At 45.3% G+C, this 121,896-nt stretch overlaps 11 protein-coding genes and 1 long non-coding RNA gene across 23 annotated transcripts; 4 read left to right on the top strand and 8 right to left on the bottom strand.

Moving 5' to 3' along the window:
* Nucleotides 1–18,304: 18,304 nt before the first annotated feature.
* On the bottom strand, nt 18,305–35,290 carry nf2a (NF2, moesin-ezrin-radixin like (MERLIN) tumor suppressor a). 2 transcript variants are annotated; one of them, XM_011615967.2, is made up of 16 exons: nt 35,108–35,290; nt 33,679–33,804; nt 33,469–33,591; nt 31,855–31,938; nt 27,852–27,920; nt 27,631–27,713; nt 26,033–26,108; nt 25,539–25,673; nt 25,286–25,360; nt 25,052–25,165; nt 24,837–24,959; nt 24,328–24,545; nt 23,036–23,141; nt 21,987–22,090; nt 21,605–21,764; nt 18,305–19,230 (listed from the first exon to the last, which is right to left on the bottom strand). In XM_011615967.2, exons 1-16 carry the CDS (start codon nt 35,159–35,161, stop codon nt 19,180–19,182), a joined length of 1,701 nt encoding a protein of 566 aa, XP_011614269.1. In that variant the 5' UTR covers nt 35,162–35,290; the 3' UTR covers nt 18,305–19,179. The 2 variants fall into 2 exon arrangements, with proteins under 2 accessions (XP_011614269.1, XP_011614268.1); XM_011615966.2 differs by having other exon boundaries at nt 34,677–35,288.
* A 463-nt stretch (nt 35,291–35,753) lies between these two features.
* fbxo21 (F-box protein 21) lies at nt 35,754–42,233 on the top strand. The gene is made up of 13 exons (XM_011615965.2): nt 35,754–35,998; nt 36,532–36,667; nt 36,798–36,907; nt 36,999–37,120; nt 37,543–37,689; nt 37,779–37,915; nt 37,998–38,134; nt 38,879–39,058; nt 39,150–39,282; nt 39,379–39,569; nt 39,652–39,809; nt 40,140–41,300; nt 42,164–42,233. The coding sequence occupies exons 1-12, from the start codon at nt 35,775–35,777 to the stop codon at nt 40,367–40,369; spliced, it is 1,905 nt and encodes a 634-aa protein (XP_011614267.2). The 5' UTR covers nt 35,754–35,774; the 3' UTR covers nt 40,370–41,300; nt 42,164–42,233.
* On the top strand, nt 41,240–44,928 carry tesca (tescalcin a). Its single transcript, XM_029829557.1, has 6 exons — nt 41,240–41,300; nt 42,164–42,233; nt 42,698–42,778; nt 42,935–43,074; nt 44,256–44,317; nt 44,767–44,928. Exons 1-6 carry the CDS (start codon nt 41,240–41,242, stop codon nt 44,926–44,928), a joined length of 576 nt encoding a protein of 191 aa, XP_029685417.1.
* Nucleotides 44,929–45,606: 678 nt separating this feature from the next.
* fbxw8 (F-box and WD repeat domain containing 8) lies at nt 45,607–57,541 on the bottom strand. Its single transcript, XM_003975193.3, has 11 exons — nt 56,568–57,541; nt 56,383–56,487; nt 56,041–56,205; nt 55,883–55,971; nt 53,909–54,066; nt 53,618–53,814; nt 53,327–53,545; nt 48,972–49,099; nt 46,481–46,654; nt 46,243–46,359; nt 45,607–45,886 (listed from the first exon to the last, which is right to left on the bottom strand). Exons 1-11 carry the CDS (start codon nt 57,015–57,017, stop codon nt 45,721–45,723), a joined length of 1,968 nt encoding a protein of 655 aa, XP_003975242.2. The 5' UTR covers nt 57,018–57,541; the 3' UTR covers nt 45,607–45,720.
* A 4-nt stretch (nt 57,542–57,545) lies between these two features.
* Nucleotides 57,546–59,169, top strand: LOC115247475 (uncharacterized). The gene is made up of 2 exons (XR_003886539.1): nt 57,546–57,950; nt 58,465–59,169. It is a non-coding gene; the product is annotated as an uncharacterized lncRNA (long non-coding RNA).
* Nucleotides 59,170–59,212: 43 nt separating this feature from the next.
* rnft2 (ring finger protein, transmembrane 2) lies at nt 59,213–64,729 on the bottom strand. 2 transcript variants are annotated; one of them, XM_029829148.1, is made up of 10 exons: nt 64,578–64,729; nt 64,384–64,461; nt 63,644–64,164; nt 63,489–63,565; nt 63,266–63,324; nt 62,781–62,934; nt 60,911–61,060; nt 60,220–60,285; nt 60,027–60,128; nt 59,213–59,867 (listed from the first exon to the last, which is right to left on the bottom strand). In XM_029829148.1, the coding sequence occupies exons 2-10, from the start codon at nt 64,428–64,430 to the stop codon at nt 59,733–59,735; spliced, it is 1,311 nt and encodes a 436-aa protein (XP_029685008.1). In that variant the 5' UTR covers nt 64,431–64,461; nt 64,578–64,729; the 3' UTR covers nt 59,213–59,732. The 2 variants fall into 2 exon arrangements, with proteins under 2 accessions (XP_029685008.1, XP_003975151.1); XM_003975102.3 differs by having other exon boundaries at nt 63,224–63,324; nt 64,578–64,728.
* Nucleotides 64,730–64,737: 8 nt separating this feature from the next.
* On the top strand, nt 64,738–66,799 carry spring1 (SREBF pathway regulator in golgi 1). The gene is made up of 5 exons (XM_003975101.3): nt 64,738–65,426; nt 65,522–65,678; nt 65,758–65,909; nt 66,099–66,212; nt 66,383–66,799. Exons 1-5 carry the CDS (start codon nt 65,331–65,333, stop codon nt 66,464–66,466), a joined length of 603 nt encoding a protein of 200 aa, XP_003975150.2. The 5' UTR covers nt 64,738–65,330; the 3' UTR covers nt 66,467–66,799.
* A 990-nt stretch (nt 66,800–67,789) lies between these two features.
* On the bottom strand, nt 67,790–69,210 carry LOC115247618 (uncharacterized). The gene is made up of 3 exons (XM_029829918.1): nt 69,174–69,210; nt 68,944–69,098; nt 67,790–68,295 (listed from the first exon to the last, which is right to left on the bottom strand). The coding sequence occupies exons 1-3, from the start codon at nt 69,208–69,210 to the stop codon at nt 67,882–67,884; spliced, it is 606 nt and encodes a 201-aa protein (XP_029685778.1). The 3' UTR covers nt 67,790–67,881.
* Nucleotides 69,211–70,320: 1,110 nt separating this feature from the next.
* Nucleotides 70,321–77,304, bottom strand: castor1 (cytosolic arginine sensor for mTORC1 subunit 1). 6 transcript variants are annotated; one of them, XM_029829824.1, is made up of 9 exons: nt 76,956–77,304; nt 73,804–73,874; nt 72,702–72,895; nt 72,430–72,565; nt 72,045–72,177; nt 71,829–71,939; nt 71,582–71,664; nt 71,222–71,316; nt 70,321–71,134 (listed from the first exon to the last, which is right to left on the bottom strand). In XM_029829824.1, exons 1-9 carry the CDS (start codon nt 77,066–77,068, stop codon nt 71,030–71,032), a joined length of 1,041 nt encoding a protein of 346 aa, XP_029685684.1. In that variant the 5' UTR covers nt 77,069–77,304; the 3' UTR covers nt 70,321–71,029. The 6 variants fall into 6 exon arrangements, with proteins under 6 accessions (XP_029685684.1, XP_029685686.1, XP_029685683.1 ...); XM_029829826.1 differs by having other exon boundaries at nt 72,045–72,162; nt 76,956–77,299; XM_029829823.1 differs by having other exon boundaries at nt 71,829–71,936; nt 72,039–72,177; nt 76,956–77,299.
* A 211-nt stretch (nt 77,305–77,515) lies between these two features.
* nipsnap1 (nipsnap homolog 1 (C. elegans)) lies at nt 77,516–83,277 on the bottom strand. Of its 2 annotated transcripts, XM_011615963.2 has the most exons (10): nt 83,147–83,277; nt 81,894–81,991; nt 80,442–80,487; nt 80,207–80,301; nt 79,826–79,896; nt 79,558–79,698; nt 79,233–79,264; nt 79,026–79,120; nt 78,511–78,594; nt 77,516–78,046 (listed from the first exon to the last, which is right to left on the bottom strand). In XM_011615963.2, exons 1-10 carry the CDS (start codon nt 83,221–83,223, stop codon nt 77,982–77,984), a joined length of 804 nt encoding a protein of 267 aa, XP_011614265.1. In that variant the 5' UTR covers nt 83,224–83,277; the 3' UTR covers nt 77,516–77,981. The 2 variants fall into 2 exon arrangements, with proteins under 2 accessions (XP_011614265.1, XP_029685687.1); XM_029829827.1 differs by having other exon boundaries at nt 77,903–78,594.
* Nucleotides 83,278–85,078: 1,801 nt separating this feature from the next.
* lrrc74b (leucine rich repeat containing 74B) lies at nt 85,079–92,556 on the bottom strand. 3 transcript variants are annotated; one of them, XM_011616032.2, is made up of 10 exons: nt 92,392–92,554; nt 91,321–91,474; nt 90,623–90,765; nt 89,528–89,660; nt 89,024–89,230; nt 87,839–87,948; nt 86,923–87,038; nt 86,725–86,803; nt 86,299–86,394; nt 85,079–86,204 (listed from the first exon to the last, which is right to left on the bottom strand). In XM_011616032.2, the coding sequence occupies exons 1-10, from the start codon at nt 92,464–92,466 to the stop codon at nt 86,082–86,084; spliced, it is 1,236 nt and encodes a 411-aa protein (XP_011614334.2). In that variant the 5' UTR covers nt 92,467–92,554; the 3' UTR covers nt 85,079–86,081. The 3 variants fall into 3 exon arrangements, with proteins under 3 accessions (XP_011614334.2, XP_029685551.1, XP_029685550.1); XM_029829691.1 differs by having other exon boundaries at nt 92,313–92,549; XM_029829690.1 differs by lacking the exon at nt 86,299–86,394 and having other exon boundaries at nt 92,392–92,556.
* Nucleotides 92,557–92,785: 229 nt separating this feature from the next.
* nos1 (nitric oxide synthase 1 (neuronal)) lies at nt 92,786–117,147 on the bottom strand. 2 transcript variants are annotated; one of them, XM_029829688.1, is made up of 30 exons: nt 116,938–117,147; nt 114,855–115,612; nt 113,571–113,673; nt 110,370–110,507; nt 107,923–108,068; nt 107,714–107,743; nt 106,875–107,037; nt 106,678–106,769; nt 105,588–105,729; nt 105,356–105,495; nt 104,266–104,440; nt 104,077–104,178; nt 103,805–103,999; nt 103,520–103,605; nt 102,829–102,973; nt 101,767–101,871; nt 101,628–101,686; nt 101,436–101,552; nt 100,864–101,038; nt 99,977–100,115; nt 99,422–99,500; nt 99,117–99,310; nt 98,831–99,000; nt 97,956–98,166; nt 97,482–97,569; nt 97,248–97,369; nt 97,008–97,156; nt 96,654–96,848; nt 96,260–96,378; nt 92,786–95,278 (listed from the first exon to the last, which is right to left on the bottom strand). In XM_029829688.1, the coding sequence occupies exons 2-30, from the start codon at nt 115,544–115,546 to the stop codon at nt 95,263–95,265; spliced, it is 4,287 nt and encodes a 1,428-aa protein (XP_029685548.1). In that variant the 5' UTR covers nt 115,547–115,612; nt 116,938–117,147; the 3' UTR covers nt 92,786–95,262. The 2 variants fall into 2 exon arrangements, with proteins under 2 accessions (XP_029685548.1, XP_029685549.1); XM_029829689.1 differs by lacking the exons at nt 107,714–107,743; nt 116,938–117,147 and having other exon boundaries at nt 114,855–115,546.
* Between the last annotated feature and the right edge of the window lie 4,749 nt (nt 117,148–121,896).

Consider the following 121,896-nt stretch of genomic DNA (forward strand, 5'->3'; position numbering starts at 1 on the left):
TTATAAATTCTGGTCTCGTGTCAACTTTAATTAAGTGATTGTGTCAAATAAACATTTCTATCCTCACCTGGGATCCACAGTAAAGTTCACAAGATTCTGTCAACTAAGACTTCCTGATACAGGAACTCATTAACATAAAAAGCTTAAATATATTAGCATAACTCATCAGTTTCTGCATCTTCCTCAATGAGACACACATAAACCGGCTCACACCCACATCAGTGCACAGATTTGATTGGAGACAGTCTGGAGCACCCCCGAGACCGCGGAGACGTAGCTAGAACAGTTGATGAGCAAGCCAGATAGCTGTATAATGTTATAGCAAGGTCAGCAAAAGACTGACAGTGGTGCTTTCTTTAAGAGGACTGTGAGGAAAACATACCTTCCCTGGGGGGCGGGGGGGGGGGTGACTGAGAAGACCCTGTAAGCAAATGTTGAAAACGGCTTTCATTTATTAATATTAGAATCAGTCTGGGCTCATCCAGAAGTGGAATCGCGAGACTCAAACAGGGTTTTTAATGTCCTTTTTAAGGGAAATCTGCTGCATTTGAAAAGTGAATAGCAGCGTTCCCACTGAGACCAGTTCATGTGTTCGGTGCGGCTGCAGGAGCCACTCATCCACACAAGCCAACATCAATTAGAACACACTCGTGCATTCAGCCCATTGGCTCCTTCTCCAGGCCCCCTATAACTTTATTAATCTGGCTTTGATGGTAACCACTGAACCAAAAAAGAAATAGACACCCTTATTTTAGCAGCATCGATATGTGGCTCTGAATCATAAATCATCCCTCACGTCATCAGTCACTGACTATTTCCATGAAAGGCCACGAGTCTTCTGCTACTTTGCTTGTCACTGAATATAATTGCTCCCCGACAATGCTGAGGGTCCGGGAAGGGGGGGTCTTGCCTCCTCTCTGCCTGGCTCTCTGATGGCGTCATGTGGGAACCAGACAGTCTGAATCCATCCCACCGCCTTGCAGGGAACAATTAGCACGAGCTCTTGCTTCTTCCTCGATTCACGAGGAGCTTAAATGTGCCGTCGTCTCGATCCCTGAGCCCAGATTAGACTGCTGGGGGGGTCCTGGCACAGAGGAGTTTAGCTGTGTACACACCAGGAACTTAACTGGGTGTGCTGATACTTTGGTCTGGAAAGCATTCCATTAAGGAAAGATCAATTAGGAACAGTAAGACAATGACCCATTAGAATAAATCGATGTGTTGGCATCTACATTCGGGTCTGGTGCAGGCAGGAGAAAGGTCACGCTGTGATGGAGCTCCTGGAGTAACGCTTCAAACACGTCTGCCTAACAATGAAACCCGCCCTTCTGTCCACTTCACAGGGTAGATTCTAAAACTGTGGCCACTCTTTAGCACAGGGCCGTGCTTTATTAAACCAGGAGGGGTGGTGGGGGTTCACTGAGCCTGGGAGTCGTTTACTCATTGGAGCAAATGGCTTTTAAAACCCACGGGCACGGATGGCTAATCCGTTAGCACGGCTGACGGCCCGCTCCCGTGGCGTGATGCATTCTGTTTTCTTCGCCCGTCTTCCAGGGGCGCTTCTGAGAACCGAGATGGCAAAATTTGGTGGCAGGTAAACAGGAGAAAATGGAGAACACTGCGGGTTTGAAAATGCAATCAGGCAACGGCTGCTGCACGGAGAGCAAAGTGACACCAGGCAGCTCGGCGGTCGTGCCGAGGGCCAAATGCACCTAATTAGGTGGGTTCATTCAAATGAGCAGAGACCTAGATTTATAAAAAACACAGATGGAGGCTAAGCTTTGTAATATTTCCTTTATTTTTCACATCCCTATGAAGCCATAAATAGCACTTTTTACACAGCATTTTATACCTGCGCCCAACTGGAATGTTTACTGTAAGGAAGCATCTGTAATGCTGTATTTTATGTTTGCACATGTGGTTGCTATATCAGTAGCCAGCAGGAGCGACTGGAGTCATGCGGCCGATGTCGGGTCAATAATCCGGTTATAACGCTCACATTGATTCACACAATGTTGACAAAGGGACTTCGACGCCGTCAGGTCAATTTTTCATGTGAGGAGTCACATGACCGCCACAAGAAGACGGACGGAGCGGGCGCCGTCTGAGTGAGCTTGATTGATTTTGGTTTTAGTCAACAGTCAATGTTCCGGTGCTGACATTTGTGCCTGAATGAGGCAGCGCCGTCAATCAAAGCGCGGGGACGAGGCCGCTCTCTGCCTGTCGGCGGCTGCGAATCAATGCAACAAAACTGAATGCTTTTCTGGATTAATGAGGCCCCTCAGCCAAAAGCAACGAGGCAGAGGGGAACGCGTGGAAAATGCAATTTTTTTTCGGCGTGTGTTGTCATTGTTGTCTCCAGTTTGACAGTGATGGACGGCGCTGACATGATGGGGTGAAGAAAATGCTCCGATTACATAAGAGGAAGAAAGAGGTTTGAGACAACTGGAGACACAATAAAGGACATTCAAAAGAGGGACGAGAGGAAATGAACAACAGAAATGTTCTGAATAGAAGTTAGAGAGCAGTTTACAACAGGGATTTGTATTTGTTATTACTCTTACAAACGTACTGCTGGAGAGTTAACCATAGCTCAATAATGAACAATATAAATGGTCGCATACAGATTACATAAACGTATATATGCTTTATGAATGGTAGATGAAACTTAATTAACTAGTGAAATGAGTAGTTTTAGGAATGTAGGAAGTGGTAAATTATTGACATTAAAATAACTGTTGTGTAGAATAACATAATTACACAAATTGTTAAATACTAAAAGTTAACCCATAATTGACTTTACTGTAATATTACATCTTCCCACTGACCTGGAGGACCTGGTCCTCAATCCATCAATAACGAACAAATACTTGACCGGTCTCCTGTTAAATGATAAATCCATCCTTCGGTGCTAAAGAATGTGGTTTTCCAAGGATCTGTGGCATTGAGTAAGTGTCAGTGTGATTTAACAACGAGTTTTAGCTGTTTATTAAAGATATATTCGGCAAAATGTGTCAGAACGTTAAAATGTTGGCGAATTCAAGACAAATGTCTTTGAACTGTGGGTTTTTTTCTGCACCATTCAAAGCAAACAGAGTCTGTCTCATCCTCGGCTCGTCTCATACTGACAGTCATGAAAGTCGTTGGCAGCGGCTCTTCCCGATGGAGGATCGGCCCTTTGAAGTCGACGGGTGTGCTCAGCCTTCCCTTTACAATATCTGATCCGTGAGAGCGACACATGCTCACATTTGGCCACGGAGCATGTCAGAAGTTCTGGGGAATGACTTATGCCCCGTCCGTTTGTTGTCGGGGTCCTTTTTCTCACACACGGAGCTCAAAATTGAGCCAAACCCTTTGGAGAACAACTTTATTGCCCCAGGCACTTTGGCTCTGGAGCGACAATTATTCACTTTTTCATGCTGCAAGGAGCCTTTTTTGGTGTATTCTTCATGGAAACTGAACGAGACTCAACTGGTAAGGACAGGAAGATGTTTGAAAAGTTCTTCTATCAATGTGTGTGTGTGTGTGTGTGTGTGTGTGTGTGAGAGAGAGAGAGAGAGAGAGAGAGAGAGAGAGAGAGAGCCTGCGTGTGACAGAGAAAATCAATCTAAACAATAAAATAAAGGCCGTGATCCCATCCTTTATTTCCAAGAGCGCATAAGGTCACACCTGATGGAGCAACGAGACATAAATGCCAAAACAATCAACATTCATTTTCATCCCACAACACTAATATTATTGGAAACGTGAAAGAGGCGTCCACGCCGCCTGACCGGAGGAAGATTTCCACCGCAGCATTCTTGGACGGAACCACTCATTACTTTAAAATAACTCTTTCCTTCGCCAGCTGGACGACATCCACTTTCAGTCAGGCAAATGAGGCAGACACCTCTTCCAAACTCATTATGACCGGACAGCTGTTCCACTGGGAACTTTCCAAAATCAGCAGTCACTTAGCCTGACGTCCGCTGACAGCCGCGATCCGCTCCCTGGCTGCCTCCAGACGCTCCAAATTATCAACACGTCTCAATTCACGTGGATCTGGGATTAGACTGGTGGAGCTTGAGGGCGTTTGCAAGGAGCTAACAAACCAACTGACGGCCGCAGGTCCTGGAAACACAGAGTACCTCCTGTCTTGTTCCGAAAATGAAAGCTCCCCATCAGCGTAATGAATGAAGCGTTGTTGGATGCAGCCCGAAGAGCTGGACAGAGATGAGATGGAGGCAGAGGAGCAGAGGAGGGCTCCCCCAGGCAGATGTTCATCAACCCAGAGCCAGTCAGTGCAGGAGGTCCAGGTGTCAGACAGACAGAGACAATTAGCATCAGTCCCAGGCTGCATCATCACTGCTATTACCTCCACAGGTGTCTCCCTCAGCCCCAACTCTGCAGCCCACCATTAATTGTCACCTCCTGCATGTAAACACACTAATATGTCATTATGCAAATGAGCGTGTGTGCCGTCGATCTACAACAGCGTCCGAGGTTCCAACAGTCGGAACCGAAATGTCAACAAATTCATCTTCATGGAGAGCGAAGCTTCACCAAAACGTCGTACGGCCAAAGATTTAACAGCGTTTGGCAACTTTTGCTGTATTTTTTATTGGAAGTGATGTTTTGGCCACGCCCTTATTAAGAAACCTAACTGCTGCCTAGGGGAAACTGTGGGATTATTATTATTATTTATCGTTCAAATATTTGAATTGAGTCATTTTTCAGCAGAAGTCCTAATGATGAACGACCTCACGACTATTGCATTAGATGAAAACTGTCTGTAACATCCTTGATGTGTTCAAGGGTCAGTCAAAAAGTTCGTTTACATTTGAAAACACGACTGAAGTCGAGGTGAATGGTTTTATTAGACATGGGTTCCTTTTTTTCCTTCATTGTTCTGAGTTTCTTGACAGCTCTCCTCCAAAAATGAGGTCATTTGTGAGCCGAGCGTGTGCTGGTTATCAAACTTTCCCACATGCTCTAAATTCTGTGCTTGAGAATAACGTGGTTCTTCTGTCAGTTCCATCTCCATCTCCAGGATCCTTCACTCAACATCCTGCTTCTGCAACCTTATACGGGCGCGTGCCAGGAAGTCATCTGCCACCCATGGAGAAGTTTGGGGATTAAATGTCTAAATGATAAATAGCGTGACGGAGGAGGGGGGCAGTGTCTGACGTGGCATTTTTCAGTCTTCAGCGTGGATGAAGGCGCAGATGACCTGTTTCAAACCTGACGATTCCATCCAGCCGTCACTCCAGAGCGGCCTGCTCTAATTCTGAAGGCCAAATGCTAAAACTGCAAAAAAATAATAATGAATTACGCTGCCGGGAACATCGAGTGAGATATTTCCAGCACGTCTCACCTCTGAGTGCAGAAGCAAAGAACAAGATAAACAAATTTGTGCAGCTAAATCGGAATTAATTACATTTATGAAGCGTCGCGGGGAGGTCACAGAGAGACTGTCGCCCCTTTGGTTCATGCAGATACTGGAAATATGATGGATAAACTATTTATTGTGTGTCCGGCTGCATTTTCTGAAGGCACACACAATAAAGATTGCGCAACGTAGTATCAGCATCATCTGTTTCAAGGTGCTTTTTCTCCCTGAATGGTGTGTGTGTGCGTGCGTGTGTGTGTGTGCATGCGTGTGTGTGTGTGTCCTGGGGATTTGGATGGAAAATCCCTGTATCTAACAGTAGAGTCCATTAAGATTCTGCACAACACGTTGGATGCACATTCACTTGACAGTTAGAGGATATTCTCTCGCTTTACTCTCTCTGCCCCCCCCCCTCTCGTACTCTCTCACACACACACACACACACACACACTCTGTCTCTATAACGGAATCCATATGCAATCATGAACAAGCTCACGCACTCACACCCACTTGTACATGCACAGGTTATATTTTCAGCCCTCCTCTACGCCTTAGCCACCAGTATTCTCTCTCTCTCTCTATGTCTCTATGTCTCTCTCCCTCTGTCAGTTGTCAGTTGTCAGTCGTGCCGCGATGGTTCTCCTGCAGACTCCAGTCCACCTGGGCCGTGTTAAACCTCTGTGGCGTAGCGACACTTACATGGAAGCCTCAGGAAGCGAACGGAGCGTTTCCCCCTCACTCACAGACCCAACAGTGAAAGAGCCTCTGAAGCGTCTCACTTTCTCCACATTGAGCCAGTGAAATTGAAATGAGCTTGTGAATCCGTGCACGTCGCCTCGGTGGCTCAGGTGATCCCTTTTCATGCAGCCGCTGGCTAATTCAATCAGGGCTGTCCGTTTAAGTAGCTTTGCACTTCCTGTTTTGTGTGCGAGCAGATTTTCCCGCCAGCTTTTATTCCCACTGTGTCTAAACTCATTTCTGTTGCTGGTTTACTAAAAAAAAAAGTGGCTCTTGAAGGAATTACCAGGTCGTGTGACCTGATCTTGTTAGAGAGAAAGAATCCAGTAACCAGAGGGGAGGATTGGAGGCTGGAATCGTCAATCTCAGATCAAAAACTTTATTTCTTCCACTCCACTTTTTATTTGATAGACCATCTGTCTTAGAACCTCCATTCAAACGTCAGAAGCTGTCACAAACTTTCCGGACATTTCTTTGAAAATTAGCTACAGAGGGTAAAACCCTGGCGCCTATAACACCAGGCTTCACCCCTCGGAGCAGACGTTCCAACTCCGCTTTCGTCATCATCTGATTAGGCGAGAGGATGTAAAATATAAGATTGCTTTTAGTCAAACGGTCCTGCTTGATAAGCACTTGAAGGTTATTTTAGGGGTTTAGCTTCAGGCAGCCCCGCAGTCGCGTCTGAACATGAACAGACCTGTCGGATCAGCTGATTAAGTGAGTCAGAGGGAAAATGGAGACGCGTAAAATTGATAAATGCTAAGCAGTCGACGGCCCTTCCAGCAGTCTGAGAAAATGTAGCGATCCCCCTCTGATCTCTCAGACATTCCAGTCGATACTGGTTCATAATGAGCTTGTATTTTACACGAAGAGCTCTCATTGTTCGTTATTTCTTTTCGGGAAAAATAGATCCATCAGCGCTCATCATCATTGATAGCTGACGCCGTTTCTGCGGGATTGAAACGTACCTGATGGGAGCATCTGTTGGAAGACGCTGCTGCTCCCGGGGCGGCGGCGCCTCGACCTCCTCAGGGACCCGTTTGGTTCCTGTTGTTGCCAGAAGTTTAAGAAGGCAAACGTATGGTGTTTTAAAGGCAGGCACAACACTCAGGGGGGCTTTAATTGGTAGTGACGGGTAACTGATTAAGGTAATTTTCTTCTTCTATGCCGAGGCACCGGTGTCAGAGGAGATATAAATTAGGCCCGCAGGTGCGAATAAATGATAGAGTGGGGCGCTTCTTGGTTTTTTTTGATATGATGACACATTCCTCGGCCTAAATATTATCCCTATCAGGCAAGTAATTGTTTCTGGCGGCCTACGTTTGGGAATAAAACTCACTGTTAACAGCAACGGTTCACGGGACAAATCCCACGTGAAAGTCCAAAACCAGCGTGGATCTGCAGCATTAGAACAAGGTCAATAATAAAAGGTCTTTCCTCAGCACCCCAAAAAAGGGGCAAATTGATCAACATATACTGTGATCAGAGTCTAAATACACACCTTACACATTTAGACAAAAGCTTGTTGCTCCTCATGAAAAAAATGCTGATTCACGAACTCAAAATATGGGCTTAAATGTAGGATTCTTCACATCTGTTGTGTTTGTCCTTCCTGGGCTACTGTAGAAAGCTGCCCAACATTATTTACATTAGTATATCACCCTCATGCACTGATAATCAGCTGTTAGGCTCAATGCACATTAGAAAATACTTTGAAGGGTACAAATATACTTAAGTGTGTATTTCACAATTGATTTCTTCTCAATTAATTTGTAAAAATCTCAAAAGTCCTTTAAAAAACAGCAGTTTGCGTCACCCGTTATTAAGTCCTTGCTAAGATTGGTTTCTTCAGTGTGACTAAACTTCCTGGCTTCAGCCAATGACCCTGAATTTTGCCTGCAAGGCTGCTTTGGAAGAAGCTTTTCCCTTCAGAACCACCTTTTTTCATCTGGTGATAAGAAAAGCTGCAACAATCCTCTCCCCTCTTCATTCTCAGGCTCCTCTGGAGGAAGACACTGATGGCTGAACCACAATAATACCACAATACTTAACATTACATTAATTCCTGACCTGCGCGCTGGCCAGAGGTGTGGAAAGGTGACTTCAAAAGGTGACTCGGAGCCCTTCTCTTTTTTTGTTGCACGGGTCAGAAATGTCCATCATGTGTTGCCTTCATGTCCAGGTGCTTTCAAGACAAAGTGCAAGGAAACATCACAGGTTCTGGGGTGTCATTAAGTGACAAAACACATCAGACAGATAGAAGCCGACTACTGGAAAAAGAAGTTCATGGCTTTTTACTGTTGTTCACCGCTAATGTTGCCTCCTTGGAAGAGTGTGCACAAGCCTTTGCACTTAAATGTCATTAAAATACAGTGGATTTCGTAAGTGTTTCTGTCCGATTTGAAAGAAACGAGCCAAAACAAGTAGACATTTAACGTACTGTCGTGGTGAAAATACAAAAATTTAAATGCTCGCTGATGTTCAGATCTTCAGTGGAAGTTGAGGCTGAAGCCTTGTTTGGTTTTAATCTGGATATAATCAAATAGAGCTTGAAAAAAGTCTGATTTCATACGGCTCAATGATGAGCAACACACACACAATACCAGGAAATAAGTCTTCCGTATTAAAAGCTGATTTATACTTAAGAAGAAAAAGAGCCAATTAGTAATGAGAATTTATTAAATTAAATTAAACTAAACGTTGAATGTTGGAGTCCAGAATCGTCTCGGAGCAACTCGTATCCCGACGGACTAAAGCCGTTTTTCGATGCAACTGAAATATTGGTGAGTCTTCGAGTTGAGATCACATGATCCTTCACATGTCATCAACCCCCGAGGTCACATATAGGGATTGATGTCATGTGACCCTTCAAGAGGAAGTGACATTTTAGATACAGGAATGAGTCACCAAAGGACAGCAGGGCTGAGCTGTCTCAATGGGGTAACACTCCCCCCCCACACACACACACACACACACACACGCACACACACACGCGCGCGCACACACACATCGCCACAGGAAACTAGACTGATGCAGTCTCTCTCCAGATGAAGTCAGTCAGAAACCAAAAGCGCGCAGACATACAGTAGCTCTTTGAGTGATGACATTGACAACAAAAGTCACAACATTAATGCATTTAAATCGATTTCCTGCAGTAAACAGTGACAGACAGTGTTGTTGTTTAGGGACTAAAGGCCAGATGAGGACATTCAATGCTTTAATCTGCTGCTCTGAAATCATCCAGAAGTGCGTCGGGCTCGTGTGGAGTTGAGTTTCCTTCATCAGAACATTATGTCATTTACTATTGTTTGTCCTCGCCGCTTCATCAAAAACCCAAACGTCCACATGCCCCCACAGCTGATAATGATCAGAAGCTCTTAATCTCTCCCTCCACTTGTCCCGTCCCGTCGTGCGTCACCTCCTCGCACGCCGAAGATTGAAAGACAGATGCGAATGGCCTCCTCGCGCGGTGTAAAATAGAACCGGACAGCGTCATTTTCCCCTCCTACTTGATTTAATCTCTGTTTTGCTCCTTTTGTCCATCCTTGTTTGTGATTCCGCTCATGTTTAATTTCCTGTACAGCAGACAACAGAAGTAGAGGAGGACACATAGTCCTTCACCCAAAAAAATGCTATGAAATGAGGAATCTGCACCAGGCTTGACACTCATCTGGAAGGGGGGAGTGAGAGTGAGCATGGAAACACTTATCTGAGAGCAACTACCAGAGAGCAAACTACTGGACCTGTCAATCAAGTCAGAGGTTTCACACATCAGTTGTAACCTTCCTTTAAAAGGAAGAAACCTTATTTAGGCGGAAGGACATCTGGGAAGGGTGCTGCTGCTGATGAAGGGGGTAAAGAAGGAGGAGTAGTGGAGGTAGGCTAGGAGATAGGATGCCTCACGTCTGTTTAAGGCCACAAGAGGAGCAGCGTGGTGACTAATGTGGGCAGCAGCCGTGTTCCAGGAACGTCCAGGCTGAAGGGACGGGCAGCGCGTGAAGTAAAGGAGAAAAAAAGCTGGAGGGGGTGTTACAAGGAGCTCCATCTGACCTTGTTTGTTTTTCCGCTCGTTCTGACGGTAATAGAAACGGGCAGGAGAGCCAATTGTTGACGACGCCGATGAAATTACCTCCGCCGGCGCGCCGTTCCTGAGCTGACTGGGCATTAATGGCCTCCAGATGAAACCGCTTCCAAATTAAACTCGCTGGCGTTACGCCCCCCCCCCCCCCCCCCCCCCTCCCCAAAATGGCATTAATGCCGCCTTTTTTGACAGCACAGGCCAGAGGGAGATAAATAGCAATTTCACTCAATTCGCTTTTTCCTATTTTCCCGTCTTTTGTAATAAAACGCTTCGTGAACTAATTGGCTGTTTGTCCCACAACAGTAAGCAAGCGTGATTTCCAGGGGGAAGCAGACAAAGGCCACATTAATCTAAATATGTAATGTGTATTAATGATGCAATTAAAGCGCCTGCGTTGCATTAAACGTGCCCTTTCATAAATTAGGTTTGGAATTTGTTTTATTTTTGCAGCCACTTTTGAATGAGTGACAGGATTTGGCTCCAGCGGACTTTCCTGTTTGACTAATGTTGTCAACGATGATGGCACGCGGCCCTTAGCATTCGGCGATAAACAACAGCATAACGACAGTTCCTGGAGACCCACGGCTGCTAGTTCAGCTGCATTCCAGCAACACACGACACATCATCAAACCAGAGCACGGACACGATGGTGGCAAAGCCAAAAACTGAAAGGAAAATAACAAGACGCTAACCATTGATGGTATCCTGACGATAAAACTGGGACATTTTTGCACACGAGGACATTAGCCACAAATTGGATATATTCCACATCTGTTTCTTCGCGCTTCCGCAAGTACAATTCAAAACTTTTTCTGGCTTATTTAGAACAAAACAAAAGGAAATTTGGATTTTTCACCTTTGGAGCCTCAGTAGGGGCCACAAATGCCAAAAATATAGACTTAAAAAATACATAAAAAGTGATTTTTGCTTTATAATTGAATTTATTTGACTGTGGGTATCAGTGAAGATGGTGCGCGCAACTCCACGGAATAACTTGTTATTTCCTTTAGCCATTAACGGGCTAAATATAAACATAAATGATCTGTCAAACAAGAAACCCAAAACAACAAACGTTTCCAATTAGCTTCCACCATCCCAATGGCTCCGTAATGTCTCTCTAGTCACAACTTTCATACGAATCCTCAAAAACAGAACTGGTGAAAAAACATCCGGCAACACGCGGAGAAAAAAATATTTCAGCCCAAAAAAATCAGCCCAGAGGGGGAGAAAGAAGGTGTGTGGAAGACCAGACAGCTCTTCGCCTCGGTGGAGGTGTGTTGGGGGGTGTTGTTGGAGGTCTTCCTGAGGCCTCCAACTGGATTAGTAAAATCTCACAGACAGCCAGAGATGTGCATGAGTTCTGGAGTGTGCATGAGATGGAGGAGCACAGGCGATCATTGTGCGTGGTGCGTTATTATTTATTATTTCAGCGTCGTCTGAATAGAGCCGGTATAATCTGGCGAATGAGACTCCCTTTGGCAGCGTTGGCCACAAGCCAACCTCTGCAGAGTGTTTCACAACAAGCGCGCACTTAGGAAGAAAGTGCGGCTCGTCGCAGAGTGGCGCGCTTTTGACAGGCCTGTTAACAGATACAAATGATCCAACACTTTGGGCCACTTCAGCAGGTGCTAAAGGCGCCTGGCTTTTCACAATTCATTTTCTGGCCTTTATTCTGTTTTGGAGCGAATAATTTGCATCTAATCTATCCAGCAATTCAGCAAACTACCGTCACTTCCACCTGGGAAGTGGAATCAGAAAGCTAATGTGCCTCCTTCTCAAGCCAAGACGGCGTCAACGCCATCCCTGCGACACTTCATTAGAGCCTTCACAGTCAACAATCTGAGAAACCCAATAAATCAATGTTTGCAAAGCTCCGGGGCAGAAAAAACTGCTGCTAATACCGGGAATCTGTTTCTAATGTTGATACATTGTCGGCTGGATGCGGCTCAAAAGCTCTCGAGATTTAAAAAGAAGAATCACATTTCGCTCTCGTTTGCCAACATCAGGGCTGAAATATGGGTGATTTAACTGAAAATAAGGGACCTTTGTAGGAGGTCTTCCTCCTGAGGCGCGGACACTCGTGTCATCGGAGATGACTGATATCAGTTTCAGAGAAAACTGGCAAAGACGGAGCGGGTTAGAGAAATCTGCGTTAAAACGATCGTTGAAGATTCTCCATGTCTTGAAAATACATCTAATATGCATTTATAATGAGGTCTGTAAATTTAGCCAATCTTTGCTTCATGCTCCATTTTGCCCTTCAAATATCAGCGGCTTATCTCATTTCTTTGCTCCTTTAAGTCTGTTGGATTTTAATATGCGGAAGGAACCCCCCCATAAATGAAAGCACTCAGTTAGTCAGTGGTGAGGAACGGAAACGGCTTCCACTCGCTGCTCTTTGTCTAAACGGGGTTTCGACACAACAGCCGTGGCTCTGTAGTTGACACGTTTCTCTTCTCTTCAGATCGGTTTTATAATGAAAATGTGAGATTGTGAGCGCAAATCGGGTCACTGTTGGCAAGCAATTACTGTGACTTTTCTCAAAGACAAGGACTCTGAAACCTGTAAAAGAGTGGGATGGTTCTCCAATAAAAGGAAATGTATTTTTAATTGAAGATGTGAGAGAACAAGGCGACCCAACAGCAAATCTGTGGTACGGATCCTCGCCACCTGTCACCAGCTGATTAAAGTGTCTGTTTGTAAGCGGGTAACATTCACCTGTGAACCTAAAACCAAGACGGAAGCCAGGTCTCAATACTGGTACGTGGGCACGGACTTCTGGAGTACATACTAGAAGATACGTACTTTAAAGTACGTATATTCTGGCAGAGGTGAAATGCATTGTGGGATACCTTCTGTCTCATGTTCACACAAGTCCCGTCTGATGGATTCCTGATGAAATGGGTGAAGCGAGCACACATCCGGGCAGGGAGAGCGTACTTGCGTACTTAGAACTGGAACAGCACTGATGATGCTTCACAAGCGCACATTAACATTGAGGCGTGTCATTTCCAGGTTTTAGAGCAAAACATTCCGACTTTTAGCGATTGCCAGGTGGAATGGGATTCTGATTACCTGTTTGCAAATGTAGGCAGACAGTTCTGCCTACTCACATGAGCTGCCACCCAAATAAACCCGCGGCGTGCTCGTAGTTTCGCACGTGTGCACTGACAGCCATCCTCCGCCAGCTCTCTCAGTAGGTTGATTGGATGTATAGAAAGCAGGCAGATTGAATGCAACAGTTCCTTTTTACCGACTCACTGGTGGCATGAAACTGACATCTATACAAATCACTGACGTCTGCGCGGAGCACAAAGGCGCCGCGCCGCCAAATGTTACTCTATATAGGTCACCGAAGCCAACAAGGGCGGGAAGTGGGGGCTGACAAAGAGAAAAAGAGCTCATGTATATACACTGACAGCCAAATCTGAGACTAAAAACAGCTATAGATTTATTTTTTGCTCCACCACCTGGAGAGAGAGAGAGAGAAGACAATCACAGATGGAAACGACAAAACTTGTGAAAAGAGCAGAATGCATGAAGCGGAACTGAAATCCTTCAATACCCAAAAATAGGGCCGGGGCACCTGAGAGCGCTGGGAATTGTGTTTTCTCGGAGGAGAAGATGGACAACAGGACAGGAGAAGCATCTGCCAAAGCGCGCGAGCACGAATCCATTCACACCCAGTTCAGCGATGCCACTGAGGAAGAGGAGGGAGGGAGGGGGGAGGGAGAGAGAGATGAATGAACAGCGTGGCTGACATCACTGCAGGAAGCCTTCTGTGCTGCATTCTGCCCCACTCGCTGCCTGTTACATAAGAGTCCTCAGAGCACCAGTAAATCGAGCTGGCACACTTGGATTCAGAGATCTTTTTTTATTGTTATTATTATAATCGTGTTCCGCACAGTTGATTGGATTTGATTTTTAGCATCATGGCTATTTTATGTGGCGCTGCAGGTGTTCCAGTTTCCTCCCACAGTCCAAAACGCTAACATTAGGTTGACCGGCGAGTCCAGATTGCCCAATGAAAGTGTGTGTGTGTGTGTGTGTGTGTGAGTGTGTGTGTGTGTGTGTGTCCTGCCTCTGGCCTGATGACTGCTGGGATTGGCTCCAGCATGGCCTCATTAAGAACAAGCAGAGGTTGGATTTCTATGCAAAAATATCACCCTTAATCGGTGCGTCGATGACACTTTTGGGTTTATTGCATTAAATAAGTAAACAGGCAAGGAAGGTGGGGGGGGGGGGGGGGATGTTTGGACAGGTGGGAGACGGAGGAGGGAGGAGGCACCCTGGGGGAGACAGCACAAAGACACTGGGCCCGTCTACGGATATATTCCTGAAGTTATCAGGTTATTCATGTAAAAGGCTTGATGTGATCTGCTTTATCAACAGCAGTAATTCCAATAACAGCAGTAATCGGATTAGGATCAATCAGATGAGCACACCCTCAATGTGAAACAATCCGAACCTAAAAAGCCAAATCAGACAGCGGGCCCCAAGTGACCCGGCCAGTTCAAGTATTTTTGCTCATCTGTGACAAAAGTAAAAGAATATAGAAACTTGTCTGCTTGTTCCAAGTTCTCTGTTCTCTCTAACTACCAGAGCAGTTTTGTCTCAAGAGATTCAATCAATACAGAGGCATGGAGAGGAGGGGGTAGGGGGGGGGGCACCACGGTAACCCCTGGCAGCTGCACGTTGCCACTGCTGCGTGGAGTAGAAGTCAAAACGAGCTGCAGAAGCACCTCTGGGCTACTGCTCCTCCTTGTTCCTCTGCCTTCTATTGACTGAACATGCTGTTTATGCACGTGGAGGTAAAGTTGAGGGGTCTTCAGGGCGCCTGCAGCAATATCTGTAAATGTGTCCCCTTCCTGACCCGTTGACCAAATAATGAGTAAACAAAGGTGAGTCCTTGGGAGGTGTTCTGTTTGCATAATGAGACACTTCAGGGAGCCCCACAAACAGCCCTCCCACAGGATCCCCGAGCCCCCCCTCAACACAACACCCCACTGGAGCAGGCGGGATGGTATCAGCGAAAATGGGTCAGTTAAACGGGTCGACGTGGGAAAAGGAAGGAGCATCATTCTTACCATCTAATTAATGCCTCCAAGACTTTTCCTGAGCTATTTTTCCTCCCTTTTCAGCGGTGTTTAGGTTGAAATCCAACGCCGCTAAACAAGCCACCAGTGGCCCGGCAGCAAGGCCATTACGCGGCGCCATAGATAAATGGCTTTCATGCCACCGCACGAGGAGTCTAATTTGGTGAGAAACTGCGAGGTAAAGGTGCGCAGACCTGTCCCTCAGGGCGCTCGTATGCAAGCGTAATGAGTTGTCGCAACACAGATGGAAAAAGAAATAAAACCCCTCCTAATTCGCGATCTCGTCGGCTTAAATATTAACATACACGCTGTAGCTCGCTCATGAATAATTCACAGCCGGCTTCTGGTGATGTCGAGCAATGTCACAGTTAATAGCCCCCCTGTATCGACGGAGTAAACAATGCACGAGGGGAAGGGTCAGCGCGATAGCCGCGGAACGCAGCACAGATGCGTGTTATTGTCTACAGGACACGGGCGAGTAGATATTCAGAATGTACTTATTAATGCGGTGAGACAATTAAAACGGCTCATCGCTGTCTTTGGGTTAAAGGGAAATTAATGCCCCAATCAAGCTGTGCAAAGAGCAGCAGAATTTCCCTCAGTCCAACGGGCCGAGGTTTTCAAAATGGGGGATTACGAACTTATTTATTTAATTCCCAGACTAAAATACCAAACTCCCATCTTTGCCACCTGCAACCTAATGATGCCCAATCAGGGATTCTCTGCAGCTATTTCAAGGATTCAAAGGAGACCTTAATTGGGCTGGCAGAACCTAAGCTGATTTCGCGAGTCTGTCTGTCAATATCAGGGCGACGGGCCCGACAGAGCGGAGTGAGACCTCCCTGGATACACAACACAGGCAGTCAGGGTTAGCATGTGCTAACGAGCTGGCATAAATAAAGAAGGGGAGTTCCTTTACATCACTCCAAGGAACCTAATCTACACATCGAGGTTGTGTTTCTTATTGTTCTGTTGCTTAGATCCGATTAAAACACTTAAATTAGAACTAAAGCCCCCCTTTTTTTACTTTCTGTTGGGTAAATACCAACAAACCCACGCTCTGACAACGAGTGTTCCAGGAATGAAGATAAATTCTCAGCTTACAGTCATGTATCTGTAAAATTAGCAGAGATCTTCTATTAGAGACAATGTAGTCACACACATGAACAAAAGTGTTTTTAGATGCTCGGGGGCTCAAAACGGGCTTCAGTCAACGGCGAGAAAGCCGAGTGTTCTGTGTGTTATATTTAGACAGATGCCTTCAGCCCTTACAGTTGTGGAAGGATTTTTATTTAGTTTCTTTCGAGGCATTCTGCGATGAGTCACCGGAGAAGCGAACGCTAGATTTGTGGGATCATACTTTGTATTTTAATGATACAAGAATAGACGGTTTGAAGGTAGGAGGATGCAGAGTTGCTATCTGCCAGGCCACAGATGAATAACCTTCCTGCAGCTGACACGCTTCGCATGGACAGGAGGCGTATTCCCCTCTACACGGTCAGTCTGTCCATTTTTGAGTTTAGCGTCGGCTCATTTGAGAAGTGAACCCAGTCGGACCTTCGGATCCACCTGAAGTATCAAAGGATGCTGATTAAGGTCAGTTGGGGGTGGCGCACAAAGTCTCCACTGCCACAACAAAGCGTCTACTAAAACAGGAAATGCAGTCATTCGACAGGAACAGCAGCAACGATGATGTCATCCATTGATTGATCGCGTTGGATCAAAGCGCACAATGTGCCAGGGGTCATTTGTGGGCAGCGCAAGGTGCTGTTCGTGCACGCTGTCGGGGGGGGGCGCTTCCCTCCCTGGGAAAGGGGGGGGTCAATAAAATGAACCAAAATGTTAAATCATACAGCTGATTTCACCCTCCAACACCGTGGGTTCAGATGACGATGGCTGACATTCACTGTTCTGTTCCTCCTCTTCACAGACATCGGCGGTCCTGACCCCCAACACGCTCGTCACCAGGAGCTTCACAGTCCCCCCCCCCCTCCTTCCCTTGACCCCTTGACCCCAGACTTTAGCAGCAAGTCGAAGGTGTTGTTGCTTCTCAGGCAGGGAGTGTCACTGTTGCCCCCAGTGTAAGAGGAGATCTGGAACTCCCGGAGGACTTTCTTTTTTATGCCCCCCCCCCCCCCCAGAACTCAGAGGGGCCACTGAGACCCCATTTAAATTCTGCTGTTGGAACCTGAACTCAAATGTGAATCCACTACTGTTGGAGTTTGGGGCAGTTTCATCTTTAATCTCCATGTGTTTAACAGAACCAGAGTTTGGTCTAAATGAGCTGAAAATGAACTCTGATAACTTGAGTGGTTGAGTTGGTATCATCCCATTATTCTGATGAACGCTTTAAGAATCAATAATGCGGATATTATTCTGGCTCGTCTGTACTTCCCACCCTCAAGTGGGTGTTCAAGTGGCGTTTTCTGATCCCTCCTGTCACCAAATTCGAATAGAACGGCTGAAATTGTTTGGATACGACGGCAACAAGTCAGTGACAGCTGCAGCGTCGCCTCATGAAACATTGTTTTGGGAAATAGAGTAAATAGATAGTCATTCTTTTGGGTGGTCCCCCCCCCCCCCCCCCACGGAGGCAACACTGATGGAGAAGCTGTCATCCGTTTTGGCAGATGGCCCCCACCGAATGCACCTGTCACCACGGTGACGAGGCGACGGCAGCCATTCTCATGCTGCACCCAGAGGTGACAGAGCTGCCCCGACCCCCCCTGACAGAGAGCCACCGGAGATGGCATTAAAATAGTCAATGCAGCGGCACACACACGCACACGCACACACGCACACACACACACACACACACACACACACACACACACACACACACACACACACACACACACACACAAATGCTATGCGACCTGACAGGAGAAGGGTCCTTCTGGTGTTCGAGGGTGTAATGGGATGTTTGCTGGGGTGGGCAGGAGGAGCCTCTCCACAGCATCAAAGCTGGCACACATCAAAGAGATCAAACGCAATTCTGACACAGCGAACACAGACAAACAAATCAGACCCGAAATTTATTCCACCTTTAAAAAAAGAACACGCACGCATCATTTTAAAGGGGAAAAAAGGTTACAGCGATGTGAATTCCTTCATTCTCAGCTTATATATGTTTGCTGTTCTATTCTAACGGCAAAGACTGGATTTGTTTTTCACATTTTAACTTTTTTTTTTGCATTAATTGAATCACAGGCATCAACATGAAACAGGCGCATTTTACAGCCCTCCTCACGCATAAAGAGGGAATAAAATCCTTCATCCAGCTCGGTCCCTTTACGTCGGAGACCCCGAACGACCGCATTTATTCGTTATGAATGTTCCACATGTTAATCACAGCCAACTCGTCACCAAGCCCTAAACGATGGCAGAAAAAGTTGTTAAAAAAGAAAAAGAAAACATGCATTAGGGGAAAATAAGCAATACATGATATGAGTGAAATAGTGTTAAAAATCAAAGATTCTTTTTTAGGACATGACATTCAATATTTTGGTCAGAGTAAAGCAGCAGTATGCAACAGTGTGTTACACTGAATCAATCCAAAGTTCGGATTCAGTGGTTCAGTTACATTTCAGCCTTAACGTAAACAAATACGGGGCCAAAAGAATCTAAAAATAACATCAAATGCATTTTAACCTCCACAAAAATCCACCCAGGCTCCCTTCAACAGTCTTGTCTATCATATTCCCGGCACTCTTATTGTAAACAGGTGTATTAAAACTTCACACACTATTCCTGCACCTATGTAAACATGTAAACAGGCCCAGCAAGGCAGCGCCTGCTTCCTCTTCACTCCTTTTCCCTGGAACAGCACTAGAAACCGTCGCTGCAGAGCCACTTGCGATGGACCAGGAATGTGAAACCAGCTGCCGCTTCCCGGCTCAGAGCTCCTCAAAGAAGGCCACTCTGGACTTGGTGCTCTGCAGCGTCAGCTGAGGAGGAGATAAGAACACACCTGATAAAGCTGTTTACTGCATCCGTCTGGGATGTAAACGGAGGAGGAACAGCGGACTGCGGAAAAAAAAGCTCAAACCCACAGGATTTACCGCACCACGCTCCTGTTAAGTTTGTGAAAAGGGATCATCCTCTGCAACCAGGACAAAGCTAACCCTTCAAATTCAATTAGTTTGATTTAAAAGGCACAAAAAAACATAATTAACCGGCAATCAAAACAGTTTAGGAATATTTACTCAAGCTAACGCTACAGAAAATAAACAGCCCGCAGTTGATTCCCGCATCACTGATATTATATTAAACAAACTATTAAGCTTCATTTTAGCATAATCTTCAGTCCAAAGACTAATTAAACGGTCTGATTAGATGTAATTAGCAGCAGATTATTTAGTATACATTGAGCAATAATTGCTTTTAGCCGAAAGTCTTTGAGCGTTTCACCTGCTTCTGTTCCCTTTTATGCTTGCAGAACTCCAGCTCGCAGATTATTTAGCTTTAATGAGTCCACGATGCTCTTTGAAGGCAGGAAGCTTTGTTAATACCATGTTACTGCAGGAGCTAATGGACGAAGAAAGCTGGAGCTACGAAACGCTCTATTCTAGCAGGGAAGATCAAACAGACGGGGACAGTAGGACGAGCAGACGCTCGCTGCCTCTTGGAGGAAGTACTGCTGATTGTTTCCCTCCTGGGTTCAAATGAACCAGTGATGGATTAATCCAGACCGCTGACTGCACTCTCACCCCGCGGTACAGTTAGCCGGGAGCTGGGCTAATGCAGCGTAATTGAGCACTACTTAAAGAAACTTTCCTCTCTCCCACATCTGTAGGGAAGAGGGAATTAAAAAGCCTGCCAGTGTAAATACTAGACATAGGACGGTTTGGGAAAACAAGGTTATTTCTGGAGCGTGTGTAGATGGGAGGGGGGCTTAAGCAAATCCTGACAGAGTTTAGGTGCGTGGGGGAGGGAAGGATTAAAAGGGTGGTGTTTCCAGATCACCTTCTACTGTCCTCGGAATCCTCGACTACACTCAGGACGACCAGCATTTATTGATGTGTGGCGCAGCCGGAAGACGAACGTGATCAAGACAGTCGGGATCAGGTGAAAGAAGCCGAAGGAATAGCCGAGGGGCGGCTTGATCCCTTCCTCTTTAACATCAGGAACGGTTTGGGATGGTTTGGGAAGTTGATTTCTGGTCTTGTCCTCCACAGCTGGATGGGAAGACACCACGTCTACGCAGCGAGAGTTTTAATTGCTAATTGTGCATTGTTGGCTTTGTCCCGCTGGTCCTGAGCTCAAGCGTGAAACTCTGCATTTCAGTCACTGACGTTTCCAAGGGCAGGTGAAGGACGGCGCAAGAAAAGTAGTTCAGCGCTCGGCGGCGTGTGGGTACGAGATCCCCAGAACAAAGTAGGTTACATACACACGGTCCTAGTCACAAGGTTTTTTACTTTGTGTATAAATTAGCCTTCAGTTCCCCCATCCTTACCTCCCCTTCTGAGCCCCCCCCCACCCTCTCCATTATGAACAAGATGAATGACGACCACCCCGGCGCCGTTAATCCACCATTTCGGACTTCAGCTCCGCCTGAAGCCAGAGGTGATGCCGTCAGCCCAAATGATAAAATGTCATGATAAAAAACCTCAAACCTGAGTTTCTCTTCATGTCAACAGTGGATATGAAGGAAACCGTTGCCCAATGTGCAAAATGCTGCACTTTTATTAAACTCCAGAGATACCGAAGCGTGGGGATAAATGAGATGAACCTGCCATTTTGTGCCTTGAGAGTCCAAATAAACTTTACTCTAATACCCTCTTTACTGCCTTTGGTCAATCAATTCAGTAATGGCCATCAAGGGAAACATGAATCTAAACATAGTTCAATAGTTCCAGTGCAGATGTTGAAGTTATACAAGGACAAACATTATAGCTGCACAGAGATCTGCTGGATTCAACCAGAAGCCTTTAAAACTGAACACTGGCGCGCTGCGAACCGACGCAATCAATGGATGAGAATCAATATGAAACAGTTAGAAAGGTAAAAGAGAGTGCTGGAGGGGATCCATGCGCGTTGATGGGGATAAATTAGCGGTTAGAATAAAGATCTGCGGGGCATTGAGCTAAAACCTGAAAATCCCATTTCTCTTAAAGGAGCAGAATATTTTAATAGAACTGTGCTTGGCTGTCACCCAGTTACACTGCAACTGGGTTGAAGGACCTCCTTTAGCAATGAATGCTGGAATTTAACTATACACACATGCACACGTGCATACGCGCGCGATGAGGCAACAAATGGGAGTATCGTTCAATCTCTGTGTTGGAAGACGCTGTGAGGAGCTCTGAGCTGAGAAATCACCTTTTTAAAGTTGCTCTGCTTGCTGGTGCCTTGCTCAGTGTTCTGGTTGTGAATGATGTCCAGAGGAGTCTCCCTCTCTTTCAGCTTCAGGCTTTCAATTTCTGTCTTCAGCTCGTTCAGCTGCTCCTGCAGGTGCTTGCTCTTCTCCATGTACTCCACCCTGGACACGGTCACAATGTGTCAGAATGGCTTCAGCTCGTGTTCTCGTTAATCTCCTGCTACTGTAAGAGCAACAGAATCCCTTTGCTAATTAAAGACATTTTCCCGTGTGTGTAGATACAGTGGCCTGTCATTAATAAACCTGGCTGATTAAACAGCACATTAAAAAGGAAAGTTATCCAGCATGACAATAGGCAGAATCAGCTTAGCGACAGCTACTCACTTCTCCTTCTCGATCTCCATGGAGAGGCGTTTCATGTCAGTGTCTTTAAAGTCAAAGCTGAGGTTCTCTCTGCTGAGGCTCAGGTCAGGCGGCAGTCTGGGGGACTAGGAGCAGAGATGGGAGGACAGATTACAGGACAGAAACCTAAAGCCACGAGGCTGAACCCACTAACGGGAAAAAAATAGAGGATAACGGTAGAGCAGGTCCAAGATGGGCTGAATTTTACAAGATAATTATAAATATGGAGAGAGTGAGGTCAAACGAGAGAAAATGCTGGATAAAACCCAAACACGTGTGTGTGTCCTGACTGAGGCAGCCCAAAAACACATCGTTTACTTGTGTTAATGCTGGTGTTTGGCTCCAGAAGTGATGAACCTCTGACTGCATTCTTCAGTCGTTCCCTATCGATGGCTCGAATCCCCGTGCACGTGTAAGCAGATTAATGCTGCGTGTGGTGAATGAATGAAATGCAGTGTGTGGGATTTCAGTGCGTGATGCTTTTGTGTAGGCTGCCATACGTGCTATCTGTTATGCAAGTTAACATTCTGTTCTGTATGCAGCATTCCAGAGCTGAGTCTTCATTTCTTCTGCTGTTTATCTCGTCTTCTATAAATACGAAAAGATGCAGATAACAGAAATGATAACGGGAGTCTAAAAGCTGAGGAATTCTACGGCTACATTGATTTATTTATTAGGATCTATGTTATTACACATACGTTGGGCGTTGGTGATAAATGTATTCCTTATATATGAGTACAGATTTTACTGCTCAGTAGCACAACTTTGGCTTTTATAGTGAGCTCAGGTCCTGTGGTGAAATAAACAGGTTAGATGAAAAGTCGGACCTGTCATTAAAGCTCCGAAACTGTTAAACTTGTCCAAAAAAGCCTTTGGTATAAAAAAAAAACCCATTTTGGAAGGTCCCTTCCTGTCCCAGTCCCACCGGGATGTCGTGGTTAGGGCGTTAGTGACAGCGTGGGTTCAAATTAAAGACTTTGCTTGATTGAAATGAGTGGTGTGTGCACGGCGTGCACGCTCTGTTCTGATACCGTGTGGACCGTCCTGCTGGTGATCTCCAGCAGCTTGTTTTTTGCCCTGCGCTCAGACTCCTTGGCTTCCTGTAGGTCCTGTTTCAGCTGCTCAGCCTCTTTGGCTCTGAGGAGTGAACAGACCGATACAGTTATTACATCATCTCCCATCCCTCCAAAGGACACAGAACTACTTCAGCTGAATACAAAATGATCTTACATAATCTGAACTGGTTTACCACAAATCTGGGAATGTCACTTTGTTATTATTGCGGTGATCAATGTATCGCCTCAGAAGACAATAACTTCTGACTCCATTATTCAACCATCGTATGATATTTATATCCTTGTTATTACATTTCTTTTGATTAGTCAGCAGTTCCGGGTTGATGTGGGGGAGCCGTGTGCCTCGAGGGCTTGAGTGGATGGAGTCATTTACATGTTGAGTGCCACAGGTTTAAATTTCTAGGCTGCAGAGTGCTCATCCAGAAATTGCAGTTGCTGACAAGTGGTTAATGGAGTCTATTTGAAACGATCGTCCAATAAATAGTGAAGTGGAGGCTGTAATGGGGTTATTTTGTAGCCATGCATTCAGTTTTAATGTCAGATTTCTCCGCTGTGATGGATTTATTCATGTATCAGGCTTTACAGGCAGGACAGGAAAGAGTCAAACACAATGTTTGGAAGTACTTCAATTGAATGTTTTAGACACTAATTGAACTGATCGCATCCTCAGTACATACTAATTAACGTTGACTGGTCCACTTGCCATCGATCGATATGAGCTTCAAGATTAAAGAACACAAACTGCTGCATCTGGGAATACGGGAATGCTGCAGAGCCAGGGCTCCCTCTCTCTCCTCCTCGCTCTTGCTCTTCTGGAAAAGCAGCGCTGCCATTAGTTCTGTTTCTACCGCTGTGCAAGAACTAAACCTTTAAAATTGAATTATTCAAAACAAGTTACAAGTTCCAATTCTCCGATCCAGCCCCACAGATGCAGCCGCGGCGCTCGGCTCTGCGCTCGAAGCGTATTGACATACTTTGCTTCTGCCGAGCCTGACTGAGCCGACTGCGGCGGAGTGTTTCGACATTTAGGAGATTAAACGAGGCTTATTGTTGCACAAGCAGTCCAACACTGTGTTTCTGTGCCTTTCAGATATTCAAAAAAAGACAAAAATGAAAGGATGGAGGATCTTTGGACCCAGGATTCATGGGAGGGTTGACAAAGCTGTAAACCCTGCTTCTGGCAAGAATCATTTATTACTACAGTAGATGGATGGTTGCTCATCCAGGCGCCATCCTCGTCTCCATACCTCCTTTCTGATTCCTCCGCCATCTTGAGGGCCAATATCTCTGCCTCCAGCATCTTTTGCTCCATGAGCCGCCGCTCCTCCTGGCTGCGGATGGCCGTCACTTTAATGCGTTGCATCTCCGTCTCGGCCTCGGCGGCTTTCTGGGCCAGCAGCTTAGCCTCCTCCTCTGCAATCTGGGCTTTTTCAGCCAACAGATCTGCTGTCTGTTCTGATCGCAGCTAGAGAGGAACGTGGGGGGGAGCAGGTATTGAGAGATGTCAAAAATGGAAGACGGGGTGAAGGAAAGAGCTAACAGAGGGGTGAGAGGGCAGAAAAGAGGCATAAGAACACAGCAGGAGCGAAAAAGGTTTAAAGTGGAGAGATGCAACAAAGAAGCACTCTCGAAAGCTCACAGAAAAACAAAAGCAGAGACTAAAAAGAATCAGTGAAGTAAATTTGTCGTACGCATGTCTGAGACCTGAACACATCCTATTGAAGGTGGATCTTGAAGTGAGCTGAGCAGATCTTACTAAAGCCTCGTTGGCCATGTGAGCCTCATCCTGCAGCTGAATCAGCCTCCTCTCCAGCTCGTCCCTGGCTCGCTCGGCCTCCTCCCGCAGCTGCTTCTCTCTTTGCAGCCGCTGCCTCTCCACCTGAACGACAGACATTTGGAGCGCGTTCAGGGGAGCCGATCTGCTTTCCTGCCTTCTGAATGATGGCGAACGGCCGCCTTTCCATTGGCTACCTGTTTTCTGGCCCTCTCTTCCCTGGCCTGAGCCTTCATCTGCTGGACCTCCAGCGAGTCCACCCACCGGCGGCGCATAAACAGATCGTGGTTCCCAATGCACAGCTGGAGGATCTGCACCGGGGAAAAAGGAAAAAGCGGCCACGAACCGGCTGTGATTATGAATGCTTGCACCACGGCGCTGTTCATTAGCCACATCCAGGCTGCTTCGGCATCTGTTCCAGCACAACTCACCAGCTTGTTGACTCGTAAACGTGATGAGTTGAACTTGAAAACGTTTGTCTTCTTGTCCAGAGGTTTGATGGTAAACTGCACATTTAAGAGACTTTTTTTATTATTATCAACAATCATACCAGTTTTTTCTTTCAAAAAACAAACTGCAGATTAAAAAGCATCCTGGAAACCAATGCTGCCTACACAAAACATGCCTCTGTATTATGGTATTAGTCCTGAGAGCAACCATAACAACCAGGAACAACAATCCCACCTCCTTGTCGCTGTAGGAAATATTTCGGATCTCATTCCAGGGGAAGGAGCATTTGGGTGTGAGCCGGTTGTCTGGCTCGTAGATGTGCAGACCCAGTGCGTCCACTCCCAACAGAAGATCCGTTCCCTTTTTATTCTAAAGCACATTAGCAGAGTAAACAGAACATCTATTGACAGAAACGGCTTATGGTGACTGCTTCCCAGAAACGTTTGTTAACATTGAAATCAAGGATTCCAGGCTGACATTTCTGAATGTTTGTCTTTTAAAGAACACACCAGACAAGGTTGGCAAGTTTGCAAGGACTCACTAAACCCAGTGTGCCACCGAGTTGGATTTGTTTTTCTACACAACTGCTGGAGATTCAATTATTTGAAATAACACAGCTATTCTTGCATTTGAGCTCAGAAGAAAATATATGAAAATGGTGAGTCTGTAACTCTGGTACTGGCTTACTGGTAAACACTATATACAGTAGAAAAGCAGCATGGGCTCACCCTGATTAAAAAGTAATTGACGCCATACATGTCCAGGTCCTGAGCTATTTTTAAATACTCCATCTCGGCTTCATCCCTGGTTCAAAAAGGAAGATGAAGAAAGGAAGGGATTGAAGGGGATCCAAGGGAATGGAGGAGAGCGGGGGGGAGTACAGCACGAGAGAGATGGGAGATCAGACCTTGTTTGCTGTGCTTTTGTGTCTGGCATTTGTCAGGTTGTGAGATCTATCGAGGCAGCCGAAAAGCTCTTTGTGAGTGTGAAGGTACAAGCGGAACATTGCCACAAAACCACCCTCTTCCCCAACACAGGCTTTACAGGTCAAGACCTTATATGCCAGGATGGAGGACAAATATATCAAACTATTTTCTTCCACTTTTTCTGCTCCCTGGTTGGCAGATGTTTTGTGATTTTGTGGATAAAAATATATCATTTAACAGCCGAGGGGGGAAAAAATAGGACTTTCTTCTACAAAACTTGATTAATAATTTGAGTGCTTGGGACACTGGTAATTAAAGCTTCATCTAAGTTTTAAAAAGCTGGAGACCACTGGGCAAAGAAATAAACTGGGTTTGGATGGTGGATTGATTTGGACTTGTTACTTAAGTGAAATTCAGAAGTGTGTAAAAGTCAATTTTGGAGCTGTGAAAGTTCCATATTAAGGTTGAGGCCATAAACCTCCAAAATCTAATCAGATAATATTTCGCTATTTTCTGAGGTGTGCATGTTTTAATAACTCTAAAATCAAGCCATCCATCATCTACTGCTTTAGCCCCGGGTCACAGGAGGATCAATAAATCACCTATTATTCAGTCTGAGGCCTCGCTTGATCGCTGCATAATCAGCAGCACCACTGGAGCCTGGAGCATCCAGTCTGTCAGGTCATACAGTGGCAGCCAGGAGTGTCCACAGAGGGCCAGCAGCCCCCTCCTTCAACACCACTGCAGCAGCTAATCAGCTAAATGTTCAAGCTTCAACAAATACTGGGTTCTCTCTATCTCTCCAATTGGAACCGTTATTGATCAGCACCAGTGAGTCAATTACTACTTTAAGTGCTGACTTTAGAAACTAACTTTCCAGCCGTGACCTTTACACCCCCGGGAATAAAACACATCACATTGTTCATTCATTTTCATCTGTGTTCAGCTAAGTTACACCTCAACCTGTCTTGAAGCAGGTCAGAACACCCATATTACTTAGATTTAGGCATTTTTGTCCTGGGATGTGAATAAAAAGGCCATTTTTTTCCCTCTAAACAACTAGTTTAGGCCTCCTTCCAGACATGCCCATTTGGTTTATTAATTGCGATGGCAACCTGTGCCTGGTTATTCCTGACCACCAGAAAGCGCTCCAGCACCTGTCATCAGCCCGATGAGTTCTGAATCTGTGGCTAAAGGAAGATGGATGGTCCGGTAAGCTCTGTCAAAGCAGTGTCATCTCCCATTAACACTATTTTAGACGTGTCCCTTTCTGCTGTGACATTAACATCTTTTTTTTTTCCATTAAAAAAATCTCATGGTGCAAAGCAGAAACGGCACAATTTTAGCTGATGACTGTGGAGCTTCGCATTGGCGTATCAGTGGAGTGCAGCAGCTTTTACCTTGTCCTACCCCTGTGCTCTGCATAGCACGCTGTGATCCTCTCCTCCCACATTTCTGCAGTCATCTGGTACAAGTTAATCACCTGCAAAGCACACATGCGCGAAGTCATGCGGGAAAAAACGGGTGCGATGAATTATCGTACGGGTACACGTGTCGACAAACGAGACGGTGTGTAAACATCTTCGCTGGTGAACGCTGAGCACACTTGGCTGTCACTCACTCTCTTTGGCAGCAGCTCCTCCTGAGCCAGGAAGCCAGGTTTGTGGACGCTGGAGTCATAGTCTCCATACTGTAAAATAGAGCACAAGTGGTAAGAGGATTACAATTATTCCAAACTGACTGGCTTCCATCCAATAATGGACCAGAGTCTGGCTCTCCTTGGAGCTGTTGAGGACATGGAATTGTAGGAAAAGTGTCTAAATGAGAGCAGATTTACTAGGCTTGCCTCTATACATTGTAACATGGTCTGATTATGTCATTTACAGTGTATGCTTTACCCTCCTTGGTGCTCTATTTAATTACCTGGACATTGTGGTGGATAAATCTAGCCCTGTGCTAACAATGCTACAAAGATGACTGCTGGGATGATGGGTGTGGTTTGATTTACTCCAGCCATTATTTGACCCTTACATTGACCTCTACAGCCAACTACAGAGCTGCAGACTCACAACGAGTGTAGCATGTAAGAGGGGAATACAAAGATGTAGATAAAGGTGATCAGCCAAAGAAAATCACCCAATCTAAGAGTTCCCATTAGCAGGGATTTGGTTTAACACTTTGGGAGGGGCTCAGAATAAATTAGACTTATGACAACCTGTGTGGTTTGAGTTGTCTAATTCAATATGTTCAATGTGTTATTTTGTTGTGTTGGATCACCTTCATTCAGCTTTAATGGGATTATATTATTGTGCACAGCATTTCAGCAAACAAAATTTAACAGAGCTGAATTTAATAACCGCGACGACAGACTGGAACACAGTCGAGAAGCAGAGAACCATCTAATTAGCTCCTTTACCTTCTTTTTCAGCTCTGGCTCTCTCTGCTCCTCATCGGTTTGTTTGTAACCGCTGCATAATTGATACAATACAGATGTATAGAGGAACTAAGGCCCAAACTGGGGCTCAAACCAGCGGTAATGATGCTCTAGAGCTGCTTCTGATTACACATCCATCTTCCAGTTGGTTCAAACAGCCTCAAAATAGCTCTAGAGAGACACTTACCGGTACTTGTCAATATTTTCAGATAACAATTACCACCAGCGGCGCAGGAGCAAACATTCAATAATGGATTTACTGTGTGGCACAGAGCTCATAGATACACTGACAACAGTAATATAGGTAGCTGACAGCTAAGAAATACAGATATTAAGGTGTTCTTATCATCATGGTGTAAAGGTGTACTCAAACAGTCTGACCAAAATATCACTGATTATTAAGTAAACTCTCAATAGATAATAAACACAATCTGACGAAGATTATTGTCACCATACATACATACAGTAGCTTCTTTAAATCTAAAGTTTTTTCCTGATTTTTCCTGTTTAAAACTCTGCAAAATATGCAGTTGGATGTCTGTAGTAAACTGAATTTAGCGCTGAGCTGCAAAACTGACGTGCTTTGTTTAACTGAGCCTCATGCTACCTCAAGGGTACGATGGATCCCCCAAAATACCTGACGCATCCCAGCGGGAAACACGTCACCGTGGCGCTGCGTGGCGTCCTGAACCCGCTGCATTTAGTTTGGAGTAAACAGGACTTGTTCCGTGGCTGAAAACACATTTTGGAGCGTCACCAGAAGGCAGAAACCAAATTACTGATACCTGGGGATGTCGCGTGGACGGCTTTTTGCTGCTTATTCTGCCTATAGCATGGCGTCAGGAGAACGTCCATCTGAGGCCACCTGTAAAATGTCACACCTCTCCCTGCTCAGCTGGACACGCACCACCGCCGGCTTTGTGGCTGAGGAAGCCCCTCAAGCCACCGTGCCAGAGTGCCTCCGGTCTACACTGTATCCCAGTCTGGATTTTTCAAGCTAATCTCAGTCGACAGCAGGTGCAGTAGCACACATATACGTGCACGGAGCGTGTGCACCTGATTCGATGATTGGAGGGGGAGGATGTCGATAAGAAGCTACAATCAGGGCAACCTGTGATTAAGGCTTGCAGGCAGACCACCCATTATGGTGTAATGAGACCTTATATTTGTGTCGAAGGTCCTGAAAACAAAGCTGAACTCTAAGAGCTTTAAAAATGCTCGCTGAAAGAATCCATTCCTACCCTACTTGATTCATGCGCTCTCGAACTTAAACGATAAGCAGAATTGATGGATTCCTCCATTTGTGTGTGTTTGTGTGAATGTCGGGATTCTATAAAACCTTGGTGCTGCCCAGAGCTTCCCTGTTGAGTTCTGCTTGTTAGTATTTTGGCTGCTGAGTGCATCGGTACAAAGACAAAGTCTGACAAAAGCCTCTCAGCAGCTGCGCTACCTAACAAGTGCCTGTCTCATTTTAACCAGACCCACGATGGCTCTAATCAAGGTGGACTGCTGATTAAATAAAAACTTTTTGCTGCCAAAAAAGCTTTCTCCCCCTCTCTGTGTCATATTTTGTGAAAAATGTTTGTCAGGCTCCTTTGCTTCATCCATGCAGGCTGTTTTTTTCAAACTCAGCCTGATAAATTGGCACCAAAAAGGTGATTTAAACCTTTGACATAAAGCTCCGGTCTCACTAGGCCTCTTCTGCCTGTCAAAGAAATAAATCTACACCTCGCTCGTCCCATCCTTTTCACGAGATTTTCAAAGAGAAGAGATCTATCAACCAAAACGACTTGCGTCTCTGGAGGCTAATTAACGACATTTCAACCCGTGGAGCCGTTTCTGTGGGTTTAGAGTCATGTTTGAGCAGGATATACACTATCAATACACAACTCAGGGTACACAAAGAGCATCCGTCTGTCTTTAGTTTTACAGGTAATACAAGAAACATAGAGAAAATGAACCATCATCGGCCACAAAGGCCAGACACAAACCTAAAAAAACAGGTGTAATCCAGCAGCGTGCAGTGGAGGACAGAACTGGACCGTGCTCGAAATTTTGGAGCACTCTTCAGGGAAGGACAGAGCAGACTGTTCTTAAGAGAATTCGACACAAAAGGCTGGTAAGAGTGAAAATGTGACTGTGGGATGAATGGAGAGGACACGGTGTCAAACAGGAGAATCCCTCTCAGCCTCAGATGGTACAACCCTCTGATTATTTTCAGCTGAAAATGACACTCAAATTTAACAAGCACTTGAATTTTGACTTACTCCCTCTCACCTTAACCCTAAGAACATCAGAAAAAAGAGCCTTTCTCCCTGTTCTATGTAGACTAAGTTTATAATACTGCCGACATAAAATATAATCTTAGAGTCAATTGATTGAATAATGGCTGTTTATCTTTCTGTGGAACATTATGTCACCGTGCCCGTTTAACCTGGTGATTAAATATCATCACTTCATCATCTTATTACATTAGTCATTTGTGTGGCAGAGCCATAATTAACATATGGATTAGTGAGCCAGAGGTGTGAGTGCTAAGACCCAGCGACCTTTGACAACCCCGGTCCAAAAGACAACCTAAAAATAACCTAAAAACTGTGTTTGAAGCTGTCCACATTCAGCGGAAATTACAGCATTAATTATGCAGGACTTTTAGAATTAAAGGGAAACCAAATTATAAATAAAACCTTGGCAAATCCTTTTAGACATAAAGGGTCAATTTTGAGCCGGGTCGACAAGCTTGTCAGTGTCGTATGTTAACTTTGACCTCACATTTCAATATTAAAGATGTTTTATTTATGTTTGCATGGATGTGACGCTTCAAAATGTTTACTACGATACAATATTTAATCAGATCCTAGTAATTATTCAGTTTGCAGCCAGGAGTCACTACAGGCACATCTGATGACCAGCGATGCAACACTGTGGCTCAATGCAATAATGCCTATTATCAATAATATGGAAGCACTGGCTCTTATTCCATACTGTCTAAACTCAGCGAGTAATCCGTTTACATATTAACACAGTCAAATGATCATAGCCAAGGTCCGACTGCACTGATATGACCTCTGTCACATAACATTTCTCTTCCAAATATGATGGCAAAGATGAGTAAACCAGTAAGGAACCCAGTGGCGAAGGTAGGATGATGGACGAATGATTATATGGAAGCTCAAAAATGTGCAATGACCTTGGCGTGGACAGCGTAGGAGGCCAACAGCACGGAGGCCTCTGGTGGACAGTGGACCTCCTCCTCAAGGATCTTCTTCTTCACCTGAGGAGTAGGAAAACGCAACCTTTCACCCTCAGATCAACAGAACATTTTCTTTGCTGTTAGTTGTTGAAGCAACACTTGTTTAATTTATTGTGCGTCTATATTTTAAACATACAGAGGGTGTCTTTTATGTGAGAAGGGGAACATCCTGGAGAACGTTAATGACCGTGCACCAGCGCAACGGTGCCTCTCCGAAGTCAAGATGGAGGGTTTTAAAATTCAAGTCACCACACTGGGACCTATTAGCCACTGCCTCAGGAACTGCTGCAGTATAGCCCAAGCCAAGATTATAAAATAAAACGGTCAGTCAGAACAGCGTAAAACAACAGGAATCTGAGTCCATGATGAAATTTACTGGAGTTCACTCAAGTGACTGAACGTGCTCCGGTTAACCGGAACGGCCAGTTCTAGGTCCTGGACTCCAGGTTGCAGCAAGCAGGTCATGGACAACAGAAGAAACATCCTCCTCTTTAACAAGCTCCCTGTGGGGCTTTCTGAGGCACCTGTCATCATCTCTGGACCACAGTCTCCACATCTCCTTCCACAAAGGTGGAGAGAAAACCTGCAGTGATAGTAGGGCTCTAATTCGATGCTTTGATTCTTATCATTTTGAAAGTCAGTCAGGCAGTCTCCCCACCTTCTGAACTAACCACGGTGTGGAACCAGAGGTGACAGTCTCTAATCAGGGCAGACACTCGGGCTGCAATCTGCTTTACAAATGAAGCCGGGTTGTTATCGAGATCGCTGGTCCAGATGATGGAGACGTACATGTGTCTGTTAGGGGGAGCGATCGAACGGGCACAGGGGGCATATGCTTGGAGGAGGCACGCTTGTATCAGGGTCGGTGATCAGTTCTGATAAATACTAATCCAGCTGTCATGCCTGTGACACAATCGGAGCAGGGGCCTGCTCTCTACGGAGCTCTAAGAGCAAAGAATATATAAAAAAGGCGACAGGCGATACATCAAAATTCGTCTCCCTCAGTCTCTGCGAATTGGCTGTGCAGGCTTTCCGGACACTTTCTTCCCAACTACCTTAGTAGAAGAATGTTTTCAATCTGGAGTAGATTACTGCCCCTATACAAAAACGTGCACCACTGTCCCATCTCACAGGAGACATGTCATCAACCGGGCCATTTACTGAATCCAAACAGGCTACCGGTAATTGGTAACTGATAACTGTGGTGGGTTTGGATTGGATTATGAGTTACAAATCCCAATTCTTGTGAGGGGACCAGCCCTGGAATTCCCTGGATAGTATTGGGCGGAGAGAAAGGCCGCTGGTAATACGCTGCACAATGATTCCACATGACTGCACACAATAAGCTCAGGACAAAGTATATTGGACAGCGTTCGTCTGCTGGATGCCATGTCAGAAGCTCTATACGCACGTGCCCCCTGTAGGCACAGGGATGGAACAGCAAGGTAGCCCAAAATGGCTACTTTGGCCACGGGAATATTTATTTAGATTGTGGAAGAGGGCATTAAACCTGTATCAGTTATGATGATACCAATACGATGAGTTATTTACCTGCAGAAAGAAAAGATGCTGAGTGATATCTTGCACCAGCTCCTCTTCAGCATTCTCTGGGTAAAATTTGGCCAGGAAGTTGAATGTAATTGGCTCCTCCTTTGGTACCTCCTGATCTAAAACCTATAATGAAACCAAGATAATACAGTTTGAGCAACGTATTTTATTCTCATGTTACTACATGAAAAAAAAAAAAAGCAAAGCACTTGCCTTTTTATCCATCTTCAGCCACGCCACAGTATCTTTGATGTTGTACCGGAGTCCAAAAAACCACGTCTCCCTCAGTCCCAGAGTTCGGCACACCAGGTCAAAAAGATCTTTTCCCTTCCATTTCACCTACAGAACAAAACAACCAGAAATTGGCACAAGTTGGACAATATTGGCAGGAAAATTCCCTTTCCCTCTCTGCCCAAATTTGACATAATAACATTTCATCATAAGCTCAATCTCCCTGTTCAAAGACTCTCCTGCTCTCGACATCCTGTGACGGAGAATATCAGACACACAAACCTTTTTTAGAGCTTTCATCTCAAAACCTGAAGTAACTCAAGGTGCAATTCCAGGTTGGTCTGGGAAACTGCAAACGGGATGTGCATTTTTGCCCATATTCACATTAAAAGGCTACTTCCAAAACCTATAATTTGCACAATTGCCATCATACAGTACCACACCACCACACAGAGAAAATTGAAACCCTCAACATCAAGTTGCTGTGTATGTAATTACCAATAATATGATGCCAGTCCTCTTTTAAAAATACAGTGGCTGCAGTCTGCAAGTGGGTGCTTTTCTGTTCTCCGTCATTTTCAAATGAATCGTGTGCTACACCCAAAATAAATAAAGAAGGCCAAAAAAATACATGCAGGCATTGATCATTGTTTGTTTGAAATTCCCTCTTTTCTTTTACCAAGCATTGGGGGAAATGATGATTCTAAAACCAACATATAACCAGAGAAATGGATGGCCCATATTCCTGAATACACGATTACTTGCTGCCACCTTGTGTCCAAAGGTGGATTTTAACACTTTTCCCACGTATTGTTGCCAAGAAACTCTGCATCTTCAGACACATATAGTTGTTATGAGTACAGTAGCCTCAACATACTTAGTGTCACATCCGAATTCATCACACTATCAGTGAGTAAGCTTCCAGATCTGGTTGCATTTGCTTTAAATTGAATGAGTTAATTCAAAGAAATCACACACACCTCACAGCTGAACTCCATGTCTGACTCCATCGTGCAGATCCTGACGTTGAAGTTCCTGGACTGTTTTCTCAACAGTGAATTTAATCCCATTTTCCCTGCTAACACGCTTGCCATCGCGAACACTTCCTAATTGAACCCCACAACTCTTAGAAGTGGTTCATGAGGGCAAACCGCATTTTGGATCGTAAACACTACGGCGTAGACAGCCGATGGCTCACTTATTTATCAAATGATCGCAAGTGGCATGCTTAACAAGTTATACAGAGCTTTCGTATGTATTTCCTTAGTTTATTAGTGTCTCTTACACACTAATTTCATTTACGAAAGCCTGACAGTATTAACCTGATACTGTCACTATCCAATGCTACCCGCTAACTTAACTCAGTTAGCTAACTAACAATACGTATCCAATAAGAATTCTTATCTTTGACCTGATATTGGTTAATGTGATCATCTTCGTGTCCGACGGTATAGAATATATCCATTCAGGGGTTGTTTAAAAGTAGCATATAACATTGGAACTGCGCTCCAGGAGCAACTTAATCTCCTGCCAATGTTGCTAATGATTTGTTAGCGATCCCTTCCCAAAAGAAGGACGATGCTGCATTCACGGACATCAGTACTGCCCGAAAAACACCCTGGTGACACCAAAAAAAGCCTTCCCTGACATTAAAATAGAGTTTCATAATTCAGACTGAACAAATCGTCTAAAATTGTTTTAATCATATTGTTTTACAAACAAACAATGATGAAATTATTCAGTTGGGAAGTTGACCAGTTTCCATTTGATGATTTATTTTTTTTGCGAAGATTTCAGCCACTTATAAAACCATGATTAATCCAGTCTGTCTTTGGATATTTATTAGCCGCTGATAAATTCTAACTTTAGTATCTCAGAGTGGAGCACATTATCTATTTGGTCATTTATAAATTAACAATATAATAACAGAAGAGTCCGAAACTTCATCGTTACAGTTTCCTCCTAAAGAAGCAACCAATGGAAATGCTCTACACCTTATTTACCCCGCCCCCGACACGCCCCCTTGCGCCAAAAGGGGCGGTGTTTTAGAAATGAGGTAATCGGGGTAAACAGTAAAGATGGCGACAACTGTAGCTGGAGAGGGGAAACCAAGACTGAATGGAATTTCCACCGACTCTCAGACTAAAACATTGACCGACCTGCCGACCGAATTGCTCGAACACATTCTATGCTTCCCAGTGCTGCAGGATGTCGACATTTGTAACGTTTCCTGCTGCTGCAAGAGGCTGCACGATGTTTGCCACGGAAGGGGAAAGGTCTGGGGGAACCAGTACAAACTCAGGTGCTATTTTTGATTTCATAGGAGGGTCGGCGTCTGTGGGGTTACGTTTCATCAAACGAGTCTGTTTATATGTTCACCGTTTAAAGCCCCAAATTTCCATACGTGTCCTAGGTAGGGTGATTTTATTTTATTTATTTTTTAATTTCTTTGCAGACCATCTCCACGTTAGCCTTTCAACATGCTGCTGATGTATTAGATTCATCATCACTCTTGGCCCCTGGCAACCCCCTGTCTGCTCTGCACACATCTGAACATTTTAATTTTAAAGATCTGTCTTCAACCTCAGCTTAAATTCTAAAACCTCCTCTAAACTGATATGACCTTGAATATTGAATGCTGACTGTGAACCTCAGTGCAGCTGCAACCAAAGGAACTCCTCATGACTTGGCCATGTTTCATGATTATAAAGATTTAACCACGTAATCAGGTTTTTGCAAACGAGTGAAAGGGCAAACACTGGGGCAAAATGTTGGTTAACCTTTTCTGTGCTCATGTTGCTACTGCAACTATTTCTTTCCTGCCTACGTCAACAGATGGCCAAGACTGCAGAGGTTTTACCGGCCAAACGAAAGCTGTGACTGGCTCAGAGAGTACAGAACACGCCACAAAGTTGGTATACAAATACGAAGGACTGTCGAGTCGATCTCAAAGAGATTCTTCACAGAAGTTGTAAGTTGTGCCTTTGGAAGAAAGACTTCATGTTACAGTCGACTGTCCTTTTCCCCCACGTGTGCATCATTTTCTGTAACCTGTACGCAGTTGTTTCTATCCAGCAAACTAACCCAGAAATCTGTAACAGCCTTGCGTAGGCCAGGTGCTGGGAGACAGCTTTGCAGAAATTGAGTCACTTGGGATGCCAGAGCACTTCTGTGAAGATGAGCTCCTGTTTATACTCAACTCTGACAAGAGGTGAGGATCCACATCCAACACATCTTTTGTGTCCCAAGTGATCCTGAGTCAACTCATTTGTCTCTCTCCCCCGATTCTGTTCCCGTACCAGGAAAAACCTGACCTTAAAGTACTATGCAAAGAAAATCCTTTACTTTCTGAGGCAGCAGAACATCCTAAAGAGTCTGAAGTCCTTCCTGGAACAGCCCGCTGAACATCAGTCACCTTTAGAAGGTGTGGCATGTAAACAGACTCGGCCCTTGTTGCACTCTTCTTTTTGTGGTAACGGAGTTTAAGTCATGCTTCGTGTCCTAGGTAGCGTATAAATGTAGATGCCATGCTCCGTCTGGATATTTCACCCATGTGATTTTCTTGACATGTGGATGCTCTGAGTGTCTTTAGTGGTTCTGACTTGTTCTTATTGAAAGTGATGATTCCAAGCCTCAGTTCCAGTTTACATTGACCGTTGGGGATTCTGGGAGATTTACACTTTTGATGTGATGCATCAGTGAGCCGATAATGTAATGAGCGTACAGTAAATGGGCCGCCCATCTCTGCCGCTCAGTTTGAGTTGGCATTTATCCTTATTCATTTTAGGTGTGGTCAGTGTCAGCGTTTACCAGTATAACCAGTCACCCCGTCTCTTGGACGTGTAGGTGCTGTGCTGGTGGATCGCTACTGCAACCCGCTGGCGGATGTAACGCTGAGCAGCATATCAGCCCAGCTGGATGAGATCGCTGAGAAAGTGAAAAAGATGTTGAAAATCAAGAATCCCTCTCACCCCAGCCTACGTGTCACTCAGGGTGAGGATTCCAAACCCCTCCCCGCGTTTTCCCGTATTCGGTCGCTGGTGTTTTCTCCTCGCAGTGACGTCTCCTTTGCCGTGATTCAGGGGACTGTTTGGTGGTGGAGGACTTTGAGCTCCAGAGGCAGGTCATGTGCTCACTTAACTCCGTGCTGTACGAGCAGCTTCAGTACAAAGGCAACGAGTGTGACTACTACAATCCTCTCAACTCATATATCCACCAGGTGTGTATTTTAATTTCCCGAGCTTTTCTGCAACGCCGGTCAGCATCCAACCCGCCCATCCAACCTTGTGTGTTTCATGTAGGTGCTACTACGTCGTACAGGTATTCCCATCAGCCTGTCTGTCATGTACATGACATTAGCCCAGAAACTGGGTGTTCGGCTGGAGCCCGTCAACTTCCCCAACCACTTCCTGTTACGCTGGTGCCAGAAACCACGGGGGTACGTCTTTGAAAGGTCTATTAATGTGAAAGGCCAGATTATACCTCCACATCATTGAAGAGATTAGGAGATCAGTCAGAACCTGTTGGTTAACGATGAGCAAATCACTCTTTACTGTTGGACGATGTAAGATTTCAGTTTAAATTGGGTGAATCGGATGTAGGACTTTTAGTAGGATTTGTATTACTTTGTATTTGATTTAATTTAAGTAGATTAATGAGTCCTTTGGAGGATTGCCTTAGTGTTTTGCAGTGCTGTGTTCAATGCCTTCAAGCCGCCACCATGTGGCTTTATCTCCACGGTTCTTCCCGAACACTCTGTTTGGAAGGAAATCTATCGCTACAGCCAGGCACCCATTTCTTTTGCTTCTCCAAATTACATAAATTTTATTCACGCTCTGGATAGCTATTCAGGCCTCAAAACAAACACGGGAGAAACTAATTAAAGCCATATCTTATCGTCTGCGGTCCAGGCCCCCAGAAGGAAGGAAAACACAGGCGCAGCTCGAGAAAGTGAAAACAACTAATCGGGCAGGCGCAGCTCCATGCTGTGATGATATGAAGCAGTTTGAAGTAGCTAAATGTTAAAAGGGCATAAAAAGCATCACTCACGATTCGTTATTTAGGTGTAGCAAAGTGGATTCAGCTTGGATGAAAACCAAAAGACGCTTGAGCTCACCGAGGCCCGGTTTGTGATGATTTTTTTGTTAGAAATATATTTATTAGTTTAAATTGATTACCGCAGGAGTGAGGACATCTTTGACTTTGTCTACATCGATGCCTTTGGCAAAGGCAAACAGCTGACGGCCAAAGAGTGCGAGTACCTCATCGGGCACCAGGTGACGGCTGACTACTACAGTGCCATCAGCACCGGCGAGTTGCTGCTCAGGATGGTGGGAAACCTGCTGAACATTGGCAAAAGAGGGTGAGAGGAATGGAGAGGAAGGCGCCAAAGAGTGTATGATGGTTGCTGCAACATCGTGTAAGACTGTTGCTTCTCTGTCCTGCACCACCAGGGAGGGTAATGAGAAATCCTACCAGCTGCTCAGAGACTCTCTGGACCTGTACCTCACCATCAACCCAGATAACGTGCAATACCTGCTGCTGCAGGCCCGCCTCTACTTCCACCTGGGTATCTGGCCAGAAAAGGTCAGGATCCAAAGGCCGTGTGGTTCTCACTTTAAATTAAATCAATGAATTTCTTGGATTTACCAAATGATCTTCTGTGTTTTGCCTCTGTGGCAGGTTCTAGACATCCTGCAGCACATTCAGGCCTTGGACCCCTCCCAGCATGGAGCAGTGGGATACCTAGTACAGCATACTCTGGAGCACATTCAGCATAAAAAACATCCCGCCGCACCCGAGGTAAAGCTGCGGAACGCTCCGGAACACTTGGAGGTTCAGTATTCAGTGGGCCTCATCATGAAGCATAAGAGGTTGGTGATGTTCCGTGTGTTGGAGGAGAGTGTAAACACATCTAATCTGGTGTGAACCCTGACGTTTATCTCCTCACATCAGGTCTGGATATAACTGCGTGATCTACGGCTGGGACCCAAAGTGCACCATGAATCAGGAGTGGATCACCACCATGAGGGTTAACCTGCTTCCCAATGGGCCCAACCAGCCTTTCTACAATGTTCTGGTGCAGGACGGAACCTGTCGCTACGCAGCACAGGGTAAAGTGAACAAAACTACGGGTAGCACAGAGCAGTCAGAACAGCCTCACACTGACGGTGTAGGTGGCAGAAGAGGCGGGGCCTCTTTAAAAATGTGGAGCAACCGGTCAGGATAGGTGTGCTTTTGTGAGCGGTGACATCCTGGTTGTGCCTCAGGAATATTATCGTGGCAAAAATCACATACCAGGGTAGTTTTTTACAAAGCTAACTGGGCAGATGATGACTTCAGTGGCAGGTGTGGCTGCTGCTAACAGTGCTGCTTCAGTGCCCTGATGAAGCCTGTGTCATGTAGTTGAGATTAGCTCACTAATTTTATTCACTCCACCTCAGAAAACCTGGAACCCCACTCAGCCCCCATGGAGATCGGCCATCCAGAGGTGGGACGCTACTTCTCAGAGTTCGCCGACACCCACTACGCCACCAACGAAGAGCTGCAGACGCGGTACCCCGAGGATGCAGACGTGACTCTGGGGACGGTGCAGCGGCTTTACCACAGACTGATGCCTGACTCTGGGAACCAGGACCAGCAGAACAGCCACCACCCAAACCCGAGCCAGTAGCAGAGCTCGACTCGCACGCTGCACTCATGTCCAATACCCAGAACAAGCGACAGATGGGGATTTTTCTAACTGTTACGTAGCAGAATACAGTATTTTTAGAAATCAAATCATGCATTATTATTCAGTGAAGTGCTTTAGTACCACCGTTAAGTTTTATAATACATTCCATCTCTGGAAGGAATGCCTGGAAAAGTTTTGGGAAAATATAGACTTCTAGGAAGATGAAAAGTTTCTGTTGTTTGTCGTGCTAAAGAAGCTGAAACTGACCTGTAGTATTGTCATGGATGCAGAGGCAGGAACATTCCAACCACTCAAAACTGCACATTAAATAGTTTTTAGTTTACAGTTAGGAGGAGTGAGTTCAGGATGGCTGGTCAGCTGCTGTAAATCTACCTTTATTCAACCCTCATCACTAAAAATCAGCCAATCGAATCCCCAGCATATGATCAATAATTCCAGACGCTACTGCAAAGTGACTTTTGAGACTCTTCATGCACTTGTGGACGTTTTACAGCTCTTTATTTCTCCTGTGTCGCAACTAAAACATGTAGAGTGACAAATCTCTTTGGTGCGGTGAACCAAGAGTGAATCGGAGCTTTGAAAAGCGGAAAATAAAGAGTTTTAAGGTTTTGTTTTCTAATTTCTCCCCGAGTTATTTCAACGGTCCTTCTTCAGCCCTTCCTGCGTTCCTGTGACGTCAGTCCGAGAATGTCGGGACATTAATGCGGCTCCTGCGTGGATTTAGGACCTTGAGGAAGCCAGATGCTTGCAGCTCTCTGCAGCTGCACCGGAGGCGAGCGCAATAAATTGGCAGCGCTCGGAAAGTCGCGGCAGTCCGTGCGTCCTGACGCGCCGCTTGGAGGAGTCGCGATGGGAGCCTCGCAGACGCGCTCCGACCACAAGTACCAGAACCTGGTAGAGAAAACTGGATGTGAGTGATGAAGCGTTTGAACTTTAAACACTCCTCTGTGTTTTTCTGTCTTATACTGCTGGGGGAAAAAGTTTGTCTGGGGAATAAATGGCAACGTTTGACGTCGGCAAACTCCAACTTTGGGTTCTCATTTATGCGTCGGTTTCAACACTGTCGACCTTCGAAAAGCCGCCTCAACGTTTTTACCACTCCGGCACTTTTGTTCTTTTTAAGAAAAGCGAATGAAGAAATGAAACGAACCCCAACAGAGGCTCTATTTTTAGAAAAACCCTGATGAGTGCAGTAACATGTAGAGACTAGATAACAACGGCGAGTTTGTATCTTAAAGCCGATCCCACATTTAATGGTCCTGCATGTAGAGGTGAGACTTTGGACCCTCCGGCCCGTTTGTCTCTGAGCTCAGCGGGAGATTAGTGGGCTTTTCCGATTCACACACTCATATCTGTGATTCTTTAGTAAGCGCTTCATTTGTGGGCTCTTGGCATCAGATCTACCCGTGACCAATAGTTTGAACTCTTCCAAAACAGCTGCAACCTTTCATCGTGTGCAGCCAGACAGGCAGGAAGATAACAGTTCGAGTTGGGCAATTGTGAAACTAGCAGATCGTTCCGAATAAACGTCTTGATGGTTTCCGAATGTGAGTTAATGATTTGAATATTTGACCCGGCATAAACAAGACAATTGCTCTGGTACAAAGGCTGTTGGTGTTGAGGCTGCACCCAAACTGCAGAGGGAAGCAAACCTCCCAGCAGAGCACTATTCCACTATCATGTATTGACAAGAGAATTTCAGAGATTATAGTTTTTTTTTTTTTTTAAAGCTGTGCTCGTTGTTGACACACATTTTTGTTCTTTTCCTTTCAGTTTCCTTGGAGCAGATTAAAAACCTTCACAAACGATTCCAACAGCTGAGTGGAAATGAGGAGACTATAAGGTAAAATGGTTACTCTGATAACACCCTGACGCTGCTCGTGGTTTTATTCTGAACCCTTGAGCTGAAGGAGGAATGCTACAGTAGCTGCCTGTGGCCGCAGCTATGATTTATGGGTATTTCTGGCCCGGGTGTAAACAGGTGACATATGGAGACATGCACAGGGTCAACTAATACCAACGCAGACACTTTGAGAAATATATCATGGATGCAGAGCTGACACCTGCTACACACACACACACACACACACACACACTCGTTCATACCCTGACAAAGTGACAGAGGTGCATAAATCAGAGGTCTCCCCCCTCACACACACACACACACTGAACAGGAAGAGAGGACATGTTTAACACAGCGGGTACCTGCAGGTGTCCCCAACTCATGTGGCTTCTTATAAATAGTGTTCAGTGCTCTTAAAGTGTGCTGGTTTGTATAATATTTGGCTTTTTCTTATCTCGCTGCAGCAAAGAAAACCTAAACAGCATTCCAGCCCTGGCCAACAACCCCATCAGGAAGCAGATCGTTGACGCATTCTTTGATAAACGGTGAGTACGTTCAGCTCAGACACACAGGTTGGCGGAGAAAACGCCTCTTTTTGTGGCATTTGTCTCGTTGTTTGTGCCCTTTCCCATTGTTATGTCATATAAGTGTCCTGCACAGCTCTGATTTGGACCTTCACGACGGTGTTGATTTCAAAACAGGAATCAGCATCAGAATGAGGTGGGCTCCTTCCACGAGATCAGCTTCGAGCAGTTCCTCATGGTCATGTCCCACTTCCGCCCTCCAACCTTGAAGACGACGGAGGAGGAGAAGGAAGCTCTGAGGAAAGAGAAGCTACGCTGTGAGAAACTTCCCTGTTCAACAGTATTAGAAGATTGGTGCTAATCTCCTCTTTGTTTGGTGTCGGGCATAGACCACAGTTTTCACTTCTGCATCTCCAGCTGTGTGTGAGAGCTTATTTCAGTCATCACCCTCACGCCTCAAAGAGCGTGTTGATGTGAGCTGAATACTTTGTCGCGTGTCAGCTGTCACATTTTGGAGTCCAGGATGTGTTTGAGGCCTGGCCGGGAATGTGGGACATCTTTACAACCCCCAAACCTTTGAGAGGGATCGGGTTTGTGGAGTTTTTCTCGGACTATTTTAGGGGGTGTGACCGGCGTCCTTCCACAGTCATCAGGAAAAGAGTGTTCAAAGATAGGCTTGAGTGACAGATGAGCAGCTCGGTGGCCTAATGGGCAACAATCAAACAACTGATGAAACACAGCTGAAAGAAGTCAGAATTCTCATGCTTCAAGTTGTTCCACTCTTTCATGGCATCGATCTCTGTTTGCTCATGTGTTTGGGTCTCTGGAGAGAAACACCTGCAGCATATTTAAAGTACGTAGTTCGGAAGCATGAGAGCAATTTTATCTGGGCCAATGGAAGTTGTACTTTGTTGCATGTTTGGTGGCAGAGAAAGTTAGTGAGCAGTTCCAGACAAAATATGCTTCCACTGTATGAGGAAACAGCCATTTTGAGAAACAAAAACATGAAAAAAAGAAGGGGAAAAGCAGGAAGTAATTTCAGACTACAAACCTTGTTTTTCTCCCATCCACAGCTAAGCACGAATAATCATCTGCTCTGTTTTTGGTAATGGCAGCTCTTTCTGTGGCCACAATCATGTTTTTGACATCTATGTCTGGCATTCAGACTGATATTCAGCAGTTCAGTGATGACGTCACAGTTGAAATGTTGTCAAACGCCACCCAAAGAAGGAAAATCCTTCCTATTGTTGTTAACAACCAACCGTGGGAATGAGATGGAATCGTCTAAATGTCAGCGCAAATGAAAGTAGTGACATTTCAAAGCTGTTCCTTAGGTGCGATGCTAGACATTCGGCAGCGATGTTCCTGACACAACTCTTCTTCTCCTGAAATTCCCTGATCCCACCTCAAGAACCCCATTATCCCGAGCCTTAAATTCTGCCGACGGGCATTTCCCCACCAACGGGCCTGACCTGCAAACGTTTTCTTCTCTTTCCAGTCCTCTTCAACATGCACGACACCGATAACGATGGTACCATCACGCTGGAGGAGTACAGAAAGGTGAGAAACCAGTAACGTGGTGAAGCACACCGTCAGAGCGGAACATCCCAAAGGTCAACAGTTGCCCGGAGCCTGATATAGACATCATGTGATTAAACTCATTGTTTTAGCCTTCACTTATGTAGTAACAACGTCAACCTACTGAGACTCTATAATTACGTTATTCTACAACACTTTAGTTTTTAAGCACTAAATTATCCCCTTGAAATATTCTAAGCTGATCTGGACGTATGTGAAGGATAGGATCGTTACACCCCTTTATTAACTGCTTTTAGAATGATTGTGTCACTCCTAATGGCACCACAAAGTGCTAGTTTCATACTGTCCCAGCTCAGGAGGGGCGTGGCGGACGTGCTGTTGTTGTCACGGCAACTGACCTAAGTCATTTATCAGAACAATGAGGTCCAGACTTTATCTCCAGCTGCCATTAAAGGCTTTCCTCCTCCCAGGTCGTGGAGGAGCTCCTGTCAAAGAGCGGAGCCATAGGACAGGAAGCTGCCAAGACGATAGCCGATGCGGCCATGTTGGAGGTGGCGAGCACCAACGTTCCCCACATGGTAAAGAACCTCACAGAGGCGTCATCCTCCACACCCACCGAGCAGTGGGACTGACAGTGCGTTCTCTTCGCAGGCTCCAGATGATTTCTACGAAGGAATCACTTTTGAGCATTTTGAACAGGTTTTGCCTCCCTTCTTCATGTTTCTTTGCGTCCTCCACTCCCCCCCCCCCCCCTTCTCACCGAGTGACGTTGTTACTTTCCCTCCATCTACAGATTCTCAAAGGCCTTGAAATGGAATCCAGGATGCACATTCGCTTTTTGGACGTGGACACGACAACAATGCGTTGTGGGAAATCGACCTCATGAAAGAATTCTTCCTTAAAAGGACACTTAAGATATGCACTAATATATTTTTAGATGGAGGATAATGATTTTGGACTCAACACTGTGATTTAACAGTACATTAACATTTCAGAGACTTGGGGTCACGTTGGTTGGGCTGCTGCCACCTGCCCCATGTTTCAGACTAACACTCTACCTCTTTTCTATTATCTGATGGTCTGCAAACATGTCTGTGAGCAGGGAGGGGTGATAAGGAGCCAGTAATGCTCAGCATCTCTTCCAGAGTGGAACACATTCGTGTGAGACTCTGGGGAGGAACGTTAGTTGAACACTGAGCGGCTTGTGAAACGTGTTAAAAAGGCGTACGAGAGAAATCTGTGATAAATGAGGGAGGAATAATATTTTTATTGCTGTTTAAAAGCAACACTAAAACAAATCTACAAAGACGTGATGATTAAAAATGAATTTATGAAATGTTCAGTTCAATATTTGACAGACACAAACAGCTTTAAGGGACTGATACATGATAACGGGGCCGTCGTAGTGACACAGAGACGCCGCCTCAGTGGGACGGATGGGAGCCGGCCAGCCTGTCGTACGGCACCACCAGGCCGATGTTGTAGTTGTAGCCGTGTGACTCGATGTAGTCGGACCTGCAGATGGCCAGGACGTGGTCCTGCGAAGACGCGTCCTCGGAGAAATCATAATGGCAGATGACTCCCCGGTGTCTGCGGGGGACAGAACATTCACTCAGGTGAAATCAAAGAACTCGGTCCGGCTTAATCACGATGCCATTTTTAAAAAAAGGCTGACGCAGAACCACGATTCTCCGCCCACGGCTCCCTCTGAGGGACGTTATTATCTGAATGGTTGAAGCCGTTTGAGACGCATAACAACAATTTGTGGTAGCACGGGGAGGGGGGGGGTGTTAGCGTCAGACCGAGTCACTGTCTGGACGAGCGAGACAGAAGCCATTTGGGGGACGCCACAAACACCTCACAGCTCCGTGCTGAGCTGCACCTCCTTTTGGAATTCTGTCTTCCTGCCGAGTTTTGCTTTAAATCCTGAGGTGAAGGGTAGTGACCTGCGGTGAGCTGTGAGGTCATCGTCTGTGATGCAGGCCCCTCGTGGCGACTTGTCGTCGGGGATGTTGGCCGTTACCAGGGTGCTGGTGTTGAAGCGCACATGTCTGACAGGATGCCTGCAGACATGACACAGAACATCACGCGTGGTTTCGGGGGGGTTTTTTTCTTTCTCGTGTGCACCAATGCAAAGACTGAAACCATTTTTGTCTTCTGGGGTATAAAGAGGAAATCACCCACCTGTTGTGCATCTCCCACAGCTTCGCTCTCATTCTCAGCTCCCACACACACACCAGCCCCTCTCCCCCGCCGCTCACGATCTTCCAGTCGTCCGCCTGCACCGCCGTGACGCCCAGGTGGTGGGCGTAGAGCGAGGCCACGGAGGAGGCGGTTCGCAGGTCAAAGACCCTGACCCTGGATCGTAGCAGAGATAGACACCATCAGTCTTTAGGAAACCGGCTTTGCCACATGAATTCTGCGAGTCGATAATCATCGTTGGCCAACGTGACACAACACTGGGGCAGCGTTCTGTTGCGCAACCATTCTAAGACAGAAAGAACCCGAGCTGTGACTCGAATAAAAGAAGAGTGAATATGAGAACAATAGTATCAGTCTCCTCCAGTGATGTGTGGTCAGTGCTGCTTCCACTTCCTGATAACAGACGCAGAGGATTCCAAGAATTCACAGGAGGTTGAAGACAGTCAAAGGCTCCATTCATTTTCCAGACAAAGACACTTTTGAGGTTACTTTCTGAACATGGATACGAACCAAAGCCGTAAATGCCCCCCTCAGCTGGGTCTCATCTAAACTTGTATCACAACAGGACCTGTGTTAATAAATATTAGTTATAACAGGCTGGGTGGACACGCAGCTCACAGCTCTGAGCATTTAAATCCATCCTTATTTTAAGCAGAAAAAGTGAGAAATGCAATTTGATCAGCTCACCACAGCAGAATATCTTTTCAAAGAGACTGTTGCTTTGGCCCCTATGTTTTTTTAATTATAATTATATTGCCTTTTTGTTGTACTCTTTGGTGGTGGGTGTGTACGTTCCTTTGGAATAAATAGAAAGAAAATCCATTCGACACAACAGCTATTTCAGTTTTGACTTCAGGCAGCCTTGCATGTTGCCAGTATTGATTATGGCTAACGGAGTGGTTGAGCTGTGTGCCCAGCACAACCACGGGCCCCAGGGACCTTTAGCTCCATCTGTTGTCACTGTGCTTTACTGCAGCTAAAAGCACCGAGGACGCAGCTCCAGCCAGACTCCGGCTCCCTCCAGGGCTTCATTACCATAATCAAATCCAGTTTGAATGCAGATTTGCTTTTTGTTCACTAAGAGAATCAGAGTGAAAGGACTAAACGGGCACCGGATTTATTGTCCCTGCTCTGCTTTAGCCCGTTTAGTGGCGTTACGTGATGGAGGCGCACGTTTGAACAATGAGTGCTGAAGATTATTGGCAGACCGCGGGGAAGCATAAATCTAATATTGGTGCAGCTCCGTCATGGGTGAGCTGTCAGTGGCCAGACTCGTCTTCATTAATCAGGATGAGCTCTCCTAACAAGACGAGCGTGGGAGGGGCCGGGATCTCTCCAGTTTCGGGACATTCTGCACTGAGCGTCAAGTTCTGTGATCCAAAGCTGGTTTGAAACAATACGGCAGAGATTATGTCACCTTTTAGGTCCGTCACATTCTGCAGGAATCTGGGAGGTGGAGAAGTGCCTGACAGCAGCAGGTTGTGCTAAGCAGCTAACAGTGAGGCTGAGGAGATCGCTATCAGCGTTCAGGTCTTTCTGGTCACTCTTTGAATTAGTGTGTGTCCAGATTCCAGATCTTTTTACTGTTTGTACAGGCGTGGCCGTCCCTTATCAGGGTCTGTCATCTTCTTCCTGGACTGATGCTCACATGAACAAAAGGGGGATGAGGAAGGAAAGCGTTTAGCTTTGGTCCAGAGCCCCTCTGTCAGAGGGCCAGGATCGCCCACCGTCCCTCGCTACTTCCATTTGTCCACAACTGCATCCAGCCAAGCCCGAGTGGGAATGTTTCAAACACACACACACACACACACCGGTGTGAGAGCACAAAGCCTTGAAGTGAAGCTGAAAAGAGCTGGACTGACACCAAAGTGGTAGTAATTCCATGTTTAAATCAAAACATTGCCACAGTTTCTTCTGGGGATAATGTGAGGGCGAATATTTGTCTGATTGTTTTGTTTCAGCCTTTAAAGATTTATCACTGGTAAAAGGAAGAAGGCAGATCTCAAACAATATGATTCAGTTTGTCTTTAGCGTCGAGCCAACTACTTAACAGCCTGATGGATTTGGTGTTGAATAGAACCGATGGGGGCAGATCTGGACAAAGACGTGCTGCAGATTTTTGTTTTCCTGCCAGCTGGTGCACTGCAGCAGCGGCTAACAAGTGAAAAATGGAGGAAAACGGCTTCTTTGTACACTAGTTCCTCATCTGGAGAGCCAGGTTAGCAACCGAGCCATTGTGTGCTCACTCACAGATGTTGTCATTTGATGGGCACATTGATTTCTTTGTCTTGTGGAGCAGCTCAGGTGAAAGAGAAGACGACTGCAGTCACCAAAACAAGCAAATGGTGGCGGTTATTTTAATCAATATCCTGTTTTCATCTGTGCTCTTAAAGTTCTGGAGTTTAAAAGCAGCAGAGACTGTCTGCTTTCATCTGCCTCAAGGATTGTGTTAATGTAGCACTTTCTTCCCCACCTTCTATCCTTGTTTCCACACACAAGAAGGTGGGGGGGGGCGTCTTTCAGGTTGATGCAGGTGAAATCTCCCGGCGAGCCGCCAACGCAGACAACAGGTTTGCCGGTTTCCAGGCTGCAAACATGGATCTGGAAAGAAAACACACGCACCAAATCCACGTCAGGTGAAATAAAAGCCATTTAAAAGAAACAGATGAAAAGGCGTCCCTCTGAAAAGGAGAACACTGGATGGCCCCGCACCATTAATTGCAGTAGTAATTAAAAGCATAATAGCGCATTATCATAATTATAGGAAGCCGCACTTTGTTTTAGAAAATATAACAAAAGAGAAAAATAGAGAGTTTGAGGAGCCGATGTGAAACATTACATGGATAATTACGGTTTAATTTGGGGTTTTTTTCAGGCCAAAGCTAATTAGTCTATCAGATACTCAGATACTCACTGTCTGATCTGCAGCTAATTAACATTTTTCTGCATCACTCGGTTCAATGCATTTCACAACATACATCCAGGTACTGTATAGCTAATTTCCCCTGTTTTGTTCGCTACGTCAGGGGGGGAAACAAACCTGAAGACACATTTCATTTGCAGGAGATTACCACCACGTCCCCTACCCTCCAACTCCGCCAAACTTTCTCCAAGCCAATCAGAATGATGTCATCTGGAGCTGGTCTAATTGGTCAATTAGACTTGGGTGTTTTGTCGACCAAACGGAGACAGAAGAAACAAGATAAGTGCCAGGCAACACTGACTTTGAGTCATTAAAATGCTTAAGAAATTAGCGCCACGGAGGGGAGGGAGAGAGCCAAAAGGTAAGGGAAGAAAGAGCGGGGAAAGAGCCGAAATGGAGACGTTTGTGGGAGGCGAGGCATGATGTAAGGCTCAAGGAGGTGCCAGCAGTTTTGGTCCTTTATTTGGGCCGAGCGTGGCTTTAATTGTGGACCACCTCGGGGCAGACATTTAATCACACCGGACTTTGAAGTGACAGCTTGATGGGATTTGGGCAGCAAACAAGAGGGGATGGGATCAACAGAAATACGCTTCAGCCTGCTGTTCTCGATAAATCAACTGCAGGGACGGTTTTTTTTATTAAATATGAGCCGAATGAACCGAGGAAGAGGAGCAGTAATGTGATGATGAGGAAGAATCCTCACAAACGCGATGTAAAAGAGCTGTTAGATTAATGCGGCTGCTGGAGCCGAAGGGAGGCTAGCAAACAAAAGACAGAGTAATGGAGTCTGCAGAAAGGACACACAAAGGACAACGCAAATTTAATTACTCTGCTTTTTAAGAGATGGAGGATTTACAAACCAGCGTGCTGCTAGGGACCGAATTCACACACATTTAGTCAAGCAGCCAGAATTAGAGCAAGTCTTTGTTTCTTTGAACGAGCAGCGATTAGCATTTTGGACCATGTTGTCTCGTTCTGATCAAACTTGCACAAACTAACTCATACCTGCCACATTCTTCTGTACTTAGGCGAGTTAGGTGACAGGCGCCTTTGTGTTCTTGAACCGCATTATTTTCAGTATTTCCTCACTTGTGAGGACGCCTGTGGGCAGCTACACTGGACTTCAGCCCAGACGATCGAGAAGCACGCAGCAGACACAAGACATCTGGATTCTAGCTCAGCCCCTGGGCTCAGTGGATGTATGGTTCCCAAACTAATTAAAAGATTAAGTTGAATTAAGTAGCCAAGCAATTAGACAAATGTGCCCACATGCTCAGCAAGCATCAGTGTGGTTGAAGCACTGCGACAAGGAAAACGGAGCAGAATTGGGTGTTGTTGCTGATAGCGCAGCAATGCTAGCTAAACACTTGAGATGAGGCTTCACTGCTTCTTTGTCTCAAGTCACAAGAGAGCGACACGTGCAATTTTAAGTCCAAGACAACTCGTGCCAGTTGTGATCAGAAACACCTGTGTATTTCACAGCTAACAGTCCCCAAGAAAGATTCATAAGTTCAGACGGTACGTTCATGATTCAAAAGATATATTACCAACCAGGTTCTATTGAGCCAATAAATGTGATACTGGAGGCGCTCGTCTTTGTTTCATACCCAGCCATAAACTGAGTTCTTGCCCTGGTGCATCCCTTCACAAGTCCACAGGCAATTAGACAATCTGGACCGGCTCAGACACACAGTCCCAAGACGACACTGAAAAACAAGGATACGAACCGAATACACGCAAAAAAAGCTAGAAGGAATCTTCTTTGTAATCAATGACCCGTTTTCTTTTATTTGGTTGTTGGCGTTTTCACTACTGAGCATAAATAATGACAGCGAAAACACGACAGACTGGATGAGTTAATCTCTCAAACGTGCTGTAAGTGAACAGGTGCAGCGGTGCGTTCGGATGCCAGCTCTGAGCTTTTTGGCAGATTTTAATGAAGCATGTGTTTTCTCGGGTTCATGAAATATGTCTGGCATCACCGACTGCTGCGTCCAATTTTTGCTCGTTTTCTTCACTGCATAAAACGGCTGTTGTGTGAGAGAAGAGTGACAGACAGCCTAATTAAATTTGTGCCATTTTAATTAGCAACAGAGGTGCGTGTTATTCTTCAACTGGCATTAACTTTGTTGGAAGTTTGAAATCTTTACCAAAAAAGAAGACCAGATTGATCAAACAAGCATACTCCAAGTATCCACACATTTATAAATCATGGTTATTTAGTCTGTTATAACATCTCTGGTGTGTAGGTAATTCACACACCGTCCACTTCACAATATTCAGTGAAATTTCCTTTATATTACAGGTAATTTTTCACTATAAAACATCAAAACTTCGTCTACTTAAATCCATTTCTTTGTTTTGCTCACACGTTCATGTTCTATGCCTCAGGTGAATTACAGTAAATCGTTAAATTACATAAAATCATAAATAACATCTATGTCCGTGGCATTGCTGTACTCGTTTTCTTCCACTGTGTGGCGCTGTCGTGCAGCTACGGTGCGCGTGTGCGCTGGATATCGTGTGATTTACTAATGATGGGTGACGTCAGTGCAGAAGCTCTGCCAAAACAAATCACTCACAATCAAACTACCCCCCCCCCCCCCCCCCCCCACACACACACACACACAATATAGATTTTTAGTCCGAAGAATAAAAAATATATATTCAGATGCAACATCTGTGGTATTTAACCACAACAAAACTGAAGAAAAAAATGAATGTAATTTTAAAAGGTACAAAGAAACTGCAGCATCCTTGACTGTCAGTCCCAGTGCACCGCATCTCGTGGTTTAAAGGTTGTGCTTGGTGGAGACTGGAGAGTCAATTAGGTGCTCGGGGTCCTTAGAAACACGATAAACTTAGAAGCAAACTGATGCAAATAAGGGCACAGTAGTTTAGGCTGTAGTACAGTAATTAGGAGCAGGGTCCATGGAGGGCTCCACACTATTTCAGGTGAGCTATTTGACTCTGAGCAAATCCCCTACAGGTTCATAATGTGCATTCCAAAGGGATTAAAAGTAATCGTGATCTCTGTCAAAGGACCAGGTGACATCTGAGATGTATTTATGGAAGAGTAGTGCGATAATTCCATGTGGATCAGGTCTACTATAAAATTGCACTGCATATAAGAGGTGGATGGCACATTTGTGTGCCATTTAACCCAAACCCTTAATCCTAAACTAACCGTAAACCCCTAACACTAAAACTCAGACCCAAACCCTAAACTCATCCCTAACCTTAAAACCCAAATCCTAAAATCAACCCTAAACTTAAGTCTTAACCCTACCCCCTAAACCAACCCTAACATTAACCCCTTAACCCTAACTCTAACCTAAGATAACCTTAAATCCCTAAACCCTAGAGTCCAGAGGTTAGGTTTCCCTAATCCTAAAACCCACCCTTTGAACCTGTTTAGGGGTTATATAATACTGTTGATTAGGGACCTCATGCAAATAGATCACTACTAACAACTGAAATGTTTTCATTTTATTTCAGTGCACTGGTAACCAGTTCCGATCTCCCCAATTTATGCCAATTTTAGACAAATTATGAGCAAACATCACTGACCTCCTTGATTCAGGACGAGGGCTTTGCTTTCAGTTCGAAAGGTCTGGGTGGTCTCTTTTCTTTTTAATGAATTCGCTCTCTTTTCAATTCTTTCCAGAAAGCCTGAAAGAACTTTCAGTGCAGCTTCATCAAATCCATTAAAGGAAAAACTACTGAATCACTGTGAAACATTGCTCTTCAACAAAAATCTGCTAAAGTGTGAGCAGACAGGAGACACTTAAGTTTATCTGCCATGAGAAAGCAGGCAGGGGGCAAATTCAGACCTTTTTCATATATGTTAAGCCAACACTAAAATATTTTTAGCCACATTCATCACGACGACGCCGTGAACCAACCTTGTTTCCTCCGTCATGCATTGCCCAGCCTGCCCGCTTCACTCCAAATGCAACATGGCAGTCGGACGTATCAAGGCAGGTCACAGGATGTCCGTAAACAGAGTGGATGGTCCAGGGCTTCTCCTCCCTGGGGTCTAAGAGGTACACACTCTCTCCGGCTCTCAGGGCTGCAAGTGGATGCTCTGAGCCCCTGCCAGGCACCAAAACCAAGCCCTCGACCTGCCGTACCAACACGTTTCCAGGTCAAATACACCAGACTGGAGTCGTTAAGAACCAGCTTGTGCAACATACATTCTTGGGCAGCTGAGCCTGGTGGAGGGTCCTCCAGTAACCCTGATCATTTGCGTGGTCTAACCGGATGTTGGGCCCTGTCACAGAGCCCAAGACGGGGCTATCCGGGCTCAGGGCCATGACCTGGATGGCCCCTGGACTTTGGTAGTGCTGGATGGGCTCCCCACCTGTCTCTGTGCTCCACAGGTCCACACAGCCTACAACCCATAATTGCATTAGTACCTTCTAAACAGTTTCCTGCAAAAGTCACCACATTATTTCGGATTATGCTGCATAAACAGAGACACTCACCATCTTCATAAGCAGCTGCAGCTACTGTGTTGTTGACCTGGACGTGAGTAACGAAAGGTCTGGGGTCGGAGTTACCTGACAGACCGTTGGTCTTCAGGTAGGAGGCCGTGGAATCCCAGTGCAGCGTGTCCCACAGCCTCACATCACCCGACGTGTACCTGAGGATCAACACAGAGCCAATTTAGTATCGATAATCGAAATTATGTGAGGTCCAGGCAGCTTTACTGTCCTCCACCACAGCATAAAGGGTTTGTATGATACCTGATGTCACCCTCCCACAGCTGAATCATTTATTTCCTCACTTTCCTTGTTTTTTTTTTCCTAAAATCTGTGTTACATCATGATCTTTTCAGAAGGACAAGGGTGTTGTTTGGGTAGAACACAAAATATTTCACACATTTCTGTGGGACACCTGAAGGAACAAAAGGTTAGCGTACTGCTCATTAATCATCTTTTCACAAATGCGACACGTTTAAGCAGTAAGTTTTAACCGTATTGCTCACAAAAAGAACAACTTTATCTTTCTTCATTTATGAATTCATCTCCAGATCTCAATGATGCACAAACTGAAGAGACTAAACACATTTTAAGAGTCTTATTCTGAAAGATTTCCTCACAGATTCATACTTAACAGAACATTTTGAGTCCCTATTAGTCCAATGTACAGATTTGTCTCTTATTTAGATACCAAAACATATCATTCCTTATTTCCCTTTGATCTTTTCCTGGAATTAACAGGCTCTCTCTGTGGGAGATAAAATGCCACCTCCTCCGATACCATCATGTCTGAGCAAGAACCCGCCTGGCAGCCAGCTCGGGTGACAGAGGGTGTACATGTGTGCACCCTCTGTGTGTGAATGGAATCACAGGGTTGGGACAGGAAGTAAACAATAGCAATGCACTCTTTTCATTAGGTGCGAGATGATGTCCCTGAACCCTGTCCAAGTATGGAAACTCGATCAAAATTGTCGGTGAGGAGGAAAGTTTGTTCTCAGAACTTTGTGGGTCTGCCATTTAGGTTGTGGTGAGTTATAGACCTCATTTCTGCTGCTGCCTTTTCTCTGCCAAATCACATTCCACCGACTTTTTAATAAGATTTTGAGGACTTAATTTGATCATTCTGGATCAACAGCTATTTATTCTTGCGTGCAATCAATGCAAGTACTTTCACTTTGCTTAATTAGTTTTTAACTACCAACAATGAGAAATCTATAGACGTTGTGATAGATGATGCTCGCAATAGTATCAGTGATAGTCTAGAATTTTTTTTTGTTTTTTTTTACAGCAGCATGAAAAACTACAAACACATCTTCTCCGGTGAGACGCAGCAGGGCTGAAGGGACTCTGATAACACAACTCCACCGAGACGCTGCACGGCTTCTCATGGGCAGTCGTTCAGGCTCCTGCACCACCTAACAATCTATCATTGTCTCTGCACAGCCTCTTCTCAGGCACTGTTGTGCTGGTTTTTACAGCAATCCATGTACTCATCCATTAACTACACTCATTAGTAAAGCTACGAGTAAAGTGAGATCTGTGCTATTCTACGATGTCAAAAAGGGTATTCGTATATGCAACATATTCAAAAAAGGGAGAGATGCAGATTTATAAGCAGATGTTGTGACACATTCCTCACTTGTGTGAGGCCAGTGCAACATCAAGAGAACAGAAATTCTAAGCCGCTATGACCCGTTTGATCGACAACACTTCCTCAAATCAAAAGAACGGCCTCGACTCCAAACGGCTTTGCTCCCTTGCCCATTTTTATGAGCTGACTGTGAATGGTTCCATATCAACTCCAAAGATTATCTAAGGATTTAAAGTTGATTTTTTTTTTTAACTACAGTCATTTCTAAACAGCTATTTATATGAGAGGCTACAAACCAAGTAAACAAGGCAGACAGATACACTTACAGCTGATGTCGTCATGTCAGACATATTGTGACCTGATAGTAAGGTGATACTGAAACTCACCCTGCCAAGACAAATTTGTCACAGGTACTGACATCGCAGAGTACCTTCCCCAGCTCAAACTGCAGCTGGCTGATGGATCCCACTCGGCTCTAAACACAAAAGTTGTCAAGGTTAAATACGACAAAAAACTGTTGACTTATAAACAGTATCAAGCCCACCTTCCAATTAGTGCGCACTGCTTTTGCTGAGAACCTGCAGTCCCGCAGTGTGCTTTTCCAGCAGGGGGAGTCAGACATGCTGGCATTCTGATGATAACCCTCCCTAGTGCACATCTTGAACCACAAACCATCATCTTCTGCAAGGACTCGCCATGCCTGACTCACCTGGCACAACATTGGATATTGTGAGGGGAGAGTTAGTCATCTTACATTTCAGGCTTGGATCATTTGAAATTTATTTATTTATTTATGCGGGGGGGGGGGGGGGGGGGGGGGGTGTATTTGCTGATTCTCAATGCAAATACTGCTTTTTTCAAGATCGGGGTTGCCTCTGTAGCTTACCTGTGCACATCGGCCTAGCTCAGCACAGGTGAGATACTGGAAAATTTTCAAGGCCAGCTCATATGGTAACTCGATGTCAAAGAAGGGAATGTCATTGACCTCATTCTAAAATAAAAAAGGATTAGCAGGAATTACATAATGTTAACCCATCATCCACATCATCATGTCCATCTTTAATTTCATACCAGATCTTGAATGAATTGATCCACGAGCTTCTCATTTTTGGTGACCTTTTTCAGTGGGTAGTCCTGCTGCAGAATTGTATTACAAGCAGTATTTATGCTATTATACTGCCTCTTTCTCCTGGTTTTCTCCTCCTGGATCCTATCAAGCAGAGGACTGGTCCTCCCATTCAACAAACCACGCGCAATAGACACATACTCGGGTTGATCCTCCGATTGTTCTACTTCACCAACACGTCCTTTCTCACTTTCTTCTGGTCTTAAAGGACTAAGTGCCTTGCTGGAATGTTGTTCTGAGTCTACAAAATACCTGTTCTTCGATTCCTTTTGAGCCGACTGAGCAGTAACATCCCTGGACAAGGGAGGAACACAAACAAGTTGCTGGTGTTCTTTTTTAAGTTCTAATTCCTCTTTCCAGCGTTTCCTGAACGCTACGAGTTCGTTGTCTGCCATGTTTCTCAATCATTGTTAAGGAAATATAACTTAAAATGCTTTAAAATCCTTAATGACAAAGGCGCGAAAATATTTTTACGGTTTCACTGGCCATGTACGAGCTAGCTCTAAAGCAAAACACTGGTCCTTCACTATAAACAGTTCGACTAGGGACAATATATCTATGTTGAACAGTTCCGAGATGTTATAATTCCGTATCTATTAATATAAAAAATAAGGGATTGAAACCTTTGTTGTCTCTAAGACCTTACAACAGCATAACGCATTTAAAATTGTAAATAACAATGGTCTTAGTTAAACTAAAACAAAACCTGCATATTAAAATAAAACACTATATTAGAATAAATATATTAACGCAGCACAGGGGACCATATACTGTACGACCGTTCAGATCAAACAAGACAAGGGGGAATGAAGAGTTAACTAATGCAGCTCTCTTTTGGGAGAAGATGATGTAAACCCCGCACCATGTGACTCTGTAATGAATAATACAATAGAGAGACGAAGATAAGGAGAAAGGAGGGCGCGTAGGCACAGTTCAGGGCTGAAAGAATAACCGTATAAGAGGGTCGCGCAACCACAAGTTCAACAGCAGAGAAACGCGCGTTCCAGCCGAGAAGATGTGCTGCCTGCCGGTTGACCAGCCTTTGCTCCTGCCCGGTGATACAACGTGCAGCCCCCGCAGACCCTCGCCGTGCTCCGTGGCTCATCTGCTCGCGTCGCGTCTGCGGAGAATCGGAGACCAGCTGGAGAAGAGCTGGACGGCCGAGGCGTCAGACAACGGCTTCGCCTGTGCGGCCGGAGGGAGGATTGTGGCCCCCGGTCGATGGCGTTTAGAGAGCTTCCTGTTCAGCGCTATTCGCCTCACCGTGCTCGTGCTGGTCCTCGCGAAGCGGCACTTCTAGATGCGCGAGGCGGCAACACGAGCAACAGGTGCGTCACCGGAGGAGCTTCACCTTATAGTGTAAACATATTAGCTGCGTTCTTTGTTTGTTTGTTTGTTAAATGTGTAGGTAAAGGCCTTTCTCTCAACCTTTTCTCTTGTAGAGTTATTTTCTTTTCTTTTTTTAATATGTCCAATTAAAAGTTTAGTTATGTTTTCTCATAAACGGTCGAACCGCAATAAATTGTATAAAAATGATCCAGAACAGCAAACAAAATTAATAATGATTTATTATTCTTCAGCATTCGATGGACCAATGATTCGGCCAATATACTTCATGGTGGAAATAATCGGCATTAGATTTAAACTGCAACAGTTTTATAGGGAGCGTCCACCAGGTTTTGTTATTTTATTTTAAAACGGTTGTCCTTCAATTGTTTTGGTATAATATTTGATAGTATTTTTTTCTAGAAGTGATATTTGGCCTTGTGTGTATCGTGTAAAATTGTGTTTTTGCACGTCGTTGCGTCTTTACCTATGATTGCTCTGTGGTGTCTTCCCTAGATGGTGCCTTTAGGAGCAGGCGAGGGGAGCGGGCTGCCATCAGTTGCACTGGGATGCGGAGCTAGAGGATGATGGAGAAGGAGCTGAACTCAGAGTTCCCGGTCGGGACTTTTGTGCCTGTCTGGTCTCCGTGTTTCGCGCTGACTTGCTCAGCCTGGACGCCGACGCACCGCCTCACCGCCGGCGCTGAGCCCCAGCAGGGCTGTCAATCACGCCGCCTCCCGCTCTGCCCCCTGCGTGCCTCCCGGATTCAGTCATCCCAGTTACCAAACGGTGATGTAATCCTCCCCTGGCACTGCGGAGGGGAAATGCTAAGACTGCTTTGAATTTTCCCCGTCCACAATGTGAGTGCACGCAAAAGGGGGGTTAAAATTGTGCTTAGAAACTTCAATCCACATTTAAACCTGCAAAAAAATGCACTTGATAAACCTTTCAAATGCACTGTACATTTCTACATAAGCTACTCTATAAGTGTACACATTCATTCAAGGATGAGTGTTTTTATAGATGTTTTCTACAGTGTTTAGATGATGTTTGCACATCGCTGTTTTAACATTACCTGCCATCTGCAGGACCTGTGCATTGAAGCTTTGCTGTAAATGTTGTTGTGATGTCTGGAAATAAGCTTTCTTTGATATTCCACTATTTATATCGATATTTCATATGGAATTTCAGTAGTTCTGACAATAAATTGTTTCTAAGTAACTTTCTGCAGGTGTCACATGATTAGATGGAAGAAAGATGTGTTATCATAAGCGAAAGTGCTTTAATCTTTAACCAAAACCCTGTTAAATTGGCAGTGTTTCAAAGAAATAATGACATAATTCACGTAAGGATACAACATAAAACTCCAAAAACATGAATAATTATTAAACTGGATTTCCAATGATGGTACTGTATTTGTGCACCATGATTGACACAAAATGCAAATAAAATGATAGTATACAGATAATATACTGTTAAAACCAAAAGTTACTGTACATTTATTCACTATAAACTACAGAAACTTTAACTGCACACCCATTTACTGTTATAAACAGACATGACTGCTAAATAAATAACGCAAAATGAAAAATACAAAAAAGCAATCAAACACCAGTGCACACTAAAAAACATTAAATGCAACAAAAGTAAAGGTGATGTATTTACATTCAAGCCACAATAAATAAAATGCAATAGTTTGCTGTTGAGGTTTAAAACAGGAGGTTATTGATTATGATTTCAGATTATTACAGCACATCGTATCAGGAGACACGAGAAAAGACAGCTCAGTAAATCTGGAAGTGGGCCGAGGTGGTCCCATCCTTCCAGCACCGCAGGCTCTCAGTGATGGTGGAGCGGCACAGTGGACACGTCCTCTCCCGGTCGAACCACAGACACAGACACTCTTCACAGAACACGTGCTGGAGGGGGACAAAGACCAAGGGTCCAGAGAATCGTTGATTCTTTAAGAGGGCCGCAAAACACTGTTGTGTTTTTTGTTCCTATTTTCTTTGAAATTACGGTTGGAAATGACATCACAGTTTCTTCTATAATCTTTTAAGTGCTGGCCAGATTCTTACCTGACAGAGAAGGAGTACAGGGTCTCTGAAATCAGCCTGACAAATAGCGCAGATGTCACCTGCCTCGCTGCACTGCTGACTGCCTGCCCTCACCCCATAACTCTGAATGGAAGAGGAATATAGAACCACTTCAGATCCGTTTAAAGGAAATGTCAGCATATTCCTGAGTGCTGAGTGAATACTCGACTCTGACCTGGGAGCTGCACAGCATGACCAAGGCCTTGCGAATTGCAGACACACGGCCACAGATGTCAAAGGACTGCAAATTAGAACGAAACAGACCCATTTAGCATTAGCATCAGCAGATATGAGTGTCAGCTTGAGTCTGTCCGCAGAAGTTTCTTACAGCTTCATCATCATACATATTAGAAGCATCATGGCCCTCCATGTATCATTGTTCAAATTTTATACAGGAAACTGAACATCTAAAGAGCTCAGGTACCTATCAAAAGAACCTTCGAGTCACTGTCCAGAACTCAGGACAATGACGTGATGAAGGCTGTGTTATGATCCATGGCTGCATCAGAAATCAGCCAGTAAAGACTCCAGAAGTTTCACTATTTCAGGTTTCTATCTGACCCTTCACTCTGACTCAATGTTCCTAAAATGATACTGTTTCACGTAACAATAAAAAACGTCTCTCCAAATCTCTCCCACTTTTTCCTGGTTCTATCCACAGCTCACCAGAGGGCTTCTTTTAACATCTAATACTTTAAGAAGACATTTTTTTTCCACCTGTATTGATCATTATTTGCCGTCTAGGAGACAAATTTCAGTCACGCTCACAGTGGCCTTTAAAAACACTGGATATAAAAACAGTCACAGCCACGTGTGATGATGAGATCCCACAAAATACTCAATTTAGGTTATTTTGGTCATGCTACCTTACAAATACTGTAGATGATGATGAGCATTGCTCCCAGGAAGTAACTGTTGGAGGGGTCCTCCCCCACAATGTACTTGTACCACAGCTGGATTGGAACGAGGGCCCGGAACAGCTGGCTCAACTCCTCGAGCAGCAGATAAAATTTCCCCTAAACACAATAAATGAATTGCAGAACATTTCAGAGGGTGTTTTTACTATAAGTCAACCCACACATAGAGGGGTCGGAAGGAAAGAGCTGAGAATATCATGTTTATATCGTTTAAACCACAAATGCGTCATTGACAAATATCGCATCCTTAATCTTTTTTTCTTTATGAACAGACTGAAGAAAAACTGACTTTTTGGTGACCTTCAGAAGATCGTTGCAATCCAAAAATAGGATGTTATTCAGTAAAAAAAAACATTAAACTGAGGTATCTAAATGTCAGACATCACTAGACTTGGGAAAAGAAAATGAAGACATGACAGTAGGTTTTCGTTTTTTTTTTTCTATAGCTGTCCAAAAAAATACCCAAAAACACAGAAAGAGCTCCACAGCTTTGGGGGATTTTTCTATCTGTTCGAGAGCAGTGCTGTATTAAAAGCTTAAAACAGCACGCCTCCAGCCCAAACATGGCTGCTGTCCAGAGCTCCACACATTCACAGCAGTGCGCACAATTTCCTCCGACTGGAAGAAGGCCTGGCAGTGGCTCTGTCCACCTGCTACCCAGCGCCTGCATTAAACGCAGCCCTACAGGTGCTCGCTAGCTACACTTTAGAAAAGACCTCCCCTCCCAGGAAATAATCACAAAAATAACCAACTTCCACGCTGACACAAAGTGTGCTAAGTGCTTTGTGGCTGGTTAAAAACAGAGGCTAACGAAATGGGGGGAGTCTTGATTTTCGATGGTCCCCATGGTGTCTCAGCTTGCATAATGACTTTCCGGATGCCGGATGACAAAGATTGATGATTGTGGGCAAAGTGGCCCAAGCAGCCAGGGTTGGGAAGGGAGGAAGACCACTGCCAATCCATCTTCCTTATTGTTCTCCTATAACGTTACAGCCCACAGTGCTCATCACGCCCACGCAGAAACTGTCAAATCTAAAGTTTGGACTGCAGCCAAAGTGTTTGAGCGGGCCTTTCCGCTGGCTCCGTAAATGTCCGTTCTTATCCGTTTTTGAGAATTCAATCAATGCTAGTGGTTAACGAGGTTATCGGTGTATGCAGATTTGTTCAGAGTCATGTGATTACATTTGTGTTTTGATGCTGCAAACCAGGTCTGATCACAGTTCAAGTGGCAAAAGTGATGATACGTGAGCTAAGATTTACTTAGCTCCCTGCGCATGTCCTTGCACGGGTGTGTGCATGCGCGTGCATGTGAGTGGAGAGTACAGGTAATAACTCCAGGGAGGGATGACCTCACCTGAGCATCCCCCCTGAGGCTCAATGAGCTCAGTTGCTGGCTCCTGTGGTTGCGATAGGCCTGTGCGTCTGTTTATCAGTGGAAAATTTAATCCTAATACTTTTGTAAATCCCCCAACACCCCCCCCCCCCCCACCCATCTCGTCATCCAATGCACAATAGGTACTTCCGTGGCACCTGTAAGACAATCTGTAGGTGTCCGCTAGCGTAACATCCTCGGGGCAAATACGAGAGCTCACACTTGCCGTCAGTCAGAAGTACCGTCTAACAAACAGTCCCACTGTGACCCAGGAGAACTTTCTTTGCTTGGGGGAGAAGATTTAATATAGCTGAGCAAATTTTTGGATTAGAAAAAGTTTCCCAACCCTGATGGGGTTTGGTAAGGTAGAATGCAAATAAAGTAACAAATCAACTGACTTTATACAGAAAGTAGATGCATAAATGAATGTGGATTTGAACGTCCTACCCGGGATTTGAAGGCCAGAAGGATCTTCGGCAAAAACAAGACAAAGCATTTCAGGCCAATGGTGATGAACTTCAGCACAAAATCGGTGATGCCCACCACCCAGATCAGGTCAAAGAAGTCATAGCTGTTGAGGTTGGGTCTGGCAAATATGAGACTGGAGGGGGAAAAAACAGTTTTACAATCTTCCAGATGCAGAATTCAGACAGCAACAATGATGCAAATCATTCTGGGAATGGAATGATGGAATTAAAAAAGGATAGAAGGAAAAAAACTCACAGAACAACACCACAAAATAACACCGCCTGAAAGAAATAAAGTTAAAAAAAACACACACTTGTTCGCTTACATGATACAAAAAAAACAACAAAACATGATGTCAGAGGCCAAACAGGGATGACAGGTCCTGACACACTCAGCCAGACCAAAACCACAGCTTGCACTACCTGTTGTGCAGCTCCTCCTGACTAAACGTGTAGTAGACGTACACAATATTCCCTGCAAGGAAGATGATGATCCACAGAGCAACGAACACAGAGCGTTCCTCCTGAAATATCAGAGCTGGTTAGTATCCATACGATACAAAATACAATAAATAAAATTGCATTGCAATGTTTCTTTGCAAACAGAGTAAAACGATTAAAGGATTTAGCGTAAACTATTATCAGTCTGATCGTTTAATACGGCCGTTGAAAAAGAAAACGCCATTACCCGTAATGAGACCTGGTGCCGAAAGGTGGAGTTAGCGTAGGTGAAAGTGCTGGCTAAGCCAACAGCCACAGCGATCCCTGCAGCCCAGACATGCAACATCAGAACATCTGCACAAGACTTCAATTTCTGGATTTGTTTTGCTTGTGAACGTGTACCCAGTTTATGCTGAAAGCAGACTTTAGCCAACAGGATGAGAATGAAGGGGAAGCCCCTCTGCAGCCATGTGACCACTGCCTTCAGCTCAGACAGGGCCGGGGCCGGGGTGGACGGGTCCTCCTGGGCTTCCTCTCTGGAGGCGTGACGGTCGGAGGCAGCCGCCGTAGTGGCCTGCTGAAGCAGAGAGGAGGTCCTGTGCTGCAGAGGGTGGTGGTGAAGATGATGGTGGTGGTGGTGGTGATGGTGGTGCGGAGGAGGCCGAGGGAGGAAAGTCCCTCCCTCTGAGCAGTGGGTGCCGCCATCCTCTCTGGTTGATGAAGTCATCTGGAGGAAAACGTCTGGTGGAGAGCCCAGGACTAAGCCAGCTGCCTGGAACTGGGCAGAAGAAACAGAACCAGAGGGGACGCCCACCAGACCAGAAAAGATTTGCTGAGGTGAAGCAGGCGAGTCAGGCTTCAGGCAGTCAAACACGCCGCCCTCATCCAGGCTGCTCTCTGATCCGAGAGTCTGGCTCCGACTTCTGGATGAGTAACAAGAACAAACACGATATAACTCTCTCATATTCTACTAACTCTATTGTATTTTTTATTAAGAAAGATTGATAACCTTATATTCATATGATACTTGTATGGAGATAACCCTGGGACAACAAAGGCTGCTTTCCCTGCAGCATATTTGCGCCAAGGTAAATGTTGTTGTTGTTTGGTTGGCCTCACAATACTGAAACCATGGAACCCACCTATCAGAAGGCATGCCTTCTGTGTTGCTGCTGTGTCTCCTCTGCATGGCATACCGCTCATCACCTCATGGCCCAGCCCTGACGCAAATCAACATCGATGCCTCATTAACACCCGCGTACTTTTCACGATTTAGCGCTTTTCTTTTTGACTTGGCATGCGACATGGTGCAAAATAGCAACGGAAAAGACTTTACCTGAAGAAAAGAAATCCAGTCTCAGCTCCTCATATTCAATATTTAAGCTTAGCTTGTCTCCTGATGCTTCAAAGATGCTGCGGCGATCCGGCTGGGAAACTTCCGGTATGACGTCAGCGACGGCTCCGATCCACCAATCAGAGCGCGTCATCCACATCCGTAACATCCGCATTGGGATTTTGTTTTGCTAAGGTGGACGGCGAATTTCGCTGCATAAATATCACAATTGTATTTTCTTATGCGTAATACCGAACATTGCACAGTCCCTTGCTGCTGAGGAAACCAGAGTTATAGCACGTTGGTATGAATATGATTTATCATTAGCTTATGTGAGGCTGAAATGCTAACGCTGACGACAGCCAGCTAGCAGGCTAACAAAGCAGCGTTTTCTGATGACATGTAGCTTCCCGATCCACCAGTCTTTCTGTGTTCTGCTGTTTGATCAGTGATCCGTTGGCACTGCAAATGTATGCGGGCTACGTTTGCAGAATTTCGAGTGAGATAAACGTGAGCCGCAGCATGGGTTAAAAGTCAGTAACGCGGCTGTTAAGACACAATGTCAATGGTCTCAAGTGTCGGTTGGTACAGGTCATAACATTTAGGGTTATATGTCTATTCTGCATCGTAGACCGGGCACCTTTGCGTTCCGTTACCATAGAGACACGCATATTCGTGACAGGGAATTGTTTAACCGTGGAGGGTTGATGTGTTTGGCTGTCGCTGTCATCGGAATCCTCCCAAGAAAGCCATGCTATGATGGTGCTACGACGTTTGCTGAGAAAACGCTGGGTTCTGGGGGTCGTTTTTGGCTTGTCCCTCATCTATTTTCTTACCAGCACTCTAAAACAGGTAAAAAAAAAATTCTATCATTGAAAATGTTTACAATTTATTGATTTAAAGAACCTTCTCGGACCCAAACTGCCTTTTCTGTGTAAAATCTACAGGAGGAACGAACCATACGAGATCGTACTCTGTTAGAGGTGAGAGACTCGGACCATCGCATCCCCTGGAAAGTCCGTTTTAACCTGGGAAACAGCAGCCGGCAGATCACTCAGTGCAGAAACTCCATCCAGGGCAAGACGCTGCTCACCGATGAACTCGGTGAGCAGCGTCACCATCAGTCACCCGTCAGACTGATTTATAATGCTCACAATCCCTGTATTTGCTTTCTGCGTTGCAGGTTATGTTTGTGAAAGGAAAGACCTGCTGGTTAACGGCTGCTGCAACGTAAACGCTCCCAGCAGCCGACAGTATATCTGTAAAAGCTGCCTGGCAAACGGCTGCTGTAGCATCTACGAGTACTGCGTCTCCTGTTGCCTCCAGCCGGATAAGGTCATTTGTCTCCTCAAGAAAGTGTCCTTTTTATGTCCTGTCTTCTGCATTCATGTTGTAAAAGTTCTAAAATTCTTAGTTCTTAGTCCACTGTCTCCCAGTGTGTTTAATCAGTTTTTCCAAGAGCAAAATGAAAGTGATGAGCAAACTATAATCTGCAATTTTTCTTATCTGTGTGCCCTCTTTCAGCAACCCCTTCTTGAGCGCTTCCTGAATCGCGCTGCAGAAGGTTTCCGGAATCTTTTCACTGCTGTGGAGGATCATTTTGAGCTGTGTTTGGCCAAGTGCAGGACCTCCTCACAAGTAGGTTCACGAGATTTAGAAAACGCACGCGGACAGACTGTAGTCAATCAATTCAGATCTCCCGCATCAGTTTAAATGTATATTTTTCCGATTTCCTTGCATATGCATGATGTCATCTCCTGTTAGCATCCCGTTTAATTCTTTTTTTGGGGGGGTTGGGATTGTTTCAGAGCGTGCAACACGAGAACACCTATAGGAACCCCCAGGCAAAGTACTGCTATGGAGAGTCCCCTCCGGAGCTACTTCCCGTATGAAGTTTTAGGAACTTCCTGCACCAATTAAGAAGACACTATACTTTTCCTGCGATGAGAAAACCGAGCTTGAACTCTTGAACGGGCACTAGCCGTACTGTATGTGATGTTATTTACACTTCATAAGTGCGTAGAACTTTTCATACCTTTCATCCATGATGATCATTGGGTCCATGTTGGCAGCACATTAGTCCACTTCAGAATCAGCACACATCGGAACCTTTTAAAAGCCAGTAACAATGTTTTTTTTTAATGCTTTATGTAAAGCAAAGAATGTCTCGTGTTGGTGTATAATGCATATATGATTGTTATTTAATAAAAAACTGGTTGCATGTTTTTGTGGTTTGTATTTTTTTTTTTTAATGTAGGCGTTTAATCAGGCTAAATGTCCCATTTCAGTAAAAGGATAGTTGTCAGGCTGAATTTTTAGCATTTAAAGTAAACAGTAGATTAATGGACCATTGCAGACAGATGATGGACACATTAATCTTTGCTACAGCTGTTTTTTTTCTGTTGATGGGGCTCTGACAGACTTATTTCCATCCATCTGTCCGCAGGTCTAATCGTGCAACGGCGCCATTAAAGAGCATACTGGTTGTTCTCTGAAGGTGATTTTTATCAGCCTCTTTTTTTGTCCCTCCTCGGGCATCGTTGCCCACTCGGGATATGAGGCCAGAGCCAAACAATTAATCACCGTGAAGGCCGCGGAAACAAACTTGTAATTAAGACGTGTACTGGAGCCCCTTCTTGTTTGCTTCTGTGGCAAGTTGATTAATTACAATCACAGGAACAATCATTTGTGCAGAATATCCAGCTGACTCCGCCAAAGCTATGTGCCCCCTACCTAGGGTGGCCATGCGTGGGGATTTAAATGCCCCCGTTCAGACACTTATTTGTCCTCCTTTCTGACCTTGTACCTGAATGTTACGCAGCATAGTGGTTAATGTTGTAAGACTGTTGGTCTAACAAGAGTTTGGCAAAATTTGAATTATCACTGGTTCAAATCGTAACTGAGGCGACATGCGGCAGCTGCAGCGTTAACGGAAGGTCAATATGTCGAGAAGGCGGACCTCTTTTACTTTTGCTAAATGGTCAGAAGGAAAATGTGCTGTCTCGTGGTGTTTTGTCCTCACTGTCTTTTGGACAGCGACCTCTGTGAGCGTTTGGTCTCCTGGTACCTCCCTCTGCTACCAGAACTCCTTCCAAATGTGTGTGTTCATAAATACGATTTGTAAAATAGCATCAATAGAATTAAAAAACTAATTTGGACTATAAAAAACTAACTATAAATGCCTTTTATTCATAAAACAAAATGATGTCCTGTAAACAAGCGAAAATACTGTATGGAAATAAGGACAAAAACTTTTGCAAACAGTGAAACAGCTGCACTGTGAAGGTGTTTGTTAAGTAAATCTCATTCAACTCTTTATGGTTTTTGCATCAAAGTTCGTCTGCTCCGTAATTTTGTGCTCCAACCAGCTGATGTAAATTCCAGCAGTCTCCAGCAAGGTGTGACTCCACTGCTTCCTATCAAAATAAGTTATGGGTATTTTTGGTGGTGGTGGTGCTGGGGAGCAATCCCCTCTGAGAATTTGTTTTGCACACTCTTTCAGTAAGTTGGTCCTGAAGATGGAGTCCTTGAGTTCCTTGTGAAGGATGTAATTATGGGGATTCAAGTCCTCCTTCTGATCCTTCAGGATCTCTTTCAGGCCTTGAACCACAAACAGAAGAGAGCACTGAACATTTGTGCCATTGACAGTTGAGTTAGTTTGGACCTCGAGCTCAGAAAACCCAGGGGTCCAGGTCCCCAGGCTCTCCCCGTTGGCTCTGTCCTAGAAGAGAAGAGTAGAAGTTCAGCTCTCCAACAGGCGGCATCGTTGATAAATCTCTTAAAGCTAAAGTACGTAAGATTTGATGACATCTAGTGGTTAGAATCCAGAAATAAAAGATATTGGAAATTTCTGCTGCATTCAGATGTGTTTCAAATACTAAAGCTGATGTTTGTTCTTGGCTACTGATCATAGAGGAACATCATAGAGGACCCTCTAGAGGAGGACCCACATCACTATTTATGTAGCTCAAACCTGTCAATGTTCATTTTGAGTTGTTACGACTGATTAGCTTCAAAAACATGAGACGACTGACCTGTAAAGGTCGCAGAATTGCACATAATATGTGGTTTTAGCATCAATGACACAGCCGATTGCACATTTTTAAAAACCGGAGCTCGCTATGCAAGTGCTTTCTTGTTAGGAGGATTTAATCATTCAAGTATTTTAAATCCCAATCATCAAAGTGACATAGTTTTAGCGCCACATTTGCATGCACAGACCCATCAGTTACAAATGTCTGGACATTTTCTGCAAAATAGAATTAAAAAGAAAAGTTTTTTGGCACAAAACTTCATTGCTCCCAGTTCAGTTCTTCAGGGAACAGCGGAGGAAAGGCATCTTTGACGAAGGGTTCCAGATTTTACTCACGTAGCTGTTCAGGCTGAGTCTCAGGAGAGACTTGGTGAGGGTCGACAGGTCCTTCAGCTTGCAGGAGCCGGCGGCGGCGTGTTTGCTCAATGCAGTTCCTGCATCTGAACACTGCATCAGGACTCCCGCACACACAAACATAACCTGGAGAAAACCTGCCAATTTGGTTAAAAAAACCAATGCATGAGTTAGGAGGATTGTGCACCTGCTGATGAAAGAATGATTAATACCTGCTCTGTGATCCATTCTGGCTTGCAAAGAGGTCATTTAAACATTCCTGTTATGCAATTATGGCCACAAAAGTTTATTTATATGTATCTGCACATGAGAGGCGTGGAGGTGCTGAAGATAACCATCACTTATCTGCTGCCTCATCATTTCCTGGAAAGTGACAACCTTAATGAAAGGAAAGCCCATTCTGAGTTGTCTTTTCAGTCTGTTCCACTTAAATTCCGAAAATGATGGAAAGTGAACACTGAGATCCAGAGATATGAAAAGCTTCCCTTAAAGACAACCCCCCACAGTGAAGTCAGTCATTGTTCAGAGATGTATACGAAACCTCAATCAAGAAATCTGTTTACTGCTAGTACACGTTCATGTTAGTGGTCCATCTTTTGTATTGGATCCTTGAATCCCTCCTTGTACATTTGGGCCTTCTGTGATCAAGCAGGTGTATTATTGTTATTAATGGATGAAGGAACTGGAGTTCTTCTTTTGGACGTCTGCGTCACCTATTTGCTCTGCCAGCATGTGCAGCACTTGCTTCGTCCACTGCTTTAGCGACTTTAGGAGACCTCCTCTACAGTCCGGTGTTGGGAAGATTGGGAGCTGAAGTTTTAGGGCTACTGCTTGCACAAAAGAAGTGAGTTCAAAGAGAAAGGGAAGGCTAATGTGCATCAGAGAGCAGCTAAAGCTAGTTTCTGTTGCACACACACACATCCCAAAAGATCTGCAAGAACTTGCTCGGGGTTAATTCCCGGAGAGTTTGGGGATCTGGTTTGAGGCCTCCTCACAGATCTCCTCCGGAGCACCAGGACGAACGCTTAAAGACGACAGTGACATTTCTACAAATTCAGATAAAAAATGGCAGGAAGCCGACTTCCTGCAACATTCTCCCTTAGTTACTTGGTATTACCAATCTCTGCGGATGTGTCAATCGAAACCTCCATCAGGTGATTAAATCTGCCAGTTGATGGGGCACTTGTGGTTTGGTTGTGTGCAATTTTTTGAAACTTAGACTTTAATAAAGTACAAAGTGATTTAGGATCATTTTATCTTAACACAAAACAGTTGGATTCCTCAGGAGTCATTGAACACTTCTCTTTGTCTAATAGTTTATTTAATTCAGATGCTGATGATTAAATGATGAGATGACACTTTCAGAGGAAATCTTTATTAACTGAAGCAAGACACACAAAAAAAGAATACTTCAGTTTGTACAAATGTACCAAAGTTAACATTTACTGTAAGTGATGTTGACAAAAAACAGACAAACATGAACTTTATTGTGCAAATAACAATGTAAGACTTTGTGTTATTGACCTCTGGTAATACTAAGTTGAAAGAAAAGGCTGAGCTGAAACAAGTTGTTTTGATATTTAAGCACTTCCTGCACATTATTCTCCAAATCAAAGACCCTGATTTAACATAAATAACAATATTAATAATAATAATGTCATATTTTGAGGGCCTCTTCATGTTTTAAAGGAAAATACAGTTTCAGAGGATATTCTGTATCGAGAGTCCGAATCTCTGACATTGTGCTTGCAAATTTCAGTGTTGGAATATGTCTGCATGTGTGTTGTGTGTGTGTGTGAATGTGCAGGTGTGCAGCCCCACCAGAATCCCCAACCTCTTCCTCAGAGACACGTGGAGGGGGGGCTCTGGGTTTTTATTCTAAGGCAGGAGGTCTCGCAAACAAACAGCGCCTCCGGTGGTCAGTAGTTAATACTGCTGGTGACGCAGCGCTAGTCTAGGCGCGGGGTAGCTGTCTTCTCGAGCTGGCACAGTCAACCCCGGCCATTGGATCTGGAGTGGGGGGGGGGGTGTCACGCTGAACCAGGAACATCAGGGAATAACTCTGAAGTCAACTGGTGGCTGGTTCTTTCCTCTGATCCTGGAGCATGTCCACCACGCTCGCTATGTCCTCCTCTGGGACCTGAACAGTCCAGGAAGCTTGAAAGTTAGCTAACTGGAGGACACTTGATTCAAACCTCACAAATGCATCAATGTTTGACTTCTGTTTTAATTATTACTAAAGTGATAGCGGCATACTCACCAGAGCGTGATCGAAGCTGAAGGTGCTGATATAATACGCGGAGATGTCGCTCTCAGCGAGAGGCTGAGATATCTGTGCCACTATACCACACTCATCTACGAAGAAACATAGAAATTAGCAGACCGCTATCCTGGAGACGATGTGAGGACAAATACAAAGGTGTCTGAGAAAAAAAGCGGCGTTAACAACATCTGATTCCTTCTGTTCAAAACTTGTTCATGAAGACTGATTTTTTTTCCCCCTCCCATCTTGTTTTCAGAAGCGTTCCTCAATGCAAAGTTTGGTTGTATTTGGTTGAGTCTGTGTTTGTGAGCGCTTGTTCAGGAAAAACCCGCTCTGTGGTGCTGAGCGGCATCTTACCAAAACCCAGAGGTTGCCCCCCGATTCGGACCATCCTCCACAGCTCCCCCGAGGAGCTGGTGAACAGAAGATCAGCCGGGAAACTACAGACGAGAGATTAAAAACTTGGTTTTTGCCGAGCAACACACTGTTTGGCTTTAGGTTAATCTGTAACTGAGTTTAATTAAAAACAATATTAACCCAAATTAACTGACTCACTTCCCTCTGGTGCCAAAGGTGGAGGGAGTGAAGAATGAGGAGGTCCTACCGTGTCTGGGCCTCCGTGTCCATCACAAGTGAGATGTAGCCATCGATGAGGGAGAAGGAGAAGAACTTGATGCCCTGGCTTGATGGTGACCCCTCTTCCTCTTTTGGACTGAAGACCAATAAACACATTTGACGGTCAGAATCACAATCGCACAGAGCCGCCGTGTGCTGCCACCGTGTGGACAGCAGGGGAGCTGCAGCCACCTCTCACCTGTTGGAGTAGAAGAGGACGTCGATGAGCGTGGTGGCGATGGACGGCAGCGTGGCTGGATCCAGAGACATGACGCAGAACTGGTTCTGAGGGATGAGCACTGGGTGAACTGTAGGCTGGATGGCTGCAAGAGACCTGACTGTTTTACCAATGAAAACCTTTAAATAGAACTTTAAATAGAACTAGCACAGTCATACCATGACATCACCCTTTACTCACTCACCCATGTGACCCACACATTGATTTAATATGCAATAATGGAGCCACTAACATAGGTTTTTATTGAAAATTAGCATTGTTCCCCCAGATATAAAGTTTTGTGGGAAACTGGGAAACTTAATTAATCATTTCAAAAACAGCAAAATCATGCCGACGGGAAAGTGAGGAGTACCTTCTCTCCCGTTTTTCTGGAGTCCGTTGGAAACATCCTGAGAATGCACAGGGATGGACTCTCCTCCCACCTCCTTGAAGATACTGAATTCCTCCTCCAGTGTGCTGATGACCACAGATAAGTCACTCTCACGCACCTACAGGCGATCCAGGGTAAAAAGTTATCACGGGGAATATTTGTGTTGAAGGAGGATGATGTCATTAAATTTAAAGTGGCCAGAGTCCTTAAATCAGGAGAGCACTGCTTGAATGGCAGCAGGAGAGGAGCCCTACCAGGATGAAGTCGGTCTGATAAGTGGAGAGCATGAAGACGGAGACGTGCTGCTGCGCCAGAGGAGCGATGACGGACTTGGCGATTTTTGTCACCCCCACGGCCTGCGAGCTGCTGGACGCGTTGCCGTTGGAGACCACATTCAGCGGCAGCCAGATGGAGCCCTCCACCTTGAGATGCTCCGAGGGCTGGAGCTCTAAGTGTGTTAAAGAGGACACGTTGGTCATGTTTGCTACTTCTTTTTTTAAAATAAATGATGACAGTTTTAAATATTTTAAGGATGTTAGGAAATGATCAGATCTAACAGGTGATGTTCCTACACAGCATTACCAATATTCAGATTGCTCAGACAGATGACTCTTGGTTAATGTCAAAGTTCATGTGGCCAAAAATAAGCCAAAATATAAAGATAAGGGCCGTGCGCTTGAATCATAAGAGTCAAGTTCAGTGGGGGCAGGAAGCTGCAAAGGAAACTGCTATCTGTGGAGGAAGTAAACAAGAGGCCGAAAGTTATTTATGGCGGTTATTTGTGGTGATGAGCCCCCCAAATATAGTGTCTCCATCTTTAAATCGCGTCACGGAGGAAATAAGGTGTCAAAAAGCATCACGTGGCCACAAAACCTGCAGGTTCGGCTTTTATTCAGTGTCACAGCGACGTGAGCAAACGGCGCTATAAACCCTCCACGCAGCCGCTGTTCTGGCACCTAAACAAACGTTTACCTCTGAAAACAGTCAGGAACACGGAGAGCGAAGGAGACGAAGGCAAAGCACCCAGGGCTGATATCTGCCCTCCACGATGACCGGGACTACAGTTTGTGGTTATTCTGTATATTCTGCCTTGATCCTGAACTCTTGTGCACAGGTGCTGGTCCTTTCAGCCGTGTTAAACGGCGCTCTGTTTATCCCCAGAAAGGCCGAACGCTTCGCTTCCAATAGAGACGCTGCGCCCTCTGTGATGCTAATGCTAATTACGGCTCCACACGGCTAAATTATTCCTGCCGCGGGCTGATGACGGCCGAGATAAAAATCACTTAGAGAGTGGGAAGATCACCCTCCCAGACCTGTGAAGAGGACGAATGAAACAGCGTCTGCCTGGTGTTTCACCTTTGAACCCTTCCTCGTCGAGGACGGCGGTGTAGTTCTCTGGCGTCTCTGTCAGGCTGAAGAACTTACAGCTGAAACAGAAGAGAGAGGAACAGGTAAACAAACAGTGCTATTCATTCAATAACCAACAAAGTCTTCTTGTTTTTCTCATCTGGGTAGCTGGGAATCTCAGAAGGGTCGGCGCAGGGCCAGCGTGGCGCTATTGTCTGTAGCAAACGCAGGGTAAAGTGCCAAACTAGGGCATCGCTTTGGTTACCGACTGCAGCATTAATGGAGGGACCCTGCACCAATCATCTCTTAGCTTGAGAGTGGCCCTGCAGCTAAAGTCCAGCAGATGTTACCTGACCCACCATACCTACCCAGACAGTAACTTTACCCCCCCCCCCCCCACGTGGTCGCGCAGCTGGCATAAACTAAAATAAGTCTACAGCAGCACATGATACAAAGTGTGATTGAGAGGACTTAAACTTTACAGATGACGATGACAGACAGTCCCAATTCCAACCTAACATTTTAGGCTACATCTGTCTTTAAATGCTGCAATTACGCTTTACATTTATAACCTGAGTATCCCTATAAAGTGATCACCTCTGGTCTAAAGTTTCAGGATGGAGCTCAAAGATTAGTGTGCTCAAAGAGTCAGGAGTTTTCTTTGAATTCCTAAAAAGGAAGAGCTTTTTATCTCCATTGTCCTAAAAGGTGCGTTTGGAGCCACGCCTCCTTCTCCCTGTTCACTTTCTACAGCAGTGGCCTGAGCACAACTGCCAAAATCCCTACTCAGCAAAAAAGTAATCCCTGCCAGGGGATTGGACAGTTCCCTCACAGACGCAGCGAGAGGAGGCGAGGACATGAACCATCGGCTGGGCCGGTGAGCTCAGCAAGCTCCATTGTCCTCCTCCCCTCACTTCCTGTTGACCTTTCACCCCGGCTCAGTTTCCTGCAGGTGCTGTTTCCAAGCATCTAGTCAACCTTAAATTACATTACGTGTGTCTAGAGAACACGGTGGAGGCTTGTGTGATACACCTGTAACCAGAAGTGCGCCGACTGTTGCGAGACAACTGGAGGCCAATTCAAAAGCAGTGCAGGTGTTCGTACTGTAGCTAGAAAGTTCCGGGTTTTATTCCACGCTCAAAGTGCTGTAGCTGCCTGTTTGGGTGCCCTCCAGGGTCTTAACCTGGAGGCCCTAAACTGTCCACCAGGTGAGTGAGTGGTGTATTAAACCTTCTGATGCTAATGTGACCATGCTAACTGGACTTAGCAATTTGCGCAATCATCTCTGTGTTGCAAAGCTTGTGTGTTTAGGCTGCAGGAAAGTCGCCTCGGTCCACTTGGTATGTTTGAACAGCTTTATGGAGCCTGCGAGCGACCGCCGATCTCGATGCCTTCCGAAAACAAAATCCGCCCGATGAGGCGTGAAACAGCACGAAAACGACAGATGGAACACAAGTGAAGAACAGAGGAAGCGGCAGGTACCAAGGGAGCGGTGGAGCGGGGAGGACGACCAACAACTGGACTTTGATCCACCTGGGGGGATGTGACAGAGGAGTTTCTCTGATGCTGCAGCTGAGGAAACACGATAAGGCGCGACTGAGGCTTCAGCTTGGCGGCCGCGGCCCCCCCACAGCCACAGTGGGAGAGTGAACACGTCTGCTACCTTCGCGGCGTCCTACAAACCCCTCAGGGTTCTCACGGGCTGTTCTTTTTCCAGAACAATGGGCTCGGTGCTGTTTTTCTAGGAATCCCTAATTATCTGGGGGAGGGGGGGGCTTGTGTAAACACGGTGCGTGGAGGCCCTGACGGATCAGTGAAGCAGAAAGCGGAAAAACGACGAGTCTTCTGGCTCAATGAGGCATCTCTGTTCCAACAAGTGCTACTGGAAAAGCATCTGAAGGGCTCTGGAACCCCGAAAGCATGCAGGTCTCGTGTGTCCTCGGCCCAGAGCAGCTCAGACCTCCTTAAAATGCAACTGGAGACTCTCTGCAGACTTTCTCTGAGCCGTTCCTGCTGATGAGTTCCAGGGGCCTGAGAGAGGGAGTCGGCCAGTGGGGTCTCTGTGAACTCCCGTCCTTTCCACCGTCCCACAACCTGCATTGTCTTCACACAACAGAGAGAACATCCAGAATGGGCTATTTCGATGGCTCCGGGCACGCAGAACTAAACTATTAAGACAGGCGTGCATTTTGTCCTGGACACTGAATGCACCACGGGGCCGGTTCTTACATGCTGACTCACAAATTTGAAATGTTATGTGGTTTTGTTTCTCGTCGAAGACTCACGGTTGCCTTCAAACTGCTGACGCATCCACGCGGCCCCGGCCCATGTGTGCAGCACGGCTCTGGAAGCAGCCGGGCATGAATGGCCGGAGTGTCTGACAAGCGCCCGACAGGAAAGCAGATGAGGGCTTGAAAGATCAGAAACTTGAACGATTGGGCGAGTCGTGCTGCTTTTCTGATCAGCTTTGGACGCACTCAGGACACATGCAGCCACTTCTGTTTGGCCTTTTTCTTGCAAGTGTTTAGAATAAAAGGTTCTTAGTTTTGATCCTCCCATATGTATAGCAAATATCCATTTTTACAGTTTTATTTTGTTGTAAGCAAAAGATTATATTAGACCCAAGTGGCCGTTGCTCGTGTCCCTTTTTTTTTTTTTTTTTTTAAATAAAAATGTGATGTAAATTGGTCACAGGTTTAGAAGAAACCCCCCAGATGGAAAGAAGACTGATCATTTGTACCCTTCGAGGCTGAAAGAGATGCTGAGCGTCTCTATGTGGGGCAGCCAGAGAAATAAACAAGTGCATAACAATGAGAGGATATCCAGGGATTAACTGCAAAATGGCACTGATGCCGACATGAGATCCGGACAATTTGCACAATGAATGATGAGTTCGGAGGAGAGTCTGAAAGCCCGTGGATGAGTTTAAAGATATTCTCCAAAAAGAACCCGGTAGGTCTTTAATTAGAAACCCAACTGCAGCCGTTTTCAAGAAAAGCCCAAGTTCTGCAGAACCTGACAGACTGTTGCGAAACATGGAGGTGGAGAAGCACCTCAAAAGGTCTGTGGAAGTCTGCACAGGCTTCGGTGCGTCTGAGCCGGACATGCACAGACAAGGAGAGTCGCTGTGTAGCAGCTTAGCTCTTTTACAAGGTCCTTACCGTGTTCTGTTCCGGAGAAATATCAGCTTAATCAAGGGGTGTGTGAAATGAACCAGGCCGTTCTTGGATATGCTGGTGACCCGCAGCCTGTGGTCCAAAATGTGCAAGTCCATGCTGTCGGCGGGGTTATTTTCTTGTCGGCCCACACGAATCTCTGCGACGCTGGTCAGTGGAACACGGCTAGGCCGGAGTGATGAGGAGCATTGGCGGCTCGGAAGAACCGCGTCCCGCTGCGATCACCTCGCCGGGAGGAAAAAAACATCCGAGCGACGCAATCTGAATCCAGCCCATCAGAACTACTGTTTATTCAAATAAAAGGGCCAGTCCCCCGGACGACACACCCCCTCCTCTTAAAGGCGCAGCCGCTATTTAAATAGCTCGCGCGTGCCGCGGATGCGCGTGCGGTCATTTCCGGTTTTGGTGGCGGTGATGGTGAACTGGAGACAGATGAGGGCAAACATTATTAAATTAAATTAAATCATCGATGATTTATGTTTTGTTTTTTTGTTGTTTTTTTTTTAGCGGAAATGCTTCTTTGGAAAATAGATTGAAACCTTTAGTTCCCTCTTTAGTTCCCTCTTTTATTTGGAACTCTGAGTTTTAACAGCAATGGCCACATTGGTCACCTTTTCATAAGAAAAGCAAAAACAAAACAAGTACAAACAGCTTCAGACCACGGTGACTATTTTAACATTAAAATGATCACATATGTATTCCTGAGGTATCATAATTTTTTAACCTTCCTTTGCTAACTGCAAAGTGTAATGAGGGAGACTTATGTCCAATCGTCACGGTGATAAAAAGAGAACAGACTCAGATATGTTCTGTTAACACAATTCAGAATAAAACCAAGAAGGTAAAAAAAACCTCATTTAACCAGTCAGCCTGGACACGCACAGGTTAAACGTCTTCAAACCCAAGCTGATCGTAGTGCAAAGGCCTGAATGGAAAACATTTCATACGCGAGTGAACCTGAGATGAATCTGAGGGGCTTTTATCCAAGAGGTGCCCCAGGTTTCAGTCGGCCTACTGCAAAGGTGAACTCTTGGTGGGAATCAATATTTTGGATTCCATTCTTTTGATCAAAGCCTCTGCACACAGACAGGGAGAAACAAGTCAAAGCTTAATTGAGAAGTGCACACAAAGAGAATAAAACATCCAGCTGGTGCAACATTGGTCTCTGTTGTATTAAATCCTTTTGTACTTCCTGATGTGTCATTTGATGGCCTACGTTGGGATACATGTTAGACGAGCTCAGCGAGTCCTCTACTTCCTCTCCTGTCCTAGAGTGGAGGCTCCTTCTGCTCTCCTACCTGACCAGGAAGTGGTAACGTGGCAAACGAGCCATCTTGTACAAATAGAGCTGCTAGCATCGGTGGAGCGTTGGAGCAGAAATCCTAATAACACCTCGGGAAATGTAACCTCGAAGGTAGCCGATGTGAAGAATAACATTTCAGATAGGACGTGTGCAGCTCTACACCGACGACTCGCCTGAAGCCATGATGATGGAGTCTGTTTGTTTTAAACACAACCGGAGGGTTTGCATGTGTAATACCTGTGTTATACACGTTCACATCCCATCCCTCCTTCAGCCAGGCCGTGTTCCTGGTCTCCTCTCGGGACTGCAGGCTTTCATAAGCTGGAAAACAGCACAACCCGGAGATTTAAGACAGTCGCGTCTAATTAATAGCAACAGTTCCATCTAGGGTTAAGACTTGCTAAGGCGGGAGAAAAGAGAACATCTGGCCTTTTAAAATGAGAGGAACCAGGCGGGCAAAAAGGATTTCATAAGGGATCTAAAGTACTTTATGATGCGTGTACAATCAAATCAGGGAACGTTCAGACATGCGGTATTTTCTGTTTACTTTACGTCATCACATGTTTCTGTCTTGAGCTGAGGGTTAAAATTGTAACGTCGCTACCAGAGAGAACAGACATTCTTTGTGCTGCACCGATTACATCAGCACACAAACGTAACACACGGTTAAAAACAACGAATACCGGTGACGGCGTGTAAATTCAAGTGGAGTCAGATGCCAAACCTGATATAACAAAAGGCTTGAACCTCACCCCACAAATGATAAACAACATAGAGGTGGCCGATCTGAGAGAAGAACCCGCCTACGGCTTCGTTGTTTTCCTGTCTGTGTCTGATGGCCCTCGCCCTGGTTTACACACATGGCATCAGAGAGGTGTGAGGATCACCACCACATTTGGACCAAGGGATGATCTGACGTTCACATGACAGCGGGTCATAGGATACAAGTCGGGCCTCACCAATGGTTTCCCCATTCGATCATAGTTCCTGGCTGAAACGGGGAGAAAGAGGGCCGGCATTAGCATTGAAAACACAACTATTAGGCCTGAGAACACAAACAGATATGCTGTCTCGTAACAATTCTGGCTCATACCGGCCCTCAGAGTTTCATCATAGCTCTGCTGGTGCATTCATGCATAAGTGAGGGTCAATTCCAGATGTTGTGAGCTCCAAAGTCAAAATTGAATGGAAAAACACATGAAATCTTCTTATTCGCAGCAGCATTAACTATATAGTAGAACACAGAGCCGACATGAAGAGCTCAACTCTTCTGCGGGTCGATACCTTGAGGTGATAGCTGCGTAATTCATAGATGTTGGGTCCCGGTCGTGGCAACGGTTCATTCCAGAAACTGAACTCCAAAAGGAGCTGATTTCGCCTTGAAATAAGCATTTTTGCCCTTTCTTTCCGAAACTCCATGTACTCCTGAGGAAAGAAAAAACCCCTTCAATTAAAAATGTATTCAGGCTCCAAACTTTTCTCATGTTCCAGAGATAAATGACACATCTCTACTGTGAATATCTCTATTGTGGAAGGCTGAAAACATGTGAACCTTGTTGTTTTTCAGCTTCACCAGACAGTCTGTCAGGGCTGGGTAGCCTCCTCTGTACCTCCACAGATGCACTGCAGACACACACCAGCAGAGGTCACTGCAGCACCGGGTTTGAGCGGCGCTGCTTCGACAGGAACGACAGGAGACGTCATCCAACCCACACAAGGTATATTATGACATCCACATCTGGAAGCTTCTCTACCCGTCCCTACATTACCGTCTGACTCTATGTAAAGGAATTACAACCAAACTGCCGCCTCCGTAGATTAAGAAATTAATCCATTCACTGGAACCTCATACTGAAAAATGATTTCAGCGCTCAGTGCAGAAAGTGATGTTGTTTATGAAGCAGAGGTATTTTCTGCCGTCCTTTCTGTTTACCTGCTTGATCCTGCTCCCCGTACCAGGTGGTCCAGCTTCCAACCACCTCACATGGGTAGTCTTTGTCCTGATGCAGTTTATTTTGCACCTCGGCCCTGAGAAAGTAAAAAAAAGCCATTGGCCATTCCCCCCCCCCCTTATTGCAGATGCGACTGAAGTGCTAAAAAGTTAGATTTGAAAGACCGGCAACAAGTCGACGGGCGGTCGAGTGATATTAAAATGTGGCTGCGCTCACTCTAGATTTTCATACGCTTCCAGGCAATCCGGTTTGACGTTGTGGACTGAAAGAAAGCCAGAGCAGAGAGGCCCATTTCAATTCAACAAAGTAATTTCACACTGCAATTCAGAGGAGACTTCGATATCCAAAACAGATTCACTTTCAGTAGGTTATGGGTTACGGAGGATAGCGTTCGAAATGAAACCCCTACAAGCTGAAATTGATGCAAAAAGAAGGATCAAAGCTGCATGAGGGTGATGGAATTCTCGAAGGACAGACACACGGATCACTGCAACCTCCAAAGACAGAAATAGCTGTTTCAATCTTGCAAAACTTCACAGGCCGGATGCGTTACGCCACTACAGAGTAAGCTGCCGCCGCCGCTGCCGTAATGCTAGCTGCTAACAGAAGCTTCTGGTTTCCTTTTGGCTCAAATAAGTCTGGAATGATTTAATGAACCGGTTTGTGCAGAGGCAGATACGAGGCGGCCTGCGGAGACTCAAAACAGCACATTTCATTAGGAACAAAACACAACTCTATCATATTCAATGACAATTGGTGTCCTGGGACCCATATTTCAGAGATGAGCTCCGTGAGGAAGGATCCCGTCAGCATCGGAGTCTGGCGCCACTTTATAAATGGACCACCAGCAGCTGCTGGATCAGTGAGATGATGTGACATGAAGGTGCCTCTGTGCTCGAAGGGTAAATAACCGTCTAAATGCCTCCGTGGCTGCTAAATGTTTTTGGCCTTGGAAACAATTCAAACGTTTAGACTTTTCCCTATTTTAACCTCAACTTTTTAAATCTACTATTGGATCAGTTATAGACACATGATTGGCCCCGCCATCCACTTCCCACACACACACACACACACACACACGCACACACACGCACACACACACACACACACACACACACACACACACACACACACACACACACACACGTACTGCTATCTTTATGAGGTCTTTCATAGACATAATGCATTCCCCAGCTCCTTATCCTAGCTCAAACCATCCCAACTAACCCACCCCACCCCACCCCAACACACTCACACACACACACACACACACACACACACACACACACACACACACACACACACACACACACACACACACAACACTTAAAACCAATTCTAATTTCTTTAAAGTTTCCTGGACCAGCCAAATACTGTATGTCCTCACTTTCCTCAAATGTCCTCTGCAGAATTAATATTTCGGTACTCAATATGTAGCAAGTACAAGAAAACACACACACACACACACACACACACACACACACACACACACACACCAATGGTGAGAAGAATCACTGCAGAAAGGCCTTGAGCCAGGAATCAAGCACAGAAGCTTCCAGCTGAAGGGAATGTGAATGAGCTAAGCAGAACATAAAACACCCCACAATCACATTAATGAGGTTGGAATAATAATGGTACTGGATTACTACAAAGCAAAGTGTTGCTTACATTGTATTTTGTAGAGGCTGCTGGTCTCTTTCTTTGACAGCAGGTTGGAGTGGGCATCTTTTCTGGCATGGACTTTGTCCCCGCTCAATGACAACCTCCTACACAGAACCAAAATGAAAGCCGGTTTAACACAGGCTCAAACAAAACACAGAGACTTTAGCAATAAATGCAGTTCTAATGGACGGGGTCTCCAAGATGGACACCGCATTGTCCTTTCATGGGAAAAATACGCATATTGTGTAAGTGAGTGGGCTGCCTGTCATCGTTGCTGATCTTTGTTACATCCATGGAGTGGATAATAACAGGAATATAAATCACAGAAAGACCCCTCACTGCAATCCAACAGGTTCCAAAAAGCATATGAATCCTGAAAACAAGTTCTCGTCCTGCCTTAAGAAAGTGGAAAAAACATGAACGCAGGAAGAACTTTGAAGAAATTGTCCATTTATTTGCTGTGTAAAACTGCATCCAAGTCCAAGGACATGTTCATGAATCCTAAAGCAGAAAGCTGCTTCAATGTGAACTAACCTCATTTTCTCAGCTGAGCCTCATTTAAGATTTTACAGACAATCTGTAATTATCATATTTTGGCCAAGAACAGTTCAAAGAGAGAGGCCGGTATGAAAGGATTATAGCGATGTGTTGAACATATGATAACTTGTAGCCTGCGTTCAAGGCCGTCTTTTAAACACTTTCTAGTTTCTAGTTTTATTATTCTAAAATCCACAAACATTGAAGGTCACCGAGACTTTGTTTTAATAATCTTATGGGCCAGTGGGTTTAATTATGAACTATAATTAGAAATTTCAAGTTAATTCCCACATGGTTCACTCGGTTGCAGTACACAAGAAATAAGGGAGCAGGAAAAGGTAAAGACTTGATTTAGAACAGAGCAGAACACAAGAAAAATCTGCAGTGTCTGGAAAAACAAGACGTTAATGGTGGCTTCACAGGACAAAGGTCAGATTTCCAGCAAATGATTACAAAAGATGTGTGTTGATCACTAAAGCAAATAGTGGGACTTCTTCATGCTCCTTAGCATTATAACAGGGAGCTTTTGAAGACACTTGAGTGTTTACATTGAGTGAATCACGGCTAACAACACGTCAACAAGACTAACATGTTTGACAAAGAAAGAAAATAGCAGTCAAATGTGCTGAGCGTTCAGATGGAAGAAGCAGACAGACAGGATGTTACAGAGGGATCCAATATGCTAACGTTAGCTATGGTTAGGATAAATATGAGGTCTTTACCTGGCCGCCTGCTGAGGACTTGCAGAAAGTCTGCACAGTATTTGTGCTTTAGACCTTAAAGAAATGGCCTTCGCCATGCTGCTCCGCTACGTTAAAACACGTCCTGCACCACACTGGGCAAGTTAATGTTTAACCTCCCCATCCAGGGCCGGCCCTAGCCAAGCAAGATTTCAAGTGGGGGCCCCACCATCCACTAATAACCGTCCTCAAACATGCAAATAGGTAAAATAAAACGCAATCAATGCAAACACTAGTAACAACTGTTATTTCTTTCTATTATTAGCTCATGTGAGAGCTAGCATTTGTTTGTTAGCAAAATAACGTGTAAAGTTTTGAATGAATTCTAGTTAAAAAATGTTGAGAAAAGCTCATTAAAATTTGGAGATAATCCGGAGGAACTTTGACCCTTAATCTTCCAAAGATCATAGGTCAAGACTATCAAAGTAGAGGGACACTAAATGTTAGATCCATTATATTAAAGTTATCTCTTATTTGCTTTCACCTTGTTATATTCCTTATTCTTGTTATATTGTCTCTCATTATTTAATGTTTCTTATTATTTGCCAATGCTTAATGTTCATGATGCTTGATATGTCAACTCGAACTTCTCTGGTCGAGGGCGACAGAAATGCGGTGGCTGTTGGAGAAGTGGCCTTGACTGGAGACAGAGCTGCAGAGCATGACACAGGAGATGTTCTCTTAATCTGTCTGATATAGAAGAATGTGCTGTTTGTGAGCTAAGCTAATCAAAACGGTGAAGGCCTACGTATAATCTCACCATTATGATTTACAGTCTCTTGCTCTGTTGGAGACCTGCTATCTTGTGTTTTCCCCCTCCCTTAGACACATTTGACTTCTGTAACTAGGGACCTCCTAATCTCAATAAAACAAGGATGGCGGGAGGTGTGCGTCAGAACGTGTTGGAGATCTGTAACTGAGCACATCTCCCCGTTCTCCTTGCAAGTAAAATTCAAACTGTTGTCTTTGCCTCATTTGTGTTTCTCGTGTTTCAGGTTGTTTGAACCTAACACTAAAGCATCCGTCACTGCTGTGTAACCTTGACTACTGCACATATATGATGGAAAAGGTCCCGCATTCACTGATAGGAATTTTCAGTCTACCACATATAATGTGTGACAACTGAGCTTGGGCAGAAGCCAATCACAACGGTTGGCACTGTGACGTGGAACCAACCTGAGGTGTCACATTTCAGAGACTCAAGTGATAATGAACGATCTGCCTCTGACTTCTTTAACTACATTTTTGGGGGCTGCGACTGTTGGCTCAGCATTTAGGAACCCAGAATATGACCTTCTTCCAAGCCCAGTATTGACTGTTGCCTGGACTGCAGTAAGAGGAGGATTTTGGACTTTGGAGATCAGATGACGAATGTGTGTCTCTTGCTCAGGTGAATGAGCAGGCAAACATCAAAGGCTTTGTCAAAATCATTCTGAACTCCACAAAGTCAAACCTGGAAGCATTAAAAAGAGAGTAAAAAGAGAAAAGCCTGCAGCCGGGAGACCCCACGCGCATCATAGCCTATAGAGGCGGTGGGCTGATGAATAGAAGGCTCCACATGACAGAAGTGTGAAGGCAGGGTTGCTGGCCTTGACATAGGTTCTGGTCGAAGGGTTCAGGGTCTGGGGTCAAAGTTCGTTCTTGTTGTGTCTGTTGACATCTGTGCTACCTGCAGACAGCAAAGTTGTGGGTAACAGAGCAGAGATGAACGAGATGCCTTCTCAACTGGGACAACTGAGGACTCTGATCGGGCCACAGAGGGACTAAAGTACAGCAGGGGGAGACGGATCCAAACCCTGGAGTCAGATCCTGAGGAGTCGAGCACTGGAAGCCTCATCTTCCTCACAAAAGGAAGATTTTAAATGAGCTTTTTTATACGTCACATGGCCAAATGTGACGTGTGAGCAACAAATTAAAAACAGGCAGCGTGGGTTGAGTGAGTAATTAGTTTTTATTTCTAAAAAGAGGATCTATGTTCCCAAAAAAGGTTGGGAAACCTGTCAAACAACTATTTTATAAAACATGAAGATTCTAGTTAGAGTGAGAAAGTTACTGTCTAGAAAGTTATGTTAAAAGATTGCATTTTCATGGTTATAATAAAAAGAATATAGGAATACATTTAAAAAATAAATAAATAAAAAAAAGACCAGAGACCTTAGACGCTAATTGAACTTTCGTAAGTGTAAAGTGATGAACGTTCGACGGTCTGAGTCATTCCACATAATATTGACAATGAACCTCCTGACATCACGACATTAAGATGTTTTGTCTCAATTTGCACTTCTGTTTCACAATAATAATGGAAAAATAAATCTTACATCCACATAAACTGAATTCAAATCATCCTTTCAAAATGGTCTGTTTCTTCCTTTAATTGCGCTGATGTGCCTTCATTTCTAGATTTTAACGGACACAATTAGATTTCACCTAAACTAGATTAAAGAGAATCAAATCTATAACATTTTCCAGGATGGATACTTGCTACCTTCTATGCTTGATAGATGCACGGCAGCGTGTTGGAGCAAACACGTCTCTTATCTAACGCAACCGTTCGCTCACAGGCTGGTTCCTATATCGGCAGTCGTGCACTACTTAAATCTTTTTTGTGCACTCCCACTTTCACTTCTTTTCATACACATCGTGGCGCTCTCTGATCCTCTCCATCACTCTACCCACTGACATTATATAACATCCAATCACATCTCAAAGGGACCGGGCTAAATACCTGTTCCCAGCTGTGTTCCGTTAAACAATTTCAACCAGGCTGAGCGTCGCTGTTGAAAAGTTTAGAAGGTTTTTATTCCCAAAAAAAATCCCTCATTGCACTTTTCACACGTTCCGCCTTTGGCGCCGTCGTCTTTTCAGCCACAGTGGAACAGCAATTATCCTAATTCTCTCCTTTAAAATGGCTCCAAAGTCACTTTTCAGTCTTGTGTTTTGTGAATGCTCCAATCTTGCCGCCGTGATTGACTGCAAGCGCGGGGAAAACCTCCTTGGTGGCTGCATACAGGTCTTCAAAATCCTGGCTGACTGTGATGTCCTGGAAAGGAATGCAGGCAGGGAAGAGGTTGAATATGTTGGAAAATGAGATCTTTGGCAGAAAGCCTGGTGGATTGTATGAATTTGCAGGTTACCGAGAAGTCTAAGGCCTCTATGGCCGAATCTGGATTTTCCTGCATAGACTGTAAGATTCCATAACAACCAGCATTCTGAATGGGGTTCTTTCCAATCTGAACAATCATAAAATGTAAGGTGCCACATAAATGCACAGACATTTGATATTTATTGTCAGCACTTATGATTTCACGGTCATTTTTACTGACAAAAACTGTATGCTAAAGTTGTTTCCCAATAATAGCTCATTTCTCCTGATTCCAGCCAATCCTGAGGAGAATAAAATCAGGAGGAGGGAAAAAAGTTCAGCAATTAACTATCATTAAAAGTGGTGCCGCTTAATTTGTGTCAGCAACAACAGAAATTAAAACAGTTAGGCAGAGTGATCCGTTTATTTGTCCCATTTTATCTACCGTTGCTCCAAAATTGCTTTTCAGGCGACTTACTTGCAGGATTCTGATTGTCTTGTTGTGTTTGAGGCCCAAGGCTAAGTGAATAGCTCCTTCAGGAGGAATTCTGTTGTTACTGTGGGGAGAGTGTGCAATGTGTCGTGTCAGGGAAAGAAAAACAACCATACGAGGCATAAAAGTGTGTTATTACGCAATATCATTGGTGGCAGCAGGTCCGAGCCTGTTTAGCCGTACCTCACATTTAACTCCTCCAGGACTTCGTTCTCCCTCAGAGCCTGACCTAAAGCGACGGCTCCCTCTTTTCCGAACCCATTAAATGAAAGATCGACGCTTCTGAGGAAGATATTTCCCTGAAAGAGAAGGAAAAAAAGCCCATCTCGATCCACTTGATCATCCTGTTCATTAGAGCCAGAAACCCCAGAGTTTCTCCTGCTGTGAAGTGAAGAGCTGCTTCTGCTATGATAAACCACAGTGTCCCTAACATTTTCAGCTTATTTTTGAAGGCTATTATATTTGCTGAGCTCGTTAATAATGGCTAAGCGTACCCGAGGAAGAAGGAATCACATGATTAATAATCAACTCATGTATATGTCATGACTCAAGAAGCCAGTGTGTCCTGGTGACAGCATAAGCCCCGCCCCCCTCTTTTGTTTCAAACAACACCTCGACTCAACATTAAAATCCTTCGGACGTTTTCCCAGTGAGGGTTTCTGTCCTCGTGCACAGATCCTATCAGGCTGATGCCTCTTCAAGGCTTCGCTCTCTTGCTCAGATTAGCAAGCATCATGATTGACAGCTGAACTCTGCCCAGGCGGCCGTGGAAACCCGGAAATCGATACCGCGGCTCCATTTCTTGGTTCAACTCCCCGGGACGCATTTTGTCGGCCGCAATTGAAGTCTTTGAAATGACAGCCGTCGTCGTGCGGCGCTGAGATGTCATCAGCTCTGAAACGCAGCCTCCTGGGCCGCTTAAAATATATGAACGACTCTCAGTCTCCAGCTGAAATCTGGTTCTGCAAATGGTTCTGTTGCAGTAAATCCTCCCAAAATTAACACCTAAGCTGCAAATAGATGCATTTGCATAAACAGTTCATCCTGTATTCTGATATAAAGAATGTAATGAAAATATATGCGTGTCTAGGTATGTTACCCCGAGGCCGTTGGCTAACATCACAGCTCCTCTCCCACGGATGCAGTTCCAGGCCAGACTTACAGATCTCAAACCAGTGTTCTCTGACAGAGTTGCTCCCAGAATTTGCCCTTATAAAAAAAATAAAAACAACAACAACAACAACAACAAAAAGCCCCGTGAAAACGGAACTTCGGATTCTTAGAAACAAGCAGATTACGCAACATTACGTAACTCTATCAGCTGCATCGTGAGGCTCCTTCACCGTTAAGACCGTTACAAAATAAATCTAAACTGAAATGAGGTCAGGAGGGTGGATCATCCTAACTCACCTCACAGCACCACAGGATGCTCAGAAGGTTAAAACGCCGCCATCGTGTTTGGACGATAAAGCCAAATCTGATGTACGGCGATAAAATCCTCCTAATCTTCTGCTCTCCTGATGGTTTCTTCTCCATTATCATCACGTTTCCCTGCCTCTTGTCTCATCTGTGTCCTGATTTAAGGAGGCTTTAATGAAGGCAAAACGTCGGCGACCTTTGAATGCCACCGCCGCCTGCTGTCCCACGGCTGCTGACAGGTAAGACCTGAACCGAGCTCCACTTCTAAGGGAACCCTCGCTAATCGTGAACGTCGTGGCATTTTACCGCATCTCGGAATTTGGGGTCGATTGGACGTAAATTCCTGAGGCCCAGCTCGGGGAAAGACAAAGGAAAGCATCTTTTTTTTGGAAGGGGGGATAAAGGCTGTTTTTTTTTAGAACAAGCCAAGTGGAAAATCAGACTCAACGCAGCCACCAGGGGGCGCTACTCCCGTTTTTGCCTTCACATAACTGAAATCAATGAAAGGACCTTTGATTAATGTCTACACCGCTCCTGACATGTTAATAGCGCACGTGATACCGCCGAAGTTGAGGTTAGCATTGAGATTAATTTAAGGGTAAAATGACAAGCCAAACAAGTAGTGTAGGCTTTAATTACAAATGTAGGCAGACCTGTCAATAAAACACCTCTGCAGCCTGTCAGGAGTTTGTTTTTCACGTTAACACGTGGTCACATGGGGGTGCGAGCTCGCCAAGCTTCAGCATTTGAAGGGAGTTACGATGGGCCCCCTCATAAAACACTTTAAAAGCGTTTACATCTGATTATTGATGCAGCATTGGGACGTTTCCTGGCCCCCGACGCGTCTGTCTGAGGTCGGCGCTACCTGCGCGCTCCGCTAGAGCGTTGTGGCTGAGGTCAAGGTGCTGCAACCTTGTGTTGACAGTCAGCGCCTGAGAGAGCCGCTCAGCAGCCTCGTCTGTAAAGTCGTTTCCTGACAGGCTGATTTCCACCAGGGTGCTGTTCCTCTGAAGCATGTCGGCGACGGCGCCGGCGCCGCGGTCCCCGAGATTGTTGTCGGAGAGGTCCACTTCTGGCGTTCACACACAAGTAGACAGGGAAATAAGTCATTTATGGGGAGCAGGTACTGGAAAGAGGAAAAATACTGAGACTGGAAGGAACAACATCCTTTAAAAAAGATTTTTAAAAAAATTATTATTCTTTTTTTACCAGGACTCATCGTGAAAACTAAGAGTGTAAAATGGTGAGATGACTCACACCGACCATTTTCAACGACAATAAACTGTGTGCTCGTGCAAAAAATTGGGGTGAGTTGAGGAGGTGGCACTTCTGCTGAAAAAGGAGGGGGGGGGAGAAACTGGGTGCCCACCTGTGATATAACAATTCTCCTTCAACATCTCGGCTATAGCAGCTCCGCCCATCCCCTCCATCCAATTATCTCGTAGGTTCAGCTTCAGTACTGAAGTGTTGGTTACCAAGGCAACCGCCAGCGCTTTGGTGCCCTGCAAACACACATCCACCCCCTTATAAAGTGAAATTCTTCTGCATCTTCTGTTTGTCCACAGCAGAAATTTTTCCCATTAATAGCACTGATGCACACACGCACACACACACACACACACACCCACACACGTACACACACACACACACACAGGGAGAGAGAGAGAGAGGGAGCAAGAAAAATATCAAAACTGTGAGGAAAAAGAAAGCATGATGGATATGTGTGGAGGTGTGGGTCAACAACAAAGAAGCTAGCAGATCATGAAAATGATAGTTTCCATCAAGGACGCAGCAAATGAGACACGACACCTGACGAACACATGAAAAGCCCCGTTCCTTTACATTAATGTGTGTTACATAGGATTATATAAAAAGCCCTCAATTCTCAAGACATAAATAACACTGATTTCCTGTTAAGTTGTCACATGAAAGGGAGAATATTCTTCATTTGTACAGAGAAAACACAGTTAGACTCAGGTTATTGACCTACAACTGAGGGTTTATAAGTAAAAATGAGGAAAAACTAGATGACCAGTGATACAGAAGAACTATTTTTTCTGCCTTTGCACCGTTTTTTTGGTTGGTATTTTTTGAGAAAGTGGGAGCACCCCAACAATTTTAGCTCTTTTCCTTTGTCCATCTCCTCAGGAAACAGGCTCTTAATTACCACACGCTCCATTACATACACCCCGGTTGATGATTAGGTGTTTTCACCGCTGAGCAGGTAGTTCAGCCCAGCTGCTTTGGGGCTTTGACAGGCAAAATCACATTTTAAAGCTCAAAATCTGAGCTACGCGTGGCAATTTCTGAGCTGCAATGAAAAAGCACCAAAACCAGGTGCTAATTAGAAGCTGAAGCTAATCCTTTTCAGACCTTTAGCTCATTTATAAAGAAGCAAATCACAAAAATTGCTCACGTTGGCTCTAGCTAGCGCGAGCTACCGGCTGCATTCATCCCAAATCACCTGAGGCCCCAGAGAGCGATGCATCAGCAGCATTTCACTGCTCTGAATTTGCCGCAGGAAGGCAGAAGAAGGCACCACGCGGAACTTTTCACACGCCCTCCTGTAAGATTTCTGGCCCGTGGAGTCAAATGTCGGCACCGTATCTGCAAAATGAAAAAAAATCATATTAAAAAAGTATCACCAACTGTTCCAAACTGGCGCAGAATCGGAGCTTCACAACCTTCCATGACAGTTCTAATCTGTTCCAATTCTCTTGTGTGTCAGGAATGGGAAGAGTGGTTCAAATTCACTGGAATCCTTAGAATCCAGGAATCCCAGCAAGCTTGAACCAAACACTGAGGCATGATTGTATCTCTCACTGTTCCCCCACAGGGGAGGAGAACATGACAAGTCCCTCATGGACGATTCCACCCTGTCAGGAGAACATACTCAGACAAGACCTTTGCTGAAAAGGAAGCCTGGTTAAAAAGACGGCGATGAGACGGAGGACGGGGCTCTGCACACGTGGGCCGTTAAAAGAAGAGGAGAAACAGATCACCGGATAAATGGGCTCCGTTATCACAGGGTTGTGAAGCACAGAATTTAAAAAAAACACGTCTTTTCGAACACATCTGCTCATACAAAGTGAACATTTCACCGTTTTATTATATATTCAAGCTCTTCTTGAATATTTAATCTAAAACCGTCCTCCTCTGTACCTCTGAGATCCAAATCGGTGTCAGCATCTCCATCTCCATTGACGCGCTCCTCCTGCCCTCCGTCCATCTCCACTTTGTCCTTTTCTACCCTTCCATCCCTGTCAGGGTTGAAGTGTTGCTCTCCTGGCCCGCTCAGGGCAGCCTCTGCCCCCCCCTGGGTGAAGAGCGACCAGATGAGACGTGATGGCTGATCCAGGATGACTGCTGAAGTTTCCTGAGACCATCGTGCACCAGTGTTGATGTGATGGAGACATTTGTGGTTGAGAACTCATTGGCAGCAGTCAGAGGCGTCTCGGTGACCCCCCCTACACCCCCCCCCCCCCCCCCCCCCCCCCCCCACTGCGGCACACGTGCACACATTCATACATGTGCCAACTAAAGTCCGGGCGATTATTCATCATAGCTCCAGAGGACGCTCCTGGACTCCTGCTTTTTAATATCCCTCCCTGACTTCAGTCCTTTCAGACTGGAAAACAGCTACTTTGAAAACTTATTTTACATAAATTGACGCACGTCTATCAAAAAGCCATTTCTTAGATCGTGATAATGATTCAGTATTTTTTTTTTAATGAAGTGAATGCTTTGTCCGTCCGTCCGTCTGATTCTTAGCAAGATATCTGTAAAAGATAACGAACACATTTTAATGAAATTTTCAACCTGGGGCCAAGCAAGAGACGATTAAATTTTGGTGACGTTCCAGAATCCTGAGGGACTCTGAACTTTGCAAAGATCAAAGCCAAGGGGCTTTGAAGCGACCTGTGGTATGTAATCATGTATTGTTATTACCTGTATATAACCCACGGGTGGGAATGACCTGTTTGGATGCAGGTCTGTTCTCTGCGAGTGCTTTTGTTAATTATCATACAATTATCTGTTAGCAACATGCTAATTAAAAGATAATTAAAGTGATTAAAGCACCATATAGGCTCCCTCCTCCTGCAAATGAAATCACAATTACATGCACCAAAAGAGTGTGCGTGAAGAGAAAATACCGTAAAAACCACGCAGCTCTCCTTGGTGCACAAGAATCTGCCGTGCACTTGAAACTTGGCTGGTGCTTCAGCCTCCTACCTCCCCCAGCTTCTCAACTTCTGCGTCACCAGCTTCCACCACAGAAGGCGGCAGACTCCCCTCGGCCGGCTTCATTCCACGAACCGTGACACAAGTTTCTGCTCCTCCGGGAGAAGAACTCCACTTAATTGTTGTTTGTCTTTTAATTACTGATGGCAGCTGACCTGCAGGCAACAATCAGTTGTTGGGCAAAGTTTGAGTCGTTGGTTTGTTGACAAGTTGCCATGACTCCAAGCGAGACAGCCATGGCAACGTGAAGGTGAAGAGTTGGCTTGCTTAAGTGCCCGCTCGTACACACACACACACACACACACACACCCACACACACACCCACACACACACACACACACACACACACACACACAGAGGCAAAAAAGAAGCCAACCACATGATATACTGTAAATGTTCCTCTTTATTTCGAAGTAAATGCAACTCTCTGCAGTGGATGCATTAAATCAGAATAACCCTCGATCAGTTACACAACAAACGTCATACGAGCAGAGGCTGATTGGACCAGAGCAGCAGAAAAATGCAAACACAATAAAGATTAACCTCCTGTAGAATGAGTTTTATTCCACCGTTCGACGCCGAGTGACAAAGGCTGGATAACTTCACAATACAGTCCCACTGACTGACACAGTGCTGGTTAACAGAAAGAGGTTTTTTTTTCTTGTTTTGTTTTAAATAGAATACAAGCAGGAGACAAAATATCACCATGCATTTAGTTAATGCTGCTCTTTTATCCCCATACCTAAAAGATAGGAGAGACACCAGAGAATATGTTGTTTTCAAACCAAGCGGCGTCATAATGCTAATTTACATCATGAAAATACATTCTTAGAAAAGATTGAAGTACTCTTTGCACTTTATACTTTGTCTTTGAATATATATATATTATTTATATATATGTATAGAAGCTATATATGGTGTCAGTTGTTTTTCACGTTTCACGTCACATACATTTTCTCTCTTTTCATTTCACCTAAATCTGTAGGAACAAATTATACAGAGGAGACATTCATGTAGAATGAACCATATTGTGAACAATAAGGAATCCGCCATTCGTCTCCGAGCAGTGAAAACAGCCGTCTCAGAGCAACAAATGCAAAACCTAAGAGGTGTCGCCCCAGAAAAGCCTGTTGTTAATCATGCTGGCGGCTACCTTTAACCAAAGACACGGGAATGGAACAACAGAGACGCTGTGGCAGACAAGAACGGCAGCAGTTTCCTGCAGAGAGAGCGGTCAATAAACAGCGTGGCCCCCGCGCTAATGTATTCAAATCGCGACCCCGGTTCCTCGGAAAGCAGCAAACGGGCGCAGCGGCGTCGAGGCTCCCTCGTGTTCCTGAATGGAGACGTCGAAGAAGAAAGATCTAAACTAAAAGTCAAGTAGGCAGCTTCCTGTTACCAAAACACCATCTGGGAGCCCAGATCTGCAGGCTCGCGTGACTCACGGGGCGGCCGAATGGTGCTTTATTTTAAAATCTGACCGGCTTTTCAAATGAACAACAAACAGGATAAATATATAAAGGACGCACCTGAGCACCCAGATGCAGCCCAAACATGATCTCTATGGCTCTCTCTCTCTCTCTCTCTCTCACACACACACACACACACACAGGCGTGTTGATGCTACCGAGCGGGTGTCAGGTCACAGTGAAAGGGTGGCGCGTGCACCGAAGGGTCGTGCGGTATCATGCAGAGGAGATAAAGAATGAATTTGTTACACATGAGCAGAGGCAGAGTGGTAATGTAAGGCAAGAGGCAGAGGAGCCACGATGCTGATGGACGTCTTCGACGCAGGACAGCTGGTGCCGCGTGGATCCGAGCAGCAGGGCGCCACAACCCGCCCGCTCCCCTTCTCCAAAAGGAATGGTGAACTCCGCTATGGACGTCCCTTGTATAGTAAATATGCTACAGCCAAGAGCCAGCGAGCTTAACGCGTAACCGTGGAGTGAGGAAGAGAAAGCGACAAATCCTGCCCATCAGCACCGTCGCCGGCTCACCGATTCAGACCGTTTCAGCCCCACAAAGAGCAAAAAAGATGCTTCCTTTTAAAAGGGCCCTCACAGTAAATCCACAGTAAACACAATGAAGGATCTGTAGCCGTTTCGCTCCAAGAAAGGCGCTAACAATCACTCCCAAGATTATAATCACTAAAGAAAAAAGAAGTTTCATTTAAGAATCAGGTGATCTCCATCCATAATATTCACTTTCACGCAAGACCACTTGGTTTTTTTTCCCCGCGTTATTTAAGGGATCTGAAGCTGTGAGTTTTTCCAGACTAATATATCATTGTAATTGATGGAAAATATGTTTTTCATGAGATTTCAGATGCCCGTTTTTGGAGCCGTGACAGAACGTGTGCGCAAATATCCGAGCAGAGTGACGCTTTCCTGACATGTACACCTCAGAATCTCTTTGTCAGTGTCAATAATACCAGCAGCCGCCTGGCAGATATACAGAATCACCCCAATAAAAGCCGTTTAGCTGCAACAATAACACAGAGTAGATTATATCTCGAGTATATTCTTGGTCATGCATTCACAATGAGGCAGGTCATCACACGAGGTGCAAACATTTTTGAAACAAAGTGGTGAATTTATAATTCCGCGAGCGTCGTCGACGAGCAAAGACAGATTCTTGAAGAAGAGAACGTTTCCAACTTGCTACAGACAGATTGCAGAGCCCGATAAAAACATTGAAGAGGTATAAAAAAAAAAAGAAACATTTCTCTTTGTGGTTTTTTTTGTCTTTTTTTTTTGTCGTTGGTTTGTTTTTGCAGTACAAAAAAATTGGCACAGTATTCTTCAGCCAGCGCCGCCGCCTCGTCCAGCCTGGTCGTGGTCAGAAAGGCCCGGATTCAGAGACCTATGAGCAGAACACCCTGAGGGGAGACGACAGAGAGATAAAGGCAGGGAAACAGTCGCAGCCAATACTCACTCGGGGAACAGAGGGGGGGGGTTTGATGGCCAAATGTAAAATTCAAGTGACAATTCACACAGGAAGTGTCATCAGTGATGCATTTTGCTGGCGCTCGATGAGCCGCGGCGCCGATGTAGGGCTCTTGTTTGGCTCTCACAACGAGCGTGCGTGAAGTGTCTAATCTTAAATATGTGCAGTGGAAACAAAAACAGAAACGCAGAGCCACTTCAGTTCGCTGTAATCCTGCTGGCTTAGAGAATGCCACTGTCGGCAGGTTTCCATGGTTACCCGCTCTGTTTTCATCTGAAGCGCGGCGGCGATCGCGCGGCGCCGTCGCCAGCAACTACAGGTTGCAGATTGCAGTCGGATTTACACAGACGCTCTTCGGAGACGGAGGCGCTCTGATAATCTGGCCGGTTTGGATAAAAATCCCAAGATTTTGAAGAAATGTGACAGAAAGGTTCCTTATGGGAAAAGATGAACAAATATGGCCGCACGTTCTTTAGCTTCCTCCACTATTCAGGCATTCAGGTGTTAAATGCTGCACGCAGAAAAGGAATATTATCATCAAAGAAGCCTGGAAGATGGTTAATGCACTCAGAACTGAGTCACCACAGCGTCAGTAGAAAATGGATAAAGTGGTAGAATTCTCCATATATATGTGCTAGATGGGAGTGAGCTTTAGCTAGCTATAGCTATGGTTGGCAACACAACGCCCGCTGCCTGTGCCGCTTTGCCATTATGTTTCTAATATCTCACCACATTTATAAAGCTGTGTAAATTCTGCATGGAGATTTGGTTATAGATACTACCAAGCACTCAATAAAGCCTACATAGGGACAGGGACAACATGCAAACTCCAGAAGGATAGCTAACACTACGCTAACCCCATTTAACCTGGACCTAATGTATGCAAATACACAAATAGGTGTGAATCACTTACTCATCGGAGTCCTTTTTATTCTCTTCGATGTAGGCAATGGACTCTGACCGAATCCTGTTGGTGACCTCGTAGGTGCGCAGGGTGACTCCAAAGATGTCCTCATGGTAGCGGTTCTCATCCTGTGTTAGGTAGTAAAGGCGAGAAAAGGGTCAATGCTAATGCCGAGATTATCTCCCACACCTACTTTACAACAAGTCTTCTTCTATGGTTGCTCTCTAAACTACGACCAAGGGAAGGGCAGGTGTAAACATTAGCATGATTAGCCAAAAGCTAATCGGTGCTTTGTCATCCTTCCTCTGAGGAAATACTCGCTATATTTTCTTGCCATACATTCACACTGTCGTGTTGGCGCTGCTGCTTCAGCGATGAACAGCACCGCTACCATCTGTCGTACCCGAAGCTTGCTGATGAACAAGCCGGCTTCCTCCAGGCTCATGTTGCCCTCTTGCTTGATGATCTGCTGGACGTTCTTGAGAACATCCCCGGCCATCGTAACATCCCCGCACACATAGATGTGTCCTCCCTCCTCCCTCAGGCACTGGTACACCCGCTCCGACAGCTGCTCACGCAGTGCATCCTGCACATATTTCTGACAAGGAGACAGAGGGAAAATGACAAAGTCACACATGGAAATGAAGAGAGCAGAAGATCCAGGAGACCACTGAGAGGCAGGGAAAATGAAAAAAGTGCCATTTGTCAATTTTGTACATGCTGTGTTAAATTATGGACATTTAAAAGCTGTTAGTACCTTTGGTTTGCCGGGCTCTCTGGAATAGGCCGTGTACAGCTCCTTGAACACGTTCTTGTTCTTGGCTTGGATGGTCTCCTCATTGTAGATGTGGTCAATCTCAGACTGTCGACAGCCAAACACCAGGATCATTGGGCATGACTCGATGCCTACAGAGGGGTAAAGGAAGAGTATAAAGAGTTGTTATACTGTACATTTGCTCTAAATACGATGGAAATGCAGCTGATGAGGGGATCTCACCGTTGTGTTCAAGGTCATACAGTCGCTGTTGCCAAAAGCTCCGGAATGGGGCGATTCCGGTTCCCGGACCCACCAGGATGCAAGGTGTTTGGTTGTTTTTGGGAAGCTGGAAGGATGGAGCACTTCAAAACAAAAAAAAACAATAAAAATCTCGTTAGTAAAATGTCAGCCATGCGGGACGATCCCACCCTTGTTTGTCAGTACAACCTGGAAAAACTCCCCACTGATATTTACCTTCGGACAAAACACGGCACCATCTCCCCCTTCTCTATCCTGCTGAGCCACGACGAACACACTCCATGGTGGATCGACCCTGCTCCATCTGAAAAGGATGGTTGCCAAGCAAGATTTTACCTATTTCTCTTCACTTCCGCTCTTTAAGTGCAAAAAAAAAATGGCCCCGAACCTGAATTTCAGAGCAAAGGTCCAATTCTCTCGCTCTCTTACTCAACAGAAATTGCTATAATTCAGCCCAACTATACAATCAAACCTACATGTAAATGCATATTATAGATGAACGTAGCTGTGAGGATATACTGGGAAAATGTGACGGGTACTTCAGCGCTAGCAGTGAAGCTAACACCAAATCCCCAAATGCTGCTGGACAGACTGGGCAGTTTCCTTTTATTTGGGTTATTGGATGTTGAAATAAGACCTATTCACATTATATTAGACATTACATGTGTGATGGACGCAGGAGTTCCTCACCTCTGGTACGGTAGGAGACCACAGCAACCGTGAGGTGGATCTCTCCCGGGTGCAGGTCTGGAGAGGAGCTGATGGAGTAGTAACGAGGCTGCAGCAGGGGAAGCTGGGAGAGCAGCAGCGTAGAAGGCATCTGGATGGAGGGGAATTCCTCTAGAACCTCCACAAGGGTGGGGTTGTTGTACCACTTCCACTCCTCATACTCCTGCAAGCCCTGTGGACGGAAGCCAAGGAAAGGACGGAATTACGTGAGCAGCCATTGGCAGGAAAACACAAAAATCACCATTTGCTGGGTGTGTTTGTGTCAGCGATGACAGGCTCGAACCAGTGATGAGTAATGATCATCTTAAAACTGCCTCCTGACCCCTCTCGCATTAGCATAAGCTGGCTACAGCTATTAGCCTTGACAAAGACGGACGACGGTGTTTTTCTGCATATTGTTAAAGTTGCTTCCGTCTTACACATGACAACAAGTTTCTGGGCGGATAAGTAGAAGTTCTTGTCCGACCAGGCCTGAACGTTAGCGCGCTGGTAAAAACGCTTCTGTTGTCGGGGGCACTGCTTTTTTCCTCCATCATTGTCTGGTGGTTTGGTGACAGCGATTCCATATATAAGCATGAGTCAGCGCACGGCCTCAGTCAGCCTCTTCCACACACTGACAGAAATCAAGAGTGAACTGTGGGAGGCACAGCAGGGGGGGTTGCTGGCTTAAATGCTCCAGCTCACTCCAAATGTACATATTTGGATCAACGCAAAGCACGTTACAGGCAAAAGAGAGTGGCCTGTTGTTGGCCTGTTGTTTTAGAAGTGGCTATGCTAATTGTGTGAACACTGTCTTTTAGCCTGTATTTCTGAAGAGCGAATGTGTGAGGACTTGCCTTGCTGAGGACCTCAAGTTTCCGTTTCTCTTTCTCATTAGTGGCCAGAGCAGCGAACTGCTGCAGCAGTACGGGGCTGGGCGGGGTGGTGATGTCCAGGAAGTACTGGAAGGCCTGGTTGATGGTGCAGGGAGGGACCCGAGTCTCATTGGTCCAGTTACTTATCACACCTGAGGGGAAGAAGGTTGCACACGACAGGCATGGATTGGAGTAGTGAGACGCAGATTTTACACCATAAATTCTCAGGATGCACACTTATTCCATGCGGTGCCATTGTGTCACCCACCCAGGGCAGTGTTCCTCTCCTCTAAGAACTCCACTTTTACAATCTGATTGACAGGCGGCGCATCCTCCAGCTTATCTATGAGAGCCGACACCAGGTCCTCGTGGTTGCCAGGGAAGATGCCCAGATGGTCTCCTGGCTTGTATTTCAGGCTGTCTTGGTTATTTGTGTCCAGCCGTACGAGAATGGTGGAACGACTGCAGAAACAAGTGAACCCTTTGGAGAAGCGACGCCATTTTGTGCCCGTTGCCGTTAAGTTCGCACCGTGTTGACATCGAACAGAGCAGATCGCGTCAGCTCCAACTTACTTGGATTTCGGACTCTGTAAATTCTGAGAATCGAGCATCTTTGCTGCGTGGACCTTCTTCTTGTGCACGGCGTACAAAGCTGTTGGCAGAACATCACACGCATGCTTTTAGAGGCTAAAAAGAACCGTCTCTCCTCACAATTAAAGTTCAACATACAATATTTTCTGATTTATGACGCTCGTCTGTATTCTAGCAGCTGTTGTTCCTGATGTTCCAATCTCATTTAAAGCCCCAGAGCGCTATGAAAGACTTGGAATTACATAATGCAAATCAGGGACAGGAGCCATCAGTCAGTTTCAGACCTTGTTCTTGGGTCGATCGACCCCTTTTGTAGAGGGGTTCTTTAAGCTCAATTGCTTTACTATTCTTCATGCCAGAGTGGAGCCAATGTGCTGCGCACCAAACAGTGTAATGAAAGAGTGAATGGCTTTAATCAATAACATTACCATCGCTCATCCAGATGCACTGTGGTCATTTCACACTGCAGTGCATATTTGCCTTTATCGACCCCCTCCTGTAAAACTTATTTCATCCCCCCCCCCCATGATCATTTACCTTTTGTGAGGCTCGGCGCCTCAGCCGTGTACGTCAGACGGAACTTGTTTTTCTTCCAGCTGCGGTCGTTGCTGATCAGGGAGTTGTTGGCCTTCTCGATGTTCACGTCATCGCCGACACAGAACACGTCGCAGGCGGCCTGCGTCACAGGAAAGAACACAACCCTTCATCGACTCAACAGGGGCCAGCAGAGTCTCCCCGCGTCTCTCTTTGGAGGGGACTGATAGGAAAGCAATATTAATCCAATAGTTTTGAGTCCAAAAAGGTCCCGATCCGTTGCTCACCAGGTGGAATACATCTGAGCAAATCTAAATTACTAGATCTCAAACATACATCAGAGCAACTATTTCATTTTGAGAGTTTTTTCTATTTATATCTGAAACTTTCTTTCTCATTCCTACAAGACCATGATTAGAGTTTCTATTAGGTCTGATTAGAAAAGGTTTTTCCCCCTTTTACCAGAGGCTAAAGTCTAAAGTGATCACATGGAGTCTCTTGATGAGGTCAACACCTCTGAAGCGGTTCTGAACCAGACCCTCCCCATTAAAACTGTTCAAATATGGACGTTCTTCCTCATGATTGTTGCTACTGGGCGAGTGTTTGGGCTCTGGTAACACGGATCATAAGTCTCAGGTGTCACTGAACAATGTTTGTTGCCAATTGCTGCGATCAAGAATACAACTGACGGTAACTGCACACAGTTCTCTCAAAAATATTACTCGCAGGCTAAAATTATAGTGATTCAAAAAACCTACAAAATCACAAAAATAGTAGTAGTGTTGATTTTACACATCACCTTTGGGGATTATCAAAACTATGCAACAGTAAACCTTTGACGTCCAACATCCGCGTACCACATACAAAGTGTCCGAGCTAATGAAACCGACCTTAAAAACCTTTTTCGCCCAGGTTCTGAAAGCCTCCTCTTGTCCACACAGCTCATCCCCTTCTCCCATGCGTAGGATGCGCTCCCCCCCGAGCTCTTCAAACAGCGTGTCCACGGCGTGGGCAAAGGCGCAGAAGTGTGGGTAGGCTCTGGATCCAAGGCCAAACACAGAGAACCTAAACAGAGACACACGAGTGAGGGAAGAGATGGAGCGAGAGAAGCAGCCAAAGCCCAAACATAGACATGGCGGCGGCCTTCCCCACGTCAGCAACTCTCTCCTCCTTCTGCCTTGAAAAGTGGAAATTCAGCAGACGTGTTTCTGAATAGATGCACCGTCTGGTTTTAGATGAATGCAAACGCTCCTGCTGGAGCGGATAAGTCATCCTTCCTCTGTGAATCAGTCAGCCCACATCAAGTTCGGTCTCCTCTGGTGCTTTAACAGGTCAGCAAACTGTCTGATAACATCCGTCAGCCCCAAATTGCTTCAGAAGCAAGAAAGTCCTGACAAACCGAGCGAGGTTTAAAATTCAATCTATTCCCCCCTCAAAAAAAAGAGAATGAGAGTTTATTAACCTGACATTGGCCAGAGGTCCGGTGCTTTCAAAGTGAATCTTGGCGTCCGGTTCGTCACTTGAGGACTTGCGAGTGTCGGAGTGGGAGGACACGCTGTTGAAACGGACCTTGTAGCTCCTGAAGGGACGGAACAATCACTGATGTAGTTACACTGGAGGGAGGAGGGAGAGGGGGAACCAAGACTGGACTCACTTTCTGTCTTCTGTGTTGGACGTCGGCTCCCGCATCTCCATTAAGGCGGCTCCAAATTTCTACAGAGACGGGCATGACTCTCAGTGAACTGTGCCTAACATCAATTTAACCTGGCAACGCTGCTTCCTCGCGCGCATACCTCTCCGTTCTCAGGGGGGTCGCCGTTGCCAAACGTGCTGGTCACCACTAACACCAGCGTCTCATGCTCCAGATCCACCACATCATAATCGTCCATAGACATGACCTACAGAGACGACAAAAAAAAAAAAAGAATTAGACGGCTCACGGAGGGGGAGTCGTAAGCCTCCACTTGTGTAATGGTGTTATTATCACTCTTCTTCTAGACACACACTCTTCACAGATGGCTTGAGACTGTAAATGAAGGTTGAACACACAGAAGCTAGCAGGAGAAATTGTAATGACCACCCTCTCCTCGCCTCTAACGAGATGATAACATGGTGCGGCGCACAACAACCGCCCGTGAATCACACCTTTCAGCGTGGTATTTCTCTACCGTGGCATGCATCTGACATTGCTCGCGCGCACGCGCATGAGCAAAGGCGTGAAAAAGACGCAGGCTTTAGCCCCACGACAAGAAAAAGAAAAGCGGGGGGGGGAAAAAAGCAAAAGAAAGAGCCACGGGCATTCATCTGTGCCTCAACACCCACTCACACATCCACACACTTGCATGTACGATTCTCTTGTTTAGAGATTGATCATAGTCATGGAGGGGGGGGGCGGGGGGTGACGGGGAATGAGTTATGACATGGAGGAAATGCACAAAGTGGTTGACTGACGTTCATCTTCTTCTCTCTCTACCCCCAACACACACACACACTCACACACACACACACACACACACTCACACACTTCCGCTAAACTGATTTGCACAGCCAGAGGTGCCTCCGGATCTGGTCTTAAACCACCGCGCCGCTCAACGCTTCAGTGGTTAAATTTTGCCTTCCACCGGCGGCGCTTCGCTGCATGAGAGACGAAGACAAATGTGACAAATGACACATTTTGTTCTTCTACCCTCTCGTCAGTGTTCTCAGCTGGCATCTGCTCGTCTTTTTCAGCCAGAGAAGAGGGAGAGCGGAGGGCCGAAGACCGGCCGCAGCGTGATCCTTTTGAACCCCCCCCCCCCCTCAATTTTTCGTCCTTTCTGTGCCCGACTGCTTATCAAAGTGATGCAACCTGGTACCTTTGGGTCGAATGCGTGCTTGAAGATTTCGCAGAGAGTTTTGGCGTAATCCTGCGATTTTCCCGTCTCGGTGGCGAACAATATGGTGGCTTTGACTCTCTTGGCCATTGCGTGACCCATGAGTTTGGCTGAAAACTTCACCGCCCTGCAAGGAGGGGGGGGTTAAGAAAATGAACAGTTAGAGCTAAAATGGGCATTCAAATTTCAAAGAGGTTCATTAAATTACATAGAGCATAAAACCAGAGCTGATAACAGATTTCAAGGGGATCATTTTTGTTATTTTTATGTCAAAGCAGCAGATAGATGACGATTAGAACCCAGACCGTCGTATCCTCAGGGAAACTATATTAATAGCAGGACAAATGCATGCATGAGCGCATGCATAGTCTGATAAAACCCTGGAAAAGCTTTGATTACTCCCCCAGGGGCTGATTGAATAAATCACATTGCTGAGTGCTCGAGCTTGCATCCCATGTGTCTGACTTTTTTTTTTTTTTTTCCAAGAAGTCGATGACTTCGTTTGGCCCTGGATTATCACATCCGGCTGTATATTACATATCAAGTCCGGGGATTAGGGATTTAACGTAACAATGAGATTACGGATGCAGAAAGAGGAAGATGAGAAAAACAAATAGCCACTTCGGGAACACCGAATGTCCGCCTTGTCTAATATTTCTGTTTGCGCGCTCACTTGGCAAGCTTTTTGAATCCAATGGCTCGTTTCTTTGTGGGCGTCCCGTTGACTCCTTTCCACACATGGGTATGCCAGGGATCAAGCTTTTGCATATGGGAGAAGAAATTAAGAGTTTAGATGCAGTCTTGTATCTGTAATTCACAATTCCATGCATCCCTTTCCTTCTCTAAGGTGCTCAGTTTGCTTTGTTTCTAACAGGAAATGACTTTCATGGTGCTCTCTGTGCGCCTGGTTTATCAAGCACGAGTGTGTATGTGCAGCTGTGCTGAGGGCGGCGGTCACCTGGTACTCATAGGAAGGCGTGAGGCGGTAATTGAGCATTTCTTGGTGGAAAACCGGCGTGATACTTCCGGACATGGGAGGCACAATCCACACCCAGTCTCCGGGGCAGCCGCCTCGCACCCGGTACTCGTTCTCCATGTGCTTCATGAAGGACTCGGTCGCCGAGTGATGGTCCACTATGGTCACTTTGCATGACTGAGAATGAAGCACAGAACTGATGTGTTTTCTTCTCGAGGGAGTTCGACGGGAGAGCTCAAGGTGGGAATGTTTACCTGGAAGCTGTGAAGGACGGCGATATTGACCTCCACCAAAGCCTGATCTTTCCAGAGGGAGGAGGTCTTTCTGGTGTCCAAGCCCATCTTGTTTGCAACCTCCTAAGCAGTAAACAGGGAAATATTGCATTTAACTACCTGCTTGTCTCAGTCTGCATCTCTCTGTAGTCCAAACGGGCTGGACGTTACCTCCAGCATGTTGTAGCGGGACGTGTCGCAGAAGTCCCTCACGCCGATCTCTGTGCCCATGTACCAGCCACTGAAGGGACAGGCAGTGAACTCCAGGCCTCCGATCTCCAGCATCATGTTTGAGACAGCAGGGAGGGCGTACCACTTGAGAGCCAGTTCTTTGAACCACTCATACCTTGGAAGGGGTACAGGAGGAAGAGCTTACATGCTAGCCCTTCTGGCCTGAGGTCATTTAAACTACAGCCTTACATTCTGATAAGATTGTTTGTTAAAACATACATTAAGTAGTGACACGTAATTATCAAAACTGTCAGAAGGTAATGTGGGATCCCACATTATGATTGGTCCACATATAATTATATGGTTCGAGTTCATTCAAATACACACACACACACACAACTCTCAACCCTTCAGGGGTACTCTCAGTACATTATTTGCAGAGCTGGGTATAATCTCGTGCAATAATGGGACACTGTCGGTGGTCAAGCTACCGTGCCAAGATGCTTCCAGAGCTAAGGGCCAGTTGATGGCGGGTGTTGAGCAGGAGTTGCCAATTCCAGGGACAGTTTGGCAAGAGCAGCAGTGTGTCAAGGGATGCTAAAATGCTCTCTGTGGTGTGAACCAATGTAATGATAGCTCTGCCTGCATCTGTGTTTGTGCTAGTCGGTGAAAACCGGAGCAGTTCAAATGCCTTCTTCTTTAATGTGGAGATGTTTTCAAAGGTGACCATGAATATTTTAGATCCCAAGGATATTTTCTATAGTCACAAGTGAAATGGTTAATTTAGCAGTGCAATATAAAGATGATGAAAACCAAGCAGGAACTTGAGACCTCAGTAATGGGCACCATGGTTACCACAAAAGCTGGCATAGCAACTGAAAGTACCGCCCTTTGTGCTTTCAGGGAATATTCAGAACAGTTGGAATTGGAGTCATGCTTCTTGGCAGAAAGGTAACCTATTGTAGGAAATGTTATTATAAGAAGTGGGGGCGTGTGGCTGACTCTTTTATTAGGACCCTGCTGGGTTTTTTTTTCATTTATTGTTTTGCTTTTGAGTATTCCGTCCACATACAAGAAGGTAACTACTCACTTTGGGTGTATTATTGGCACCTCCAGGACCAGGTCTTCGGGGATCTCAAACTGCTCGGGGTCATTTCCGTTAGCTTGCAGGAGGAGGGGCAAAACATCAAAGCGACCTTTTGGAGCTTTCCATCCCAGCTGCATGCAGATCTAATGGCGACAGCATGTTCAGGGTATAGAGGGATAAGATGTTTCTTTTTAGTAGCTGTGGGTTTAAACTACTGCTGTTTTTTTTCTCGCACCTCAGTAAATTCAACATTAGCAGGGTCCCCCAGGATCTGACCATCAGGCTGTTTGTACCCAGCATAACGAATCAGCTGACTGTTCCACACTCGAAAGTCATGTTTGCCATCTGTCCTCGGAGGAAATATGGTGATAGCTGACCTGCAACAAATCAAGGGCCCAAAAAAGTCAGCGTTGTGCTTAGATAATTGCAATTATTACACCCTAAATAGAACATCTCAGACTGTGGAACTTTTTCCTGACGTAACCATCATCCAAATGTGCTGCTGTTGTTAATAGATGCTGGACTAAAGTACCCACAGCAAGGCTGAGGCTCAGCTACCTTTGGCCTGCTCTAAAATATATGACAGTGGTGCTTTTCATGTCATAACCCGGAAAAAAGTGCTAATGCTGCTAAGCCGTTTCTAAGTCGCCGAGGAGGGAGAGCAGCTGGTGTGAATCTGGGCCAGTCGCACCAGCCCTCTACATCTGCACTGAACTCTGCCTGAATCTGATCTTCTCAATCTGGTGTAGCCACCGTAATATTAGCGGTAATAGATCATTTACAACGTTACACAATTTAAGATTGACCACACAATGGATCCGTCCTCTTTTATCATCTTAAGATCATCTACTGCGGTGATTTTGGCGCCCCGTTAATGTTCTCACCGTCCATCTGTGGGCCAGGATAACTGTAGTAATGACTCACAAGCTATCCATCACCCACGAAGTAAATGCGAGATGTCACATGTGATTAGGACTTGGCAGGAAACCCAAGCCATCGCTACGCAGGTCTGACAAATGTGCGCTGGCTGGCGAGGTCCGCCGCCTCGCTGACAGAGGCAGCGATTAGTGCTGAGGCGGTGACAGACAGACAGGCAGCAGATAGTGTCAGAGACCCCTTTCAGAGACGGAGAACACACACATGACAGATGGGACGGCGGGTCAAGTCGGGTTAGTCGGGCAAGGGAAGACGGACAGCTGGAGAGATGTGCAAGAGCACTTGAAGGAACGGGAGGTAAGTTGACCAAAAAAGCAAATAAAAGATGGCTACATACATCAGGTTTGTGTGCACGCATGCCTGTGTGGGTGCGCGTCTCTGTGTTTTACCTCAGATTCCCTTTGTTGGTAGCGTACTTGATGTGGTTACAGATGTAGTTGTACATTCCATGAGCTGTTGTGCAGTCTCTGGCATCAAAAACCTGAAATGTGAGCGCAAGAGTTTTTCCATTGTTTGTAAAAAGACCAGACTCGATATAAAAGATATAATTAGAGCACCGTGCAACAAGATTATAGGCGTCTTTCACCTGTAGTTTAGACCACTGGATTCTTCCCACACAACGGGCAGCATTCCTCCAGGCATGTTTGGCTCCATAAATCAGTTCTGTGTCTTTCAGCTGGTAGGTTCCAGTCGCTTCAATCTCCTTGGTCACCTCCTCCAGTCTGTCCGTATGGGCCTTGGAGCCGTACCTGCAGTCACATTACAGACAGGCCTTAATTAGACTCCACAGCAGAGCTTCAAGCCAAACCAGAAAAGCCAACTGTAGTTAGAATGGCTGCCTTAGGCTCGGCAAGCTAGCCAGTTTGGTTGGAGCGGTTAGCATAAAGAGTTCAAGAAGGGCTCGGCCACTCGCTGTTGTTCCATCCTGGTAACCAGTTTTTCTCAGCGAGGACTCACAGACTGTCCTGTGATGCGACGATGTTTCACAGAAAGTAGAGCGACAGTAAACCGATGCTGCCCCCCCATGCACCGGGAGATCCGTGTGCGGGGGGGTGGGGTCATCATCTTACACCCAGAGCTGCTAACATGGCGCAGAAAATCCAAAATCTGATATTGATTGTGAACCACGTGCAGCTGAGCGTAAGATGAGGGTCAAAAGGCTTTTAATTAAAGAAAAGCTGAATCAATATGAAAGTTTGAGGAAACGGTGCACAGAAGCTCTAAACTTCAGGTGTATCCGGAGAAAAGAAAGGTTGTTTCAAACCTTCCGGATCAAGGAAAATCATTTTTAATGACCTCCTGAAATCCATGAGTTTAGAAAACCGTTACCTCAGACTTTAGTGGGTCTGATTAGCTCAAGAAAAGTCTTGTTTTGAATGCACATGTTTTCCAGTCACTCAAACCTTCATCTGGTCACTGTCTTACCCATTTTCCAAATCCTTGCCCCCGCCTTCACTGTGATGTGGAAAGGTTTACACGTTAGGTGCTTTATTTCTCACAAATGTGACATACCTGCGCTCCAAACGCCACCAATGTGTTAAAAAGAATCCCCTTCTCTGCTCCTCACCCAGCTTTGACTTTAAGTGCTCAGAATTACATTTGATAACGGAACGGACGGAACGGACTGGGCTTACCTTTTGATGGAGGTGTAATACTGGTCAATGAAGTCGGTGGCCAGTTTCAGAAGCTCCTCTTTGCTCCTGACCTCCTCCGGTTTGCGGGCGTGCAGGTTGGGCATCATAAGGGAGCCGTAGCACACGTTCTCGGGGCACATTGGCGTCTGTAAACAAACCATTCTGCCCATCACATCATCACATTCAAGGCTCACACAGGACCGATGTGCATGCAAACACTGTGTGAGTCACCGACTCTCTTCCTTCATTAAACAGAACGAAAAAGCAAATATGAAAATATGAAACTGGAGCTGTTCGTGGCTGAAGGCAGCTTCGTGTGGCCAGTGACACATGATGAGAGATGAAGTCGGCTGTCACTTTGGTTTGCTTAAAAGTTTTCACCAGCTCAAACGAGTGAGCGGGCAGCAGAAACGATAGATGGAACGGGTCAGCGAGGAAATTTGACAACGAGCCTGCCGTTAAAGTCGCTCTTTTAATGCAGACGCACACATTGGTGCTCTCTCTCTCTCTTCCTCTCTCACTCTCTCTAGATGAGGACCATCCAAAATAAACTTCCTCCTCTTCTCACCACTGACTCAGACCTAATTTATTAAAATATACCCATCGCAGCCAGAAGGGGTTTAAAAAAAGGATAAAGGGTGTATAACAACACGAGGCTGGAACAAAGCCGAGGCAGAAAGACACGGCCGACGTAAGATAAGTGAAAAAAGACGTGATGAGCAGCACAGGGAATGTTAAAAATAAAACAAAGGAATCACTTGTGCTGCAGCATGTCCGCTCATCATACTGCTCCGGGCATTCATGCCAGCCAGCTGTCCTTTTTGAAACAGACAAATCAGGCTCCAATATGGCAGCATCTGTGATATATAATAAATCTGAAGATGCCACAACAGGCCTTTCATTGGGATGCAGAGCCCATTTGATAAGTCACCAAAGTCATTTGGCTGCTGTTTACAAATGGCTGCGGCATTTCGGGGGGTGAATGCTAACGCGGTTCACCTTGTGCTCGACGGGAACAGGTGGCACAAGAGGAAACCTGATTGAAATTTCACCACCAAGCCCGAGATGAGGGGGAGATGATCTGGGATAAGGAACCAATTCTCTCTGTTGATTTTTTTCAACAGCCATTTTCACTTTAAACAAAGCTTTGGGTCATCTCGTATTATCTTTATAGGCTGCTATTGGCTGAGGCTGAAATGTCTGTTAAAGTGACAAAGGCTGGCTGGGGTGCGTGATTAGTATGACCACGGTCCCGCAAAGGTGAGCTGAGTTTGTCATTGTAGAAGCTTCTGAATTCATGAACGTTTAAGGCCGATCAATAGCCGGTTAAATCTGCTAACAATTAACAACGGTTTTGGACAGTAACTCCAGACACGACAATGATAAAATTAGATAAATGAGAAACATGATATGCCCATTTATAGGCTATAACTGCAGTAGTTTTCACAGCACATGTGATATATAAATAACATGCGATAAGAATAAGGAAAGACGTGACTTAACATGAAACTGATTATAGACTGAAGAATAAACTTTGCGTGCTTGTCTTGTAATGATTTTGTTGTTTCACTTAGCGTTAGCAATGTCGGTCAGATCAGGACTAATGGGTGACAGCTGAGGACATGTTAGCAACATGGACCCCACATATATAAAAGTAAATAATGTTGTTTTCTTGTGTTGTTTTGCACTGATGTGGAAGCGGAGGGCATAAAGTGACAATTAGCAAACAGCAGTTGTTATTTTCAAGAGCAATAAGAGCATAACCGGATTGATGAATAGCTTTTTCTGCTTTCTTGAGCCCCTCCTGGCATAAATTGAAGGCAGTATAAAAATATCTGCCAAATGTCACGTCGGATTTCTCACTTTCATGAAAATGCTGCGTAATAATGTGACTCAGCGAATGACCCTGTGAGTTGTCCCCATAAGGTAAGTCCGTATTTTCTCTCCCAGTGGTTCATTGTTCAGCAGGCGCTAACCGCTTAACACCCCCAACACCCCCCCAGCCCACCCCATTTTTCATTTTTGATTGTAATGAGCTTAATCGCCAAAATTTGGGAAGCGAAAGCCGTCTAATGCACGAGTGGCAGAGTGTGAAGCGGAGAGGAGACGTGCTGCGATGTGCTATTATTCTTCAATCTACTTGACTTGCAAATGATGCGTTGATGAGTGTGCACACTTATGTGCTTCCAGTCAACCAGGAGACTGGAAGATATGCACATCAGGGCTTATAAAGCATTGACCCAGAGATGGAAAGATGCACGTTGGCGCCCTCAAACCAAAGTCTCGCTGCTCTGTGAAGACGTGAGCCTGTTGGCAGCCAACAGTCGTCTCCCGCATTCACCTTTGCAAATCTCAGCTCTGAGTCCTCTCCATCATTCTTCCCCTCTACCAGATGGTTCCTTCAGCTTATTACAACCATTAATGAAACACATTTCCATGCCTCTCACCTTGGTGGAGCTGTTGTGTAATGTGTCATTTTGGATGGCGCCGGTCTCCCAGTTCTTGATCTTCAGGAAGCGAGGGCATTTGGAGGGGCTTCCGTTCTGCAGGGATTTAGTAGGTGAGGTCCTGGCCTCGGCAGGAGGCTGCAAGGGCACAAATGAGTCATTATTGCGTGCTTTTCAACCGTGCGCAACCTCTGGGATGCATTTAATACCAGCTGTTTGACTCGCAGTGATGCCGAGGAAAGCTGAAGAGACATTCGATCTCCTCACGGTGCGGCGCTGGATAAATGCCCTGATTGGTTACCGACTGGTAAAGTCAATTTGAGCAGTTATACAAAGCAATGCCAGCCGTCACAGCTTGGTGGACTTTCGTTTGAGAGTTGCTTTTCTCTATTATGCTTGAGTCTCTCTCACAGACAGCAACCACTTAGATTCTCCCCAACTAATGCCGTTCCATTTCCAACTCCTATTGACTGATGAATGCCTGCAATTTAACCTGAGCACTGGCTCTAGAGAAAAGCACAGTTTGATTGCCTAAGATCAGAGTAATCAATCCCCATGGAAGCTCTTTCATAATATCCCCCAGCATCTGTAACGCACAGCAGAAAAGCCTCTGAACAACAGCGACACAATCCCTCGGCTCGTGGGGCCGATGAAAAGTGGGAATACCGAACTTCACTGTGATTTGCTGTCTTCAAACAGTTGGAGAGGAGTGAGGTGGACTAAATTACGTTTAATTTTGCACAAGGAGAGAAGCAAAAAGAAAGTTTGAGGTCCTGTGCCACACTGACGGGACAATTTGTTTCCACCAAAATTGAGGAAAGAAAGAAGAAACACATAAAAGAAAACGCAACAATCTTAGGATTTGAAATGAAGCTGAGAAAAAACACTTCAGAGAATGATTCTCCAACATCAAAAACACCTAAACGGGTGATTTTATCTCTTATTTTTAAAGTCAGAGTGGAAATGCAGGAGGGAAGAAGGTCTTCAATAGAATTTCGGTTAAAAAGAGATTCTAATTTGGACTTTCAGCGAAGAACCCCTAGGTGCCACTCCTGAAAGGTAAATTCTGCATCACTGAGAAGGTTCATATGACCATAAACAAAGGACAGCAGCAGAAGCAGCGTGTAGCTCTCTTTTCAGGTTCTATTAGCTCCCACATTTGGACAGCCAATGCTAAGAGCACAGCATGATAAATCCTGCTGGACTGAAATAACAGAGTGGTTGAATCTTACTAGGAACATAGTCTGAAAGAAATCTAATAAATATACTGAAAAAGGGGAAACCAGATTGTTCCACCTCTGCGGCGCATGTAAACACTTCAGCTCTTATCCGACCCTTGAATGGGCTGGAAGAAAACATGAGCATTTTTGCTCATGTTTTTTCAGAAGTCCATTCTCATATGATGGACGATAACATTAGCATTTCGGCTTGTTTTAACTGATATATACAGATCACTGCTAGTATGTTTCTAACATGTTTCTACAGCATCCTGGAAAACAGAACACAGGAAAAGTAAATGAAATAAAAGTGTCACATAAAGCACTGTCCATCTTCATTTATCACTGTAATGTTTAAGTAATGTGGGAACACACAAAGGCGCATAAAATAATAATAATAACAATAAACATAACAACAATAATAATAATACAACTCAACAACACTGAATGAACCAAGTTTAACAGATATGTCTGATCCTTTGTCTGTGGTTGCTAAGTAACAAAGCACATTTAGTAACAGCAAAGCCTTCTTATAATTGCTGTTGTGTTGTGAATGTTGCCAGAAGACTTATCAGCTGACATGTTTAAATACCATCACGTATCAATGATCTGTCCTGGTTTCCAGTATCAGAGGAACTGGATAATGACTAGAACTGATCTCAGGAATAACAGAATAATAGCATTCTTTAAGGGATGCCGTACTGGTTACATTATCACCCCATTTTGACACATGAAGCAACAAGATTCACCAGCTAAAGAAAGCGCATATAGGTGGGAGGAGGCGCCGAGGCACAGGTGAGGCTAGGCAGACACAGGAACTACCGACTCACAAAACAACGTAACTGCATAGAAATGAACAGGATCAGATATTTCAACACGTATAAAGAATCATCAAGACACCAGATCAAAGGATCAAAAAGCAGGGGTGAAAAAAGATATTGGAACTAATGCAAAAGAAAAGATGAATCATCTGACGTGAAAACTGATTCCTGATGATGGATGATTCCTGATGGATGATAGCAAATTCAGCTGTTGGCAGCAGCATTATTAAGCATGAAACGACAGGCAGGATCTCACACTGCAGTCTCATGAGCGATCCCTCGCCAAACTGAGAGTTTGTCTAAAGGCTACTGACACGTAGCTTAAAATCTCTGTAATTAATCCCAGAGAGTTAAAAAAGAAAAAAAAAATCTTGGTTTCTGGGTTTCGCAGACACCAGTTGTGCAACCGGTGCCCTACAAGAGCTACTGGAACAGTCTCACACATGCACAAGTATATTTCCTGAGTGTGAAGCGCGCACACACACACACACACACACACACACACAGACAAACACACACACACGTCCTCTTCATCCACTCTTAAGTGTGCATCTTCCAGGTCCAGCCCTCCGCCCACACAACAAATAATCTCCCAAAGATTCAGATTAACTCTCTATTCTGCAGGTCTGAGGGGCTGAATCTTTTCAGCAGGGGTCACATTTGTTGGAGGGGATGGGGGGGGGATCAGCAGCTGCACACATTCATTATGCACCCTGGAGTAATTTCACCTCTTCCGGTCCCATTGAGACGGGCTCAAGCGACGTCACAAGTGGGTGGATAATGCAGATCATGTGCAGATTACGACACTATCCCTGTCAGTGACTCTCCGACCTGTGAGCGGACCCTTCTGTGGGAGAGGCATAAGCTGGATTTAATGCTGCGCCAGCTTTCCCCGGAAAGAGCTAATGCCCTATGTGATGGGATCTTAGGGAAAAGCTTTGCTACTCTCTGCAAAGAACCAACACAGATGTAGGCACTGGGTTTCTAGAGGCACGGAACGCGTTGGACGTTTGGATTATTGCACAGCTGGGCAGAGACAGTCGTGGATTCCAACGTGTTGGACAAAAACACAGCTTGATTTAGATAAAGACATGAAAACAGAGACATGTGGGAATGATGGGAATTAAAGCAATCATGTTTAATGGAGGCAGACAGTTTTTTACCTTGTCATTGTCGGCGTTCTGCGGCACACCGGGCTCTTTTTCCGGCATTTTGTTCTTACAGGAGTCCAACTGCAGAGATGTGTCGATTCCTACACCAGCGCCCCTGGGAGTCAAACAGTTGTAGGTTAGGTTTGTACCCGCTAACACCCGATGCAAAGCAACTCGCGTTCTAAATGTTAGCGCCAGGTGCCAAACTTTGCAGGCGCACGTGAGTCCCAGTGTACGGCATCTTCTAGCAAAGTGACATACAGTATGTTACATGTCATTAGAGCTAGCACTGTCGTGCGGCTTAAGCAACCTCATGCTGGATTTGTGGCTCTCTGGCAGCTCTCTTTCATGTTGTTTGCATGACATGCGAAAAATTGTGACATGATGTTGCCCAAAAGCACCTTGATCAAAAGGTTGACATGTGTTAGCAGGTTTTCATCCTCATCCACGTACTCCAAATGAGCTATTGCTAATGCTTTGAGACTCTCATATCAACAAAATCAATCGAAATGTATTCAGGAATGCGTGGAGGGTATGCAGGGATTGGTCAGGAATGAAGTGTTGAGACTGAGTCAACGAGACTGTGGCCTCAATCTGATTTCAATTGGCTGTGGGAGTACAAAAGCATATAACCGGGATACCGATATGGTTCATCCAGAGTTTGGAATGGAATACAGGCTCGGACTGTGAAGCCTGATGAAAGTATACCACAGAGTGAACAGTCAAAAGGACAGAAAAAACCTGTAAAGCCAACTCTTTTGAGTCTCCATCAAACCCTTTTGCTTCCTCAACACTTGGAATGCTGTGTCAAAAGTGTCACTCCTCAATACAAAGAAGCCAGTTAATACGTTCTTTTTCATGGGAAGCCTTTAAACCCTTCGAGTCTTGCTTCCCTCCCCACCCACAGCTGGAAGTGTCAGCAACTGAGGTTAATTTCAACATTAAATGCTTCACTTTTGCTTCTCTGATTTGTGTTTTCGTTTTTTATCTCGCAGTATGCAGATATTAAGTGTTCTTGGAGGGGCCCGCTATAATTTTAGACCGTGTCTTTGATAACTAACACGGTTAGGTCAGGTAGTTCGAGGATTTCAAGGTGAGAAAGCAAATAAAAGGACACGCTTTCAATCAGAAGACAAGTTATAGACTCTGGTGTCAGCTAATAATCACCTCGTTGAAGGGCTCTTGACCCAAATCTCGGCCTTAATTCTCGCGGGGCTCTATAGCCAACCACACCGAGCAGGGAAACAATCACAAAGAACACTACAACGACGACATCAATATCACGACACAAATTACCAGGTCACTTGAATCTCAGCATCTCTTCTCCCTACGTGCCTCTGGCCCTCTCCATTGATCTCCTTCTTGCTGTTTTTGATGAGGCGCAGCACTGGTTCAATCTCCTTCATCAACTCATTGTTGTCCTCCAGCCCGTTACACAGTCCCCGGCCCCCGTCCCTCAACAGCAGGGGGTCCTGAGCCTGTACGCTTCCTTTTTGCAGTGGAGAGGACAGGTTCTCAATGGCCCTGAGCTGGGACTCCTTGTTGACCTGCTGCCCTGGCCCGAATGGACCGAGCGGGGAGCAATTCTCGTAAGACTTTGAGGCCGGGAAGATGGGACGCGTGACCCGAACTGTCCGTTGGCGGCCATCTCCGGATATGGTTGTTTCCAGGTGCGTGGTGAAACCCTCTGGTCCACGGAGAATCAGCACAGCGTGGCTCTCTGGCAGCACATTCTTCAACATCTCCAGGGCCCTTTCGTAGGACAGATCCACCAGGGACTTGTTGTTGACCGCTAACACGATGTCGCCCACTTGCACCAGACCGCACTCCTCGGCGGCGCCGCCGCGGATGATGTCAGACACAATGACAGGGGGCTTGGACACCCTTTGTTTTACCAAAAAACCAAGACCACCAACTTTTCTCTTAAAAAGGCGGACAGAGATGATGTTGGGCTGCAGTAGGCACACGGAAGGCTCGGACTCTTGCATGGTGCCTGCGTTGTGAGTGTGTGTTAGTGACTATTAAAGCAGTATAATGTCTCCCCAGGGCTGTTTCTGAAAAGAAATAGAGGGAGGCAGATGAGGGGAAATGGGAGTTCTATTAATTTGAGAGTAAATAATCTTCACTGCATGATGTGTTTACAGTCTGTCAAGGGGGGGGGGGGGGGGGTCAAGGTGTCTTTAAATGAAATATTATGCAGGTAATTAATTCTTGTTGGACAATGTGTCAGTGTTTTTTTTATTGTGGTTATAAGCAAAAGACAACAGAAAAAAAGGAAATGAATACATAAAATGATTAAATGAAGAGATGACAAGTTATAGCGCGCACGTACACGGACGCGTATGCCACTTTTCGTGCCCCCCCTCCCACGCACACGCACACGCACACACGCTCCGCTTCGACTGTCCTCCGATATTGCTCTTGATATAAGGAAAAATTAAATGTATATTCCATTATCCGAAGAACCGGTTTGGGTGAAGGCGCCGGGGGATGTGAAGTGGGAGCGCGGGGGGGGGGTTTCACAAATACAGACCAAACCATCCTGGAGCATGGGAATCATTTCAGCAGGCGGCCCTTTAATCCTCCGCCGATGCGATATTACCAATAACCGCTGTGAATATTGATGAGAATGTGCTCAGAATATAGAAATTGGAAACTTTCTTGAAAGGCAGCCGCTTGTAATATTCATAAATATCTACCGCACGCCGCTTTCAGCTTCAGGATACGGTTAAGTGTGATGGAAGGGGGCAGACCCGGTGGCACATGCTTTAAATGGCCCAAAGTTCTGGAGCAGTGAGAAGCGTCACCTGTTTATCGCATCCCGCTGGATGTTCGGCTTCAACACTCGGTCTCACAACCTCCCCCAAAGGGACATTAAAAACCAAACAAAAGACATTCCGGACACAGCACAGAAAGGAAATAAAATCTGAAATCAAAGAGCAACTTTAAAAATTGCATCTGCACACAAAATGCACCAAAAACACAAAAAAAACACCAAAAAAAAGGCACAATAAGAACCAGAAGCAGGTGCGTCTTCCGCGCTCAGCATCTCTTTAATGCGAGACAGGTCAACAAGACAAGCATGAGATGGAGGTGCGACTAAGAACTAAATTGGTGCATATTGTAGGCCGATTTACAAAAGCAACAAGTTTATTTTGCGCATAAAATATGATTATTATTCATATAATTGCTATTATAATAAATGTTCAACCCCTCTTTTGTCCTTTAACCGACACATTATTTCAAACTAATTCATCGGGATTAATCAGTGATTAATGATGATTAATTAATCTCTGCAATCCATCTGAGGAATTTTCAACAGCAACCGATTGAGGAGTCAAACAATCGTAGTGCGTTAAAACATCCAAAAACAACTCACCGGGGACACCAAGCTCGCACCCAAGTTGGTCCAAAAGTCCTACTCTGCCGCGACTCTCCTTTGGCGGCTGCACAGGTCGATCTTCTCCCCAAAAGCCCGTCTCCAAGTGGAAACTGATGCGCTCTGCCTCTCTAGAGACGAGGCACGCTTGTGCCGTTCCGCGCACCGTGGCGCCTTATAAATACAGAGCAACGGGAGATACAGTGACGAAATGGGAGAGGGACGTGCGCGGACATTTAAATAAAGTGGGGGGTGGGCTCAGCTTGGTCGACTATCGTCATTGCTCAATTTGCTACATGCCCGCTCCACCTGGAGTGCTGCTGCTGCAGGATGGCGGAGGAAAGGAAGGCGCGTCATAGCGAATCCGTGGTTAGAAGGGCAAACGTTTGGTTAAACACATCTGCAAAATGATACACTCTTTTTTTATTATCATTTTAATTAATCCGATTCATTTTAGTAGTCGTACTAAAGCAAGCACCCAAGCACGCACAGCAGAGCTGACTTTTCCTGTCTTGATGGATCCATGGGTAAAGTTTCAAATCACCTTTTTCTTGAAATTTCACAAAAACCTTAAAAAGATAAAGACGCACATTAGAAAGGAGACAATGGTGATCTTTACCTGGGGGAAGCTTCCTCACAGGCTTTGCTCCGAACCTGGTTGCCTCCTGCCTTTAATTATTTCCACATCTTTATTTACCACACTCAGATTCATGATCCGCTTTGCCCTCATCAAATCTTGAATTTGAGTTTATATTTTTGTTTTTTTGACTACAAAGTCTCACCTGTTGGCATTTACCTATAGAAACAACCCATGGCTATATTATTACATACGTATTTCCAGCTGTCTTATTTCACTTTTAGACCCAGTCCACTGTTTTAAGATCACATTTTTGCTGCAGGAATAAACTGTAAAATCAGTTTAGGCGCTGTCTAATCCCACAATCACGTCCCATCATGTCATCACAGTGAACATGAAAGCCCGATTCTTGTTTTTAATTCAGAGATAAAGTCAGTACAATAGCTGGTGAAGGCTGCGTGATGGTTCTGCTGACCTCCAATTGTGGTCAGGAAGGACGAGAACGGGACAAGAAAATCTATTCTACTTTTCCCTGTACCTGGGTGTGTAAATTTGTCCCATTCTCATAAACAAATATGCTTTTTTGTAGTGTCTTGTTTATTTTTGGCATTTTTAGGCGCAAACAAGATGTTCTGGGGCCACGCCCTCTTGTGGAACAACAACAACAATAATAATAATAGGAAGAATAAGAATATAGTAATTGAAAAGATGCTCTCAGGGGGTCAGGAAGCAGGGTTCCTAACTACAGGGTTAACAAAGCAATTTGGCAGGTTTCTCTTTAAAGGAAGGAATTGCACCTATTTATCATAATGGACTAAATTTCGAGTCCTCTGGTGCATGTTGACATTCAGGTATTCCAATTATTTAGTTCCAGGGTGGAATAAGGTAACCAGGCGGCATCCATTGTTAACTTTCGTACGATCGATGGCGTTAAATTACCTTTGGCCTTGCTCCGCTTGCACTTTTCATCGTGACGCAGTGGACAGCAATGCAAATGACTCCTTATAAACATAGTTAAGAGTAGCAGAATCTTCATCAGGGATGGGTCTTTGGACACACAGTCGTTCCAAGGTCGGCCATGTTATCATATTAATTTCCCGCTTGTGTTGTACCATCTGCCTTCTCCTTAACCCGCACGCCACATGGATAAAAGCCCCTGCTTAGCCCCGTTACGTCAACCACACGTTACACTCCCCGACTAGATTTAATGCTGGTTTAATTATCTTCACCTTAATGATCAGTTACCTTCTTGGTAAGTACAGGTGTGTACATGTTATGTAGCCCCAGGTGGAATTCTTGTTGCATAACCATTGCATCTCTTCACGCATGCACCGATGCCCCAGTAGGATCGAGTGAAAGTGAAAATAACAGACTTGAGCACAGTATGACTGTGACACTATGGCTCTTTCCGTTTAGTTGGGTTTATTAAAAATTTACTTCCCGGAGTAAAAGAACCTCAGAGCAGACAGGGAAATTCCGACGTTTCAGAGGCTGGGGAAACCTTTTCCAGGTTAGACCACCACAAGACCACGGAGATGTCTCAGCATGATTTCAAGGTTGTCTGAGCTTGAGAATTTGAAATCGAAGATGCGGTGTGGGAAAAATGACGATAAAATGAGAAAAGACTGAATTTATTCATGACTGAGCCAGAAGGGTTTGGCCAAGAGGGAAGTTTAAACTTTGATGACATCCAAAACGTAACATCTGGGTTTATTCCACACAGCTCCCTGGGTCAAACTGAAAATCTGCAGGACCACTGGGCCAATGTGAACTGGGGGGGATTACATGCAATATCTCTCACTTGAAAGGAAAACACCCACTCTGCTGGCTCTGGGATCTTTGTGTAACTAACAATGTAAAGACAGATGTGAAAAAAAGGTCGCTGTAGAGCCAAATCCTGAATGGAGCTGAGGGCAACTCGGCACATGGAAATGTGCCATATTTGTTTTCAACTGCATCATCAGGTGAAAATGTGTTGAAAAACACTAGGCCTCCTTTTCTTTCTTGATTCTCAGCACAGCAGACGGTTGAAGATGATAACGGCAGCCTGTGCGGCCTGCCCTCAGAAACGCTGCTGGGTAATTTCATGTGGGGGATATTTTATCCAGACCTAATCGCATTTTACTGCACGGTGTGTAAAGCTAAGCTCAGATGTTCTACAAACGCCTGTAATATAGATCTTCACTCCTGTTCTGACATGGACTCGGTTGTGTCGAGTCGTTTCTTCCACTGTAAATCAGCTCAAAAGAGCTCGGTCCTTATCGTCCCTCCACTTCCCAGAGCTTCATTTCTTTTTTTTAATGAAGCACGAAGAGATGAAATAAAATCTCCAACACAGCCCGACCAATCTAGAGATCCAGTCCTTCCCAACCACATTTTCAACGTTCAGGTTGAGGGAATGTTTTTGGAGGAGAGTTCCTGTGGTGGATAAAGGTGCTTTTGGCACCAAAATTACAGTCAGCGACTCAGATCGATAATTCTTACTTCAAGTTTCACTTCATATGTAAATATGTTTTACTTCTGTTATCAATCATTAATGTTCATACGTTTACAGATTGGTCTCTCCACGAAGATCTTTGATGCTTAGCAGTAGAAGATCGAGCCCAAGGTCTCGGTCTTCCGCGTGGGCCCACTAGAGGACACACTCGTGTTCTGGGCTGAGCTCGACCCTGTGGCAGAAACTGTCAAGCCTCTTGACCGTAGGACTCCATCCCAGTTGAGTGGGAAAAGGTCGGTGTAGCTGTTACAGTGATGCAGATGCTGTACCGGCCTCTTTTAGGGAAGAGCTGAGTCAACAGGCAAAGCTCCTCACATCCCTGAGTTTTACAGGCATGCAAATTTTGAGGCAGACATGCCGGAGAGACTACATTTTTCCTCTACCTGTTGAACGACAGGTGCCAACGCAGTTTATTAATAGTCATTTGACATCTTTCAACGTCATGACATTCCAAAGCTCATGCAAAAACACACCAGTTCCTTTGTGATTTGTCTTCCCAGAGTGCGCACGATCATTAGATTTCCAACCTACTGATCCAGTCCCGTGAGACCGAAACAGTGAACGCAATTTAATCAGGCTGTTACGACTTGGCTCAAAGTTGTAACAAATAGAGGGAATCAGCACACAGAAAGATCAAATCATCTAAATATTTTATTGAGAAACCCAAACCAAAATGATGAGACGGCCATGAGGTGTGGTGGCAGCAGCCCAGCCAGAGAGCGAGACAAAGGAGAACCGCCCCTTTTATGTCCTCTGGCTCCTCCCAGCTCGCAGGTGAAACCAGTCTCACTGACGACCCACCCAGTCTCTGGGTAAACAAAACAAAACACATGGGCGGGCCGTCACAAGGCACATTAAAATGAACCTGTCAAGGCGTATTTAACTGCCCCGTAAGTTGAAAGTCCTCTCCCAAATTCCACTGAAGCAAAATAATGCTTCCATTAAAGCAGGAGCCTATTGGTGCTCGATGGATCCAACTTTAAATTAGTTTTGCAAAAACTTCAAATAAAAAAAGGGATTATTTTTTCCTCCCCAACTCATGAGGCCATATCGCAAACAATCCCAGTGGCTCCAGCAAACAGCTGTAATCGTTTTAGAATCCCAGTTGGAAATTAAGTGGACGTATTCATTATCATATTTCTGTTAAACGTCTTTGTTTGTGGGGTTTGTTCCCGTTGTCACCTGCCATAACCCTGTCCAAACTGTTGCCGTGGGCGAAGATGGCGGATGATTTCCACACTCCCTGAAAGGTCAAGTTTGACAGAAGCTCGGAGGCCCGTCACTGTTTCACCTCACATAATCCAGAAAGCTTCTGACAACGACTGCTGTGGGAGTTTGAGCTACGCTCAATGAGCCGTGGCTTACTTAGCAATCTGGATCGCCGTTAACGGCGGAGTAACAATTTTGGATTAAATGAACTTAAGTGAACTTTTAACAAAAGCTGGGAAGGCACAACGAAGACAGTCCTTGAAACAAACACAGCATTTGAAATTCTATTATTTTGACTCAGCGGTGAACCCCATCAGAGCCCCATGGTCAACCCCAACCACCAAGTCAAAGAGGCAGGTGATTCCAACCTGAGGCTCCCTGAGGACACCGGTGATGGTAGACACACTATATACATTATTTTACAGGGGAGCCTCCTGAATTTAGTCATCTGTGTAACCAGTTGATTTGAAGAGGTTCTAAGAAACATTCACTATGGGTCCTGTAAAAGAGCCGATCACCTCAATCCTTGTTTTTTATCAGACCAAAATCCAGATTTATTTTGTTTAATTTTGGAGCAAAAATATTCAAATACGCTGAAAACCAGATGAAAGGTTCTTTTGAGAGAACAACACCCACGGGCACATCAGGACATGAAAGCAAACTGTACCTTTGGATG

The sequence above is a fragment of the Takifugu rubripes genome, chromosome 21 (assembly GCF_901000725.2).
Source record: "Takifugu rubripes chromosome 21, fTakRub1.2, whole genome shotgun sequence".
Taxonomy (NCBI): domain Eukaryota; kingdom Metazoa; phylum Chordata; class Actinopteri; order Tetraodontiformes; family Tetraodontidae; genus Takifugu; species Takifugu rubripes.

Coding starts and splice junctions, on each gene's coding strand:
- fbxw8 (XM_003975193.3), bottom strand. CDS start 57,017: ATGGCAGACAACGAACTCGTAGCGTTCAGGAAACGCTGGAAAGAGGAA. Junction 53,546..53,617: donor AGGCTCAGCTGCCCAAGAAT/GTATGTTGCACA, acceptor TTGGTACGGCAG/GTCGAGGGCTTGGTTTTGGT. Junction 45,887..46,242: donor GACCTCACAGCTCACCGCAG/GTCACTACCCTT, acceptor TGTCCCCCGCAG/ACACCGGGGAGTCATCTGCC.
- LOC115247618 (XM_029829918.1), bottom strand. CDS start 69,210: ATGACCTCTTTGCAAGCCAGAATGGATCACAGAGCAG. Junction 69,099..69,173: donor CAGAATGGATCACAGAGCAG/GTATTAATCATT, acceptor CCAAATTGGCAG/GTTTTCTCCAGGTTATGTTT. Junction 68,296..68,943: donor GACTCAGCCTGAACAGCTAC/GTGAGTAAAATC, acceptor CTTCTCTTCTAG/GACAGAGCCAACGGGGAGAG.
- nipsnap1 (XM_029829827.1), bottom strand. CDS start 83,223: ATGGCGAAGGCCATTTCTTTAAGGTCTAAAGCACAAATACTGTGCAGA. Junction 80,302..80,441: donor GAAGCGTATGAAAATCTAGA/GTGAGCGCAGCC, acceptor TTACTTTCTCAG/GGCCGAGGTGCAAAATAAAC. Junction 79,121..79,232: donor ATCGAATGGGGAAACCATTG/GTGAGGCCCGAC, acceptor TGTGTAAACCAG/GGCGAGGGCCATCAGACACA.
- rnft2 (XM_003975102.3), bottom strand. CDS start 64,430: ATGCAGAGGAGACACAGCAGCAACACAGAAGGCATGCCTTCTGATAG. Junction 62,935..63,223: donor CAGGAGGAGCTGCACAACAG/GTAGTGCAAGCT, acceptor TTCCCCCTCCAG/TCTCATATTTGCCAGACCCA. Junction 59,868..60,026: donor CTGTACTCCTTCTCTGTCAG/GTAAGAATCTGG, acceptor GTCCCCCTCCAG/CACGTGTTCTGTGAAGAGTG.
- fbxo21 (XM_011615965.2), top strand. CDS start 35,775: ATGGCGACAACTGTAGCTGGAGAGGGGAAACCAAGACTGAATGGAATT. Junction 37,690..37,778: donor CAGCCTACGTGTCACTCAGG/GTGAGGATTCCA, acceptor GCCGTGATTCAG/GGGACTGTTTGGTGGTGGAG. Junction 39,810..40,139: donor CTGTCGCTACGCAGCACAGG/GTAAAGTGAACA, acceptor ACTCCACCTCAG/AAAACCTGGAACCCCACTCA.
- lrrc74b (XM_011616032.2), bottom strand. CDS start 92,466: ATGAAGCCGGCCGAGGGGAGTCTGCCGCCTTCTGTGGTGGAAGCTGGT. Junction 91,475..92,391: donor AAGTTGAGAAGCTGGGGGAG/GTAGGAGGCTGA, acceptor CTCTTCACCCAG/GGGGGGGCAGAGGCTGCCCT. Junction 87,949..89,023: donor CGCTCTAGCGGAGCGCGCAG/GTAGCGCCGACC, acceptor TTTTTTTATAAG/GGCAAATTCTGGGAGCAACT.
- spring1 (XM_003975101.3), top strand. CDS start 65,331: ATGATGGTGCTACGACGTTTGCTGAGAAAACGCTGGGTTCTGGGGGTC. Junction 65,427..65,521: donor TTACCAGCACTCTAAAACAG/GTAAAAAAAAAA, acceptor TAAAATCTACAG/GAGGAACGAACCATACGAGA. Junction 66,213..66,382: donor AGTGCAGGACCTCCTCACAA/GTAGGTTCACGA, acceptor GGATTGTTTCAG/AGCGTGCAACACGAGAACAC.
- tesca (XM_029829557.1), top strand. CDS start 41,240: ATGGGAGCCTCGCAGACGCGCTCCGACCACAAGTACCAGAACCTGGTA. Junction 42,779..42,934: donor GACGCATTCTTTGATAAACG/GTGAGTACGTTC, acceptor ATTTCAAAACAG/GAATCAGCATCAGAATGAGG. Junction 44,318..44,766: donor CGCTGGAGGAGTACAGAAAG/GTGAGAAACCAG, acceptor TCCTCCTCCCAG/GTCGTGGAGGAGCTCCTGTC.
- nos1 (XM_029829688.1), bottom strand. CDS start 115,546: ATGCAAGAGTCCGAGCCTTCCGTGTGCCTACTGCAGCCCAACATCATC. Junction 104,000..104,076: donor CCGTCCTTCACAGCTTCCAG/GTAAACATTCCC, acceptor CTTCATTCTCAG/TCATGCAAAGTGACCATAGT. Junction 97,157..97,247: donor GTATGACCTTGAACACAACG/GTGAGATCCCCT, acceptor ACCCCTCTGTAG/GCATCGAGTCATGCCCAATG.
- nf2a (XM_011615966.2), bottom strand. CDS start 34,790: ATGGCAAGCGTGTTAGCAGGGAAAATGGGATTAAATTCACTGTTGAGA. Junction 26,109..27,630: donor GAGCACAGGGGTAGGACAAG/GTAAAAGCTGCT, acceptor TTTTTGAACCAG/GGATGAAGCCGAGATGGAGT. Junction 24,546..24,836: donor ACATGGCCAACGAGGCTTTA/GTAAGATCTGCT, acceptor GTTCCTCTCTAG/CTGCGATCAGAACAGACAGC.
- castor1 (XM_029829823.1), bottom strand. CDS start 77,068: ATGGACTTGCACATTTTGGACCACAGGCTGCGGGTCACCAGCATATCC. Junction 72,896..73,803: donor CGACGAGGAAGGGTTCAAAG/GTGAAACACCAG, acceptor TAACACACTTAG/AGCTCCAGCCCTCGGAGCAT. Junction 72,178..72,429: donor CCAGAAAAACGGGAGAGAAG/GTACTCCTCACT, acceptor TTGGTAAAACAG/TCAGGTCTCTTGCAGCCATC.